The sequence below is a fragment of the Pan troglodytes genome, chromosome 3 (assembly GCF_028858775.2).
Source record: "Pan troglodytes isolate AG18354 chromosome 3, NHGRI_mPanTro3-v2.0_pri, whole genome shotgun sequence".
NCBI lineage: Eukaryota > Metazoa > Chordata > Mammalia > Primates > Hominidae > Pan > Pan troglodytes.
Genome location: NC_072401.2, coordinates 63,188,466 through 63,332,644, shown reverse-complemented (window position 1 = coordinate 63,332,644; position 144,179 = coordinate 63,188,466). Strand labels below are relative to the sequence as shown.

Genomic DNA, 144,179 nt, shown 5'->3' with positions numbered 1-144,179 from the left:
CTGCTTCAGATCATATGGCCCAATCTCTGGCCAGAGACTAAGATGGTTACATGGCCACATAGCCATATCAGCTGGCTTTGTATGCACCTTGATTAAAAATTATTACCTACTCTTGGTCTCAGTTCTTTGGAAAATTACTGTAGCTTTTCCTGGTGTCTTTTCTGCACAACATCTCCATTCGTCTCCCCAAGTTAGCTCCAGGGCTTTGGAGAAACAAAGTGCTCTCCCTCAGCCTGGGTTGCTCAGATCCCCAGTGGACCCTCTCTTGTTTCCTGGAGCTTTACTCACTTTTATCAGCCAGATGCCATCACAGGGGCTATTTGCCTGCATTTTCATCTTTCATTAATCTTGTGGATTCCCATTTTCCTTCTTGAATTAAAGCTCACAGAGTTAATCTTTATGCACTATCTTGCTACTTTCAAGTGACTGGGGTGTACTGAAAACCACTAATTTTCCATCTTGAAAAAGCAAAAAATAACATATGTGAATTTGACTGAGCCATGAGGTGCTCAGACATTTGGTTAAACATTATTCTGGACATGTCTGTGAGAATGTTCCTAGATGATATTAATGTTTGTATCAGTAGATTGAGTAAGGCTGATTGTCTTCCCCAATGTGGTGGGCCTCATGTAATCCACTGAAGATACGAATACAACAAAATGGGAGAATAAGAGAGAACTTGCTCTTTCTGCTTGACTCAAGCTGCAATATCTGTCTTCTCTTGACTTTGAAATCAGACTGGAAGTATACCAGCAGCTTTCTTAGGTCTCCAGCTTGCCGACTGCAGATCCTGGGACTTCTTAGCCTCTATAGTCACATGAGTCAGTTCTTTCAATTCCTTATAGTAAATCATTATATACTTATGTGTATGTGTATGTATTTCTCTGGGGAACCAAAACTAATATAGATTTTGGTATTCAGAACGACTCCAGAGGAAGAGAATTTTAAAGATGAGTTGTCTGAATTGGTTCTGGGGTTCCTGGAATTGGATCTCTAATCTGATTAGGTTTTAAAATGCTAATGACTCCATTTCTAACAGTAAAGAAAGCAATGATAGTCCATGGTGTGATCTGGCAATAGAGATAAGCAAAATATCTATATTAGATACACTCAAACACATATTGAAAAGCCAAAAGCTTGATGACTCTTTATATAATACTTCCAAACATTTTTGGAAAACTGATGAATATAATGAGGTTGGATGATTATTCTTAATGTTGCTGGATAAAGTGATGAAAGAAAAGGATGAGCTCAGGGATTTTAATTCCCAGCTCCAGCACTTCATAAATGAATTGAATGTTTCCATGTGTGCTTAAAAGGAGACCCTTATCTTCTTTAGCTGTGGGGCTAAGACTGCTGAAAGTCAAATTCAGGATCCCATCCTACAACTGCCTGAATTACAATACAAGTTGAATTCCCAGCCTTACAGGATACCTACTGTCTAAGTGAGAGCGTTCAGTGGAAAAAAAAAAAAAAGAGGTCCTATAAGTTGGAATGGGGATTTGTGGGAAAACCCTGATGAACTAGGGACACTGAGCCCCTAAATTCTGATGAGTCCTCTTTACAGTGAAGAGACATCCACACCCCCAGTGGAAGCAGCCTTTTCACTCCTGGTGAAAGTGGCATTTTCACTCACATTGGAAAGTATTAACCCTACATTTTTTAAGGAAACTGCAATGAACTCCACTGAGGCAGTTGCCATGCAAGATAATTCTGACTCTCCCTAGGACCCACCTCTAGTACCCCTTTGTGCTTTTAGACCTATATAACTTGACCAAAGTCAAGGCAGGCCCCTAAAGCTGAGGTACAAAGAGTTCGCCATGAGGAGGTATGCTACACTTTCAAAGAACTACAGGAGGTTTTTTTTTTTAAATTTATCGAGACAAAAATACAGGAAATATGTGTGGGAATGGATATTAATATCCTGAAGGATGTGAGACAATGATGGAAGGAACATAAAGTTGAAGCAGGATGAATTTGTTGATATGGGTTCACTATGCAGAGATTCTGCATTTAATGTTGCATTTGGGGAGGCAGAAAGGGCTCTAAAGGTGTGGTTGCTTGGTGGGTTAAGACATGGGCCAAAAGGTGGCCCACAGTGAGCAAATTATAAATGGTTGACCTGACTTGGTTTCATTGTAAAGCTTCTAAGGCATAAAGAGATTGAGATGTTAGAGTAGACTTGTTATTTAAGAAATACCCACCAACACTGAGGGTCGGGGAGTGAGAGTGCAGAAGATATACCTTTCACAACTATGTGGGGAGATCCTGGCATCCTTGAACAGCTCTATAATTGCTCCTCTCTCTAGACCAGACCTTACAGTGTGGAACGCAGTCACCAAGTTGGGAAACCTAAATGCAATGGGAATAATTGGATTCAAGAGGGGCATGGGGACAAGCAGCAGTACTCAGCTACCATATGCAAGATGTGGATGATGTCTGTAATGAAGAGCAGGATCAAAGCAACAATCAGAAGAGCCTGACTTATGCAGACATATGGTGTTGACTAGTTGATCATGGCGTTCGTAGATGTGAAATAGATAGGAAACCTACTAAATTCTTAAATAATCTGTAAGCAGAAAATTCTAGGTCATGTGAACAAAAGTCTAACGTAAGTCATAAAAACAGAGAGACACAGACCCTCAATTATTTCCCAAATTTGAGCCGGTTTACCAACCCAGAACCCTTTGATTGAAGGGGAGGCTGTCCTCTTTTGAGAAAGGACACTGGTACACTGCCAAAAAGTTACATTCCTAATGTTTCTCCCAGCCTTCCCCATGGGACCTATGGCCTTTTACCAGGGAAGCTGTGCAATGTGGAAAAAGAAATAATCAGAACTTTTTAGGGACTAGTAGAGCCTGGTTGTGACCTGACAGTAACCCCAGGATACCCAAAATATCACTGTGGTCCACCAGTCAGTGTAGAGACTAATGGAGGTTAGATAGCTCAGGTCCATCTCACCCAGTGGGTCCACAAAACTTTCCTGTGGTTATTTCCTTAGTTTCAAAATGGATAATTAGAATGGACCTACTTAGCGTGTGGCAGAATCCCTATATTGGTTTCCTTTTCCATGGAATAAATGATATTATGGTAAGAAAAGTCAAGTGGAAGCCACTAAAGCTGCCTTTACCTAGTAAAATAGTAAAAAGCAAATCTGCATTCCTTGAGAGATTGCCAAGATTAGTGCCATCATCAAAGACCTGAAAGATGTAGGGATGTATATTCCCACTCTATCCCCATTCAGTTCTCCTGTTTGGCCTGTGCAGAAGTAAGACGAATCTTGGAGAATGATGATGGATTATTGCAAGTTTAACCAAGTGATGACTTCAATTGCTGCTACTATACCAGGTGTAGTTTTATTTCTTGAACAAATTAACACATCCCCTGGTATCTGGTTTGCAGCTATTAAGCTAGCAAATGCTTTTTCTTGATATCTGTTAGTAAATACCAGAAGCTATTTTCTTTCAGCTGGCAAGGCCAGTAGCACACTTTCACTGCCCTAGGACCTCACGGATATATCAACCATCCAGAACTATGTAATAATTTAGTCTGGAGGAATCTTTCTCTTTCAAACAATATTACACTGGTAAGAACCTAATGAGAAAGACATAGCAACTACTCTAGAGTTATTGTTAAGGCACGTGTGTGTCAGAGGGTGAAAAACAAATCCAAAATAATTCAGCGGCCATTTCACTTAGTGAAATATTGAGGGATCCAGTGATGAGACGGATCCAAGTATTCCTTCTAAGGTAAAAGATAAGTTATTGCATCTGGCCTCATCTACAAACAAAAGAGGCACAACATCTGGTGAGCCTCTTTGGATCTTGGAGGCAGCTTACTTCTTATCTGTGTTTTTTACTCCTGCCCATTTATGTAGCGACCCAAAAAGCTGTTAGTTTGGGGACACAGAACAAAAGAAATCTATGTAATAGGTCCAGTCTTCTGTGCAATCTGCCATGCTTCTTGATCATATGACACAGAAGATCTAATGGTGCTTGAAGTGTCAATGGCAGATAGGGATGTCATTTGGACCTTTTAGTAGACTCCCATAGGCTAATCACAGCACAGGCCCTAAAAAATGTTGGAGCAAAGCCCTACCATCTTCTGCAGATAACTGCTTACTCTCCTTTTGTAAAACAGCCCTTATCCTGCTACTGGGCCTTAGTAGAGTCTGAATGCTTAACCATAAACCACCAGATTACCCTAAGACCTGAGCTTCCTATCATGGACTGGGTGTTATTTGATCCTCCAAGCTGTAAAGCTAAGCATGCACATCAGTATTCTATTATCAAATGAAAGTTTTATGTATGTAATAGTAACAAATAAGACCCTGAGCCACACATGTAAGTTACATGAGGAAGTGGCCCAAATGTCCATTGGCTTCCACTTCTGCTATACTACCTTCTCTCTCACAGCCTTGGTTTTGCACAATATGCAGGCACCACACAAAAGTGGACAGCTACATCACTACAGCCCCTTTCTGATGCACCCCTGGAGGACAGTGGTGAAAGGAAATCTTCCCAATGGGAGGAATTTTAAACAGTGCTCCTGATTATTTACTTTGCTTGGCAGTAGAAATGGCCAGACTTGCCATTATATACTGATTCATGAGCTGTGGCCTATGGCTTGGCTGGATGGTCAGGGATGTGGAAGGAACATAATTGGAAAACTGGTGATGAGGAAATTTGGAGAAGAGATATGTGGATAAAATCCTGTGAATGGGCAAAAAACATGAAGATATTTGTGTCCCATGTGAATTCTCACCAAAAAGGGACATCAGCAGAGGAAGATCTTAATGATCAAGCAGATAAGATGACCCAATCTGTGGATAGCAGTCAACCTCTTTCTCTAGCCACTGCTGTCATCAGCCAGTGGGTTCATGGACAAAGTGGATATTGTGGCCGTGGTGATTTTCCGTGGGCTCAGCAACATGGATTTTTCACTTGCCAAGATTTTGGTCATTGCTGAGTGACCAATCCGCCAGCAGCAGGAACCAACACTGAATCCCCATAAGGCACCATTCCCTGAGGTGATTAGTCAGCTACCTTGTGGCCAGTTAATTACGTTGGTAAATTATGTTAGACCACTTCCATCATGGAAGGAGCAGTATTTTTTTATTACTGTAATATATATTTACTTTGGATATGGATTTGCCATCTCTGCATAAAATGCTGTGCCAAAAGTACCATCTATATACTTACAGAATTCCTTGTCCACCATCATGATATTCCACACAGCATTGCTTCTGACTGAGGAACTTACTTCACAGCCAAAATAGTGCAGCAATAAGCCAATGCCTACAGAATTTACTGGTCTTGCTGTGTTCCAAACAATCCTGAAGCAGCTAGTTTAATAGAAATAATAAAATGGGCTTTTGAAGATCCAGTTACAGCACTAGCTAGGTGGCAATGCCTCCCAGGGCTGTGGCAAGGTTCTCCTGTATATGCTCTAAATCAGTTTCCAATATGTGGTGCTATCTTTCCCATAGCCAAAATCTACAGGCCCAGACATCAAGGGGTGGAATTAGAAATAAAACCAATTACTCTTATGCGTAGTGACTCATTGGCAAAATTTTTGCTTTTGGTTCCCATGACCTTAGGCTTTACTGACCTAGAGGCCTTAGTTCCAGAGGGAGTAATGTTTCCAATAGGAGATATAGTAAGGATTCCATTGAGTTGGAAATTAAGACTGCCAACCGGCTACTTTGCACTCCTCATACCTCTGAGTCAACCGGCAAAAAAAGGGAGTTATGGTGTTCGCTGAGTTGACTAAGCCTGGCTACCAACGGAAAACTGGAATACTCTTCTACAATGTAGGTAAAGAAGAGTATGTCTGGAAAACAGGAGATCCTTTAGGGTGTTTCCTAGTATTACCATTAAGATCAATAGAAAATGACAACAATCCAATCCAGGCAGGACTACTAGTGGCCAAAGTCATTCCAGAATGAAGGTTTGTGTCATCCCACCAAGTAAAAATCCATAACCCACTGAGTTGCTTACTGATGGCAAAGGGAATACAGAATAAATTAAAAAAGAAAGTAATTATGAATACCAGCTTAGAACATATATATATATACACACACACACACGTACACATACATATGTATTGATATGGTTGGCCTCTGTGTCCCCACTCAAATCTCATCTCAAATTGTAATTCCTATGTGTGGAGGGAGGGAACTGGTGGGAGGTGACTGGATCATGGGAGCAGTTTCCCCAATGCTGTTCTCGTGATAGTGAGTTCTCATGAGATCTGATGGTTTAAAAGTGGCAGCTCCCCCTTTGCTCTCTCTCTGTCTCCTGTGACCATGTAAAAAGTGCCTTGCTTCCTCCTCATCTTCCTCCATGATTGTAAGTTTCCTGAGGCCTCTTCAGCCATGTGGAACTGTGAGTCATTAAACCTATTTCTTTTATAAATTACCCAGTTTCGGGTATTCTTATAGCAGTGTGAAAACTGACTAAAACATGTATATGTGTAGGAAATATCCTTGTTTTCTCCAGTCTTCCATTCTTTCGTTATGTAACGTGTTAATTTTATATCCCAGTATTTGAGTATTGTTATTTTAACACAAGAGTACTCAAGTTATGAGATATCAAAGATAAGAATAAACATAACTCCTCTTCTGGAGAAGAGATTAGAGCATGTCCAGTTGAATGCGGGACAGATGTGTCATGTTAGGCAAAGTTATGATCCTGTTTTGTCTTTATTTGCAGATTAAGTATGGTTTAAAAAGTTGTGTATGGGTGATAAGTTGACAAGGGGTGGACATGTAATGTTTAATGTTATGTGTCAACAAGACAGGCCACAGAGTGCCCAGATATTTGGTGAAACATTATTCTAGCATGTCTCTGAGGGTGTTCTAGATGAGATTAACCTTTGAATCTGTAGATTGAGTAAAGCATATTGCCCTCCCCCAGGTGGGTGGGCCTTATCTAATCCGCTGAATGGCCAAATAGAATTTAAAAGGCAGAATAAAAGAGAATGTGCTTTCTCTGCCTGATTGCCTTCAAGGTGACACATCTATCTTTTGCTGCCTTCAGACCTGGACTGGAGTATATCTTCAGCTTTCCTAGGTCTGACAGTAGATCCTAGAACTTCTCAGCCTCCATAACCACATAAGCCAATTTCTTACAATAAATTTCTCTCCTCCTCCCCACCCCCTCTATATATATATGTGTGTGCGTGCATGTGTGTCTAAACACATACATATACATACCCATAGATAGATATAGATATATATCTGTTTGTATATATATATCTAGATGTGCACGCACACACACACACACACATGCACACACACGCACACACACACATCTTCTACTGATTCTCTTTTTTCTAGAGAACCCCGTCTAATACAGACACTCAATGGTAGAAATTACATTGATTGAATAAGCACATTACAATTGTAAAATCATATCTTAATTCATAAGCACTATTCTGAGAGCATAAAAATAAATCTTACAGTCCTCAAATAAAGCAATAAATCATATTTTAACTGTTAATAAAAATAATAATAAAATATGTGTGGCTAAATTAATGACTTTTTCATATATATGCATGTATATGTGTATGTACATATACACATATATACCTTCACATAGATATGCATATATATTCTCATTTTAATCATGGTTAAAAGTAGTTGGTTATTTTACTGGTTGAAATGTTTGATCTTAAATTGCAGGGGTGATAATTTGAAGAACACATTTGCCTGACACATTACATGTAGTTCTCGTGCGACTTAACTTTATAACCTCATTAATTCACTTAACTAAAGAAACTCTAGATTTACCACTTTCTAAGGCAAATTAATAAGAGTCTTTAAAGTATAGTTTATATATTAATTTTATTATATTATCAGAATTTTTGTTTTAAAAATTCTCAAAAATTATGGCGTATGTTTAAAGTTGCCCTTGTATTTAGAAACAGAATCAATGTATATGAAATTTTTTAAACCACAAAGTAATCTTTTTTAATCCTCCATTTGGAAGAAGCCTTCAAAAGTGATGACAGATCATAGTGTCTTTTATATTTATTGGATATAAAGTTGGAACCTACATTAAATGCACTTAATGTCATTAATGCATGCATAGCATTTTTTCAGTGTGTCACATATGATTTTTGTGTAGTAGATGATATATGTAGTGACTAAAAATATAAACCACCTGTTCAGATTTTCACTGCTGAGAGTACTGCATTGTTTAGCTTTTTCTACAGTGTGCTGTGTGTGTCAATATTGATTTCAGAAAAAGTAATAAAGGATCCTGTCAAAATAAAATTAAAACCTAAGGCAATTTACTTTGCTGAAGGGGGTCAGCTTTAATAACCATCACCATCTTACCAGAACCGCTGTGAAATTTCATTAACACTGTACTCCAGTCACATATCAGCTAGGTTTACAATTACTACTTGATTATATGACTGTATAGATCGTTAGGCACAAGCCTCCTTTTTGTGCCCTGTATCATTTGCTGGATGAGGTTTCTTTTCAATTCAGTGAAAATTCTATTCAAAAAAGAAAATGATAATAAAGAAAAGGTTGGTCCTGGAACCGTTTCTCAACTCTGTACAAAATTACTAAACACATAGCAATTTCAGGATATTTGGTGTTTTAATCTATCAAAATTCTTAAGTTAGATATCACTTGAGATCAAAGCCAGAGTGATTTTATATGTAAAGATAACAATATTTAAGAGTTCAGGAGATTCAGGGACTATTTACCAGGAAGCAAATGTAACTGTCTTTATTCCTACCTCTAGGAGGAGGAAAAATCTTTGCTCCATTTATTATTTATTGATACAATTGATATTTATGGATAAATATCAGTTGGCCCACCCAATGTATGAATAATGAACCCAAATGTATATATAAACTGCATAGGCATTAAAATATAAATATGTGAGCATTTTCATCCAGTAGATAGATGTTTTTATTAATTCTTTTCAGCTATGGAGTAGAAATTTTTATCTTGAATTTTTAGTGAAAATTTTTATAACTTTTAATGGCTCTTTTCTTTCAGCAAATAATAATTGTTTTGCATGGTGTTCAAAGCAGGTCAAAACATTGAATGTTTCTCTGTAACAAATACTATATTGAGGTGAGGTTCTGTCCTACTTACCTATATGTGTATTTGAAAGGCAAGTTACAAATAATCTTGTAGAAGATGTAATCCATGGGCCACACCAACACTGAGATTTAAATTTAAAAATAAAGGTAGACATTTGTCAATCATCTAGGCCTATCACTCAAAGCGATTGTATATAGTCTGATGTCAACGCAGTCCTGACCACGTGGGCAGTATGTTAGTAGGCTACATTCACCAGTGGGTGATTTCTAGAAAATCATGTAACTTCAAGTCCAATTTATAGCATCCATCAGACCCCAAAAATCTCTGAGGAACATTGTCTCTCACTAATTCTGTCTTGAATATTCTTAGTTGCTCATTTATACTCCAGTTTTTTTTTCATGACTAGGATCTTGCATTGAACCCTCATGCTCAGGACTAAGTCTATCACAGCCCTTGTTCTGATGAGCCTGGTCCTACCTAATCTCTTCAGCCTGAGCTTGAGATCAACTACAAGTAATTGAATCACTTTCCTTTGTCCCTAGATCCATGTGGCTGTACCTGCTTTATAATGACTATCACTGCTTCCTTGAGATTACTATTTTAGTATGTTGACTAAAACCTCTGGACTTGAAGAGAAATAGATCTTGTTTAAAATCTTTTAAACCTATCTTTTGTTAATTATAGGCAAATATCTTTCTCTGACTCTAAATTTTCTTATCTATTAAAAGAGATCACAATAGGTGCTACCTCATAGAAATTTTGCAATAATTTGATCAGACAATATTCCTAAATTAAAAGAGAGAATAATTGGTGCTACTTCATAGAAATTTTGCAATAATTTGATCAGACAATATTCCTAAATTAAAAGAGAGAATAATTGGTGCTACTTCATAGAAATTTTGCAATGATTTGATCAGACAATATTCCTAAATAGTGAGAATATTTCAAAAGCAAATAACAAATGAGGGAAATGTTAACTATGATCTCCTACTTTTATCGGACACTTTGACCATCAGGACTGTTCTGAACGGATATAGAAGGTGGATTTCCCCTTGGATATTGTAAAGTAAATGACCAAACCTTCTTTCTAGTACTAGTCCTACAGCTGGACCCAACTGTCTTTCCTTGTCCATTAGAGCTGACAGTAAACAAGAATTATGATGATTCACTTTCCCTAAGAGTTTTGCCTGCCTTAAATATTTTATTGGCACTACTAAGAAAATAACTATTCTCTTAACATAATGAACAAGCTTTGCCTCTGTTACTGCTACCATTTTCAGTCTGAAGATGCATGTGCTGATGCAGTGGTAAATACTAACCTTTCATCTCATCCAGCCACTAATGCTGTATACAAAAGAGCACACGATGAACACAAATCTCCCAAGAATTAAAATGACTGGATTCCATTCCTTAAAGGGTAAATTTATTCTCCCAATTTTTGGATCAGTCTCTTCTCATAAGACAGCAGTGGGCTGGATTATATTTGAATAATACCACTTTGGTGTCATATGTACAGAACTCTGACACTGGCTTGCTTTTTCCAATAAGAGGCAGTCAGTGCCCAGGTCAGAGTCTGGGTACTTCCACAGTCTTATCTCACATGGATTCCCCATCTGGTAATGAAGTTCTTCAGATCCTTCTGAAAAATAGGATTATTGGTGTCCCTTCCCTATTATTATAGAAATTCTGTGTTGGGCATGAAGGATAGTAATGCTCTGGGCCTTCAAAGAGTTCGTATTTTAGGAAGTAAATCTCTCTAGTTTTCTTCTCCCTGTACTCAAACTACCTAATTGCACCATCTGCTTATCTCCTTCCATTCTTTCTCAGAATAAGACGTATATTTCTTCTTTTTAAGAAATGAAGACTGTGAAAATAGATTGGCTGTGATAGATTTCTGAATTTACTACTTATTAGTTGGGTCAATGTGGGTGAGCTACTTACCCTCTCTAAGCCTAACTCACTGTCATCAAAATAGAGATAATGTATTTTGGATATTATATGATACAATGTTATAAATTACTTGGTTCAAAGTCAGGAATATAGTAAGCAAATAATAAACATAAGCTAGCATTATCATAATTGTTATCACTATTATTATTACTATTGCCACCTATGCCTTCATTTAGGATAGGCCTTAGGCAACTTGATCCATTGCTAAGCAAAACCCTGCACCATAACTTAATGCCCTAGCCCACTTCTGGTTTAAAAGAGAAGAACACAGAAGAGTGTTTGTTGACTAATTGTCTTAAATTTCTTATTACCTCTTCACCTTCCAACGCAAATATTCTGTGCTCCACTACAGAAATTGCTCCAGATTACCAAAGAGAATAGTGGTATTGAAGCAATTTGGTCCTCATTTCATTTAAGATATTTCTGCACCCTGCACAGACTATGAATGTTGGTCATTACTTGGGTATCCTGCTAACCAAGACTCTAAATCTTGAACTTACTATTGAACGTTGCCTTTTTACTGTTTACAGCAAATGCTTATTAACAAATGTAACCATTGTTTTGAATCTGTGAGACTTAGAAGATGAAATACATATTTTTTGTTATTTTCTTATGACTACAACTTCATAGGTACTTTTTGTCCGGCTGCTTCATCATCTCCTTGGAGGAATCTAGGGTAGACTCTGACTTTGGGTCATTTTCAGATATTAAAAGACCTTGAGTCACATTAAATCTCAAATAGGTAAATATCAAAATGTTCAGTTCCATAAAACAATAATTTAAAAAATATTTTATTTGAAGTTTAACTTCTTCCTTCCTTTGGCTTTGGGAGTCTACAGACAGGAAAGGATGTTATAGTAGTTGGCTTCTTTATTCTTTAATCTCCTGGCACTTTCCTCACGTCTCACTAGCTGTACCACTAACACCTCCAGAATTGCAAAAGGGAGAGAAGCAGAAGTGTTATGTGTATATGAAGTATGCTTCCTAACAGGCACTTTTTATGAACTGGCTTCAGAGATCCCTGGGCTGGAGAGCTGTGAAAGCTGTCTCTTGTTCTCATGCTAACTTTTATATGCTTTTTTTGAGACTGACTTTAATAACTATCACACACAGTTCTCTTGATTAAGAAGAATGTATCACTTCTGGGTACTTTGAGTTCCTCACTTAGCACCTGGGTATTTGGGACTACTACTGGTTCCCTTTCCATTGAGTGTTGTTAATTCCTGACAGATTCCTCGAGGACACAACTTTAAAATAAATTCTGTTTCCAATGCTTGTGTTTCATATTTGATGCAGAGAAAATGAAGTCTTTGACTTGCCACCTGTAGGAATGTATAAATATTCAAATGCAGCCTTTCTGTCTAGTTGACATACTTTTCAGGAATGACTTTTCATCCCCACAGGGGTAAGGTTGAGGAATCCAGGGGTGGCACACTTGGCACACCAAAAATATTCTCAAAAATATATTTCTATAATACCCAACTGACCTTTTCAACCTTACCACTGTATGTTTTTAATATGAGTAAGTAACTGAGTCCCATCCTTAAAAGGGTGGCTTGGCACCTTACTTTGAAATGTGGTTGAGTCTTCCAGTTTTAAGACTCAGAATACAATACCAATTAAACAATTCCCTTTTATCATCTCATTAACCTAGCCAGGCTTTTGTCACAAATATTATATCTTCTATCTCCTATATATCTTCTACTATCATTGCAAACTGACTGAGATACATAGTAGTCTTATATATATATACATATATGTATATATATATTTTAAAAAAAAATTTTCAACAATAGAAACATCCTCCTAAAACGTAATTCAATAATACTTTATATATATTTATTTTATCACAATTATTTTACTTTTATAGTAATTTATTTAATGTAATCTTTCTTATAGTTCACTAGATTCTTTAGGATGCAGGTCATGTAAAATATCTGCTTTCCCATTATCCTTCTGTACTAGGGCATTTTTGCATTGCTACTGCTATAAAGAAATACCTGAGGCCGGGTAACTTATAAGATGAAAAATCTAATTGACCCATGGTTCTGCAGGCTGTAAAGGAAGCATAGCGCCAGCATCTACTTCTGGGGAGGCCTCAGGAAGCTTACAATCATGGCAGAAGGCAAAAGGGGAGTAAGCATCTCACATGGCAGGAGTGGTAGCAAGGGGAAGGGGAGGTGCCACATACTTTTAAACACTCACATCTAGCAAGAACTCACTCACTATCATGAGAACAGCACCAAGCCATGAGGGATCTGCCCCCATAACCCAATCACCTCCTACCAGGCCCCACCTCCAACATTGAGGGTTACATTTCAACATGAGACGTCGGGGGACAAATATCCAAACCATACCCCATCACATTGTCTAACATGTCACAAATGTTTACTGAGAAATTTGAATGTTGAAGTCCTTTCATTTCTTGAAACGGTATATAACAAGATTATGTGCTTGCTATTGTGTTTCACTCAAAAAATGTAATTATAGTTGAATATAGTGTAAGGTGGGCATTCAAAAAAAACTTGAATGGAATTTAGTTAGTTATACTTGAGTAAAAGTTTCTTTCAAATTTTACCAATATTTTTATTCTTTTTATTTAAACAGATGATTACATTCTGACTATTCATCATGCTTACTCTAGTGAGTTATCGAAGTTTATTAGAGAAAGAAATTATCTACTGCTTTTTGTTGTTTCTATCCTAGAAAGGCAAGTTCTTTTCCTAAAGTAGATTGACAAGGGCTAAAGCAGAGTATCAATATTGGCAGTTCACTATCCTCTAGAGAGCTTGAGTCAGCAGACAAATATTCCCAAATGCACTCATTCTTATTGCAGAAGAAATAAGCTGTAGGAGACTCTTGATTGCAAATAATTCTAGTTTACTGAAGAAAGACTGTGGCCATTAGTGAGCATGTTTTATTGAAACCATCATTATGTGGAAGAAGACATTCTGTTTTAAAAAGTTCCGCTCAGATGTTAATGTTTCCTAAAGACTTTTTAGAAATCAAAACGAATCTAGAAAAAATAATCAGTTTCTGTTCATGATTTATAAAATTGTGTCTTTCTGAAGGACTACAAAACATTAGTTTAATATTCTGCCTCAGATAGCTTCTAAAACAATTCTGTAGTTCTCAAATTATTTATTTCAAACTCAATTTCTTAAACAAGTAGTATTTATTACATTCCTTTTAAATAAAAACAAAAATTCCATTGAAATCTAGAGGCAATAAGATGAAATATAAAATAAAATATTTACCCTTGAGAACTCTCAATCATGGAAAAAATATGTAAATGCATAAAATAATTATAGTGAAATTAAGTAGGTGATTAAGCACTTAATAGGAAAGTTACAGGTATAAAGAGAGATTCAATATGAAGTAGAATAGTAAACAAAGAAAGACTTTGATAACTATGTAAAAATTGAGCCAGAAAGATAAGAATAACTTTAGTAGAAAAATAAGAAGGGTGAGGTATATGTTGCATATAATCATAAAACAATATTTTAATTATCCAATATACACATTATATTTAAAGGAAAATTAATTTCTAGAGAGGTTGGATAGTTTATAACACAGGTAACTGGTAAAATTTTAACTTTTGGCAATGCAAAATTTGTTTAACTTTGTAGTTTAAAAAAATCTCACATGGTCCGTATCACAGCACTTGTTCACAGCCTTTATTATCAGAATTCTAGCACCACCACCTTGCCTGTAATGGCAACAAGCCTCCTAAAGAAAACTGTTCCCCCCACAGCCCTTGCTGCAGCTACAAGCCCCTAGGCTCTGAATGATATCCATTTTATGGTCTTCATTTCTCCTACCTTCTCCCTAATTACAATTTACGTGAGCATAGAAGGGCATCTGATCCAAGGGCAGCTAATACAAATTTATGACTTGCTTTGCTGTGAAAAGCTGCAACTGGGGTTTTGGTTGTTACTGAAACAATATTGTTTCTTCTCTTAAAAGATTTGTGAAGAGAATGGGCTAGTAAATACAAAGAAGTGAATTAAACAGAGAAGACTAGAAAACATAGTTGAGTTGAAATTGCAGAGCATCTGATTGAATCCTTGTATATTTCTGTCACTTGGTCTCTGGACCTAACTTGGGTCATGGATGATGCTTCTTCATGACCACAATCATGCATGTTTCACAACCAATGAAGTCTGCCTATGATGATTCCTGTACTTGGATTTCCATGAATTTACAGTTCACTTACTTCCATGTGTGTACATACGCTGGCTTTATAACATCTCTTTGTTACAGTCAAAGAGTTTATTAAAGCATGTACCAGAGGGCCTTGAGGGCCTTTCTATGTGGTTCTCCTTCTGCTTGAAATACTTTCTGCTTTCCTTATTTTACCTTAAACTTGGTAATATGTACTTATTTATCATTTAAGACTTAGTTCACATACACATTCCTGGTGAAGCCTTTCTAACCACTCCAGAGATGCTTAATATACCCCCTTCCAGACTCCTATTACACCCTAGGTCATTTCTTTTCCATCGCATTTATCATCATCTATTTTATGAGCCGGTAAATGTCTTTTTGCTGCAGAAAGTAAGCTTTCTGAGAACAAGTACGATATTAGAGTTATGTTTATATCTCTGGGGCTGATAGAACAGTATCTGGCTCATTGTAGACACTTAAAAATTATTGGGTGAATAAAAATGGCAATGCCTTTAAGCATTTAAATATTTGAAAGCTAGGAAGTAAGTTACAAAACATGACAAACATTGTTTTGACACAGCTAGAGAGGTTACTTACCTTGATCTAGAGGAATTTGACCAACATAATGCAAAGAGTAATTAAAACCAACATAAATTAAAATTATTAAAATGATTCATCTTGTGAAGTTCATCACATGAGTATTGAGTTAAGGTGGGGGATAACATGAGTTGCTCAAATAACTAGAATAAATTCAGTAATATACAGTTAATGTGATGAAGAAGGTATTTTGAGTTATGTTTTGAAGAATAGAATGTGAACTAAGTTATCACCACAAGTTTACATTCTGCTAGAACTTATGAAAATATAATGTATATTTATGACAGGAAAAGAATAGATAATAGATTCACTAGATTCTCCCAAATGATACATATATCTTTTGCTCATCTCTAAATGGTTCTAAAAATCACATATTTCTGAACCACAGTCTTAAACTATTATATTTTTTTAAATCGTATGAAAATATTAAGGCAGTTTAAACTGTTTCTGTGGCTGAAGTATCCATTTTATAAAGAGAAAGAAATTGTTTTAAACATTTTTTAAAAATCATATTTAATATCAAATGTATTCTTTATGACTACGTATAGTAGAGAATTGTGTGGTCTCTTGGGTTTTTTTTTTTAAACTTAAGAAACCAAAATACTGAATAGTGAGGTTAACATGTGCCTAAAATTCCTTAACTGCTCAGCCCCTTGCAATACTCTCAAAAGCCTTCTTCCTATAACCCTGTCTCATATTTCATTTCCATGCTTGCCAATCAGTTACAGTCTTTGGCCCCATGTCACTTTCATCCCATTGGATGACTGTCATGGGAGCTGCCCAATGGTGCGCTGCTAATGAGGCAGCTTAAAGAGCAGCTGGGGATGTGCAATTGCTGGATTAGGGTCAAAGCCAGGAGAGAAAATGGATGAGAGAGATAGAGCCTGAATGACTGCCAGTAAGCAGGGGTTCTATTATCCTGCTGAAGCAGGACATTCATTACCATCTATTGTAACATAATTTGGGCTCAGTCAAGCTGTCTCTCCCTCTTTTTGGATTTACAATTCATAAACCACAAGTGGTCCAAAGGGTGTATTGTCCCTTGTGGCCATGTAACCCTGGGCCAGGGGGAGGCCTGGCAGAAATGAATGAGCTATGAAGTTCCTGGTGTGAACACCATCAGGGCTGACACCTTGTTTCTTGGAGTTGTGACATAAGTTGTAGGCACAATGCTGACAAAGTTTTGCATCTCTCTGGAGCCAGTTTGCTCATTAAGCAAAGATAAAATAAAAAGTCCTTGTTTATCCTTTGCAAAAATCAAATCCTAATGCTAACAGCCGGTATTTCCATGCTAATTTCCTCTAGTCACTGGTGAGATTACTGCACAGGAACAGAAGTGAAGTTTGTTTTTTCCACAAGCATACAAATGCTTGCTTTTTTTAGATCAAGTTCTTCCAAGTCCCAGAAAATTATCTGTTCTATTTTTTAGTAGGTTTGTGGTGTTTCAACACATGAAAAATGTAGAAAATTGTCTCATGTGTCTCTCTTATCGAAAAGCTTCCTTTGAAACAGGATAAATGTGTCTCTCCTTCTTCCTCTTCCCTTCTCCTTGGGCCCTTACTGATCTTTTAAATTATAATATTTATTATCTTTTGGATTCAGGGCTAAAACCCACCTGCCATGTGAACTAACGAGACCATAGTGTTATTATCTACGTGCTGCACTTAGTTAGGAAGGCAAATGAGTTTGGTGAAAAGCTAGCAAGCACAGAAGCTCGGAGAGAAAAGGATTCAAGGCACAGTGAAAATAGTTAATCACTGTAGTAAAGTAAGGAAAAGAGAACAGATGCATCATCTTTGCTTCAGCCAGATTGATGGGAAACTACGTAACTCAGTTTATGTAGCAGGTGGACCTTGCAGGGCAGCCTCACACTCATACCAAAAGGCCAGCTCTATGAGTCACAGATGAAAGTACTGGAAGTACAACTGTAGTTTTTATAGACTTTATTAATATGACTTTAACACAGCTGAGTTTTAAATTATGCCTGCATTTTCTGAGGTTTGCATGATTCAATCCACATTGGCTTTCTTTTCTCAGGTACTAAAGTTTCCCTATATATATATACATATATATATATGACTATCTCACATGCCCTACGTGCCATCTTCGCCTGATATAAATTTGTTACAATTTATCTTCCAATCATTTCCATTTATGCTTCACAGTAAGATTGTTTTATTATTAATTTGAGATTCCAGTGTTTTGACTTTCAATGCTCCACTAGCATAAGTATTTCAAACTACCCATACACACCATAGTAAATGATCTATTCACAAAATCTGCCTTTAATTCTTGCAAGAAATCACTTTATACGTGTGTTTCCAAAATTCAAAATATACATTACCTTGTTTAACTCTTAGACAGAATGGCTTCTAAGGCACTTAAGTCATTTAATATTATGGCTTAACATATTATCACAATACCTAACAGTAAAAATATACTGATCAACAATTTCTGCAAACTCGTAACAAAGTCATCTTTACTGAATGCACAAAGGGCTAGAGACTGAAGTTTTTTGTGTTTGAAAATGTATTAAATGTATTAGTGTTCCTGGTAGTTTAAGATAGTTGATTAATTGTAGCAATTTTCCTTTGCTTAAGATAATATGCTTGATCTGTGTATCATTGATCTAATAAAATGCCTATTTTTGATGCTACCACAACCTATATTATGTTTTCATTATAAGGTGTTTACTCATGAATGTGTTAAGTATATCTTTTGAGGATGTGAACACTAGTTCCTTTACTCAAATTTGTGAAATTTAACCCTATGACATCTTGATTAATACACATGGCTATTAGTAATAATTTTTTTCTCTAATATATTTTAGAAATACAGTAGTACTTTTTTCAAAATTACAAAAATTGCTTTACTGAGTTGAAATTTTCCATTTTCAATTTATTCATGAAACGAATTCCTACTCTGATTCATGTTTAATTGTTTTTGTAAGATATACGTGGTTTATGAATTAAAGGTTGAGGAAATAATGATATTCTTAGAAAATATTTGCTTAAAGTAATTGAATAGAAATAGGAAGGAAGGGAGGGAGGGAGGGAGGGAGGGAGAGAGATTCCTATAATTTCTAAAGGATTTTGCCATTGGAACATTCTTTTGTTGAAGTGCAATGATTGGTAAGGAATGAGAAAATTTAAAGGTTGAATCTGGGTCTGGTCTTAATTACCCAGCATGATGATGATGGGGAGGAGATCCTGGGTCTCTAGGAGTAAATTCAAAGGGAAGGACAAAGTTGCCAAAATTGCCAACCTTTCCTGGAGAAAAGGTTTAAAAATGAGGCTTTGATAAAAAGTAAGCAGAATATTTTAATATGATTCCCCCACAGGACCTTTAAAATCTTTATTAAAATTACTAAATCTATGATATGCTTAGTAAATTTATAGACTCTGAGTGCAGTAACATGCCCTAAGACAGCACCTTTTAGATGTAACCAAACCAAAACACTTAATACATGATTGGCTGCTGTCCACATGTTGTATGTTTGTCACAGACCATTATGTTTTGGTAATAATAATAGTAGTAATAATGATGGCTCACATTATTTTTTATGGAAGAAGTATTATGCTATGAGATTTCTCACATTTAATCTCCAGCACGTATCTCTTCCGTGAGGAAAGTATTTTCCTATTATTTTCCAAAGAGAAAACTAAACTTTAAAGAGAGTTTAAGTGACTTGCCTTAAATCACCTACCCATTAAGTTGTGGAGCTGAAATTCAAATCCAGGCAGTCTGGCTCCACAACTCTTGCTCATAACCAACCACTGAACTAGACTAGTAGGGAAGGGAATGTTAATGTGCTCCACTAAGCATTGCATTTCTGCCAGGGAATGACTTTAATCCCAAGAGAGAATTGGTCTTTTGGAATGATGCCATAAGGGATAAAGAACAAATAGAAACTTTCAAATAAAAAGAACAATGACTACAAATAAAAGCATGTGTTAACATTATAATTCTTTCATCAAATATGTTTACCCACTTAGCTTTGGGAGAGTGACAGTACTACTTTATGGATTCCTGAAAAATTAGCACACTTACTAATTTAGCATATGTTTAAACTAATCTAATCCCATTTTCCATCCCTTTTACTCACCAATTTCCAGTGGATTATCAGGAAATACATACATACATAGACAAATTATTTTTCTGTACATTCTGGAATCTTCTAGAAATTAATGGTAAGATTTTTCCAGCCTGTAATTGTCTACATATCAAATATCTCTTCATATCAAACTTACTTACATGCAGATACAGGTATGAATCAAATATTGTTTCTTAAAATCATAATTTAGTGTTATGGCTTAGATGATATTTAATGGATCAGGAACAAAAAAGTGTGTATACACATGTACTTTTATCTCTATCACCATTCCACTTCCCTTAACTATGCATGCAATGATCTATTTTTTGTAGGTAAATGCAAAAGTTTTTATTTCTAAGATACTTATAAATAATTGGAAAAAGCCATTAAACCCCAATAGCTTAGAAAACATACCTTTTATTTCTGTTAGTGAAAAAAAATTGTGTTATTTTAATAACTATGTTTCTTCTTAGCTCATTATAATATATTCCTGGAATTTTCCAGAATACATTTCATATCTGCAAGTCCCTAAAAAGCCTTCACAAATGGTGACATTAGTGGCACTGGTAATCGGAGCTGGAATGGAGAATGTAACTGACAAGTGCTATGTAAATCAGCTTCGATATTGTTCTGTGGCTTTTATCTGTCCACTGTGAATTGGGTTCATTGCTGCAAGAGCTCATCCTGGCCAGATAAAAACTACAATCAAGTTGCAGACCAAAACAAATGGCACTCACAGGAGTGCCAAAATGGGAATTGTGGAGACTTCCACAGATTGCCTACTTGTGCAAGTCCAAAATTTGCAGTCACATCTTTGATGGCATGTACATGTTTAGTTTGATAAATCCTAGGTCTATACTGCAATCCAGCATCCTCCTGAAATAACAGGCACTCAGCAAGTTAATGCTAACATCCTCTGGTTGGCTTGATTCACCGAATTATTTCCTTACTGGTTCACAGTGTTTGGCTCCAATAGCTTATTGTTTCCCTCTTGTTCTTGAAAAGTTTCTCAGGGGTAAGAATGTGGAAAGATCATCAAAATCCTTAAGAGAAAAGCATCTTGAACAAAAAGCTAAAAGAATGCATAACATCTATTTCCTGAACCATCATATCACAAAGCTCATTTTTTTTTTAAGCAATGGAATGAACATGTTCCTTAGGGATTAAGCTATCTGCTTTTTCATAAAATATGTAAATAGTTATGTGTATATAAATATATATATAGCTGCAATTATTCTCTGTCAATAATAATCTCAACTCTGAAGAAAAATTTAAAATAGTATTTATTTCTGAATTTGTGTATGATGTTTTGTATTTATACATTGAATACTAATAAAATAGCTTACGGGCATTTATTCGACAATTATTTAGATATAGAGAAAGATTAAAATGGATATTCCTAAAAAAGAAATACCATTATTTCTATTTTTATATGAGTGAAACAAGACTTAAAGAATTAGAAAAATTGCTAAAGCCTCACAATGACCTAAGATCTAGCTGTCTGAGTCTAAAGCTTGGCTTGTGTTCTTCTCCACCATGCTAAAGTGACACAGAATGTATACAAGTCTGGTTGACTGAGGAATTTTATTCAAATTAGAACAGTTAGGAAAATAGTGAATAAAAAAGCAATTACACCATTTGTTTTACTTAACGGATTGCTTACATGGAATGAGCCAATAAATTAAGACCTAACAGTCAGTCTTATAGCTCCATGTACTGACAAAACAAATTATTTCTTCTTCAGAATTTGGTTAAGGTAAGGATGAAATGCCAAGTAAAACAAAACAAAAAGTGAGAATATGTCAGCATTTATAATTTTCATTGTTGTTTTGGATCTTGGTCTTCATCTGAGACGATTCGTTAATTCAAAATGGGGATGATATTTCTGAATGAACTCATTAAGAAATATTTGTTGAGCACCTATTGTGTGGTCAGCATCAGATTAAAATATAGAAATATTAAGACATGAAGATATGACAACAGCTTTAACTTCTAAGTGGGTAGTATGAAGGGGGCTTTGAAAAATAGGTGAAAGAGTTTAGGAATTGTAGAAAATACAGACAGTCTAGTCAGACTGTAATTGTCTTAACAAGCTGAATTCTGTCAACTATAACAGGTAAATTTCAAGGGTGAAGCATGCAATGCCAAGCAAGTTGCTGTGATGCTATTGCTGTAATTTGAGTGTGAGGTAGTAAAGGGCCTGGCATAGAATAGTGATAGTGCTATTGTTCTTGTTTGATTCCTTATTCTGTTATTTAGTTTTATTTTATTGTGCTTTTTAAAAATGTTAGGCTTTTTACTATTTCTACTCTTACTTTGTTATTTAATATAGTTGTAGAAAGCAAAACAGGACATTTGATTGTAAATTACCCAATCTAATTCTAATCGAAGCTTTGGTACTAATTTGTATAACTTGAGAAGAAACATTGTATGTTCTCTGAGTCAGGTTTCTTGGCTTTCCAATGAAGTTGTAGAAATTCCTTACATGCTGCAAAGGGTCTTCAGACATATCGAATAAAATTATTAAATTAATTCCTGTATTTACCATCTTGCTCTTCTAACACTGGCAAGAAAATACCTCTACTTTTCATTATTTGCCAGTTATTGATTATTGTTTATTTGTTAAAGATTTGCTTGGCAATTCACAAAGTGCTTTTACATGCAGTTCTCTTCAAAACCCTCGCAAGCACACCATGGTGAAGACATATTTCCTCCATTTTCTAGATGAATCTTAATTTTCTTGTCTGTTAGCATTTGCTGCTGCCTCACTAGTTTTTAAGAATGTGGAGTAAATTTGTCATGCTTGTGACATATGTAGTCCAGAGCTCAAGGAACCATGCAGACTTATAAAGCAGTTAATGAGTAAAATATATATATGATACAGTTTCCAAGAACAGATTGAACCAGAAAAAAAGGAAGTACTAGATATACAGGATAATTAACACAAGAATACTTAAATAATTGCCCCCCCAAAAAAACATTTGTCTTTGACCTCTTTCTTTTCTCACTGCACTATACTCAACCACTTTTTGCTGGTATTATCCTAAATGCCCTCTATACCCGCGTATTCTTTTATACCATTCCCAGAACTACAACTCAAATTAAGACTTGGACCTATTACCATAGTCATATTATTCACCTTATAAGTTTCAATGTATTTTCATTAAGAACAGAGTTCAAACTCCTAATGAAATTTAAGCACCTCCATAGTCTGATCTCAGGATTGTGTTCTGTGGAGTCATGAAGACAATGGGCAGGTAGAAGAACTCACTATGCACATCTCTTCCTCCATGTGCAATGATATCATGTTGGTAGCTTGAAATCTGCCATGATAGGAATATTTATATCAATAAATTCATCAAGCATTACAAATCAGGTTTTCATTCACCAGGGACCCCGTCATTAAACATCCATCTGCATTGCACTGTCTCTGTTCCAAATCACACTATTACTATATTTCTTTATATGCATATGATACTTTCTAAGGTTGTCCTAAGCATGGCCTCTTACATCATCCTGTAATAGTGATGTAATTCCAGTCCTTTTAACTAGGTTAAAAAAATCATGATGCTTAATGATATGACAATATATTTTATAGATTTTTTCTGTTCTTGAGTTTTATTGAGGAGCATGTCTCAAACCTCTAATAAAAGTGAGAACTATTTTTCTCAGGCTTGATTGTAATGCCATCTCCTCCCAATACATGCCTTGTTTTTCACAGCTGAAAAATAATGCCACTGTCCTCTGTGCTCTGATAAGGTTTTATTTACATATATTTGCTTTATAAAAACATCTCACATAGTATATATTTTATGAGGGCAAAGTTTGCATCTTGTTCCTATTTACCCCTGCATTGTTTCATTTAATATGTGGCAAACAAAAGGGGCTTAATAAATCATGTTACATAGGTAAAAGCATTGAACATTTAGCCTCATATTTCCCTAGTTCTTCCATTTTTTCCATTAAATAGGCTAACTTTTATTAAAGAGGTATTCAAAAGGCCTTTGAAAGAGAAATAAAAATATGCTCCACTTATTGTCACTTCGTGATTAAATATAAGTATATTAAATGCCAAATGAGTCATAGGCCTTGTGTTAGAATGACACTCAGGAAGGCATTGGATTGAGAACAAAATGCTAAAAAAGCTATTGAATTTCAGTTATTTTTTCTAAAGAAAATAACGCAAACCAACATAATTTTTAGGCAGTGCCCTTAAATGTCAATACGAGAGAAAACACCACTTGGAAAAACATGTTCTGTAGGAATATTTACTTAACTGTTATTTTTGTGGGGGGAAGAATTTGCATGATAAAATTTCTTTATTAACAGCATACTGGGCCTCAATTTCTTGGTTTGAAACAGAGCCAAATGATCCCAATACTATTTTCCTCTTGTTTTGTTTCCTTACTAACATAAATGTAGACTACTTTAGAATTTGATGAAAAAGTCTATTCCTGCCACACACACTTAAACACATTTCCTCAGATTTGGGACGCTATCTGAGTCAGCTCAGATCAGCAGTTGTAAAGTCACAAAATATTTATCCTCATTCATTATTTCCTTCTGCAAGAAAATTGTGTCACTTCCAACATCTTAATTTCCTTAAAAGATTCCATAAACATTTTCAATCAGCGGCCAATTGAGAAAACTCATTCAGTGGGCAGAAAAGCAAGTGTCACCGACTTCCCATTTGAAAGCAGCTGGTTATTTTATTTCAAATTATCTTTGTTATTTCCAATGTTAAATAGTCTGCCGGGGTACAATGGGCAAGGCTTTGATGTTTCCCTGTTTTGTCCTGTTTCCTGACCACATATTATCCTTAACTTCCATAAGTTATATACATTACACAGGCTCTTCATGACAAAGAAAATTAAGAGGGAGATTCTTAGCTGGATCAGCACCAAAACCCCCACAAAACTGAAACCTGAAAAGAAAAAAGTAGTCTGAAATGTATGCATATCATACAATTGTATTTTGTAACACTATCCTTGCATGTGAAGGGCAGTAGTGTCAACACTTATGATTTTTCATAATTGACATGAATAGACCAAAAATATCCTGTGGGTTGCTTTTAGGAGAAGGGGAAGTAGATTTTTAAATTTGGACCAAAACTGTTGATGATATTTGGTTGATGTAATTGCAGAAGAAAAGAAGTTCTAGACACCTGCTCTTTTACTGAAAGGAACAGTCTCCTTAATACTGTCCCAGATTATAAGAGTCACCAGATATTACCTGAATGTTGTGGAAAATCATCCTGGGAAAAGTTCATTTCCCTACAACAATGCAAAGCAGAAAATAATCTGTAGAATTACACAGAGAGAATAGTTTAGGTAATTTATATTCTGCATTCTGTTCCATAGTTTGATGCTGATCATTCCAAGTAGATTATTTAGCTTAAATATAAATATACATAAGAAATTATATGTGTGTGTGTATATATATATACCTTGTATATAAGAATATATGACCAATAGGAAGAAGCAATTCTATAAATTAAGGGTACCAACAAGTTATCCATTAATAGGATGTATAACACTCTGAAAGTAATTATTATAGCAACTATAAAATCTATGATAATAGCAGTAGCTAAATTTTTTGAAGACCTTTATATCGGGCATTTTCTATACATTATTACAATTACAATTAATACATGTAAACATGTAAAGATGTAATGTTTCTTCCATTTTCTCATTTAATTCTCAGAACTACTACACAGAAATAGACATTTCTTCAATTATATAACTAAGGAAATCAAGGCTCAGTGAGACTTAGCACATTTATCCAAAATCCCACAACTTGTAACTAGTGTCACCAGCACTTAAACAGGACTTTCCACCCCCTAGAGCTTTGTTTTTTTGGCCACTACACCAAATTATATGTGGTAAAATATCAAGAAAGTTAAATTACATTAAAATATTTGTAAGATTATAAATATATCCATGCATTTAAGCAAAAAGACAGTCACTTTTTTCATTTAGACATTTGAATATTTAGAACAGAATTTTTCAAAATGTGCTCCATTAAATAGTAAGTGGGCATGTTATTAATACATTTGACAAGAAATCTTTTAAAATAGTCAAATGAACCTGGCTTAGACAAATTTAAATCTAGTTATCTTATTGCAGGATTCACTCTCAGATCACAATGTGCATTTTGATTCTCTAGAAAGAGAAAGGAAATAATGACTGTTAACAATGTTTATTGCCTGCTTATCACGTTTCAGGCATAAGCATTACTGCATTTAAGTCGAACAGGCTTATGAATTTAGTTTATTATTTTTATTTAATGGATAAAAGGTAGATGATTATAAATGTGAAATAAATTGTCCGAGATCCAAAACTAGATTGAAACTTGTCTAACCCCAGACCCTCGCTATCTTAGCTGCTATGACATGTAATGTTGTTGTCTTTTCTATTGAGAGTTCTTTACAATTTTTTAAAATCTAGAATACATTTGGAATCACCAATTAAGATAGTTAAACCATAGCCTTGAAACTCCTAACACATTATGTATAATTTATATTTTGTCAAAATCTGCTTCCCCCCCACCCTCTGGTTTGTGGGCTTGTTGGAGGTGAAATTTATCATATTTGTACTCTCAGTTCCTAAGAAGAGTGTCTGATACATAATGGGTATTCAATAAATATTTATTGAATAAATTAATTTGTCTGTAGATTGACTTTATTCTTCTTGAATTGCTAAATCTACATAGACAATGTTGTTGTTAATCCTCACGGTCAACCCTTAGTGTTGGAAATGAGAAAGTAGGTAAAAGTAAAAGAAAATCACAGTGCTGTTATATCCAGAATACTGAGAATATATTTAGTAGGCTACAATGATTAGCGAACATGTAAACAGGGACTACAAAATAAAAAATATGCATTGCTGTTCCTAACAATAACTTATTTCAAAATTATGCTTATGGTCAAAATAAATGAATCAATATTTATTACTTAGCAATGTGAGAAAGTGAGGAGGCCATGATTAGCTTGAGGTTAATTATGGCAGGTTGGTATTGTGCCACTTCAAATTTACCTCTTTGGCAACTGTTCACAGTCCTGAGGCTTCACTTTACTGATTTCTAAATGGTTCTGTTACCTTTATTGCAGGATGTTGCAAAAATTAAATGAGATAAACTACCCAAGATAGTGTCTGGAACATAAGCATCAACAAATAAATAGTAACAATTATGTTTTCTTCAGCTGACTTTAAAATCAATTCAGATTGTTGATTTTTGATGAACTAATTTACTTGTAAGGGAATTGTATCTCTGTAAATAGATCTAGTCATAATCTGCTACATGAAGTTTACTTCTGAACCTGCCCATTTCTAAGAGGTTCATTTCTCATTTTTAAAACCTGCTGATGTTAGAAAGAAAAGTGGATGCATTTTGAGACAGTGCTATGGTACACTGACCATTCATCAAGACACTCACTAACTTCTCTAACAATCTAAAAATTGACTCCAGAAGTTTACTTCATCTAGATATAAATTTAAGCATGTTGAGATGTATTAGATTGTCATATATGGGACAAAAGAGACTAGCAATTCTGCATAAACCAGATAAATGCTGGAATAAATCTGCTGCTATTTCTAATAGAGCATAGGCCTTTCTGACATGTCATTGCTAAATGTTCTACTTTACAAGATTGAAATTGTCCAAAGTCACTCACTATTCTAAACAGGATCAATACTAAAAGGGATTTACTACTCAGCTCAGTGCATAAATCTGCTGTGATTAAATCTAGTTCTAGAGAATACTAACACTGGAAATTTTCCTTTTGTTCTTCAGAGGAAATAATGAAATGCATTCATTTTAAGGGTGACAGAAAATAATTTGTTTTTTCATCATGACTATCAATGTTATTCACTCATTTATTTATTCATTGATTCATTGCTCAAATATGCATTGAGTGTTCACTATGTACAAGTCACTTTGGGAGCTGCAAGTTTAGCTTATACATGAATTTTTCCCTTGGGGATCTTACAATCTATCAGAAAAAGACAAATGTGAACATAAATTAATTTTAGTGTTGAAACTGTTAGGTGTAATAAGTACATTAAGACAGAGTTTTAGAGAGAACTCACATTTGGCTTAAAAATCATCAAAAACACATTATAGAAGTTTTCTACACTTGAATGGGGTCTTGAAGAATGCATATAATTTAAATGTGTAGATATGGAATAGAATCAACATATTTTACATTTTTCACTATACATCTTAAACTTCCACAATAGAATAAGCGATAGTAGACAGTCATCAAATATTGGCATTAAATCATTTAGCTAGATTTTTCTAGCAAAACACAATATGAATGTCAACTGCAAGACTGCTTTGCACCTTCCAAACATCTCAATCACTTCCTAGTGTAAATATTTTGAGAGATGAGAATTTTCCCTGGTCTACAGGGAAACATTTTATGCATCTTCTGTCAAAGAGTAGCCTGCATACTCAGATTGCAGCGTTGTAACTATTTTTTTCTTGAGTTTATCTCTTGCTTATTAATATGGATGAATATTAAAATTTTAACGACTTCCATGTGGCATCTGGTTAGAGTATAAAAACATAATTATATGAGAAAGTATAATTAATATTTGTATATTTAGAAATAAGTATATAAATAACCCATAGAGGCAGGAAATGGTATTTAAAGCATTTAAAACCTTTCCCATTAGTAAATAGTGTCTATGATGAAAACTATGAGAAATACTATCACCTTGGTAATTTTAACACTTTGTATTCTGGAAAACTTTACTTCTGTAGGATACTAAGAGGTTTTACTGCCTTTCTACAAAGATTATATTGTCAAGTAAGTGTGGGTTAAAACAAAGTTAACCAAGCTTCTTTATTGCAGGGTTTTGCTCTAGAGTCTTACATACGTTAAAGTGTAACATGAATTCCTCACATAATACCTAGAAAACAATATCTCACAAACTAAATGTAAATGAAACACCATTTTTAAGAAGGCCTTAGCTCATCATTTTCACGTATTTGATTCCAATACTTGAAATAGATTATTCAACTAAAGATGAAACTTTAATGAATATTGGACATATTGATTTGTACATTTATTCAATTCAATAAAGAAAAAAAGTGTCTTGAGTCCCTAGAAATAAGGGCCTATGTTAGAGAAGCAACAAAGCATAGTGCTAAGAACACAAGGTGTGGAGACAGTGTGTATGTTCTGAGCCAATTGCTGATTAACAAGTTTCTTAAACACTCTGTGCCTTCTTGTTTTCTCATCAGTAATGGAGATGAGAATATAACAGAATCTACTCCACAAAGTTGTTATGAGGACAAAATAATTGAATAAACAAATTGGTAAAGTAGTTCCAGCCACATAGTATTATACATGTATTAGCTAATATAATAATCACAATTATAAATATAAAGTAAAAATTTTCAAATATTACCTTTGGCTTCTCATAAGCTAAATATTGATTAAACATATGTGAAGTTGTAATCATGGTTTCATTATTTGACAGCTGTATCTCTTTGAGTGAGTTATTTGAATTCTCTGTGCCGTAGTTTCCTAATCTGTTATTGGCTGGTGGGGAAGGTGATAATGATTGCATCATGTTGGTAACACTACCTCTGCTTTCCCCACTACCTCCCTTTAAAACACAAGCACATTTCTCAATGAAAGTGACACTTTAGTCCTTCCTATTAGACACAGCCTTCAGAGAAATTTATGACAGCCTTGTCAAATCTGACAAATGCATAAGATTATTTCACGCTGAGTCTCAGAATCAAGATCATACGAATCCACACTGGAAGGACAAATATTTGAAATCTTTTTTTCTTGTGTTTTTCTAAATAGGAAAAATTAAACCAAGTCAAAAATTTTGACTGCTAGACCATTTTTTAAATAACAACTTTATTGAGCTATAATTGTCAGAACAACTAACTCCTTTGAAGTGTAAAAATCAAAGGATTTAAGTATATTCACAGAGTTCTGTAACCATCACCACTATGTAATTTAGGACATTTTCATCACTCCAAAAGAAACCCCATACCCATTAACAGTCACATGTTATTTCACCCTATCCCAGGCCCTGGCAACCACTCATCTATTAGAGAGACAGACGTCTCTATGGATTTGCCTATTCTGGAAATGTTATATGAATGAAATGATAAAATATATGTTCTTTGTGACTGGCTGTTACTTAGCACAGCATTTTCAGGCATCAATCATGTTGTAGTATACATCAATAATTCACTCCTTTTTCCTGCCAGATAATATTCCATTGCATGGATCTACTATATTGAGTTTATCTATCCATGGGTATTTGAGTTGTTTTCACTTTTTGGCTACTATGAATAATTCTGCTATAAAAATATAAATATATATACATATATATGTACATGTACAAATGTTTGTGTGAGTATATGTTTTCAGATCTCTTGGGTATATACCTGGGAGTGAGATGGCTGGTTATGTGGTAACTCTATGTTTATTATCTTGAGGACTACCAAGTTATTTTCCGATGTGGCTGTGCCATTTTACAATTCCACTGTCAATGCACGAAGGTCTCAATCTGGGTTTTCTCTACTTGTAATTGTCTATTTTCTATATTTTAGTCATCCTAATGGGTGTGAAGTGGTCTTTTATTGTACTTTCAGACCATTTTTATAGGGTTGAAAATAGAAATGGAATTTTTTGGGGAAGCAGTAATATCATCAAATAATGTAACTATAATATAGAATGAGAAGACGAAATAAACATCTTGTCAATCACAAGCCATGAATATATATATTGCTCTTTTGAAGCATGCTCAAGAATATATTCAGTTCCATGAAGACATATTGAAACCACAGATAACTAAAGAAAGCTCTGAAATGGTGCCATTTTCTTTTTATTTTAAAAACTAGAAAAACTATAGGTCTAGCTGGGCAAAAATACATTTTTCAATACATTTGAAAATATGAACTGTTTAACAGACTTATAATTTTACATTGGCAATAGTTTTAAAAGCAATTATATCAAATATGTTTCCAAAAAATCTCTCATGTTTACAGTTAGAAAAATTGAATTAAAAAAATATTTGTGTCTTGGGAGGCCGAGGTGGGTGGATCACCTGAGGTCAGGAGTTTGAGACCAGCCTGACCAACGTGGAGAAACCCCATCTCTACTAAAAATACAAAATTAGCCGGGCCTGGTGGCGCATGCCAGTAATCCCAGCTACTCAGGAGGCTGAGGCAGGAGAATCGCTTGAACCTGGGAGGCAGAGGTTGCCGTGAGCCGAGCGCACACCATTGCACTCTAGCCTGGCCAACAAGAGTGAAACTCCATCTCAAAAAAAAAAAAAAGTCTGTGTCTGACTCAGCTTTAAGTTATCATTTCCTAACCAAAATGCTGTAATTTTTGCATGTTAAAAATATATTTTCTGCTGGGTGCGCTGGCTCACGCCTGTAATCCCACCACTTTGGGAGGGTGAGGCGGGTGGATCACCTGAGTTCAGGAGCTCGAGACTAGCCTGGCCAACATGGTGAAACCTCGTTTCTACTAAAAATACAAAATGATCCAGGCGTGGTGGCAGGCGCCTATAATCCCAGCTACTCGGGAGACTGAGGCAGGAGAATTGCTTGAACCAGAGAGGCGGAGGTTGCAGTGAGCCGAGGTTGCGCCATTGCACTCCAGCCTGGGCAACCAGAGCGAAACTCTGTCTCAAAAAATATACATACATATATTTTCTTAGTTTGTATAGTGTACAGAATTTTATTTATCCATAATTGTATTGGTTTCTTGTGGTTGCTGTAACAAACTACCACAAATTTGGTGGCTTAAAAAAACATTTATTCTCTTCAAGTTCTGAAGCTCAGAAGCTGAAATCAGTTTCATTAAATCAATAATCAGTGTGTCATTAGAGCCACATTCCCTCCAGAGACTTTAGAGAAGAATCTATTCCTTAGCTCCATCAGCATCTGGTGGCTGCCAGCATTTCTTGGCTTGTGGCCACATCTCTCTACTTCTGTGGCTGCATTTAACTATCTACAGATCTGCTGATTCAGATACATTATTTTATAGCTAGAGATACAAATGTTGTTTTTTAAACCTAAGTGGTAATGATAAACCATTTCATATTTCTATGATACAGTTTTCTGTCTCAAACCTTTTGCTAGATCTTCAATAAATGTCTATAGAAGTTATTATAAACCTTTATGAAAGAGTATACAAAACTATAGTCAGTGCTGATGACTTAAGCTCACTTGTAAATTAGTGCCCAATGGAGAGCCAGACATAGAAACAGGTAAGTAGACTACAATGTAAGAAGCATTATAAGGAATACCTGGGTAATCTGAAAGTGGCTAAAATAAGCTTGAGTAGAAATTTTAGAAGCTGGCACCTGGCCTGACACTTTGTACACAGGCAGCAAATATTTAGTGAGTGAATAAATGGAAAATTCACACTTCAAGAAAGATTCTTGAAAATTTGTCTAGAAGGAATATGATTTTGCATCACTGATAAACTTCAGGCAGAATTATAAGAAAAAGAAAAATATTTGCAAGTTGACAATAGTTCGATTCAAATAGATGAAATAATTAGATATTTTATTTCAATCAATTAAATAGCTTTATGCAACTAAGACACCTCAAGAGCCTTAACAATTATTTAGAGCCCAAAACAACTTTTGCTTTTACAGGTTATAGCTACGCATATTTACTGTATTAGAAATTAAAACTAAGAACTTTAAAAAATAGTCATTCGATTTTTAAAAAGTAAATAATATACCAGTGCATGTTAACATAAATAACATTTTGATTTTAAAAAGGGTTATATTTTCCAGATGAAAATAAGTTAGTGAGAAGAGTGGCACTGTTTTACTTTGGCAAATCTCTTTTATATACGACTTAAGATGGCGGAATTCTTATTTTTGTTTCTGCATTCACTCTGCTGTGATTTTTTTAACTGAAGTATGTGAAGGAAATCTAGCCTCATCCAACTACTTAGTTGGAAAATAATTCTAAAATGTTATTTCATATCATTGTGAAATTGTTGATAGTACACTCAAATGTGACAAGTAGCATTTTTTTTAAAGATTAACTGTGAGGCTAGTGGCTAGTTCAGCTGGCAAATTAAACAAATACGCAAGTGCTTTTCTTCCAGACAAGCCTTACACTTGGCTACTCAGTTGAATTGCTTTGTTGTGTCCTTTCTATTTTATTATGAAGAATATTAGAAAGAAGCATATTTGGCCGGGCGCGGTGGCTCACACCTGTAATGCCAGCATTTTGGGAGGCCGAGGCAGGTGCATCACTTGAGGTCAGGAGTTCAAGACCAGCCTGGCCAACATGGTGAAACCCCATCTCTACTAAAAACACAAAAATTAGCCCAGCATAGTGGCGAGCACCTGTAATCCCAGCTACCTGGGAGGCTAAGCCAGGAGAATTGCTTGAACCTGGGAGGCGGAGGTTGCAGTGAGCCAAGATCGTGCCACTGCACTGCAGCCTGGGCAACAGAACAAGACTCTGTTTCAAAAAAAAAAAAGCATATTTAAGAGTTGAGATTCAATAAAATGAATCATTTTCAGTACTTCATTCATATTTTAGTGAACTAGCTTTTTATTTTCTGCAAGTGCATGGCAGTGAAGAATACAGTAACTGTTAGTACAGTATGCTGCCACATTTCTTGTACTTAAAAAGTACTTGTAGTGGCACCTCTTCTACCAAGAAAAGACTTGTTTTAACATCCCCCAAAATCTATGTTGCTAGAGTAATGCCTATACTCCTAGAAGAAGCCACAGAAACTCGCAATCCATTCCAGATTAAAAAAAAAATCTCCCACATACTAACAATTCAATAAATACAGTTGAATTCATGAAAATATGAAATTAACAGGAATGTCAAATTAGAATTCAGAAATGAGCTAGTAGACAAGGCAACTGACAAAATTGTGAAATTACATCTGATAAATCTAAAAACAGGAAAGAAAGAGAAAAGCTATTTCAGAAATAGCCAAAGAATTTTAAAAGTATGGCTTATATTCTTTAAGGTTTTGTTGTAGATAGGAACTTTGTAGGACAAGTTTTAGTATAGCAGAATAATCCTTATTATCACTCTGGATACCTTGTTGTCAAAAATTACTAAACATTTCCCACTGTACTGAAAATATTTTTATTTAAAATGGTTTAAATTGAGGGAAATACACATATTAGTGTCCAAAGAAATGTGTTAAAAATGGGAAAATTCATTTTGAGGATTCAAGGTAACTGAAACATAACTTGATATCTCATTTCTCACTCTACTAATTCCCTGCATAGCCCATAGCTCTGTAAGGAATTCCTCTGAAATCTGAACGTTTAGCTGTCAGTGCTATTTTACTTCTCCAGGGAAGTTTTCAGGGAAAAAAAATCTTCATAAGTAAGTGTTTTGCTTGGTATGTATTCAAATATTTGGGGCACAAAATTGTTGAACATGTGCAGGAAAAGGAAATCAGATTTTTTTCTTTATTAGAGAGTTGTTTCAGTACTTTGAAATGAATCATAACTGCATATCAAAATGTAAAATACAAAAACACGTTTAAAACCTATTATGTTTTATGATAACTTGCCATTTTAAAATACCGTGTCCATTCTCAAATCAACTTAATAAGAATAGTTAAAAGCTGATATTAATAATCTGAGGGTTGATATAAATAAAGGCCATTAAAATCACCTACCATTAAAGTCAATATTAGAAACCATATTGAATTTTACAACTGAGACCCAGATCTAAGTGCAAATTATTAAACTATAAAAAGTATCTCTGTTTGGTTTAGAGCTCAGTGGTCTTCCTTATATTATCTTAATTTAATCTATCTTCTCTGAATTATCAAAAGATTTGTATATTTCCTCCCTCAATTTCTACAAGAAAAATTATTAACATGCCCATTATGGTATATATCAATATAATTTAAATTCAAATGTAATACAAACTAAATATTGAGCATTAATATTTAGAGTGTTGGCCGGGCATGGTGACTGGCACCTCTAATCCTAGTACTTTTGGGAGGCCGAGGCAGGTGGATCCCCTGATGTCAGGAGTTTGAGACCAGCTTAACCAACACGGTGAAACCCCATCTATACTAAAAATACAAAACATTAGCCAGGCATGGTGGTGGACACTTGTAATCCCAGATACTTGGGAGGCTGAGGCAGGAGAATTGCTTGAACCTGGGAGGAGGAGGTTGCAGTAAGCCGAGATCACGCCATTGCACTCCAGCCTGGGCAACTAGAGCAAAACTCTGTCTCCAGCAAAAAAAAAAAAAAAAAAAAAGATTTAAAGCGTCAATACAAATCATGTTGAAATTGCCAAATTAAGACCCAATGATAGCTCAAATATCAAAAATACTAAATTAATATCTTCTAGTAAGAAACATACTCTTTATAATTACTTAATATTATTTAGTTAGCATTATGAACAGGATCAATTTGGGATGATTGCAAATGCAAGAAGTAAAAGCCTAGAAAAAATATTTTTTTTTTGGTAGAGGGGAGAGTGCTCCAAATATTATACATCAGAAAAGAGAAAACTAGGGTTCTTTGCAAAAGCTGTTACTTGAATGTTATCTGTACTATTTCACATTTCTATATATCTTCTCCCAGTTAAATTTAATTTACTGAATGTTTTCCACAAATATTTCTTAGAAATGGAACTTTACCATTATAAATCTTCATCTCATAAAATGTGAAACTGATAATAACAACATGACATTTCTTTCTTTCTTATGTGATGTAGATTGAATATTTTGTATGTTTACAATTAGCAGAATGAGATATCCCAGAAATTGAAAATTAATTCCAAGTCAACATTAAAATTTAGACTCCTAAACATCCCTGTGGAAAATATGCTCAAGCATTCTTTTTGGAGGACACTGAAGATAGGGCTTAGTTTTACGTTAATCATGTTGGTCATAAAGAGTGTCTCATCAGCAAAATCTGGTTCAAAAGTACAGTTTTCTGCAAACAGCAATTTGCAGTTTATCAGTAAGAACGCTCAAGGTGACTTTCCCTGAAGAACTTTTAGGAACATGAGAAAAGGCATGAGAATCTCAGCAAGAGTGTTTCAGCCTGATGTGTCCAATCCCTTGAAGCATATTGGAAACAATATATACAAATATTCATTCTGGCTATTGTCTTTTCACTCCTTTTCCCCTGAGACAACATGCCATGTTATTCCTTATTCTCCGACTTTCCAGCCCATTTGTGAGACAACATATGATTATATAAAAATGTGTTCTGGATTAGCTAAACTGGCTCATGCTTGTAATCTCAGCACTTTGGGAGGCAGAGAATGGCTGTTCACGTGAGGTCAGGAGTTCGAGACAAGCCTGGCCAACACGACGAAACCTCGTCTCTACTAACCTATTTAACTTTGTAAAAATACAAAAATTAGCCCATCATGGTGGCGCAGGCTTGTAATCCCAGCTACTCTGGAGGCTGAGGCAGGAGAATCACTTGAACTTAGGAGGCGAAGGTTGCAGTGAGCCAAGATCGTTCCACTGCACTCCAGCCTGGACAACAGAGTGAGACTCTGTTTAAAAAAATTAATTAATTAATTAATTAATTAAAAATGTGCTCTATAGCTAACGGAAACACAATAATAACAAATTTTAAGACCAGTTTAAAGGACCATAATCTTGAGAATCTTAAAATTCTTAAACAAACAAATAAGCTTTAATTTTATTCTAAAGTGCCATTGCTGCAGCTGATGACGATGCCTGGCACCCACTGAGAGTTTAAATGTACCAGGGACTTGGTTGCTTTTATCAAATTTTCTTATCTAATCCCTAACATACACAATAACAAAAGTTAAGTGCTCACCTTAATAAAAAAAAAAAAAATTAGGCTTAGAGTTTAAACTATGTGTGCAAGTTCTCACAATTGACAAAATATTCCAGTGCTTAAGAATTCATGCTAAACAAGCACAGTTTGTAATGGGCCAGCATGAATTCAGTGATCTAGATCATCATGAAGAATGAAAATGATGATATATTACAAAAATGACATAACTGTCTATGTTATGATGTAAAACAAGTTATAATAATCTTTGATAATTAACAAAGCTACAGTCTACAAACTGGGATTTATTAGTTAATAGAAAAGATTGGACGCAGTGGATCATGCCTGTAATCCCAAAACTGGGAGGCTGAGGCGAGCGGATCACTTAAGTTCAGGAGATCGAGACCAGCCTGGCCAACATGGTAAAACCTCATCTCTCCTAAAATTACAAAATTAGCTTGATATAGTGGCACATGCCTGTAATCCCAGCTACTCCTGCGGCTGAGGCAGGAGAATCACTTGAACCCAAGAGGTGGAGGTTGCAGTGAGCGGAGGTCGTGCCACTGCACTGCAGTCTGGGCAAAAGAGTAAAACTCCACGTCGAAAAAAAAAAAAAAGGGCCGGACGCGGTGGCTCACGCCTGTAATCCCAGCACTTTGGGAGGCTGAGGCAGGGGGATCATGAGGTCAGGAGATAGAGACCATGCTGGCTAACACAGTGAAACCCCGTCTCTACTAAAAATATAAAAAATTAGCCGGGCTTGGTGGCGGGCGCCTGTAGTCCCAGCTACTCGGAAGACTGAGTCAGGAGAATGGTGTGAACCCGGGAGGCGGAGCTTGCAGTGAGCCGACATCGCGCCACTGCACTACAGCATCTCAAAAAGAAGAAAAAAAAAAAAGAAGAAGAAGAAAGAAAATATTTATTTTCTGCCAGACGTAATTACTTGTTTAGAACACACTGCTAAGCAAAATATGGACAATTATTGCATTTATGGAATTTGCTCTATAGAGAAGTCTTCAGTCCGGTGTAAACTGTAATTAAAAAGAATTTAAAAACAGATTATCTGTGGATTAGTAGAAAAGGCAAGTTTAAATATTCTCCAACGTGTTACTTTCCTGGAGCCATGTGCATTTGTATGCATGGCTATTACTGATCATTAACTGCCCAAGTTTCAGTGAAGTCCTTGTGATTGAAGGGCCAGTTTTTCAATTTATATATCATGAGGGCCAATTCGTTCCTTACTCAGCAACTACCTGCCTTTAGGCAGTTTTCATGATAATGTTTACCTACAACAGAAAAGAAATTGAAAGTCAATTGTCTTCTTTTTTGACAGTTCCTATGACACACTGATGGAAAAGAGAATTAAGTATATTACTTGAAAGAGTTTGAGAATTTTTAACTTTTTATACATTGTACTTATCCACATTATCCCTGTTTTTCTTGCCACCTTTAAGAAACCGTTGGATAAAGAGAAGGGGCATTCCCTATTCAAGATAAAAGACAGTCTGTCCAATTCTGTGTACTCAAAAGGTCATCAAGTGAACATTAAGATCTAATTCCTAGCTGTATAAGCTACTCGGAAAAAAAAGGAGTGCTCAGAAGAATGTCAATTGGTATAACCTGGCCAATCTTGTATCACCACCCCCCCGCAAAAAAAACCCTGTGTATTATGCTCATTCTACAAAATTATGTTCATAGGGACTAATGGGTACTTAGTAGGCACCCAGAAGGCTGTGGTAAAACCAAATCCACATTTGCGTGAAATGTTACATTTATAGTTATGACATAAAACGTGAAAAAAAAAAACAAATGAGACACAGGTGTCAGAATTTCTGTGACTCTTGCTGATTGTGTCATATTGACATGGGTTAGTGCTTAGCATTGTGCTGGTGATAAACATAGTTTATACACTTTCCTATATTTAACTTGCAATTTCTTCTGTAATAGCTATAATTTTGAGTACATCGAGTGCTATTCAAGTGACAAGAGGATTGTGAGTAGAAGCCTCCACTTTTCTAAAATGATGCCAGATTTTTTTTTTAACCTTTACAGTTTTCAAGTGTTTAGGAGCACACAGTGTTTATAAACCCACTGAAATAAGTTAAATGCCTTAATTGCTTCTGATAACACTGCTAATCTGAAGCACCCACCAAGTCTGTTACAGGTATGCTTTCCACCGCAGTTTCCTCAGCAACAATACAAAACTCTACAAGGTCCTGAGGATTAGAATGTGATAGAATCTTTGAAAGAAAGAGTCTGAAGCCAGTAAAATCTAAACGTTTTCCAGCAAAACTTTTTGGATATATTTAGGGACAAAAAGAAGACTTTCTCATGAATCTTTTCAATAGAATAATAGTATTCTGTTTTGATTTCTAAATCAACAACCTACATCTCAAAGTAGATGTTCCACTGGTATCAGCATAATTTGGCATTTATGAGGATATTCATAATGCCTATTCAATTTTTCAACATAAACAATTTGCTTTTTGTACATTTAATTCTACTAACATTATATGGTAAAATTACAGCAAATGGAAATTTGTTTTGCTCCTAGAAGGCATTTTTGATTCCTCCATTTCTCACATACTCTACTATCAATTTATCAAATCCTGTCTAGTCTACCTTTAAATGGTATCTCTAATCTACCTCCTCTCATCATTCCCCATGAACCCCTAGTCTAAGCCACCATTATCATACCAAGATACTTGGGTAACTTCATTGCCATCTTTTCATTCTTGCCCTGCTCTTACTCTTATTAATAAGGAGGATGATTTTATAAAAATAAATCACATTATGCACACCTGCTGAAAGTCTTTAATTTTTATCCATATACCTAGAATAAATACAAACTTTTAAGAGACAAAAAAAAAAATCCCTGCACGATGTCACTCTAGCTTTCTGTAAAAAAACTAAACTTCTATTATCTGATAGTCTTCTAACTCATATTCCAAACAGCCTTCTGAAACGTCTTAGAACAATCAATCAACCCCAGTTTCATCTCTTATAGAATTGACCTATTTATCATCATATAGTGGCCCTCTTTGTCTTTTTTTTTTTACAGTTTTTAATTTGTAGTACATTTTGTCTCATATGCATATATCTACTCCCTGTCCTCTTTTGGATTTTGGTTTCTAGTTGAAGGGTCTATCCCTTCCCACCCCTTCACTTTCCGTCTATGTGTGTCTTTATAGGTGAAGTGGGTTTCTTGAAGGTAGTGACGTTCAGCCACTGTATGTCCTTTCAAGGTATAAAACCCACTGGTAAAATTAAGGACCTCCATTCTTGAGCCTTTGAATACCCCAGCAAACAGGTTAACTCTCAGATATCTAGAACACTTTTCTCATTAATAATTTTGGACCAATGAGGCTAAAGATTTATAACCTACTATGAAAAGAAAATCGTGTACTTTTCATAAAAAGTGCATACCTTGTATCATATTGGCAGTTCTTCTGTGAAATCTGATCATTTGCTGTAGAGAAGAACTGTTGATCACATAAAAGTTAATAATGTCCACTGATATATAGAAATTATATTTTATTTCACAGAAAGTTTGAATTTTTGTTTTTACCTTTCTAATTAACCTCTTCACTAACAGTACACATGCAAGAACAGATCTATATTTCTAACATAATATTAAATGTCTTTCCTGATATATGTTGGACATCAAATTATGAGTTTTAAATTTTTTTATTTTTTCTTTTTTTTTGAGGCGAAGTCTCACTCTGTCACCCAGGCTGGAGTGCAGTGGCACAATCTGGGCTCACTGCACGCTCTCCCTCCCAGGTTCCTGCCATTCTCCTGCCTCAGCAGGAGTAGCTGGGACTACAGGCGCCCGCCACCATGCCTGGCTAATTTTTTGTGTTTTTAGTAGAGACGGGTTTTCACCGTGTTAGTCAGGATGGTCTCAATCTCCTGACCTCGAGATCTGCCCGCCTCGGCCTCCCAGAGTGCTGGGATTACAGGCATGAGTCACCACGCCCGGCTAATTTTTTTTCTTTTGTGTAGAGTACTCTGTGCATATTTATCATTCACACTAATAATTTTAAAATTATAGAATAGAATAAAAATTACTGATTTTATTGTGAAACATTCTGTTTGTAGTTTTACACATTATGAGTATCTGAAATATATCCAAAAGAATAATGTCCACAACCTCATAAAACTATAAGCCCAGTTTTAAAATACCTTTATAAATAAGTATAAGATATATTTCTGTGCATGATATATTGTATTGATATACCTTTTTTTTCTGGAAGACACTTTTAAAATATTGTTTTAGAATTTGAATCTACTGCCCACAATATAAAATTACAAGCGAATCATTAAAAACTACACATCCCAAATGACAACACAAGGGTGTTTCATCATGTTATATATGTCTACTTTACAAATGAGAGGTCTTGGGGAAATTTATTGTCAGATGTTTTTATGGAAGACTCTTCTGGGCTATTTCACTCTCTGCAATAAAGTAAATTAAGATACTAATTAGCTGTGCAAAGCCCATGTGATGATGTGACTGCACAGAGGTAACAGACTACAGTCTTTTGACATGGTTCTTCAGTTTTTGAATGAAATAAATCAATAATCATTTCTCTTTATTTAAATGCAGCTTCAAAATTAGCTATGTTTGTTCTTTAAATAAAAATATTGACAAGGTCAAATTAGTTTAAAACTAAACCCAAGGCTTCAGCAAGGTCTATTTGTATCCTTGACCAGTGAGCAATCAACATGCCAGCCAGTGGTGAGGAGGTCAAAAGCAAAGAGTATTTCTGGGAAATATCTGTCTGCCATTAATGTGAAAGCAACTTTGCTTTTGCCAATAAATAAAATCAATTTTCTACCATGTCTGCCACTGGTATGGATGGAGTCACTGCATCCATTTAGTCCATCAACTGCTTATCTCACAGGAATACTGAGCTTAATGCTTTTGTTCAAAAGAAAACAAGAAATGAAAGCACAGCTACTGCTTAAAAAGTCTGAAGTTTAAAAATCCTGAATCTAGCCCTAAGCAGAACTGATAAGGAAACTCTTCAATTAGAAATATTTCTCATTGATTTAATTATTATACGTAAGTCTTTCTGAAAGTTTGGAAAGTCCAGCTTCTCCTTCCAATAGGGTGAATCAAACTTCACCAAATTTGTTTTCAAAATTCATGGAATATACATCACTTAACTTGGTGCTGCTTTAGTAATTGCTTTGTTATATCAACTCAATGCTTATTCAAGTTAGGATAAAAGTGAATACATTTTATTTCTGCTTTTTTATATTTTGAGGACATCATGCCACACAAACAATAATAATTTTTTAATCTAATTGACTTTTTAAACAAAAGACAAAACCAGAGCTAACCTGTTTTACTCAATTCTTTACACACGTGTTCTTATTTTGTCTTTTTATTAGTTGAGTAAGAATATAAGTAAATCTGAAGAGATTTGGCCTGAAGAACTCTCACCTGTATTTCTGAGTTGCTTTGCTTCACTTATGCTTTAGTAGCCTTACAATAAACAAAAATCCAGTCATAATAGATGGAGCAAATAGGGAATTCACTAGAAAGCTCAGGAAGGGTAAGAAGAAGGAATGAAGCATCATTGGAAATCAGGATAACTTTCCCTTTTATTATTGTCATTTGTGTGCTATATGATAATTTTTTTCAGTTTCTTTCTATTTTCCTATTTTCTTTTTCTAATTGACCTGAAATTTACCCATAATTCCCCCTCAAAATATTCTCAGCACCTAAGTCTTCTTGCTAAAAGTTCAGTTATCACATGGAATTAGCTCCATGTCCTACTTATAAATTTCCAGAAAGAATGTCTAATTGTCTTACTCAAAACTCAGGATCTTCCAGGGGGCAAAGGAATACCCCTGTCAATTGTCACCTCTCATTCAGTTAGCTGTGACTATGGTGGGAACTTGAGATATCAAAAGTGTTGACTAGAATTTTCAACCCAGATATTTATTAAATACTCTATATGGTACTGTGCAATATGTTACAGGAGATATAACGTATAAAAGGTGAACCCATCCAATAAGAATCTTACTATTAGAGGGTGGGTTTAAAAATATATATATTGCATATAAAAATGGTAATACACAATAGTATTTATGACAAGATTTTGTCAGTATTTCACTTTATAATAATAAATATTTGGCTATGATATTAAAATCATCTCTTTTGGGGGGAAAGTAAACAATGAAAGAACTTTTGTTAGAAATATGAGATTGCATCTCATATACTAGTTTAAATTTTTTGTCGACCTTGCTTTATGACATGCTGTAGGCATTGGATTTCCTTAAAATTCCAAGTCTGTTACTTTACCGAGAGAATGCATTCCTACCAAAATTTAATGAATGCTGCTGATATGTATGCTTAGATGGAAATATTATGTCAGACTTGCAAAAAGAATTTAATTCTCAAATTAATCAGACAGCAGTGTGAAAGATTCTTGGGGCTCCCAAATCACTAAGCTAAAGGGAAATGTCAAGCTGGGAACTGCTTAGGGCCAACCTGCCTCTCATTCTATTCACAGTCACCCCTCTGCTCACTGAGATAGATGCATACCTGATGGCCTCCTTTGAAAAGACTAATCAGAAACTCAAAGGAATGCAACCGTTTCTCTCACCTATCTATAACCAGGAGGTCAGTCAGCTTCAAGTCTTCTTGCATTTGCTTCAAGTTGTCCCACCTTTCCAGACCCAACCGATGTATTTCTTACATATATTGATTGATGTCTCATGTCTCCCTAAAATGTATAAAACTAAACGGTGCCCCAACCACTTTGGGCATATGTCGTCAGGACTTTCCTGAGGCTGTGTCATGGAAGCGCATCCTCAACCTTGGCAGAATAAACTCTCTAAATTAACAGAGACCTGTCTCAAGTTTTCGGGGTTCACAATTGTAACAAGAAAATATCTTGAAGTAAAACAGCTACAGCAAATGTATTAAAATATAAACCAGACTTATGCCTGAAATTTCAGCACTTTTGGAGGCTGAGGTAGGAGGACTGCTTGAGGCCAGGAGTTCTAGACCAGCCTGGGCACCATGGCAAAACCTTGTCTCTACAAAAAAATAGGAAAGTTAGCCACACATGGTGGCATACACCTGTAGTCCCAGCTACTTGGGTGAGACCCTGTCTCAAAATAAGTAAATAAATAAAATATTTTATATAATAATATATAATTATGGACAAAATGTATTCTTCATAATCCTTCACAAGGATCAAAAACTTGTCTCATCTTTTCTTAAATGATATAAAAGGCATATAGTTTATTGATTTAAACTATACATAAAATTGTAGATATACAAGCTACTCAAGTGAAGCATGATGATTCTCATGCCCTGGGTCCTAAGAATAACTTCCTTGCATTCTCAGAAAACATACAAGTAATGAATATGAATGTAATGAATATCCTCAAAAAGATCCTCACAGTGACTATAGTAAGGAGAAACATAGGGCAGCTTCTTTTTTCACACTTCAGTGCAGGATGATGCATCATGCCAAAATACAATCTATTAAAAGCAATTGAATTCTGGGGGAACGCAGAGAAGTAAAAGGTCCCAAGGACAAAAGATTATGGTTCCATTTTGCAGCAATACGATTTTAAAATTAAATCCAAAAATAGATATAGTGTAGGGTATTAAAGAACTGTTTACCAATTTGCTATAACTCATTGTTTATTAGCTTTTTATTGTACATAAGTGTGGTACACAAGCATCATAGTCCATTTTGTGCTGTTATAACAGACTACCTAAAACCAGGTAATTTATAAAGAACAGATTTATTTTCTCACAGTTCTGTGGAGTGGGAAGTCCAATATCAAGGTGCCAGCAGGTTCACTTGTCAGGTGAGGGCTGAATCTTCTGAAGGGGAGGAACACTGTGTTCTCATATGTTGGAAGACAGAACGGCAAAATAGCCTAGCACTGCATGAAGCCACTACCGTAAGCACCTTAATCCCATTCACAAGGGAGGAGCCCTCATGGTCTAATAACGCATAAAGACCCCACTGCTTAATAATACTATCATATTGGCAACACCTCCAAGAGGGGACACATCCGAAGCATAGCAAGTATAATTTAGTACACATAAATAAATTTGAGAGTTTTTCTTAGAAAAAAATATCTCTTGAGTAGACATTTTCAGATTAACTGTCAAGTAGAGGTCCATATTCTTCTACTGTCATGTCAACAAGGAATAGGGTTGACATATTTGATGAAAGACCAGGAGCCTGATAGCTATGCATGCCTGGAAAGAATATCACCACATGGAGGTTGGTCCCAGTTAAAAACATGAAGTTCTTCTCTAATGTAGTTAAATGATAAATCATCAACCACCTTCTCTTCCCAAGGAAGAATACATTTCTATAACTTGTCCTACTATCATAAAAATATTAATATATGGAATATAATTTTATTTTTTACTATTAATAGATTTTCTACTAACTTTTTGTTAATATAAAAACTCACGTTACCTATGATGATACGTTTATTCAATCAACATTTAATATGAGGGCGCATAATGTAGAAGGCTTTGTATAAGTCCCAAAGTTTGCTTATGATACAACAGAAGATAAAGAGTAATTAAATAGAATTGCAACTATGAAATAGTAAGTGTTACAGAAGCATAAAAAAGGATAGCTACTGATAAGTTACATTTATTGAGTGGCTGCTATATGTTAGAAACTATTATATGTATTTTATGGGTATTATTTCACATAATACTTACATTTTACAGATGAAACCAAGTATGATATGCTATATAATTTGCCTGAGGGTCTGTTAATTCTGTTTGAGAGTCTCAGTGATATTAGAAGTGATTTTGAATGCTAAAGGTGTTTGAATGTAAGGCAGAAAGTAAGATAAATCCAGGCAGAGGGAATAACAGCAGCAGAGTCATGGAGACTTAACTTCCATGGTGAGTTTATCGAACAGAATAGACACATGTTGAAGGGGCATAAGGTAATTGGCAGTAGTATGATCCAAAGATGAAAGGTTTTGCAAGTGAGAGCAAGAGATTTGAGATCTTGTTGGTAACGCAAGTAATCAAATTTTTAGCAGTGAAGTGGCATGAGGAGATCCAAGAGAATGGGTAATATTTCTTATAATTTTCTTCCATGCAGTTTTTTTTAATTATAAAATCGTTGCTCCTAAAAATAAAAGTATATAAAATACATTATCTTATTTGTATATATCAATTGTACATTCTACTATATATTTCACAAAAATGGAATAATTATTTATATATTTGCCATTTCTTTTTAACCTCTCCCAACCACTTAAATATATATTACAGACCCTTTAAATATGTAAAAACTTCAACATTCTTATTTATTCTTATATTTGAAAATTGCATCCTGGTATGCCTTACCATGAACTTTTCCATTCTTCACAGACATCTGGGTATTTTTGGATAATACACATATAAGAAAAATACTTACAAACAAAATTGGCGGGTTAAAATTGGAAAATGTTAAATGTAGGTAGATACTGTCAGTTTACACTCCAATAAATAGTTTGCATTTCTACAAACAATAATAGTTTTACCACATCCTTACAATATTATTATTAATCTTTTAAGCATCTACCAAATTGTTTTGTGATAAATGTGGTATCATTTTGCATTTTTCCAACATTTCTTCTCTTATTAACAGTGTCTTTTGCCATACAAAAGATTCATCTTTAATACCCTACCTTATTATTACAAGATATATTCTGTTATATTTTATTCTCACTCACTCATAATTTTAAATCTTATATTTATACTGAACATACGACTGAAACATTATGATTAATAAAAGATATGAATATTTTATGATATTTTCCATATGGATACCAAATTGTATTAAAGCAATTTATTGAAGAACTATATTTCTGCAGCTCTGAAACACAAGTTTTATGATATATCAAACATTCATATATGCACAATCTATATTCACATCTAATTTGTTTATCAGTCTGTTATTTCTGTACTAAATAACATTTCATTTCAGTCATTGTAGTTTCCAAGTACAATTTCATATCTAGCAGAGCAGGTAGAATTTTATTAGCTACTTTCCAAAATTTGTTCTACCACGTGAGGTATAGAAATGATTTGCCAAGTGTTTCTAGTATACTATTGAATTATTAATCAAAATTTTTAGCTGGAAAACACGATGTGTTACTTTCATTCAAGACTTGTTTTGTAATACTCAGTGTCAGCTTATAATTATTTTATATAGTTTGTTATTCCTTTTAGAAGTCTTATAGTTTTGTTGACATTGTGAACAACCATTATATTTTAATTGGTTATTACTAAAATTTAGGAAATATTTATCACTATTTAAGTGGACAAATTACTGAAACGTAAGTACTATTCCAGTTTATTCTGATTTTGTGGGATAAAAATAAGTTGCCTTGAAGTAATGCTATTCCGTGACTGCATTTCTAATATCTTTTCCTTGACTTATCTCATGAGTTGGACCGTTAGGACAGTACCAGATAATATATAAAAGCTTTGCTTCTACTTTGGTAATGCTTGTAGTATTTTATTCTAAAATATGTTTGGTGATATTTTCTAATATGTTACTAGTTAAGGAAGCTATTGTCATCATTATTGTTTTCTTTTTTAAGACAACAGCGTATTTCAAAATTTGTTAGAACTGAATAACCCCCTCTATGTCACATCTTTTTGTAGAAAATAAGTTGACCATATTTCCATTTTATTCTACAATTAGCTTATGGCATATATTATTATATAGGTCAATACTTTAAGTTATCATTTGTCAAAATTTTATAGTATTTTAGGGTTATCACCACATAGTTTAACATACTGTTATGAGAATAGAATATCATGATATACTTTTTAAAAAAACCTCTGGGACTCTTGTTCTTTACAAACTTGTTTATCTTATCTAACCTCTTATTTACTTCCTGTGCTGCAAACAACGACAATCATCAGACTTCACTTGGCAGGGTAAAAAAAGACAGTTTTTGATTGAAATACTGCCATTTATTAACGTGCCAACAAATATAATATTATAACAGCAAATAAAATCTCTTCTTGACCAGTCATTGGAATTAGAACTCAAGCATCAATTTTGAAATGTTTATTACTTGCCTTCTCTAATGGCCCATTTATATCTAAAATATTTTTAGAGCAAAATGAAGTAGAGCTATGTAGAAGACTTATCAGTCAGTGGAGGATGGGTGCAGCCTCTGAGGACGATGAGAAGATTACAATCCACAGAGTGTAATGAGAATGCAGTTGGTTATGTTCATACCAATTCTCATTACAATCTTTGTCACTTCAATGAATTCACGGTGTATCATTTTCTATCCTTGTTATATTCTTTGTCAGAAAAATGATACATCATTCATGCCATCTGCCTCTCTTCCTCACACCCCTCCCCTTATACTTTATTGTATTTTTCACAGATTGAATTAGAGGAATAAATTGTGTAGCTCATGCAAAGTCCGTGGAAGAGTCTTGATAAATATCAGAAAAAGTCCCAAATCATAAATCCACAGGCCATATAATGGAAGTGTAAAACAAAATAAGATAATTATAGATAAATATACTGCTCTGAAATTAAAATATATGCAAATGTGTTTCTTGTGTAAATGACATAAGCAAATTTCTATAAGATACTAGAGTAGATTGGAATGGAAATAATGTGAATATAATTAGTAAATCATCCAGTTTCTATCCTCATTCCACAACTCCCCCTTTTCCAATAGGGCACACATACAGTGGGCTGATGGAGTATGCTTATGTATGTATGTATTTGATTTGGTTTTGCTTTTTTGTTTACACTTACATTAAATGGTTTTTGTTGTTATCATGATTAAAGGCTATTTAAGGGCAGTTTGAAATTCACAGAAAAATTGAAAAAAAAGTTCAGAGAGTTCCCATATCCTCCCTACCCCCACACATGTATAGCATCTCCCATTATCATTATCCCCTATCAGAGTGGTATATTTTTTATAATTGATGAACCTACATGGACACATCATAATCACCCAAGTCCATGATTTGCATTAGGATTCACTTGATGTATATTCTGTGGGTTTGGACAAATGTATACAGGCATATAGGCATAATTACAGTAACATATATAGTACTCTTACTACCCTAAACATCTTATGTGATCTGCCTATTCATTCCTCTCCCCTAATCCTTGGCAACCAGAGATCTTTTCACTGTCTCCATAGTTTTGCCTTTTCCAGAATGTCATGTAGTTGGAATAATATATGATGTGGCCTTTCAAGATTGGCTTATTTTACTTAGTGGTATGCACCTACAATTCCTTCATGTAATGGCTTAAGAGCCACAAAAGTGCTGAATAATATCCCATTGTCTGGATTTAGCATAGTGTATTTATACACCTACTGAATAACATCTTGGTACTTCCAAGTTTTGGTCATTATGAATAAAGCTAGTACAAACATCTATGTGCAGGTATTTGTGTGGACATAATTTTTTCACTCTTTTGGGTAAAAACAAAGGAGCTTGATTGCTGTGTCATGTAGTAAGATTATGTTTAGTTTTGTAAAAAAACCACCAAACTCTCTGCCAAAGTGGCTATACCACTTTGTATTCCCAACAGCAATGAATGAAAGGTACCATTGTTCCACATTCTCACCAATATTTGGTGTTGTCAGTGTTCTGGATTTTGGTCATTCTAATAGGTGTATAGTGACATCTCATCATTTTAATTTGCATTTCCCTAATGATATATGATGTGGACATCTATGCCTTTTTGCCATCTGTACATCTTCTTTGGTGATGTATCTGGTAAGGTTTTTGGACCGTTTGTTGAGTTGTTCCTTTCTATTCTGAAGTTTTAATAGTTGTTTGTATATTTTGGGAAACAGTCCCTTATTAGATGTGTATTTTATAAATATTTTCTTTCAGTCTGTGAAGTTTGAATTTTAATGAAGTCCAGCTTAGCAATTCTTTGTCTCATGCATTGTGCCTTTGGTATTATATTTAAACAGTTATTGCCATTCCCAAGGTCTCTCTGTTTTTTGTTCTTCAATCAAAAGACTAAATCTGACAATTCTGAGGAGTTTTAGGGGAAAAAAAATCTTTACTTCTACTCTCTTCTGATCTCCAGATGGACCTGAGAATTAATTTGGCATAAAATAGACTAATAGATGAGAAGCACACAGATTTTTACATCTACATAGGTGCCTCCAATGGAAAATAAATACCCCAAAATCTGGCCGAACTGAAATGCTTTTATACTAAGTTGAACCAAGAAAGACAATTGTGGAAAACTAAAATATATTGGGAGCCTAAACGGTGATAAAAATGACTTTAAGAAGGTCTCTTTATGCAGAATTATCTTGTTTTTAACACTGTCCTTGATAAGAATGCTTTTTTTCTCCTTGTATGGGGAGGGAAGCACTGACATGGGAACTTCATCTCGTCTTTAAGAAGAAAAGGGGAATCAGAATGTTCTTCTTACACATTTTCTTTTTCCGATAGTTAATATGCCACAGCAACATACTTTTGGGGTGGCATGTTCTGAAAACTTTCAAACCTTACAGTTACCTCTAAAATCTTGATATGCTAAACACAACAGAGAAAACATATTTTCTCTGAATTTCCCAACAACAACAACAAAATTCAACGAAAATTTACAACATTGCTATATTCTGATTTTCTCCTAAAGTTTCCATTTGAAACCTATTTTTCCGAAAGTTTGCAAGAAGAATTTCATTTTACCTGTTACCTTGGCATAACTGTTTTTTTATCTACTCTCTTAGCAATTTAAATATATATATAGTTATTAAATATGACATCATAATGTACAATAGATCTCTTGAACTTATTTCTCTGTTAAACTGAAATTTTGTGTCCTTGACCAACATCTCCCCAATTCCTCACTCTTCCCAGGCTTCTGGTAACTACCATTCTACGCTGTTTTTATGTTTAACTTTTTCAGATTCTACATGTAAGTCAGATCATGCAGTATTTGTCTTTTTGTGTCTGACTTATTTTATTTAACATAATGTTCTCCAGATTCATCCATGTTGTCACAAATAACATAATTCTGTTCTATTTTAAGGCTGAATAGGATTATGTTGTTTATACATGCCACATTTTCTTGATCCATTTATTCGGTGATGAACACTTAGGTTGTTTCCATTGTTTGGCTACTGTGTATACTACTGCAATGAATGCGGGAGTACAGATATTTTATCACTATTATACAAATTTCATTTATATGGATACATACCCACCAGCTGAATCATATGGCAGTTTCCATTTTTAATTTGGGGAACCTCTATGCTGTTTTCCATACGGCTGTACTAATTTACATTCCCACCAATGATTTATAAAAGTTCTGTTTTCTCCATATCATCTCCAACATTTGTTACCTTTCATCTTTTTGATAAGGGGTTAATATCCAAAATATTTAAGGATCTCAAGCAAATTAATAGTAAGTAAAGAAATTACTCAATTGGAGAACAAAGGATATGAATATTTTTACAGAGAAGACATTTAAATTGTCAACGGGAACTTTTTTTAAAAAAGCTCAGCAGGGAGCGGTGGCTCATGCCTGTAATCCCAGCACTTTGGGCGGCCGAGGTGGGCGTATCACTTGAGGTCAGTAGTTCAAGAACAGCCTGGCCAACATGAAGGAACCCTGTCTCTACTAAAAATACAAAAAAATGAGCCAGGCGTGGTGGCTGGTACTTGTAGTCCCAGCTACTTGGGAGGCTAAGGCAGGAGAATTGCTTTAACCCAGGAGGTGGAGGTTGCAGTGAGTCGAGATCACGCCACTGCACTCCAGCCTGGGTGACAGAATGAGACTCCATCTCAAACAAAAACAAAAATAGAAAAACATAATAAGATATCACTCCACACCTGTTAGAGCAGCTATTATAAAAAAAAAAACCTGACATTAATAGTACTCCTTCCATTTTCATAAATGTTCTTGATGGCACTATCAATTAGACAATTATACAGTCATTTTATTTTTAGGCGCTTACGAGCCACCTCCCCCCATAAAAAAATCTACTACCCTATTCAAAACATTTTTTATATTCACACTCACAGTGCCTTCTTAGGCTAATTGTTACAATGTGGTTGATCCAGGTGTCTCAGGCTCATCTTACTGATAAGAGAGTAGAAATCCAGCACTTCAAGTTTCTCTGTGGTCAGTCCAGACACTGCAATTCTTAATAATAGTTTTCAATAATAGGACCCATTATGAAAAATTATCTCAATTATGATAATATTTATATTAATTTTATCTGTAGTTGAATATTCTTAAAAACTATACCTATTGCTTTTGCTATTTATAATTGTTTTTATATTTGTACCCACCCCGCCGCCCCTCCCTTCAACCTACAATTTGGGAAGCTTAGTAATAAACTAGAAACCAGATAATGTTTTGTTACTTTGAGATATAAGCATGTTACTCTAAGGTAAATGTGTGTTTGATCAAATAAGGTCAAATGTGTTCCTTCTTAAAGTTTTAGAATGAGTATTAAAATAATAAAGTGTAGGCCGGGCATGGTGGCTCACATAACCCCACGTAATCCCAGCACTTTGGGAGGCTGAGGCAGGTGAATCACAAGGTCAAGAGATCAAGACCATCCTGGCCAACACGGTGAAGCCCCGTCTCTACTAAAAATACAAAAATTAGCTGGGTGTGGTGGCATGCACCTGTAGTCCCAACTACTCAGGAGGCTGAGGCAGGAGAATAGCTTGAACCTGTGAGGTGGAGGTTGCAGTGAGTCAAGGTCACGCCACTACACTCCAGCCTGCTGACAGAGTGAGACTCTATCTCAAAAAAAAAAAAAAAAAAAAATTAACGTGTAAGTGAAGTCCTTTAGTAAAGTCTTTAGTAAAGTGACTTGTTCAATTTTGTTTAATCCAGTAGTTCTCAAAATTACTTTATTATGAAGAACTATGTTACGTTACACCTTTTAACAACCCACAGATCAGGACATTGAAGCATAGTTTAAAACATGCCATTAAATTGTATTTATTCTGATACATATGTTTAAAAAGAAATTGAAGATGCTATTAAAGGAAATAAAATTCATAAACTAAATTGTCCCTATGGTTCGCCTTTGTTTGATGCTTTTTATTAAAAAACAAACAATAAGGCAATAGGTACATTTATGTCACAGAGAACATTTTCAACTCGAAGTCTACACAATGTAAAAATTTTTTGCAGCAGTCTCAGATAGGAGTATGCATTAGAACTAGGTCAGTAACAAAATTTTTCCGAAGATTTGGGACAACCAAGGAAAAGTCCTGTTTGGAAATGAATTTTTGTGTTGTTTGAGGCAGAATGAAGAACTCTCATAGGCCCTAAAACCAAAACAAAATTATTAAAGAAAATGAATATGAACTGTATAGGTTGACCCTATAGTTCTATAAAAACAAATAAAATCCCATTGTTACCAAGGAGTTCATCCAGAATAGAAGTTGATGCTGCATAAATGTGGTTATCAAATTGAGGGCATACTTTTTTCTCAACAATCTAAAGTCGGTTTTTAAAGAAGCCACTAAATTTAAGGAAAATTAGTAGTTTTTACTGGACTTGTGTGCCATGAGATGATGTACAATTTCTTACCGTAAATATATTTTTAATACAAAGGTTTAAGGTATGTTTTATGTTCATTATAACATATTAATAAATCTAATTTTGTTTAGTGTCATCGTTTAGCAATATGGCAAACTAGATAACCAGCACAACTGTAGAACCTTTTAAAATAATATACACTGCTGATCTAGAACAACAGAAAAAATCTACAGAGAATAAAATGAGGAGGAAACAAAAAACACTCCAGATAAATAGAAAAGCACAAAAGCAAGCTTTCATCCGAAAGGTTTAAGCCACAATGTGAAGTAACTGAACATCTTCTGTGACAGTTACACAGGATTTGAGAGCAAGAGAGAACACAGGACCTTCTCACGGTCAGGAGCCTAATGAGAGACTTCTACATGAACTTGGGACACGAAAAGGAGAAAGTAAAGAGAGATACTGGTCTTATTCTTGGCTTTGGTAGACTGGGAAAATGTTTCTTTCAAATACCTTCAAAGAAGAGAATGTGAAATACATGTTTGATTAAAAAACGTAATTCTTTTTTATTTCAAATATTTTATTATTTCTATATCTCTCCACAATGTAAAAGTAAAAGTAAAGTAAAAATGAAAATGCTCTCCATTATATTTTATTAGTCTAGCATAATTTCATATAAGAGCATAAAAACAAAAAATTAGAGACCACTGTCATGCATGAACAGATACTTTTACAATTTTACAATTTCTTTTTTTTTATTATACTTTAAGTTTTAGGGTACATGTGCACAATGTGCAGGTTTGTTACATATGTATACATGTGCCATGTTGGTGTGCTGCACCCATTAACTCATCATTTACATTAAGTGTATCTCCTAATGCTATGCCTCCCCCCTCCCCCCACCCCACAACAGGCCCCGGTGTGTGATGTTCCCCTTCCTGTGTCCATGTGTTCTCATTGTTCAATTCCCACTTATGAGTGAAAACATGCAGTGTTTGGTTTTTTGTCCTTGCGGTAGTTTGCTGAGAATGATGGTTTCCAGCTTCATCCATGTCCCTACAAAGGACATGAACTCATCATTTTTTATGGCTGCATAGTATTCCCTGGTGTATATGTGCCATATTTTCTTAATCCAGTCTATCACTGTTGGACATTTGGGTTGGTTCCAAGTCTTTGCTATTGTGAATAGTGCGACAATAAACATATGTGTGCATGTGTCTTTACAGCAGCATGATTTATAATCCTTTGGGTATATACCCAGTAATGGGATGGCTGGGTCAAATGGTATTTCTAGTTCTAGATCCCTGACGAATCACCACACTGACTTCCACAATGGTTGAACTAGTTTACAGTCCCATTAACAGTGTAAAAGTGTTCCTATTTCTCCACATCCTCTCCAGCACCTGTTGTTTCCTGACTTTTCAATATAAAAAGCAGTTATAATAAGAATTGAAAAATAGGAATAAATAAAAATGAAATTCACTTATTAATGTGTGGATGTTTCTAAAGTGGTAGAAGGGAATTTCTAGGCATAAATACAATAAAAATGAAAGGCTTAAAATGCATGCAAATCTGGAGGATGAAGTACAATGAATAAAAAAAGAAGTAAAAGAAAATAAATAATAAATTTTCAATCATAAATCAATCTAATTATAGAATCAAAAATATAGAATAAACATAAAATTAAAATATTAAAAAATTAACAGTGAGTTCTCTGAGGAAACTAACAAAACAGTCGAAGCTCTAGGAAAATTTTAAAAATGAGGAAAACACAGATGAATTAAGATGGAAATAAGAAAACTAACTCTATATGTTGAGGGAAATAAACAAAAAATAAGGAAATTTGCTAATAAATTTAAGTTATTTAAAAATTTAAAAGAATTACATAATATCTAGAAATAGATAATTTCTCAAATGGATATAAGAAACTGAAAACTTCAATAGTCATAAAATCATTAAACTAATTGAATCGGTTTTCAAAATCTTTCTGCAGAGAAAACAGTAGGCCAAAATGTATCTATAGAAAAAAACTTATCAAATACTTAAAAAAACAAACAATTTTAAACGTTTATGTGGTGATTTTCCGAAGAAAAGTAAAAATGAAAATGGTCTCCATTATGTTTTATTAGTCTAGCATAATTTCATATAAGAGCATAAAAACAAAAAATTAGAGACCACTGTCATGCGTGAACAGATACTTTTAAAATTGTATAAAATTATTAGCAAACTTAATCCAACAATGTTTTAAAATTATTATGACCATATAGCATTTATTTCAGGAATACCTGAATGGTTTAGTATGATAAAATTTATTAATGTAAGTCACATATTTTTAAAGGTATGTTACTATCTCTATCTATGCAGGAAAGGCATTTGATAAGTTTCAATATTCAAGGGAAAAAAAAAACCACTTGTTAAATTTACAGAGGATAACTCTGTCCTAATAAATTATATCTATAAAAACTTTCACATGGTGGAGCATGGTGGCTCATGCCTGTAATCCCAGTGCTTCGGGAAGCCAAGTTTGGAGGAATACTTGAGGTCAGAAGTTCAAGGCCAGCCTGGACAACGTGGCAAGACACTATCTCTATTTCACAAAAATTAAAAATTAGTTTTGTGTGGTGACACACCTCTGTAGTCCTAGCTTACTCAGGAGGCTAAGGTGAGAGGATTGCTTAAGCTCAGGAGTTCAATGTTACAGTGACCTATGATTGTGCCCTGCACTCCCTCCTGGATGACATAGCAAGATCCTGTCTCAAAACAAAACAAAACAGAATTATAGCAGATAAAATACTAAGAATTTCCCTTTTGGATAAAGCACAAGTGGAAGCATTATTACATAGTGGACTTACAAGTCAGATGTCTGAATTTGAATCTTAATTCTTTCATTTACTAATGAAGTAAACTTGAGAACACTTGGTAAAGTGTCTATGTTTCATTTTCCTCATCTATTAAATAACAGCATAACAGTAATGCCCAACTCAAGGAATTTATGACATTAAAATTAGCTAAAACTGTAAGGTTTAGAACACTTCTTGGTTTATAGAAAGCATGATAAAAATGTGTGTTATATGAATAGAAAAATTCCCCATTCATCACTCTTTCAATATTGTACTGAAGGACCAGTACAGTCTTGCATAAGACAAAAATAGTACACACTCACATACTCACACATACACAAATTCACCTATATTAATTTCAAGAAGCAAGATTCTCATTATTTGCAGATAGTATGCTTATCTGCATAGAAAAATCATTTTCAATAGTAAAATAGAATATAAAGTATCAAGGGATACATCTAAAATAATGATGTGCAAGCATTTTATGGGGCAACTCATAAAACTTTACTGACTGACTATAAAGAACACATAGTGACACTAGGGTCTTAAACAGAAAGTCTCAATATCATGAAGATAAAAGTTGCCCCAAAAGCAATTTATGCAGTCAATGTATTCCCAGTAAAAATTTCAATATGTTTGTTGTCTGCTGTGGAAGTCAATTAATAAATTGATCACAAGACATAGATATAAGAGCAGTAATCATAAGACACATATCTTAGAACAGAAGGACAAAGTTGGAATACATTTTTGCTACAACATATCTACCCTTCAAATTTAGCTATGGTAATTAAAACAATATGGTAGTGTAAAAAGTTAGACACACCAACTAACAAAAGGAAATAGAAAGACCAGAAACATACCTTCTGATGTAGAAATGATTGACAATAAACCTGACATTACAAATCAGTAGGAAAGGAAACCATTTGATAATGATACTGGGCCAATTGGTTATTTGTGTTGAAAACGTTTAAAAGGATACCCACCACACATCATACCAGTAAAGAGAGTCTAAGTGGATTCAAAACTTAATGCAGGAAATACCTTAAATATTTATAAAAGATAATATATGATATTTTTATGACATTGGGTTTATATTGACAATAAAGTAACAATTGATAAATTTGAATATTTTAGATTTAAGAATATCTATTTATCAAAAGCAGTGCTTATTAATCTTTTTCTGATTATCACTGTCCTAAGAATAAAATTTACTACCATTTATCAAGATAAATTAAACAACAAAGAGTAAGATTTTACTATGCAGGATTGAATTTTGGATGTTCAGAAACCACTGTATTATCTAAGTTTTTTTTTTATCTCTAAAGAAGAAAAACATTGAGAAGGAGAGAAACCTCCCTAACTCCCTACAAAGCCAGTATCATCCTGAGACCGAAGCCAAGAAAAGACACACACACACACACACACACACACACACACACACACACAATAGGCCAATATTCCTGATGAACATAGATTCCAAAAATCCTCAATAAAATACTAGCAAACCGAATCCTACAACACCTCAAAAAGATAATACACCACAATCAAGTGTGTTTTATTCAAGGAATATAAGCATGGTTCAATATATGCAAATCAGCATCTGTGATTCACCACATAAACAGAATTAAATACAAAATTATATGATAATCTCAATGAATTCAGAGAAAGGACTCAATAAAATCCAGTCTCCCTTCATGAAGAGAATCCTCAAACTAAGCATAGAAGGGACACACCTCAAAATAATAAAGGCAATGATAAACTCACAACCTACATCCTATTGTACAGGGAAAAGTTGAAAGCATTCCCCTGAAGAACTGGAACATGACAAGTATGTCAATTTTCACTACTCCTATTCAACATAGTACTGAAAGTCCTAGATAGATCAGATAAGAGAAAGAAATAAAACACACCAGAATTGGAAAAGAGGATGCAAATTATCTCTGTTTGCTGATGATATAATCTTAGCAAACACGGAGAAATTGAAGATCCCCTCCAAAAGACTCCTAGACTTGATAAATAGCTTCAACAAAGCTTCAGAATACAAAAATCAACATACAAAATCAGTAGCATTTCTATATACCAATAAAGTTCAAGCTGAGAACCAAATCAAGAACTCAATCCTATTTACAATAGCCACAAAAAATAAAATACCTACGAACCAATTTAATTAAGGAGGTAAAAGATATCTACAAGGAGAACTACAAAACGCTGATGAAAGAAATCATAGATGGCACACACAAATAGAAAAACATCCCATGTTCATTGACTGGAAGAATCAATATTGTTAAAATGATGACACTACTCAAAGCAAGCTCCAGATTCAATGCAGTCTCTATCAAATTACCAATGTCATTTTTTTCACAGAATTAGAAAATACAATTCTAAAGTTCATATAGAACGAAGAAAAAAAAAGACTGAGTAGACAAATCAATACTATGCAAAAAGAAGAAGGTGGGAAACATTTACATTACCCAACTTCAATATATACTACAAGGCTATAGTAACCAAAACACATGGTATTGGTATAAAAATAGACACATAATGCAACAGAATAGAGACCCCCAAAATAAAGTCATCTACCTACACCAACTGATCATTGGTAAAGTCAAAAAAAATATACAGTGGAAAGGACACACTATTTAATAAATGGTGCTGAGAAAACTGTATAGCCACAAGCAGAAGAATAAAACTGGACTCCTATCTCTCACCATTACAAAAGTTAAGTCAACATGGATTAAAGACAACTATAAGTTCTAAAACTATAAAACTCCTGAAAGAAAACCTAGGAAAAACTTCTGTGGGCATTGGCATAGGCAAAAAATGTCTAAGACATCACAAGCAAATGCAAATCAAACCAAAAACAGACAAAAGAAACTTAATTAAACCAAACATCTTCTGCACAGCAACAGAAGTAACCAATAGAGTAAAGAGAAAACCTACAGAATGGGAGAAAATATTTGCAAACTATGGATCCATCAGAGAACTAATATCCAGAATCTACAAGGAACTCAAAAAACTCAAGATGAAAAAATAACCCCATCGAAATTGTGCAGAAGACATGAACAGACATTTTTCAAAAGAAGATATAGAAGCAGCCAATAAATATGAAAAAGTGCTCTACATGGCCAATCAAAGAAATGCAAATCAAATCCAAATGAGAAACCATCTTACACCACTCAGAATGGCTATTATTAAAAAGTAAAAAACTACAGATGTTAGAGAGAAAAGGGAATGCTTATACACTGTTGTTGGGAATGTAAAATTAGTACAACCTCTATGGAAAGAGTATGGAGATTTCTCAAAGAGATAAAAATAGAACTACCATTGGATCTAGCAGTTCTACTACTGGATATATATCCAAAGGAAAACAAATTATTATATTTTAAAAAAGACCTCTTCCCTTATATGTTTATAGCATCGCAATTGACAACACCAAAGACATGTAATCAATCTAAGTGTTCATCAACAGATGATCTGATAAAGAAAATGTAGTGTGTGTATATATATATATGTATGTGTGTATATATACGTATATATACGTATATATATTTGTGTGTATATATATACATAGTGTGTGTATATATGTACATATATGTATATATGTACATATATACATACACACACACACATACCATGGAATACTACTCATTCATAAAAATGAATGAAATCATGCATTTTGCAGCGACATGGATGGAACTAGAGGCCATTATCCTGAGTGAAATAATTCAAACAGAAAGCCAAATACCACATGTTCTCACAAATGGGAACTAAACAATGGGTACACATGGACGTGCAAAATGGAATAATTGACCTGGAAGACTCCAAAAGGTAGGAAGTTGAAGGGAATGAGTGATGAAAAATTACCTGTTGGGTACAATATACACTATTTGAATGATGGGTACACTAAAATCCCAGACTTTGCCGCTACACAATATATCCATGTAACAAAACATACTTCTACCCCCTAAATTTATGAAAATATAAATAAATAAAGGTACCTTAAAGATAGCCAGAGGTAAAAATCATAAACAGGGGCCAAGCACGATGGCTCACGCCTGTAATCCTAGCACTTTGGGAGGCCAAGGCAGGTGGATCACAAGGTCAGGAGTCCGACCCCAGCCTCGCCAATATGGTGAAATCCCGTCTCTACTAAAAATACAAAAATTAACTGGGCATGGTGATGGATACCTGTAGTCTCAGCTACTCGGGAGGCTGAGGCAGGAGAATCACTTGAAACCAGGAGGCGGAGGTTGCAGTGAGCCAAGATCACACCACTGCACTCCAACCTGGGCGACAGAGAGGCTGAGACTCTGTCTCAAGAAAAAAATAAAAAATCATAAACAGGCAAATTGTGGTTTCAGCACATAAAACCAACATATTTACATAAATAATTCCTATAAGTCAATAAAAAATAACCCAGTAGAAAAATCGTAAAAGAATATGAAGAGACATTACACAGAAGAAACAATAAGAAACTTGTAAGTCATCAATCAGATAACATTCAACATGATTATACTTTAGAAATATATATCACACAGCTGCATGCTCAGAGATTTGATTTCATTTTCTCTACGTATCGGTATTTGTATTAGTCTGTTCTCACACTGCTATAAAAAACTACCTGAGGCTGGGTAATTTATGAAGAAAACAGGTTTAATTGACTCACAGTACCTCAGGCTTAACGGCAAGTGTGACTGGGAGGCCTCAGGAAACTTACAGTCATGGCAGAAGGGGAAGGGGAAGTAGGTACCATCTTCATATGGTGGAGCAGGAAAGACAGAGGGCAAGGGGGGAACTGCCACACACGTTTAAACCATCAGATCTCATGAGAACTCACAATGAAGAGATCAGCATGGGGAAACTGCCCCCAGGATCCAATCACTTTACACCAGGTCCCTCCCCCAACACATGGGGATTACAATTTGACCTGAGATTTGGGTAGGGACACAAAGACAAGCTATATCTGCTTACAAAACCAAAACTTTAATTTCTGTAATAGAATTCTTCCCAAATAAGACAGAAATATTTTCCACATATGTGTAATCTTGGGGATATATACAATAAGAAAATTTCCCATGTATTACAACTCTTATAAAATTTACTACATACAACTAAAATGAATATTTGGGATGGTTAAAGTTAAATGGGTGTCTGGACTTCTTTATTGTTTTGATGCAACAATTTTAACTTTTAGACCTACAGTCCCAATGTGACATAAAATTTATTTAAAATTTAGAACTAAGGCAAAATAAGATTGGAAGCATGTCCATTAAAAGAAATGTAGAGACAATGGCCATTCAAAAGTTATGTAATGAAAATATGAAGTTCCTAAGTTTTACTCATTATTAAATGTTCTAAACTTGGTAAAATTATTTGTTAACTTACAGACTTTTTTATGATAAAGATATACATGATTTCTGTGTGGAACACATAAACCCAAAGGCTTATGGCTCTTTTAATCAGTTTTGATTCTAACTCAACAATTTTCTCCTTTTATAAATATGCTAGTTTCTCAAATACTTTTTGAACCAGTTATAAATTTCTACTTGTTTTCTCATCTATTAATAAATTGAATGAAATCTTTGCCATGTCTTTGTTTTATATTTGCATGAGAGTTGTAATTTTACTCTTTTGAAAATTATACTTTTACAAAGACCAAGTTTGTCAAGGACTATGGTCTTCTACCTGAGTCTGTTATATTATGGCAGGTAGTCTTCTTCCACCTCTAAGTTCTCAAGATGTTTGGATAAACTGTTTTCTCTTGATCTGGGCTCATTTTGAGTAGATGGACTTAATACCTAGTATTTCTAAAGCATCTCTTTATAAGGCATTGGGAAAAGAGTAATAGGCCATATGTCATACCCAGAGGGAACTTAAAGTCTTAAAAGAAGGAAAGATATTTAAGGCATAACTTATTTTTAGATGACTCAACTTGTTGATAGTACAAGTTTTAAAATATAATAATTTGGAACTATAAAGATACACCACTATGATATCCTGCTCTGGGAAAAAGCATTGATTGATTGCCCCACTGGATCCACCACCCTGTTTTCAATAATGCCTCACTTCCCTCCAGCTTTCTCCAAGTTGATAATTGAGCATGGTTGAGGATATTAGTGTAGGGCCATTACTGCAGTATATGGAATCCCCTAACAGGAAACTTTGGTTAAAGGACTTCCCAGCAGGCTTACAACACTTTCTTTGGAATGATGCCACAGTCTAAGACTTCCCACTCATTTCTTCTTCCCTCGTCCCACCTTGCTCTCCCATGTATCATGCCTGAAATGTGGTCTGGAAGCTCACACTGCCTGTTTATCCTCTTCACAAACATTCCTCCCAATAAGTTGTTTGCACATATAATCCTGTCTTGACTCTGCTTCTTCAAGTACCTAAATTGACAGGAAACTGAGCTGAAATTTTCCTGACTTCAAAGGCTTTGTTTCTATCCCTATACAGTTACACCTTTCTTGAAGGGAGGTTATGTTATAATAGTATCCCATTAATTATTTCTGAAGAAAAGAAGCTGCTATTAAAGAGAGAAAAAATGGTAATTTCACAGTAGCTTAATATGGTCAATGTCAATACGATTCTGACTTAACAAATAATTGCTAAGCAAGACATTGGTTGACCATTATGCAGAGAACACCTCAGAGATTTTGTTCTGATGTGGACTGCTGAAAATCTAGTACTGTGTCATTCAACCATAAAATTCACTGCTATAGTCTGAATGTTTGACTCGCTCCAAATTTCATTTTGAAACCTAATCCCCATTATGGTGGTATTAAGAAATTTAGGAAGTGATTAGGTATGGGGGCTCTGCCTTCATGAATGAGATCAGTGACCTTATAAAAGAGATTTCAGGGAGCTTCTTGCCCCTTCTGCCATTAGACAGACCCAGTGAGAGGTGCCATTTCTGAAACAGAGTAAGTTTCACTGAACATCAAATCTGCTGGCACCTTAATCTTGAATTTCCCAGCCTCCAGAACTATAAGCAATAAATTTTTATTTTTATTTATTTATTTATTTTTATTTATTTATTTATTTATTATTTTTTTGAGATGGAGTCTCGCTCTGTAGCCCAGGCTGGAGTACAGTGGCATGATCTCGGCTCACTGCAAGCTCCGCCTCCCGAGTTCACGCCATTCTCCTGCCTCAGCCTCCCGAGTAGCTGGGACTACAGGCACCCGCCAGCACGCCTGGCTAATTTTTTGTATTTTTAGTAGAGACGGGGTTTCACTGTGTTAGCCAGGATGGTCTCGATCTCCTGACCTCATGATCCGCCCGCCTCCGCCTCCCAAAGTGCTAGGATTACAGGTGTGAGCCACTGTGCCAGGCCTAAATTTTTATTTTTAAAAAATTACCCAATCTAAGGTTGTTTCTTTTTTCAGAGACACGGTCTCATCAGGCTGCTCAGGCTGGCCTCCAACTCCTGGGCTCAAATGATCCTCCCACCTCAGGCTCACAACTAGCTGGTACTACAGGTACATTCCATCACACCTGGCTTAAGGTACTTTGTTGTAACAGTGGAAATGGACTAAGACATTGACTATCTTAATGTATTTAGTTGGGGTTCTGAATAGTTAGCCATCTTCTTACCCTCCTTTCATATACTCTAAGTTCAAAAAACATTCAGTAGCTTGAACAAAGTAAAATGAAAGTAGGGAATAACAAAACCTTTCCTTCTATTGATTGGAGAAAAGAGAAAAGGCCAGATTGACAAAGAATTGCAGAGACCAAGTCAAGTCGCAGACAGGAAAAGCAGTGCAGAACATTTCAACATTTCTGGCACCATCAATCACTGAAAATATGTCATCAGGACAAGGTCATCTTTAACTTGGAATGCTGTAATTGTAATAGGTTGTTTAGGTAGGGGAACCAGTGTATCAGCTAATATAGCCATTACCACTCATTTTCAGATTTCAAGGGAAAAAAATACCAGGAAACCAGGGCACAAATTTATTTTGCAATCAGTTTTTCTTCCTGAATATAATTTTAGTCACCTAATTTAACCAGTTGAAATTCTTCTTTACTATTAGTAAATTTAAGATAGTTTGTTAAATGTGAAACCTATATTCCATAAAAATATGGAACATTTCTCCAAATAGGGTTTTCCCCTACAGTAAAATCTGTATTATTATTATTATTATTTAGATTAACAAGTTGAGTGGTATGAAAAGTGAGTACACTGGAAACAGGAAAGACATAACTTGACTTCTAGACCACTGGTGTAACTGTAGCAAGGAACCCTACAGAAACTGAATTGTACATTTTAAATGATGAAATGGAGCTAGCATACTGAAATACACTTTCAAGCTGGCAATCTAGAAATTACCCTATATATTCTCCTTAGCTATCTGTTAAGCACCCACACATAATTCTGTAGAAACATGTAATAGTAGTTTGGATTTAATGAGTACTTAAGGTTAGATGTTAAAGTATAGAGCTAAGCTTTACTCCCTGAGACATCTGTTTGCATGCAAGAATTTCAGCAGGGGCTTAGTTATTACCTGGTTGAAATGAGATAGGAATTCTGCATTCTGGTCTCTGAAGTTCAAGAAATGTCAAACGGATTGGTGACACTCAAGGTCCTGATAGCTGGGAAGAATAACCAGAGACTCTGAGAAGTAAGAAAATAGAAAACCAGAGATAATTGACTGGACATGCAAATGCCAAGACTGAAACACTTTGGAGAAATAGCGTTAGATAATTTTGCTTTAAAATACTGACCTTGACATAGTAAAGCTGTATCAGCAGGAGTCAGGGTTAGGGTCAGCAGAATAAGGTGACCCAATAAGGCCTTAAGAGGCCAAGACAGCCCAGGTTTCAGCATGGCTTTCAATGGCTTTCAATAATATCACTGCTTCCACAGTGAAACCTTGTGACTGCCTAAAGGCTCCCGTCCTCAAAGACTTACCTATGTGTGTTCTGTCTTGCCAGGCAGAGAACAGCAAATAAGCAATAGAAAAGACTGAGTCATAAAAAGTGTAAAATCCCTGAAATTATTCATAAATGAAGTTGCAGGAAAGAAATACAGCCAGAAAGTGGGAAATTTTAAAGAAAAATGTAAGTGCAAAGATGAAAGGTAATTCTGTACAACAAACTTGTTCAAAATCATAAATTCCTTTTGTTCCCTTCATCTGTCATATGTTTTGTTTTAAGATTAATATTACCTTGCTGAAAAAAATGTGAACTTTTGTTTCACTTCTTCACCCACTTTTTATTGAAATATGCTAGTGTCGGTGCGAAAAGCGACGGCGCAGCACGGTGCGGCGCAGCTCCTGCTCGCCTTTCCCTTCGCTGGGCGAGAGGTGTCTATGGGGCACCCGCTGCCGCCGCCGCTACCGCCACCGCCACCGCCGCCGCCGCCGGGTGCTGTCTCTATGGCGAGGAGGAGGAGGAGGAGCGCGAGCTCAGCGACACAAGTACATAAATAAAGGATAAAATATTTTATGAAACAAATCTTCAATCAAGTATAACATTTTGATGCTTGGCATCTAGACTCCCTTGTGCCCTCACTATGCCAGCGGCAACTGTAGATCATAGCCAAAGAATTTGTGAAGTTTGGGCTTGCAACTTGGATGAAGAGATGAAGAAAATTCGTCAAGTTATCCGAAAATATAATTACGTTGCTATGGACACCGAGTTTCCAGGTGTGGTTGCAAGACCCATTGGAGAATTCAGGAGCAATGCTGACTATCAATACCAACTATTGCGGTGTAATGTAGACTTGTTAAAGATAATTCAGCTAGGACTGACATTTATGAATGAGCAAGGAGAATACCCTCCAGGAACTTCAACTTGGCAGTTTAATTTTAAATTTAATTTGACGGAGGACATGTATGCCCAGGACTCTATAGAGCTACTAACAACATCTGGTATCCAGTTTAAAAAACATGAGGAGGAAGGAATTGAAACCCAGTACTTTGCAGAACTTCTTATGACTTCTGGAGTGGTCCTCTGTGAAGGGGTCAAATGGTTGTCATTTCATAGCGGTTATGACTTTGGCTACTTAATCAAAATCCTAACCAACTCTAACTTGCCTGAAGAAGAACTTGACTTCTTTGAGATCCTTCGATTGTTTTTTCCTGTCATTTATGATGTGAAGTACCTCATGAAGAGCTGCAAAAATCTCAAAGGTGGATTACAGGAGGTGGCAGAACAGTTAGAGCTGGAACGGATAGGACCACAACATCAGGCAGGATCTGATTCACTGCTCACAGGAATGGCCTTTTTCAAAATGAGAGAAATGTTCTTTGAAGATCATATTGATGATGCCAAATATTGTGCTCATTTGTATGGCCTTTGTTCTGGTTCATCCTATGTACAGAATGGCACAGGGAATGCATATGAAGAGGAAGCCAACAAGCAGTCATGACATGAAATAGTCCTTTTATTTTTATTTCGAGCTACACACATGCTTGTATATAGGTTTTATCTCTGGTTGAATCCCTCGAACAATAGACAGTACCTTTCCCCCCCCTTTCATGGCCCATTTTATTGTCTGCCTTTCAGTACTAAGTATGACCGTTCCTATCTCAGATCTTAATAAAAAGAAAAAAAAACGCAAAAAAAAAAAGAAATATGCTAGTGTCTCATTTTATTCATTTGCAATTTCTTTCATTTGTCCGTTACTAACAACAACAAAACGATCCTTGCCATTACAAATTGAAAAAAGATTATTGATGTCATAAATATTTCATAACACCTAGTACATGCTTTGCAAACATAGGCATGCAGATAGCTAAATTTTACATTTCTTATTAAGTAGATCAACATTAGATTTTATATTGGGAGCTCGGTAATTTGGAATATTGATAATTCTGATGTTCTATGTTCAGTGTCTCAATCGTTCAACCTCTAAAATCATAGAACTATTTCCCATTTCCATTTTCCATCCTCATAGGTTTGTTTTTAGAACTAATGAGATAACATTTATAATCCGAGGGAGTAGATTACTTTCTTTCTCAAGACATTAGTGTGCAATTTAGTGCTTATGAAGAAGCAATTTACTGAATGGCACCCTAGTGGTATAAGAAATATTTCAAGGACTATTCCATTTCGAGAAAGTGAAAAATTGGTGGATTCTGCCTAGCAGAGCTTGACAATATGTGTAAGTTAAAAGGTTTTCAATGATTAAAAAAAAAAAACAAAACTGAAACTAAAATGGATCAGGGTTGTGTACAGTGGCTGATACCTGTAATCACAGCACTTTGGGAGGCCGAGGCAGGTGGATCATCTGCGTTCAGGAGTTCGAGACCAGCCTGGCCAACATGATGAAACCCAGTCTCTACAAAAATACAAAAATTAGCCAGGCGTGGTGGCACACTCCTGTAGTCTCAGCTACTCAAGATACTGAAGCAGGACAATCGCTTGAACCCAGGAGGCAGAGTTTGCAGTGAGCCGAGATTGCACCACTGCACTCCAGCCTGGGTGACAGAGTGTGACTCTGTGTCAATAAATAAATAAACAAACAAACAAAACTGATCAGCATGTCTTCTGTCATATTTTTCTTGATTTTATATTTTCCTAATTAGTTTTCATTTCTCCCAAAGACAAATGTTTTCTTTTACTTAACTCACAATTTTTCCTGTACTCTTCACCTTTCTCAAATGTTTTCTTTCATTATTAATATTATCCTGTGAAAAATGTCAGTTTTTAAGTTTTATATTTAACTCATTCTTGTTTTTATATCTTACTGCTTCATCTCATCCATTTATCATTTTCTCAAATGCCCAGTATTACTATAAAATGCAGATATATGTATAATCATTTTTAAAAATATTTAATATGAGAAGAGATTTTAAATACAGAACCATGACTAAACACATGTTATGTATTGAGAATATTTGAAAACCAAAAACAATAAATTTTCTCAATGAAAATTATCATGGTGACAAATTTTCTCTTGCCTGTGCCACAAACACCCTGGGGCACTTAGGGTTTATATTGTGATTATTTACTGTAAATCTTCTTAGTTTTTACTTTAAAATTCTTTGTTTATCTATGCGACATATTTTCAAACTTGATTTTAAAAAGCAAAAAAAAAAAAAAAGGAATAAGAAAGCCATGCATTTTATTAAGTTGAATAATTGTAATAAGAAAAAGAACTATACTGGCTCAGCTGCATGGTGGCAAAAGAATAGGCTGAATGAAATAATACAATTCTGAAATAATTTTTAATGACTAACATGTACAATTAAATTATTAGAAAGGATACTATTAGCTATCACATGAAATTTGGGAGAAAGAAGTTCTTTGAAAACCAGAAAATGGAAAATGGAAATTTCATATCTAAGAGCAAAAAATTATTGACAATGCCAATCTACTTAAGCTGATTTAATGTAATAAGTATTTGGATAAATTTCAATAAATACAAAATTCCTAGGAGTCAGAATTAATTAAACACACCTCAGAAGATCTACCAGCACCTCAGAGATGTTGGTGTTTGTATTTTTCACTCAATACATTTTTCACTCAATACATTTCATTGTTTAGTGTGTTAACTCTAAAAAGGGGAAATGTAATTCCAGAATACCAAAAGAAAGGTAAAGAAGAGACTAATTATTAAATTGTTTTAGGGCTGCAATAATGCTTTATATTTTCTCTAGCCTTCATAAATGCCTTCAAAAAGAGGTGTTTACAAAATATTCAATGAATGGATAAATACATAATTCTATCACTAACCTTGCGTAAAAGTAACAACTTTCTTTAAAGGCCCCCAGTGTTTACCTAAACACCGTAAAATAGATTTATTTCAGCATATATTACTCAACTCTAAATTGTGCTCATATGCTTCTTAGATTGAAATTGGACCCTGGTTTACTGTTTTTAAAATAAGCCAAATTAGTTGTGCACATATAAATGTTTCAATTCTTCCACAAGTTATACAAGCAATGTGGACCTGCATAATGTTCCCATGAAGACTTTTAGACCAATGAAATGAGAGGGAATTAACAACTTTGAATAAATGTGAAATTTATATGCCTGTATTTGGGTGGAAATACCTAATTGTTTTATTATTCTCCTACTGAGATATCCTTTATCCATGGAAGGCAGTAAAGCACAGTAGTTAAGATTGCAGGCTCCGGACTCAACACTTGGATTTGTGCCTAGCTTCTCAACAAACTACAACCTATAAAGTCTCAATTTACACATGGATAAAATGTATGTGATGCTAGTTCCCATTCCATAAATGCATTGTGAGCGTTAAATGAGATAATAAAGATAAAATATTTTATCTAGCACATAGTAAGTGCTTAAAAATTAACTGATAATTATAACTATCCATCTGCTGTATTCGAGGCAGCAAAGTTAGAATATATAATGAAAGATAAACTTTGCCTGTTTTAGAATAAAATGTTGCAGTTGAAAACATGCAGTTCTGTTTTTACTATGTTCAGTTTCTCTGCCTTCATATCTTGTATCTTTCCCCCCATTTTAGTTTGACATTTTTGGTTGTTGTATTTTTTAATTTTGAGGGGACAGAAAATTGATAATTAAATTCACTTATTTTTAAATTCATTCACTTATTATTCTAACCAACTTTCTTTCTAAACATATTTATAGCATTTTATAATTAGAACACACATACAATAAAAGCAGTGTTTAGATACAAAAGTATTTTTAAAAATTTACTCTTAAGTATTAAAATCAGAATTGCAATTACTAAAAAGTGTTGCTTTCTTTTCCCTTAATTCCAGTAGAAGAGGTTGTCAATTACTGACTCTCATTTGAAACTTTCTTTCTCCTTTTCATTTTAATTTTTAATTTTCTTTTTTTTTTTTGTAGATATGAGGGGGTGTCTCACTTTGCTGCACAGACTGGTCTTGAACTCATCACTTCAAGCAATCTTCCCATTGTGGCCTCCCAAAGTGCTGAGATTACAGGCATGAGCCACCATGCTCACCCCTTCTTGTTTTTTAAGCCTAAGCAGTGATGAGATGAGCCCATGTAATACAAGGTATAGGAAAAAAAAACAAAACAAAACAGGCTATATTGGTGGGGCACTCAGTACAGAAAAAAAAGCGATTGTGCTACCCTCTAGTCATTGATGCAAATGTTTGAGAGATTAAAAAAAATAAAAATGAGTCCATTTCTTATTACTTTCTAGATTTTATATTTTTCATGATTGTGTGCATGACTTTCAGGGAATAATAGCCATGTCTACTTGAGTTTTACAAAAATTAAAGAGAAAAGCCTTAAGACGTCACTAGGTAGGTAGATACTCCTCTGTATCTACAAACAGTTCTGTGATATGTAATTGTTAAAGGTATAGCATATGATGCCCTCTAGTGATTCGTATGAACATAGAAAAAGTCATGTAGACTGTCTCAGCTATCCAGATCTGTTTATGGAATTCTTATGTCATCATGCAAAATCTGTATACTGTTTTCCATTATTTCATTATTTCGATTATTTAATAGCCTCGATGTTTACATTTTGGTTTATTCTTGCACAAGTCCAAGTCAAACTCTGTTCTCTATTCTTTATAAAAACAAACAAGCAAGCAAAAACAAACCGTAAGAAAATGTAATAACATATGAAATTCTCAGATGAGAAAAAGAAATATTTCACTTTATTTTAGGTACTTGTAACTATGTTTTTGTGGAGTGCTTTTAACCAAAGAAGTCATTAATCCAAATGTATGTCTATTAAAAGTTAATCAACTTTTCTTAACTTAGTATTTACTGAATATAAGAAGTGACAAGTGAAATTGAATACATCTTGAAAAGGTCTAAAATAATACATACTGGTAATATACAGTTACTATATCTAGCAGAATTGCCAGAGATGTTTGCTAAAAGCATCTTTGTCCCAAATCTGACTCAGGATATCTGGGAATGATGACAAGTAAGGTACATTTTTATTTGGTTCCCAAGTGATTCTTGACCATTTCAAATACTGCCCTGCTCTGGGCCTTTCCAATGCCTTTTCATATCATCTCACATTTCCCTTTGCTAGATTAATATTTCCTATCTTTAGGCATCACAGTTTTTTATGTATGGCCTTCAAGTAAAAATACTTTGAACATATACTTTTATCACCGTTCACGATTTTTCTTAGGCAACATTGTCTCTTAGAATTTTATCTTAATTTTATGTAACAATTTAGGCTCTACATTATGAGATTTCATTCAAAGTAATTAGGTTCCTAAAGAAACAGGAGGGCTTCCTAACTTACAGTATATCACAAGGAAAAATGTTCTACCATATCAAGCTATTGAAGATATTATTTAAAAAGATTTAAAAGTTATAATTATTTATTAGTTGGCACTAGAGAAATGAAAGATGCAAAATATTCAGGGTAAAGTTTCATTTAAAATTATTTCAATAGTATCTACTTTTATGTTTGATAAATTATTTTGAAAACATGATTGATGAAGTTGCTGACCTACGAAAATCAAAGCCTAACAAATATTTACTTGTCATTTAAATTAGGAATAAAACCATGTAAGAAACCTGTAAAACCTGAGTTTTAGCTAAGACCTTACTAAAATCGGAGCCAGAATTAAATACTGTATTTGGAAACTGTTAAGGTGAAATAAAAAAAGAAAAATGAATCATATTTCCCATGGCATTGTTGCCAGTTTTCCTATGATGATCTTAAAATATCTTCTATTATAAAATAACATAGTAAGAGGAAACATTTTAAAACCAAGTCTAAAATTTAACTTGAAATTCCCATTCTATACATGGGAAATTATAAAATACTGAAGATATCTTGTGACTGAATAAGCTTGGCAATTTTGTCTCAAAGTGAGGCTCCATCTACTGATGCTAAAACAAGCCATTTATGACATTTATAAGCAGTTAATTCGATGAAAACCTAATCATTTACGTTAGAAGTTTGTAAACCAATAAACCATAGCTAATCTTACTAAAATGTTGTTTTCTCACACTGCTCATGCAAAAATCAACACAACTAGCAGAAGCAGTCCTCATTATAAACTCCAGTAGGACAGTTTTGTTAACACCACCTAACTTTCTTACTACCCACCCTCAGGCTCTCTGAAAGACCAGTTTACTCTCTTTCCCTCACATCATAACACAAACACACTAAATACCTGCTAATTATGGGAGAATTCCACAAGACTCTGCAGTAGATTTCACGGTAATACACATATTAGCCTCAGGTCATCAAAAAGTTTTCAACCTCAGATGAGAAGTGACAAAATAAAAGAACTAAATATAATAGAAAACCAAAAAATAAAGAGTATTGAGAATGAGAAAATAATATTGTTGATAGTTTGAAAAGAGGCATATCACCATTTTGTTAAAATGATTAGAGATGATTCCATAAAAAGATAACATTTGAATGAATTGACAAAGAATAATTGGATATTAACAAGTAGAGATATAGAGAAAGCTTTCAGCATGTTCTTGAGAAACATCAGTATAGTCATGGAGTCAGGAATGTGAGGGCAGGGTCCAGGAAAAGTATTCTAGTTTGTTCCTTTAAGTCTTAGTGTTGTGGGTTTTTTCCCTCTCTTTACTTCATGCCTTTGTTTGCTTGTACTGCTATAACAAAAACAAAAACAAAAAAGAAGCAAACAAACAAAAAACAGAGACTGGGTAATTTATGAAGAACTGAGCTTTATTTTCTCATGGTTCTAAAGGCTGGGAAGTCAAAGATCAAGGTGCTGACAAGTTTGGTGTCTGGTGAGAGCAGCTCGGCTTCCAAGATAGCAATTTGAAAGCTGCTCCCTCTGCAGGGAGTTACGCTGTATCTTCACATGGCTGAGATCTGATAAACCAAACACCTCCTAAAAGAGGTTTCACCTCCCAATGTTGTTGCGTTGGCTATTAAGTTTGCAACACATGAATTTTGGGAGACACATTCAGACCATAGCACTTGACATCTGGTACCTGTACAGTCTCTTGATTTACCCACTTTTGTTCCTTCTCAGTATTTGTTACTCTTCTTTCACTCTTTTGATGTTGGAGCTACCCAGACCTCTCTGATCCTAGGTGTTCAATGTATATTATCTCCATCTATAATTTCAATTTATGGTTTCACTTACTGTCTACATGATCCTGTTTACCAACTCTAAATCTTTAAGCCTCAAAAATGATAAGTATCCAGAGTAGATGCTGGGCTGTGCCATTGAGATCCCTCTTTGAGGACTGAGGAACTCATTCGCCCAGCTGCTTGGAGTGTTGTAGCTCTCATCTAAATTCTTTCCAAGAATTACATTCATTAGAAAAAATCTGCTTTGTCCCAGGTCATACTTGCTCCCTGGGGAAGCCTGCCTCCAACAACTTCTGAATATAGAAATACAAAGGTCTAACTTATTATTGGCAATATTGGACAATTCCGAAGAGCCATTCCAAATCCAGAGCTTTCCTGAGATGGGGTAAGGTCTATTTTGAAAATGTACCTCAGTTCAATACTTCAATTGCATAACTTTACTTCCTCCAACCCCTTAGTATATTTTGATCCCAAGGGTATTCCCTGATAATTTGTCTGCATGCAAAACTTCACCTCAGAGTCCACTTTGGAGAGAATCTGACCTTTTGCAATGTCTCGTTGTACTATATCCCCTTCTACTTTGGTAACATAAGGGCTTATTAAAATTAAGATACTAAAAATTAAGCTCATTATCTATTTACCTAAAATATTCTTACCCATTTGTTTTGTTTTGGAATATTATGTACCATACATGCCAGTGGTGCCATCCTCATGTATACCCTTGTTTTTAAAACATCTACTTTATCTACAGTCTCAAAGGGGCTGTCCTACGTACTCCAAGGACTGACATTAATTCAACCAGGAGTAGTCACCTGATTCAATCAATCAGGAATTTGAGATAGAACATAAGACAGAGACACTGGGTTAGTCGAATACTGTTTGGCTCTAGAGTGTAAGTAACATTGGAGCCAGATTTTATTTCATGCCAAGCCCAAATCAAAAAACATCTAACTTTATAGAAGAGACAATAATATAAACCTTGCTGAAGAAGCCAGACTACAAAGGGAGCAATAAAATAAATTGGTGGAGGAAACATAAATGAGAACTCACTTAACCTAAGAAATAGTGATGGGTAAGATAGAAGCCTGATTAAAGCTCCCCTGTATGCAGACTTACTTTTTAGAAATTGGTTTTCTAAAATTACCTTGAAACCTTACAATACATTTCCCATCAAATAAAGCATTACAAGACATATCCCCTGCTTGGTAAACAGCACCACAATCTATCCATTTGTTTCCATCAGAAACCTGAGAGGGATTGAGGCCCTTTACTTATAACACAGAGCAGAATAGCTGAAAAAAAAAAAAATTCCTTCCATTTTTGTTGCCACTGTTCTGTCTCTTTCTCTCAAATCCTATTACAATTACCTAAGCTCAGAATTTTCCTATTCTTTGTCTGTCAATACGAATACACTGCCTAAGATTCTGATTCTGGTCTTGCCCTTCTCCAATCCGTCCTTCATATTTATGAGTGTTTTCACTTACATAGTAATCTGATGGCGTCATTCCCTTATTATAATAAAAAATTCTTTCAACTTCATCTCTGAGATAAAACACAAACTGCTGTAATAGTTTACAATGCACTTTCTTATGTGACTCTATCCTACCTGCCTAGCAACATCTCCTATTACAAAGATTGCTTGAATTTCTAATCCACCATTAGCCATTCCATAGTTTCAAAAACTTGCCATACTTTCTCAAGTTTTCCTTCCTTGTGCATTCTTCCCACTGCTCAGAACATTCTCCATCATGCTTGTGGAAAACTTCTATTTATCCTTAATCTGTCCAATTAAAAGTTATGCCATTTTTTTAGCCAACTAGGAATTGTGCTGACCTTTTAGTCACTGCTGCGTCTGCACATAGCAGAGTACGATAAATATAGCAGATCTATATCTTATTTTATGAATTCACTGAAGCATCTTTTGCATTATGTAGACAGATTTGGGTATTGATTTTTATTTTGCAGCTTTTTGTGCATAATTCCATTATTGGAATTAATTTATTGCATTGTCATTTTTATGTGCATAACTCTTTTCAACGAGAATGAAAATGTTTTGAGGGTACAGTCCATAAACTTTCATATTGGCAAATGTTCCCCAGGAACTAACAAAGTATTTGGCATACTTAACTCAGACATATTTGCCACATGAATGAGTGAATGCTCATAGGGTAGCAATAGAAGATAAGGCTCCACATTTTGACAAAGCTTTTAGCTCTCAATAGGAAGGCAAAACTTCTGAGGAATAAAATCCCAAAATTCCTTCTTTAGAAGAACAGAAACAATGTGCATGGGCTAAGGGTGAGAATTTCCCCTGAAACCAGATTGTATGAAGAAGCGTGGAACGCCACAAGTAAGCTATGTTTACAGAAAGCAGTCTGTTCATTTAGGAGGAGGGAGTGAAAGAGACTGTGCATTATCAGCAGCTGTGCTGCCAAACAAGGGGCCAGGAGTAAGGAAATGCTAAAGGAATGTCCTCTCACACTCAGTGCTGCTCCATGAAAATTATTCCTGCAAGCTGGAAGTAGAGTTCTGATTCCTCCTTCTCTAACCAACTGCCACAACCCTCCTTCCCCCACACAAACAACACTTCCTACAAACAACAGACTCAAGAGGAAATAAAGAATCAGCAATGATAAAAAAAGAAGAGGCAAAGAATCTATGCAAAACATTGCAAAAAGAATAAAAGAAGCAGGCAAAACAAGAGGCAGATGAAGACAACATAGAAAAAAATAGTTCAAAGACATTGTGATGACATCAAACTTAAACAACCAATTTCGTAAGACCTCAAACGGGAAGTATAGCAGCTCAGGAAGAGTATAATAAAAAAAAATCAGATAGAATGTGAGCTAGAGAAAATTTAAAAAAAACTAGATAAAGAAAATTACCACAGGAAAACCATATTAGTTGCACCAGAAAGACACAGCTTGAAACAGTACGTTTCAAACCCAGAAACAAATAGTTTTAAATGTAATTTTAAAACATATTTTTAATAGGAACAAAAATAAGCAGGCAATATTATGAATTCCATATTAAAGATTTCTCAGAAAGTCAAATAAAAAAGTGAAATGGTAAAATGTATTTTGGAAATCAGATTACAAAATAAACAAAAGTGAATGGCGAGTTAAGAAATCTAATTTGAATAAAAGCGTTACTTCTATCTTAGTTGCAGGCTGGAATGTTCTGAAATGCTATTTTCTTCATTGCAAAGGATACGAAGCATGGTTCCTCCCTACGGATTCTTACCAGATAGGAGCGACACTAAAATAATTTTACTATACAGTTGTTTATAAGCCTAAAGAAGGCAGGATGGAAAGGCAGCCAATGGCCTTATCCCACAAGGCTATGAGAATGTATTGTTATACTGCCCAGTGGAGCTGGCAGAGTGTCTGAAATTACATAGGTAAACAATAAATGTTAACTTTCAACTATGCTGTGGGAGTGCTTTTAATTTTGCTTGTGTATATGCAATACACATGCACATAAATACATGTAAATACATAATGTCCATGTGTCCGTGATTGCATTTTGATACAAAGAGTATTGGATAATGACGTTGATTGCAAGCAACAGAATCATTATGATTAATTTAAGCAGAATAATAATTTATTAAAGGATTTAGCCAACTCATAGAATCATTGAGGTCTGGAAAAAGATTCTGGAGGCAAGCCTTACAGAGACATAATCACACTCCAGAATTTGTGTAGTAAAGAAACTGCGGCCGAGCGCGGTGGCTCACGCCTGTAATCCCAGAACTTTGGGAGACCAAGGCAGGCAGATCACAAGGTCAGGAGATCGAGACCATCCTGGCTACGGTGAAACCCTGTCTCTACTAAAAATACAAAAAATTAGCCGGGCTTGGTGGCAGGCGCCTGTAGTCCCAGCTACTCGGGAGGATGAGGCAGGAGAATGGCCTGAACCCGGGAGGCGGAGCTTGCAGTGAGCCGAGATCGTGCCACTGCACTCCAGCCTGAGTGACAAAGTGAGACTCAGTCTCGGGAAAAAAAAAACAAAAACAAAAAACAAAAAACAAAAAAACTGTCACCCCTGCGGCTGTGATCACCAAGTATCCAATGTCAGGAATTCAACTTTTCTCTTACAAATATTACAGAACTGGGGACACATTTGCATCAAGAACTTGGCCAGGCACTCACTGCCAGCCCAAAAGAATTAAGTTAATCTAAATTGAGACTTACATGGAAACATCTGCATCTTTACTGAAAGACATACTGTTTACTTGAGGTTTTAATTCTATATTAGAGATGATGATTTTATTTTGTTTGCTTGTTTTGAGACAGGGTCTCTCTCTGTCACCCAGGCAGGAGTGCAGTGGTGCAATCTTGGCTGACTGCATCCTCGACCTCCCGGGTTCCCCCGCCTCAGCCTCGTGAATAGCTGGGACCACAGGCATGTGCCACCATGCCCGGCTAATTTTTTTTAAAAAATATTTGTACTGATGAAGGTCTCCCTATGTTGCCCAGGCCGGTCTTGAACTCCCGGGCTCAAGCGATCCTCCCACCTCTGCCGTCCAAAGTGCAGGGATTACTGGCCTGAGCCACTGCACCCAGCCAAGATGCTTGAGCATTTTATAATGTTGAGAATTCACTACATATAGAAAGGCAATTTAAAAAAAAAAGAGTAGAGAGTGTTTGATAAGTGTCCACTGTATGCATGCATACCCGTCCTCCAGTTTTCTCCTAATGTTATATTAATAACTAACTCACAGGGTTGCTGTGAATATTACAATATATTTTATATGTAGTCTTTAGAAGTGTGCCCTGCACATAAATACTACCTAAGTGTTTACTATCTTTCCTTCCGTCTACTTCCTTTTCTTCCTTTTTGCTTGGACCAATAAAGTAAATGGGTAGATGTTAATGTTGTTATTAAGAAAAATATTGAATGAGAATTATAATGGAGGTTTTTTAACCTGTAGCATCTTATAGATCATCTTCAGCTTTATGTCCATTTTGGCATTGATTTCTCTTTAAATTGTTGACATCAAAATCCAACAGTGAGCCAACTAGTGTTTCAGAAGGAGGCAAATTCAACTTTCTTTTTCTTATCCGATGCTTAGAGAAACTCTAGACAAATGTTCTATTATAGTTTATTGGAAAATAAAACTCTATACTGAGAGTATAAAAATTCTCTCACTTCTACCAAACAAACAACAACAACAACACAAACCCACAAAACAAACAAAAAGTCCTAATTCAATTAGGATTCTCATCAGACATTACTCCAGGCACAGTGTAACTAACATGTGCTTTGGAACTTGAGAGTAGGAGTTACCCTGCTGTCATAAATACTAGCAGTGCTACTCTGAGCAGTTATCTAACTCTCCATCTCAGTTTGCTTGAGGGTAAAATTGGATTCATAAAACCTTGCAGATAAATAAAAATGCAGACAATATATGATATTCACAGAGTGGCTAGCTTTGTGATCTCTTTTATCAGAAGCATAATGACATTGGTTTCATGTACTATTATTTTCATAATATTCTACACCACTATTTGTTTCATGAAATTTATTAGAATTATTTCAGATGTTACATTAGAGAAATATCATCTCTAGAAAAGTCAACAGTATTTAAAGAAATGGTCAGAGCGTCCACAAGTAAGAATTCAATAGCAAACTGTCTTGCTAAGTGGCAATGACAAACCATAAGTTCATAGAGTCAGGAGGGACCTTCAAATATGTCACAAATTCTCCAATTTCCACAAATGATGATTCAGAAGATATAGAGTTTTTACAAGTATAAACCTTAGACTAAACTCCAGATCCATAATTTTCACAATAGTGTTATTTCCATTCTTACTCTCTAGATTTTCATTGTAAAACAGGGAGAATCTCAGATAGAATTGTTTTTCCCTTACTTTATATTCAGGCATACCTCAGAAACATTGTGGATTGCTTCCAGACCGCAGCAACAAAGCAAATTTGCAATAGAATCATACAAACTTTTTGGTTTTCTAACACATACGAAAGTTATGTTTACATTATATTATAGCCTATTAAGTATGCAATAGAATTATGTCTACAAAATGTACAGGGCTTAATTTAAAAAGTAGTTTATTGCTAAAAAATTCTAACTATCACCTGGGCCTTCAGTGAGTTAATCTTTTTGCTGGTGGAGTGTCTTGCCTTAGTGTTGATGGTTGCTGACTGATCAGGGTAGTAGTTGCTAGAGGTTGGGGTGACTGTAGCAATTTCTTAACATAAAATAACAATGAAGTTTGCCACGTCAGTTGATTCTTCCTTTCATGACAGATTTCTCTATAACATACAATGCTGTTTTATGTCATTGGGTCCACAGTAGAACTTCTTTCAAAATTAGAGTCAAGCCTCTCAAAGTCTGCTATTGCTTTACTAACTAAATTTATGTAATATTCTGAGTTCTTTATTGTCATTTCAAAAATGTTTACAGCATCTTCACCAGGAATACATTCTCAAGACATCACTTTCTCTGCTTATCCCTAAGAAGCAACTCCTCAACTGCTCATTTTATTATGAAATTGCAGCAATTCAGTCACATCTTCAGGCTACACTTTTAGTTCTCATTTGCTTGCTATTTCCACATCTGCAGTTACTCCACTGAGGCCTTGACTCCCTCAAAGTCATCCATGGTGTTTAGAACTTCTTCCAAACTGCTATTAATGTTGATATTTTGACCGTCTTTCATGAATCGTAAATGTTCTTAATGACATCTAGAATAGTGAATCTTTCCAGAATATCTTTCCTTACCTAGATTCATGAGGGAATCACTGTCTCTGACACCTATAGTCTTCCAAAATGTATTTCCTAAATAAGACTTGAAAGTTTAAATGACTCTTTGATCCATGGGCTGCAGAATTAATACTGTGTTAGCAGGCGTGAAAATAACATTAATCTCCTTGCGCATCTCCATCAAAGCTCTTGGGTGATCAGATGCCTTGCCAATGAACAGTGATGTTTTAAAAGGAATCTTTTATTCCTGAATAATAGGTCTTAAAAGTGAACTTAAAATATACAGTAAACTATGTTATAAACAGATGTGCTGTCATCCAGGTTTTGTTGTTCCAGGCATAGGCAGGGTATATTTACTATAATTATTAAAAGCTTTAAGATTTTCAGAATGGTGAATGAACATTGGCTTCAACTTAAAGGTACTAGCTGCACCAGTCCCTATGAAGAGAATCAGCCTGTCCTTTGAAGCTTTGAAGCCAAGCATTGACTTCTCCTCTCCAGCTATGAAAATCCTAGACAGCATCTTCTTCCAATAGAAGCATTATTTTGTCTACATTGGCAACCTGTTGTGAAGTGTCACCACTTTCAATTACCTTAGCTCAACAACTTAGTCTGGGTAAGTTGTTGCAGTTTCTACATCATACTTGCTGCTTCACCATACACTTTTATGTTCTGAAAACAGCTTCTTTCCTTAAACCTCATAAACTAACCTCTGCTAGCTTTCAACTTTTCACCTATCTTGGCGTTCATGGAATTGAAGAGAGTTAGGATCTTGCTCTGGATTAGGCTTTGGCTTAAGAAAATGTTGTGGCTGGTTTGATCTTCTATCTATACCACTCAAACTTTCTCCATATCAGCAATGAGGCCATTTTACTTATCATTCATGTGTTCACTGAAATGGCACTGTTAATTTCCTTAAGAAACTTTTCCTTTGCATTTACAACTTAGCTAACTGTTGGTGAAAGAGGCCCAGATTTCTGCCTGTTTCTTGTTGTGACATATCTTCTCATTACGTTTAATCATCTCTAGCTTTTAAGGTAATGTGAGATACGTGTGACTCTTCCTTTCAATTGAACAGTTGGCCATTGTAAGGTTATTAATTGGCCTAACTTCAATATGGTTGTGTCTCAGGGAATAAGGAAGCCCTGGAAAAGGGGGAGAGATGGGGAGGTTGGTCAATGGCGAAGTCAGAACACATACACAATCTTTACTGATTAACTTTGCCATCTTGAATGGGTGTGGTTTGTGATGTCCCAAAAACTATGATGACAATAACAAAGACCACTGATCCAAGATCACCATAACAGATATAATAATGAAAACATTTTAAATATTGTGATAATTGGGAAAATGTGACATAGAGACAAAAAGTGAGCACATGCTGCTGGAAAAATGGTGCTGATGACTTACCCAGTGCAGGGTTGTCACAAACCTATTTGAAAAAGTACACTCCATGCTGCACAGTAAAGCGAAGCACAACAAAATGACGCATGACAGTAGTCTATGCAACATTTTCCAGGGCTTTATTGAAATTCTGTACATGCCAGCAGACAGAAAGAAACAAAGGAGTGTGATTCTTAAGCTAACCAACCAATAGTTAATATAACACGGTTAAAGAAAAACAATAATGCAAACTGAATTTCATAAACTACAACATTGAGGGAAGATGTAAAATAACCTGTCATAAATTCTCTGCTAAAAATTCTCGTAACTAATTTTTTTGTAAAGAAGTATGGTATTTAAAATACAGGTTATTATTAACTAGTATTATTAAATATGATTATGAATGTATTAACAGTAAATATATTTTCAAATATGTTTTGTACTTTAATTACACCTTTAGAAGTTGTGACATTTTAACTCTAGACCTTTTAATCTTACTTACACATTTCCCTATTGTAAAGTTTCACAACATTTACATTAATTACATTGTTTCTGCCTCCACATAAGCTAACATATGTGCTAGAAGATCACATGCTTTAGAGACTTACAGTAACTTCATTTTGAATGAGTAGTACCAACTAAAAAATTCCTTGATGGAGAAGAGTGATAAATGTATATACAAAAATTAGATATGTTTCCTTTCTTTTAAGGCACAAATATATCCACAGGTGTTCCTGAACTTTTATTTAATTTTGAATGAAGAACAGAAAATGCACTAAGTGTTTCCTCTAAGCAAAAATTTAATTCAATAAGATAAAGATACATGGCTTAGAAGATGACAATAGATATATAACCAAAAATTATTGATAATAATGATAATCTTTTACCCCTCAAAACTGGATATACTATGTGAATTTTTAAAACATCTATTTCATAAATAAAAATGACCTATAAGAATATCTGTTTAGTTAGGTATATACAGACCATTAATAAGTATTACAGTGAAAAAATAAAGTAGTTCGGTATTACACTAATTTACCGTAATGTTAGGGCCATTAGAAATTCCTTTGCAATTTTGGGGGAAAATACTTATTGCTTATATATCCTAACATGCATAGAATTGTGGTATAATATTGATACAGTATTTATATTTACCTAATCCACAAAAGATCTTTTGCTGTCTGGCCATGTTATATGTAGCAAGAAGGCATCTCTCATATATATAAAAAACTTAGAACACTAAGCTAGCACTTACTAAATTATTTATAAGTACCCATTTCTCCTTTGTGTTGGAGGAAAAGAGTCTTGCATTTATTTTGACAAGAAGACCTATCATTTTCATTTGTTCAAAAGAAAAGCCATTATAATCTGACACTGAAATCAAGGGCACTTCCATCAGGACAGGTTTGAAAATTTACTTCCAAGTTGCAACATCAGTGCATAATTTCTGTTTCTTTTCAATTTGGCATACACTATTCTAACATGTTGACCTCTGCCTCTTTGGATCCTATGAAATATTTCTCTGATTTTATTATTTCCTTCCCATTTTCTTTTAAGACAATTCCATTTTAAGACAATTGTCTTACTTCTCCTTAAAACTTTGTCTTTTCAGTCTTTCTTTCTTTCTTTCCTTATTCCTCTTCCTTCTTACTTACTCATTTGTTTATTCATTCCCAAAATTATCATACTTTTTCTGTATTGCAGCACCAAAACTATGGTAGATGCTCAGAATGGGTGTGGTTGGTAGGAGAAAAAAGAGCTTAGCCTTATAGCTTAGAGTCTACTCGGGGTACAGAAAGGTAAGCACACATCATTAACCTATGATACGGCTGGAATACTACTGTGGTGTGCAATGGGAGCTCACAGGGTTTCTTAACTCAGATGCAAGTGTGTTTCAGAGGCCTGGGGTGTTATGCAATGCACATCAGCTGAAATAACATTTAAATTGATCATTGAAGCATGAAGGAGGGTTCAGTAAAGAAATGAACAAACAATATCCAGAAGAGATAAATTATTATTTGTGACTACTCAAAGGTGAGAGACAACATAGTGTATTGGATTAACAAATGGAAATAGAAAATAACACATAGAAAATACATATTTCAGAAAGGCTAAAGAGGCTCATATGATTAAGGATCGAGAATGGGGCTGGTGTTGGATTTGCTACTTGGAGTGAATATTGGTGTGAAATGAGACAGGAGGCACAGTAGGGTCAGATCAATATGGGATGCTGTAAAATATATTAAAAGATATGCTTTTATACAAAGAAAAGTGAGCATCCATTTTGCCCTTTATGCAGAAGCCATAAAATGATGACATTCATGTGTACAACCCTGAGAACAGTTCCTTTAACCTATGTCTCCTTCTCGAAACTCTCTTTAACTCTGCATCCTTAATCCACTATCCTAAGAAACTACCTTACTGGAAAGCCACACACACATCTCTATATTAACATGTCCAGATGTGTCTTCATCTTTCTCATACCACAAAACCCACTCTTTCTTGTGTACTAAACTCCATACCTTAGGGAAGACAATAATCTTTCACTTATATACCAAAGTCAGAAAAATGAAAGTGCTCTTTAACGTTTGCATTTCTCTTAGCCTCACACTTAATCACTTGCTAAGTGCTATTAATTTTGCTTCCTTAAAGTATTTAAAAAAAGTTTCCACTCTTTATTATCTCAACAGCAATTACTTTTAGGTAAGAACATGAGTATTTTTTCACATTGGTTATCCCAATAGTCTCTAACTGATGTCCGTGTCTTTTGACTTTTCCTTCATTAGTGCATCATTCACATTCCCACAGAGTAACCCTTCAAAAAAAAGTAAACCAAATTGTGCCAAGTCAGAATCATGGTTAAGCAAGCTGTCTCTTGAATCAGATGGTCTGGCTTCTAGGACTGTGTAAACATTTTAAGTCTCTCTCTTTATAGATAGGTAGATAGATAGATATATCTACACATATATATATAGAGAGAGAGAGAGAGAGAGAAATGATAGATAGATAGATAGATAGATAGATAGATAGATAGACAGACAGACAGATAGATAGATAGATAGATAGATAGATAGATAGATAGATGTGCAAAATAGAAAAAAACACCCAGTAGCAACTACTTTATAAAACTGATTAAATGAGGCAATATATGTAAAGTTCTTCGTATAGAGCCTGGAACATATTCTTACTCTCAAAACCACTTAAAATAGTTCAACTATTTTCATTTACAGACTAAAACTATGGTATATGAGGTACTTCATAATTTCAAAATAGTCTCATCAGACTCTATTCCCACATGGGCTGCAGCAATGCAAACAGACGACAGCTCTCTAAATACACTGTGCTTGTTTATACCTGTGTGCCTTCACACACAGTTCTCTGTGCTTGGATTAAAACATGTCCCTGCTCTCCTTCTCTTCCTGGTTGACTCCTAATTATCCTTATTTATTCAGATTAGGAATCACCATCTCTAAGCAGCCTACCATACATCTCCATCATAGCCCAAGGAGAACAGGTACCTCTCCACTGGAGTTCCATAGACCCCTATCATAGAACTTATCACACTGTAGCCATGTATTATGGTTTCCAGTCTGTAATCTTGATACTCAGCAGAGTTACTGACATATAACAAGTGTTTTATAAATGCTCACGAAAGAAAGGCAGGAAGGAAGTACAGACTGCATCTTTCATTACATAAGTAACTCATTGTTTAAGAAGTTGTTTCTGCTGATCATGTACCAAGTCTCCCTGCCGCAAAATACTTTATCATTGTAACTCAGTAATTAAAAGTCCTATATAAAGTTTAGATTAAAGGATCATATTTTAAAATTCTGTTAAATGCACTCATGTGACTCATATTCTATGTTCTCATCATTCTGATGTACTGGAATTCTCTGGTGTACTGGATGTACATCATTCTGATGTACTGGAATAACAGTGTGTTCACACCCTGTTATTACTCCTCATCTTTACATATATCCTTCCTTGTGATGAACAATGTAATTCACCTGAAATACAACCTCTCTCTCTCCCTCTGCTTTTCTCAACACCCCACCCCTCTCCCCTCCAAAACATTCCAACTTCCACAGAGGTCATTTTCTAGATTTCAAATGGGCTCTTACTGTGGTCTCTTATAGCACACTGTACTTCCTTTATCACTTAAGTTATTCCTTTGTCTGGCTCTGTATCAAGCCACCTGGTACAATAAACCATGTTCTTGCTCCTTCATCATAGGCCGTAAGAAATTCTCTCTGTGGGTGAAGTGTTTCTTTGTAGTTGTAACAAATCACAGGAGAGATGCTAAAGAAAGCTGATTATACATCCCAGAATACCTCAATATTCTTTTCATACATTTGTATGTATTTCTTCTACTTATTAAAAAAAAAAACTTAACTGTAAAACAGCCTCAGGCAGGTGCTTCAGGAGACATTCCAGAAGAAAGCATTGTTATCATAGGAGATGACAACTCTAAGCATGTTATTGTCTGAAAGACCTTTCAGTGGCACAGATGTGGAGGTGGAAGACAGTGATATTGATGATCCTGACCCTGTGTAGGCTTAGTCTAAAGTGTGTGTTCATGTCTTCATTTTTAGTGAAAAATTTTAAAAAGTAAAAAGAAAATTAAAAATAGAAAAAGCTTATAGGATAATAAAAGTGTTTATGTACAGCTCTATATATTTGTTTTAACATGTTATTACAAAAGAGTAAAAAAAATTAAAAAGTTTATAAAGTAAAAGTTACAGTAGGCTAAGATTAATTCATTATTGAAGGGAAAAATATTTTATTAATTTACTGTAGCCTAGGTGTACAGTGTCTTTAAAGTCTCTAGTAGCATACAGTAATGTCCTATTGACTCACCACTCACTCATTGACTCACTCAGACCAACTTCCAGTCCTGCAACCTCCACACATAGTAAGTGCTATTTAGTGGTGTACCTTTTAAAAAATGTGTTAGACCATATTTTTACTATACTTTTTCTGTGTTTAGATATGCTTAGATACACAAATACTTACCATTGTGTTACAATTGCTTACAGAATTCAGTGTAGTAACATCCTGTAGAGGTTTGCAGCCTAACAGTAATAGGCAATACCATATAGCCTAAATGTGTAGTAGGCTATACATCTAGATCTGTGTAAGTACACTCTGCAACATTTGCACAACAATGAAATCACCTAACAATGTATGTCCCAGAATGAATCCATATTATTAAGCTACATATGATCAGATTAACTCAACTATATTGTAGATTTTAGGCTCTGTAGAGACACACATTTGTTTTATTGCTACTATTCTCTCATTGTCAAATAAAGATCTTCACAGAAAATAAATGCCTGGTACATATTGACTCAGGGAATAAATAAATATCTTATTTAGAATCAATTATAATATTTATATCAATTATTCCTTAGTTGAAAGACAATACATTGAAGAAATATCTAGGGGAAAGAAACTTTTTCTTACTTTACAATATCACTTAGATACTTCTCCATGACCCTATAGAACACTCTTGTTTCTACTTGAGCTTATGTTGTGAATATCTTCCATGAGCCCCATCCAGAACCACCGTTCACTCTTCTTTATCAGTTCTGTGCCCCAGGAGGCTCATCACATGGACTTCATGAACACTTTGGCTTCTGGTTGAGCTCAGCCGTGAGACTCATGGCAGGAAATATAGAGGATGGATTAGATTGAAGTCAAAGTAATTATTCCCCCAGCTCCTTCTGTGCCAAATGGTATAGGCTGGTTGGATTTTTCACCAACACCACCACTCTGGTGGTCCTGGTAATAGATACTACATTTTGTCTCATTATTGCCCTTTTCATGTTATCCCTATGGGTGATAAAAGCTTCCTGCTGTTACTAGCCATGAGGGCACAGTACTGTCACACCTTGATAATCATTTATTAACTCTAGAAGTACTGAATTTGAGTGTGTTATTTAATTTCTGCCAAGCGTCTGAATAAGCACAGTTACACTTGCTAATCATTTATTAACTCTAGCAGTGCTGAAGTTGAATGTGTTATTTAATTTCTGCCAAGTGTCTGAATAAGCACAGTACTATTCCCATCATACTATGAGCTTGAACTTCTCTCCCCCTACCTTGGCTTTAAGTATCTTAGGGAAAGTAACTTTCATAAGGACTTTTAGAAACATATCTAATCCTTGCTCATCTATTCTTCCTGGCAATTAAGTGTGGCCTTGTTCTTAAGTTCCAACCCAATAGAATGTGACCAAAAGTGATTAGTGCCTCTTCGGGATCTGAACCATTGAAACCTCCCACAAACATGTCTTCATTCCATTTTCCACTTCCACAGACTAATGGAGATGAGTCCCAGGGAGATCTTGAATATACATGTTAAAAGTGACAATGCATCAAGGATCGCTTAGCAAATTAGAAAATTCTATTGCATTCAAGCCATTATGCATTTTATTCCTCTTAATAATAGAGAAATCATGTTTGATTAGACTGGAATAGTGTTGGGAACATAGGACTTATCTACAGTCAAATTGAATATGAACTGCATATGATTGTCATATTCACCTACATGTTCATTTATTTTAAAAATTTTGCTATGTTTCTATTGCATGCCAGGCATTGTTCTGTATACTGGAAATAAATCACTGAACAAAAGACAAATCCCTTATCCTCATGGATCTTACATTCTAGTAGGGGAAACAGATTTTTAAAATGTAGATACATAAGATAATGCTGCACAATAAGTATTATGAAAAAAAATAGAAGGAATGGAAAGAAATAGAAAGTGCCAGGTGGTCAGGAAATGGTTCACCAGAAAGAAGAAATTTGAGCACAGTGAATACTTGCTCATCAGGAAACACACTGTCTGGATTTTATGGTCTAATTTGGCCAACTTGGCACAAGTGTATCTAACCTTAGGCAGGTAACCTCTTGTGGTCTTAGTTTTCTCATGGTAGAAAGATTATAGCAGTGCCTACAATATTTTGCTAATGTGAAGATTACATTAAATAAATTTACGTTATTTAGCATATTTATTAGTATATTATAAAGTCATATTTTTAAAAGTAGTTCTTTTTGTACTATTGTTAAAGGCTCAGAAGCCAGAAACAAGCATGAAGACCCTACAAACTTGAAAATTCTTCAAAATGAGAAAAAGAGGTAGCTATTGATAAGGTAAAAAAAAAAAAAAAAAAAAAAAAGAGAAATTTCCCATAATAAGTTTGCCTCAGGGTAGGCAATGCCTTTCTTAAGCTATTTTCTTTAGAGCTTCTAATTCAATAGAAGAAAAATTTTCTGTTGATAATTCTGGAATGGATGGGCTCCACAAGAGCCATTTCTCACTTTTTTAAAAAAAGCAACAACAAACAAACAAATAAGCAAACAAGACCAGATCAACAATTTAGATTATTTATACGAAGGGAAGCAAATAATGTGGACCTTCCCAAGAGTGTAGCTTGGAACTGGACATGGTATAAGAATTAACACTCATTAGCTCACAAGTAACTGATACCACTGGTGCTTTTCTTTACTATTAGTCTAGTACTTTCCTATTGCTGCCACAACAAATGACCACAAGTTTAGCAGCTTAAAACAACACAAGTTTATTATCTTACAGTCCTGTAGGTCAGAAGTCTTACATGGGTCTTACTGGGCTCAAATTAAGTTGTCAACAGGGCTAGATTTTTTCCGGAGGCTCTCAGGGAGAATCCATTTGCTTACTCATTCAGGTTGTTGACAATTTAATTATTTGCAGTGGTACGACTGGGATCCTTTTTCCTCACTTCCTGTCAGCTAAGACCTGTTCCTAGATTGTAGGGGTTGCTTGCATTCCTTGGCTCAGGTCCCTTCTTCTTCCATCTTCAAAATTAGCAGCAATGTATTGAATCTCTCCTTTCTCCTTCTATCCTCCCATTGGATTGACTCTCCTGACTATCTCTTCCACTTTTAAGAGTCTTATGTAGTTAAATTAGCACCCCTGGATAATCTGGGTAATCTCCCTGTTGTATAATCCTTGATCTTAATTCCATCTGCAAAGTTACTTTTGCCATTAAGGTAATATATTCTCAGATTACAAAGGTTAGGGTGTGGGTATCTTTGGAAACCATCGTTCTGCCTACCACAGATTACATATTAAATAATATTTTTCAGCTGGTTTTGAAAATTAATCAGAGTCAGTTTAATTAATATTTTAATTTGTGACTTTAATAACTAATGTAAAGAATTTGCCTTTCAAGGTAACCAGATATGTTTTTGTATTTTTACTTGTAAATTCTGAACTTTACTCAGCTAAATTTTGAACCTTAATTCATGTGTATTATTAATTAAATTACATCACTTAATTAATTAATATAATATCATGCATTACCCAATGAATTTGTGTTTCATTCATTATTGAATTCTAACTAAGGAAGAAAGTTATAGGCTATTTAATGAAAATTATGATGGCCACTGGTTTAATATATAGATACATTTTAAAGTAATATAAATAAAACATAACTTTTATTTGTTTTATATTTGACACATATATATTTTATATTCGATAGACCTTGTTTTTGAGCATAAGAAATAAGCATAATATATTTTTTATTTATAAGCAAGTGTGATAGCTGTTGTAAAATAGATTCTATCAATCTCTTGGGAGGGTGTTTCAGTTCCAGTAAAACTTGCCCTTTCACTGTCAAGATATTGAGCAAATAGTAATTATTGAAATTCTAAGTAGAATTGTTGAGCACAGGAATGGGTGTCAGGGAATAATAATTTCATGTCCCCCGTATAGCCATTAGCCTCCAAGGTTCTTAGTACCTTTACTCATGGAAAATCAGGAGGTTACCTTGTATAAACGCTTTTAAATTTATATGACTACGATTGCTTTCAAGTCATTTCTTTAATGAATATCTAGCTACAGGTGAAATGAAGAGATAAAGATATTAACGAAATTGTTCCCATTACAGAAAGAAAAAATACACAAGAAAAGAATCTCATAAGTTTAATAAGTGATGACAATTTATTTCATCTAAATATGTTGTTTATAGTGAGGTTAACTCCTAGAGACTGACTCTAAATCTTACACTATGCAGAAGTTGCTTGGTGTTACGGTTTGTCTGCATTCATTTGATGCTTGCTTTTCCTATTATTTTTTTCCACATGGGCTATTTTATTGATAAATCAAAAGAAAAAAGATCAAATAGACAAAGCAACAAAGCATTAAAGTGCTCACTTCAGGGTTGCAGCCAATCTAATTAATTTTTCATTTGGTTCTCATGTATTGGACACCAATCAATTTGGGATTATGTTTACAGAGTTATAAAAGGAGAGGAGATCGGTCCCTCAATTTGTTGTCTAGGCTGTCCAAATTAGTCAGTTAAATGATCCTGGGGGACATTATAAACTGTATGAATAGTTTCTTGTAAGTACCTTTTCTTTTAATTATAGACCAAGTCATCAACACTTCCTGCAGATCTCGACTCTGATAGAAGGGAAAAGTTTTAAAATCAAACGATGGGGTTTTAGTGTTTAGGGTATTTTTGTTTCATTTTCCCTGACATATTTTAGTTGAAATGTCTTTAGAGGAGGACAATTTCAGCATGTGAGGAGATTTGGAGTGCAGGAACTATCACTCAATGAAGAGTTTTCTGTCAGATAAAAAGTGATATTAAGAATAATGACTTTATTCAATAAGAATTTGTTACTGGTAGGGATATACTGAATCACTGCAAAAAAAAAAATGAATTGTATGAAATAATGAGAACGAGCATTATATTTCATGGAAATAATCCCCACCCCAAAATGGTGTATTCTGGAATAGGAATGCTAAGGTGGAATAAAAATTAAATTATGTGTTGATAAAAGCTTTGTGGCACACCTGTGCAAAGTTTGAGGTACATCGATAAGCTCTGAAACCATTGTTTAAAAAAATCACTGCTCTAGCATTTGGCAGTTTAAGGCAATTGACAATACTTAGGAACTTTTGGAATCCTTCTTACATTCTATCTCTCTGTATATTCAAGTGATCGCCAAGTCCCTACAGGTTGCCTTCCAAATCTATTTGCACTGATTCTGCATTATTGCTTATCTGGCTGATTGCAATGTATTCTAACCATTTTAGCTTACTCCAGTCAGAACTATTTTAATACCTCCTGTCCTGTGTTGACACATCCTCTATACAACCATTAAGGTTACTTCCAAAAATAAAATCATACTCTACTCCTATAAACTCTTATATTTTTATAACTCAAAAAATGTGGCTGTTGGCCGGGCGCTGTGGCTCATGCCTGTAATCCCAGCGCTTTGGGAGGCCCAGGCGTGCGGATCACGAGGTCAGGAGATCAAGACCATCCCGGCTAACATGGTGAAACCCCGTCTCTACTAAAAATACAAAAAATTAGCCGGGCGTGGTGGTGGGCGCCTGTAGTCCCAGCTACTCAGGAGGCTGAGGCAGGAGAATGGCGTGAACCCAGGAGGCGGAGCTTGCAGTGAGCCGAGCCGAGATAGCGCCCCTGCACTCCAGCCTGGGCAACAGAGCGAGACTCCATCTCAAAAAAAAAAAAAAAAAAAAAAAGTGACTGTTTCTGTGAAAGTCTTTGAAAACTTCATTCCTTTCACTCAAGAAATTAGAAAATATCATATAAATAGTCACTTCACACCATAAGCTGACAGTGAATATCTGTAACTATTCAGACTCCTTCTGAAGTCCCTGACCCCATTCTCAGTGTTTGGCTTATAAGACCCTCATAGATTTTAGTGCAACACCTCATTAGACTACTGTGTGCCAGAAATATTTGGTATAAAGAAATAGATGCTACAGGAGAGAAATGGTGAAATGAGAATCCAAAAATATATAAGTATGTTTTGTGCAGCACCTCAGGCTTTTGTAAAACCCAGAAGCCACTAAGAAGAAGCCCTAGCCCTTTATGTGATATAAGACAAATTTTAGTAACTTCATAAGTGACAATTTTATTTAAAACTTAGTCAATGCATAGTTTTACAAGAGACAAGAACCTTCTCCATTTTTTAACAAGAACTTTTTTAAATGTAAGCACTCTTGGAAAAGGAAATGAACTGTCTCGTACTACAAAACCAGATAGATTCACTGCAGAAAAACATAACTTCTAAGGTTCCTTTACAATATTCTGGGATTTCAGCTCATTTTGGAGAAGATTAGTTGGGGCAGGATACTCTTTATCTCTAAGCACACAATGACCTGAAATTCATGATTCCCTTAGGAGGCAGTTTGAAAACTAGATAAGCGTTGAATCCTTTCAGAGCCTCATGAGAATTCGTATTATTTTATTCTCACTGGGATTTTATGGTTTAATTAGTACTCCGTTAAAAGTCAAGTGAAAGAATTTGGTTTTCATTTCTTATTCTAAAATTCTTTAACTGAATGTTTCCTAACTTCTGTGAGATGGTTGTTTTTATTTGACTAAAAAGTTTATCCCAGTTTTAAGTTTGTCAAAGACTAAGACAATTAAAGAGATTTCTGTATTAAACTAGGCTTACTAAGGTATCATTTATATATAACAAAGTTCACCTTCAATTACAAAGTTCAATGAGCTTAGACAAATATATACTGTCTCATAACTACCATCGCAGATAAGATATCATAGCTCACTGCAGCCTGGAACATCTGGGCTCAAGGGATCCTCCTGCCTCAGCCTCCCAAGTAGGAGGGACTAAGATGCATGCCACTGTGTCCGGAATTGGTGGGTTCTTGGTCTCACTGACTTCAAGAATGAAGCCGCAGACCCTCGGGGTGAGTGTTACAGTTCTTAAAGGCAGCATGTCCGGAGTTTGTTCCTTCTGATGATCAGATGTGTTCGGAGTTTCTTCCTTCTGGTGGGGTTCATGGTTTCGCTGGCTCAGGAGTGAAGCTGCGGACCTTTGAGGTGAGTGTTACAGCTCTTAAGGCAGCGCGTCTGGAGTTGTTCGTTCCTCCTGGTGGGTTCGTGGTCTCGCTGGCTTCAGGAGTGAAGCTGCAGACCTTCGTGGTGAGTGTTACAGCTCATAAAGGCAGTGGGGACCCAAAGAGTGAGCAGCAGCAGGATTTACTGCAAGGAGCGAAAAACAAAACTTCCACAGTGTGGAAGGGGACCCCAGTGGGTTGCCACTGCTGGCTCTGGCAGCCTGCTTTTATTCTCTTATCTGGCCCCACCCACATCCTGCTGATTGGTCCACTTTAGAGAGAGCCGAGTGGTCTGTTTTGACAGAGTGCTGATTGATGCATTTGCAATCCCTGAGCTAGACACAAAGGTTCTCCACATCCCCACTAGATTAGCTAGATACAGAGTGTGACACAAAGGTTCTCCAAGTCCCCACCAGAGTACCTAGATACAGAGTGTCGATTGGTGCATTCACAAACCCTGAGCTAGACACAGGGTGCTGATTGGTGTGTTTACAAACCTTGAGCTAGATACAGAGTGCCGATTGGTGTATTTACAATCCCTTAGCTAGACATAAAGGTTCTCCATGTCCCCACCAGACTCAGGAGCCCAGCTGGCTCCACCCAGTGGATCCCGCACTGGGGCGCAGGTGGAACTGCGTGCCAGTCCCGTGCCCTGTGCCCGCACTCCTCAGCCCTTGGGTGGTCAATGGGACTGGGCGCTGTGCAGCAGGGGGTGGTGCTGGTTCGGGAGGCTCGGGCCCCACAGGAGCCCACAGAGAGGGGGTGCACAGGCATGGCAGGCTGCAGGTCCTGAGCCCTGTCCCGCAGGGAGGCAGCTAAGGCCCGGTGAGAAATTGAGCACAGTGTCGGTGGACTGGCACTGCTGGGGGACCCAGTACACCCTCTGCAGCCACTGGCCCGGGTGCTAAGCCCCTCATTGCCTGGGCCAGCAGGGCCGGCCGGCTGCTCCGAGTGTGGGGCCCGCCAAGCCTACACCCACCCGAAACTCCAGCTGGCCTGCAAGCGCCTCACACAGCCATGGTTCCCGCTCACGCCTCTCCCTCCACACCTCCCCGCAAGCTGAGGGAGCCGGCTCCAGCCTTGGCCAGCCCAGAAAGGGGCTCCCACAGTGCAGCGGCAGGCTGAAGGGCTTCTCAAGTGCCGCCAAAGTGGGAGCCCAGGCAGAGGAGGTGCTGAGAGCGAGCCAGGGCTGTGAGGACTGCCAGCACGCTGTCACGTCTCCACCACTGCACCTTGCTAATTTTTTTTTTTTTTGTCTAAACAAATCTTGCTTTGTTGCCCAGGCTGGTCTCAAACTCCCAGCTTCAAGTGATCCTCCACCTCAGTCTCCCAAACTACTGGGATTACAGGCCTGTGCCACCATACCTGGTCAAGATATAGATCATTTTAATCACCCTAGAAAACTCCTCATTATGCTTTGCAATTAATCTTCTCCCTCTATCCCCAGCCTCTGGCAATCTTGAACTGATTTTTGTCCCCTTTTTTACTTTTGCCTTTTTTAGAATATCCTATAATTGAAAACATACTATATGTTACTTTTTGTGTCTAATTTATTTAATTTTTGCATTAATGATTTTGAGATTCATACATGTCACTGCATTTCTCAGTACTTTTTAACTCTTTTTGAGAAGTACTCATTGTATGGGTATACCACAATCGAGTTACTTAGCAGATGATGGATATTTGAGTTGTTTTCAAGGCTAAACCATTTGCCAAAGCAACCATGTCATTTTGTATCCCCGTCACAATCCTGTTTCAGAACTTCAAAATCAGAATTATTGAGGTAAATATTATGAATCAGCATTTAAAAACAAAAATCAGAATGGAGTTCAAGATGGCTGAATAGAAACAGCTCTGGTCTGCAGCTCCCTGTGAGATCCACACAGAAGGAGGGTGATTTCTGCATTTCCAACTGAGGTACTCAGTTCATCTCACTGGGACTGGTTGGACACTGGGTGCGGCCCACACAGGGCAAGCCGAAGCAGGGTGGGATGTCGCCTCACTGGGAAAGCACAAGGGGTCAAGGAATTCTCTCTCCTACCCAAGGGAAGCCATGAGGGACTGTGCCTAAGAAACAGCGCACTTTGGCCCAGATACTGTGCTTTTTCCACAGTCTTTGCAACCTGCAGACCAGGAGATTCCCTCTGGTGCCTACACCAACAGGGCCCTGAGTTTCAAGCACAAAACTGGGTGGCTGTTTGGGCAGACACTGAGCTAGCTGCAGGATTTTTTTCCCCATACCCCATTAGTACCTGGAATGCCAGTGAGACAGAACCTTTCACTCCCCTGGAAAGCGGGTTGAAGCCAGGTTGCCAAGTGGTCTGGCTCTGTGGGTCCCACCCCCAGGGAACCCAGCAAGCTGAGATCCATTGACTTGAAATTTTCACTGCCAGCACAGCAGTCTGAGGTTGACCTGGGATGCTCAAGCTTGCTGAGGGGAGGGGTGTCCACCATTGCTGAGGCTTGAGTAGGAAGTTTTACCCTCACAGTGTAAATAAAGCCCCCAGTAAGGTTGAACTGGGCAGAGCCTGCCACAGCACAGCAAGGCCCCTGTGGCCAGAATGCTTCTCTAGATTCCTCCTCTCTTGGCAGGGCGTCTCTGAAAAAAAAGGCAGAAGCCCCAGTCAGGTGCTTATAGATAAAACCTCCATCTCCCTGGGACAGAGCCCCTGGGGGAAGGGGCGACTGTGGGCGCAGCTTCAGCAGACTTAAATGTCCCTGCCTGACAGCTCTGAAAAGAGCAGCGGTTCTCCCAGCACAGCATTCAAGCTCTGCTAAGGGTCAGAATGCCTCAAGTGGGTCCTGGAACCCCATGTATCCTGACTGGGAAACACCTCCCAGTAGGGGCCCACAGGAGAGAGGGGGTCCACATATAGGAGAGCTCTGTCTGGCATCTGGCAGGTGCCCCTCTGGGACGAAGCTTCCAGAAGAAGGAACAGGAAGCAATCTTTGTCGTTCTGCAGCCTCCGCTAGTGATGCCCAGGCAAAGAGGATCTGGAGTGGAGCTCTAGCAAACTCCAGCAGACCTGCAACAGAGGGGCCTGACTGTTAGAAGCAAAACTAACAAACAGAAAGGAAAGGAATCAATATCAAAAAAAGGATGTCCACTCAGAGACCCCATCCGAAGGTCACCACATCAAAGAACAAAGGTAGATAAATCCACAAAGATGGGGAGAAACCAGCACAAAAAGGCTGAGAATTCCAAAAAACAGAATACCTCTTCTCCTGCAAAGGATCACAACTCCTCACCAGCAAAGGAAAAAAACTAGATGGGGAATTAGTTTGACAAATTGACAGAAGCAGGCTTCAGAAGGTGGGTAATAACAAACTCCTCTGAGCTAAAGGAGCATGTTCTAACCCAATGCAAGGAAGCTAAAAACCTTGAAAAAAGGTTAGATAAATTGCTAACTAGAATAACCAGTTTAGAGAAGAACTTAAATGACCTGATGGAGCTGAAAAACAAAGCACAAAAACTTTGTGAAGCATACACAAATATCAATAGCCAAATCTATTAAGTAGAAGAAAGGATAGCAGAGATTGAAGATCAGCTTAATGAAATAAAATGAGAAGAAAAGTTTAGACAAAAAAGAATAAAAGGGAAGGAACAAAGCCTCCAAGGAATTTGAGACTATGTGAAAAGACCAAATCTAAGTTTGATTGATGAACCTGAAAGTGATGGGGAGAATGGAACCAAGATGGAAAACACTCTTCAGGATATTATCCAGGAGAACTTCCCCAACCTAGCAAGACAGGCAAACATTCAAATTCAGGAAATATGGAGAACACCACAAAGATACTCCTCGAGAAGAGCAACCCCAAGACACATAATCGTCAGATTGACCAAGGTTGAAATGAAGGAAAAAATGTTAAAAGCAACCAGAGGGAAAGGTCGGGTTACCCACAATGGGAAGCCCATCAGACTAACAGTGGATCTCTCTGCAGAAACCCTACAAGCCATAAGAGAGTTAGGGCCAATATTCAACATTCTTAAAGAAAAGAATTTTCAACCCAGAATTTCATATCCAGCTAAACTAAGTTTCATAAGCGAAGGAGAAATAAAATCCTTTACAGACAAGCAAATGCTGAGAGATTTTTGTCACCGCCAGGCCTGCCTTGCAAGAGCTCCTGAAGGGAGCACTAAACATGGAAAGGAACAACTGGTACCAGACACTGCAAAAAATACCAAATTGTAAAGGCCATCAACACTATGAAGAAACTGCATCAACTAACAGGCAAAATAACAAGCTAGCATCATAATGCCAGGATCAAATTCACATATAACAATATTAACCTTAAATGCAAACAGGCGAAATGCCCCAATTCAAAGACACAGACTGGCAAACTGGATAAAGAGTCAAGACCCATCAGTGTGTTGTATTCAGGACAACCATCTCACACGCAAAGACACACATAGGCTCAAAATGAAGGGATGGAGGAATATTTACCAAAGAAATGGAAAGCAAAAAAAAAAAAAAAAGCAGGGGTTATAATCACAGTCTCTGATAAAACAGACTTAAAACCAACAAAGATCAAAAAAGACAAAGAAGGACATTATGTAATGGTAAAGGGATCAATGCAACAAGAGGAGCTAACTATCCTAAATATATATGAACCCAATACAGGAGCACCCAGATTCATAAAGCAAGTTCTTAAAGACCTAAAAAGAGACTTAGACTCCTACACAATAATAGTGGGAGACTTTAAAACCCCAATGTCAATATTAGACAGATCAACAAGACAGAAAATTAACAAGGATATTCAGGACTTGAACTCAGCTCTGGAACAAGCAGACCTAATAGACATCTACAGAACTCTTCACCCCAAATCAACAGACTATACATTGTTCTCAGCACCTCATCGCACTTATTCTAAAATTGACCACCTAATTGGAAGTAAAACCATCCCCAGCAAATGCAAAAGAATGTAAATATAACAAACCATCCCTCAGACCACAGTGCAATCAAATTAGATCTCAGGATTAAGAAACTCACTCAAAACCACACAACTACATGGAAACTGCACAACTTGCTCCTGAATGAGTACTGGGTAAATAATGAAATTAAGGCAGAAATAAAGATGTTCTTTGAAACCAATGAAAACAAAGACACAGCGTACCAGAATCTCTGGGACACATTTAAAGCAGCGTTTAGAAGCAAACTTATGACACTAAATGCCCACAAGAGAAAACCTGAAAGATCTAAAATCGATACCCTAACATCACAATTTAAAGAACTAGAGAAGCAAGAGCAAACAAATTCAAAAGCTAGCAGAAGACAATAAATAACTAAGATCAGAGCAGAACTGAAGGTGATAGGGACACAAAAAACCCTTCAAAAAAATCAGTGAACCCAGAAACTGGTTTTTTGAAAAGATCAACAAAATAGATAGACCACTAGCCAGACTAATAAAGAAGAAAAGAGAGAAGAATCAAATACATGCAATAAAAAATGATAAAAGGCATATAACCACTGATCCCACAGAAATACAAACTACCATCAGAGAATACTATAAACACCTCTATGCAAATAAACTAGAAAATCTAGAAAAAGTGGATAAATTCCTGGACACATACACCCTCCCAAGTATAAACCAGGAAGAAGTTGAATCCCTGAATAGACCAGTAACAAGTCCTGAAATTGAGGCAGTAATTAATAGCCTACAAAACAAAAAAGTCAAGGACAAGAATGATTTACAGCCAAATTCAATCAGAGGTACAAAGAGGAGCTGGTACCATTCCTTCTGAAGTTATTCCAAACAATAGAAAAAGAGAGAATCCTCCCTAACTCATTTTATGAGGCCAACATCATCCTTATACCAAAACATGGCAGAGACACAACCAAAAAAGAAAATTTCAGGCCAATATCCCTGATGAACATTGATGCGAAAATCCTCAATAAAATACTGGCAAACTGAATGAAGTAGCACATCAAAAAGCTTATCTGCCATGATCAACTTGTCTTCATCCCTGGGATGCAAGGCTGGTTCAATATATACAAATCCATAAAAGTAATCCATCACATAAACAGAATCAATGACAAACACACATTATTACTTCAATAGATGCAGAAAAGTGTTCAATAAAATTCAACACCCCTTCATGCTAAAAACTCTCAATAAGCGAGGTATTGATGGAACTTATCTCAAAATAATAAGAGCTATTTGTGACAAACCCACAGCCAATATCATACTGAATGGGCAAAAACTGGAAGCATTCCCTTTGAAAACTGGCACAAGACAAGGATGCCCTCTCCCACTACTCCTATTCAGCATAGTGTTGGAAGTTCTGGCCAGGGAAATCAGGCACGAGAAAGAAATAAAGTGTATTCAAATAGGAAAAGAGGAAGTAAAATTGTCTCTGTTTGCAGATGACATGATTGTATATTAGAAAACCCCATCGTCTCAGCCGAAAATCTCTTTAAGCTGACAAGCAACTTCAGCAAAGTCTCAGGATACAAAATTAATGTGCAAAAATCACAAACATTCCTATACACCAATAATAGACAAACAGAGAGCCAAATCATGAGTGAATTTGTATTCACAATTGCTACAAAAGAATAAAATACCTAGGAATACAACTTACAGGGGATGTGAAGGACCTCTTCAAGGAGAACTACAAACCACTGCTCAAGGAAATAACAAAGGACATAAATAGAAAAACATTCCATGCTCATGGATAGGAAGAATTGATATCATGAAAATGGCCATACTGCCCAAAGTAATTTATAGATTCAATGCTATCCCCATCAAGCTACCACTGACTTTCTTAACAGAAATGGAAAAAACTACTTTAAAGTTCATATGGAACCAATAAAGAGTCCACATAGCTAAGACAATCCTAACCAAAAAGAACAAAGCTGGAGGCATCACACTACCTGACTTCAAACTATACTGCAAGTCCACAGTAACCAAAACCTCATGGTACTATTACCAAAACAGATATATAGATCAGTGGAACAGAACAGAGGCCTCAGAAATAACACCACACATCTGCAACCATCTGATCTTTGACAAATGTGATAGAAACAAGCAATGGTGAAAGGATTCCCTATTTAATAAATGGTGTTGGGAAAACTGGCTAGGCATATGTAGAAAACTGAAACTGGAGTCCTTCCTTACACCTTATACAAAAATTAACTCAAGATGGATTGAAGATTTAAATGTAAGACCTAGAATCATAACAATCCTAGAAGAAAACCTAGGCCATAGCATTCAGGACATAGGCATGGGCAAAGACTTCATGAGTAAAACACCAAAAGCAATGGCAACAAAAGCCAAAATTGACAAGTGGGATCTAATTAAACTAAGGAGCTTCTGCACAGCAAAAAACTAACATCAGAGTGAAGAGGCAACCTACAGAATGGGAGAAAATTTTGCAATCTATCCATCTGACAAAGGGCTAACAACCAGAATCTACAAAGAAATTAAACAAATTTACAGGATAAAAACACCCCCATCAAAAAGTGGGTGAAGGATATGAACAGACACTTCTCAAAAGAAGACATTTATGCAGCCACCAAACATGAAAAAAAGCTCATCATCACTGGTCATTAGAGAAATGCAAATCAAAACCACAATGAGATACCATCTCACGCCAGTTGGAATGGCAATCATTAAAAAGTCAGGAAACCACAGATGCTGGAGAGGATGTGGAGAAATAGGAACGCTTTTACACTGTTGGTGAGAGTGTAAATTAGTTCAACCATTGTGGAAGACAGTGTGGTGATTCCTCAAGTATCTAGAACCAGAAATACCATTTGACCCAGCGATCCCATTACTGGGTATATACCGAAAGGATTATAAATCATGCTACTATAAAGACACATGCACACGTATGTTTACTGCAGCACTATTCATAATAGCAAAGACTTGGAACCAACCCAAATGCCCATCAATGATAGACTGGATAAACAAAATGTGGCACATATACACTATGGAACACTGTGCAGCCATGAAAAAAGAATGATTTCATGTCCTTTGCAGGGACATCGATGAATCTGGAAACCATCATTCTCAGCAAACTAACACAGGAACAGAAAACCAAACACCACATGTTTTCACTTAAGTGGGAGTTGAACAATGGGAACACATGGACACAGGGAGAGGAACATTACACACTGGGGCCTGTCAGGGGGCGTGGGGGCTAGGGGAGGGATAGTATTAGGAGAAATACCTAATGTAGATGACGGGTTGATGGGTGCAGCAAACCACCATGGCACATGTATATCTATGTAACAAAACTGCACGTTCTGCACATGTACCCCAGAACTTAAAGTATGAAAAAAAAGAAAGAAAACAGAAAAAAAATAAGTTGACTTTTGTGCACATAAAAGTGTCAGATGCCAGGTCTCCTAACTCCAAATCTGATATTGTTTGTCTCAACTATAACTATCATAATAATTAATATGCACTGTAACAAATTATCACCAACTTGTTGGCTTAAAACATAAAATTGTATTTAGGAATTTTGCAGTTTAGAAGCCCAACACAGGTTTCCCTAGGCTAAAATTAAGGTGTTGACAGGTTTATCATCCTTCCTGGATGCTTTAAGAGTCTGTTTCTGTACCTTTTCCAGCTTCTAGATGCTGCCTATATTTCTTGGATCATAACTCTCTTCCCCAACTTTAACCCAGAAATCTTGCATCTCTCTGACTACTCCTTCATATTCATAGTTCCTTCTGACCACAGCTTGCAAAAGTTCTCTTCTTTTAAGAACTCATGTGATTAGATGGGGCCCACTTATATAATCCAAACTACTCTCCCTACTCTCCAGGTCTTTAACTTATTTCCATCCGCAAAATCCTTTTTGCCATACAAAGTATTAATAACATATTCACAGATTTCAGAGATTAGGATGTGGACATTTTGGGGGAACATTTTTCTACCTACTATAGACCACAAGCTTCTGATATATTAGAAATCATTGCCAGTTTTGCTTTCTTACTGAAAGTATAGATTTTGTTTCCATTTCATTTATTTAATAAAATTGGGAGTAAATTACCTAACCTCTTTGAATTTCTATTTTGGCCAGGCACAGTTGCTCATGCCTGTAATCCCAGCACTTTGGGAGGCAGAGGTGGGCAGATCACTTGAGGTCAGGAGTTTGAGACCACCCTGGCCAACATGGCAAAGGCTCTTCTCTACTAAAAATACAAAAATGATCCGGGTGTGGTGGCGTGTGCCTATAATCCCAGCTACTTGGGAGGCTGAGGCAGGATAACTGCTTGAACCTGGAGGCAGAGGTTGCAGTGAGCCGAGATCATCCCACGGCACTCCAGCCTGGGTGACAGAGTGAGACTCCATCTCAAGGAAAAAAAAAAAAAAGAATTTCTATTATATCTACAATGAATACATAAAAAAAGATGTTTTTAATCTCAAAACGTCGATGTCCATAAACATGAAACAATCTCAGAAACTTTGTATTTGCAAATATTAGGAATAAAAATGTTTGCATTATTGCTTACTCTTTATTTGTGGACTGGTGTCAGTAAAGAGGAAACACAATCAATCAACTGATCAGGCTTGGAGTCATGCAGTGAGGAGATAGCATATCTGCATCTGGTCCCATTACCTAAATGCAAATTGTCACTTATTTTAAGATATAGTATATTCCTAGTTAAGAAACACCGTATACATTTTATCCTTTTTCTCGAAGTATTCAGAGTGTTCATACATGTTTCCTAAACAATTTGCTGAACATGAGAAAATCTTTTTGTTAAGAAGATGCTTTAGAACATGAAATACCAAAATTGCTTGAATTAATTCCTCTTAATTTAAAAGATCTTGCCTTTATATTAATTTAGGAGTTTAATAAAAGCAAAAAATCTGGGGTTTGAATTTTAAAAATTCAGGTTTTAATCCTGGATCTATCATGTACTGAGAGACTTGAAATAAGCAGATAACCTCTTTAAACCTAGGTTTCCTCATCTGAAAAATGTAAATAATGATATCTCCTCCAAAGGATGTAATATGGGTCAAATGAGAACAAGAGTAAAAGAACATTGCTTGTCAAAACTAGAATCATCATCAGTATTATCATTATTTGTATAGTACCTACCTAATAATATTTTGGGATCAGAAAATGAAATATTATATATAAATCATTCAAGACTACAACCTGAAAATGTAAAACTGTCAATAAATGTCATCATCATTATCATTGCCAACATAGCTAAAAGGCTTAAGTTCCCAGTTCCACTTCAAATATTATCCAACAAATAAATAACAGACAATGTATATACAACCCACAATATAGAAATTTCACTGCTAGATATGAATCCTAGAGAAACTGCTGAATATCCACATAAGGAAACAAGAATGTTCATAGCAGCATTGTTTATAATTGTAAAAAGTTAAACATGGCATTTAAGGCCACCAGAAAAATGTGTAATTAATTTTTGGAGTAGTCATCCAGTGGACTATTGTATGGGATTGAAAATAAATTAATCAGAACTCCATGAACAAACATGAATAACTTAAAAGCATGCTATTGGGTAAAAACCAGTTGCAAAGATAAGTAGGTAGGCCAGGCATGGTGGCTTACCCCTGTAATCCCAGCACTTTGGGAGGACAAGGTGGGTGGATCACGAGGTCAGGAGTTCAAGACCAGCCTGGCCAAGATGGTGAAACACCGTCTCTACTAAAACTACAAAAATTAGCCGGGCATGGTGGCAGGTGCCTGTAATCCCAGCTACTCGGGAGGCTGAGGCAGGAGAATTGCTTGAACCTGGGTGGCAGAGATTGCAATGAGCCAAGATCATACCACTGCACTCCTGCACTCCAGCCTGGGCAACAGAGTAAGACTCCGTCCCCCCTCCCCCAAAAATGATACGTGGGTAATATATACAGCCATCACTCAGTATCTGTGATTGTATTGTACTTGATTTTGTTATTATTAATACCTTTTATTTATATGGCATTTACTTATTTGCAAATCACTAACCTGAGATGAGACTCTTAATTACAGAATTCAATCTAGAATTAAAAATGTAGATTTTATGTTTTCTAAGACTGCAATATCAGGTATATGGCAATCAATAAAATTGTATTTGGCCACAGGTAAGAATAATAATAAATAAAATGTTTAAATCTATAAGACAAATTGCAAAAAGTTGGCCATTGATTATTTTAAGGCTTGATGAAAAAAATAGATAAAAGACAATAATGAGATACACCTACACTTCTCCAGTAAAAATTATTTTGCCCAATCATGGATGCACATAAAAATCACACAGAGAGTTTTAAAAATACATATGCTTGGCACTCACCACACGCAAATTTAATTTAACCAGTCTGCAGTAGGAACCAGTCATTGGTCATTGTTAAAACTTCCCAGGTGATTCTAATATATGGTCAAGGTTGAGGCCCATAGCCCTAAAACTTAGAAAGTCCACACTACATGAGAGATAGTGCAAAACCAAAATGCTTGCCCCATGAATATGACTTGGCTCCTTAGAGAACAGATTGAAAAATCATCTGACTCCTCCATTGGCTTTATAGCAAGGGTTTGATATAAGTGCCAGAAAGAATTACAATACATTGCACATAGTGCTAAATAATAGATATTCACTGAAATCACTGAAATATATAAATACCTTAAAAGGTAATGGCATTTGTAACTTACATAGTAACCCTTGAAAACTATCAGTGAAGTACTAGAACACTGAGAGAAAAGATCTAATTTCAAAATGTGGAGAATAAACATTTGCTTTTTAATCTTGGAATGAAAATACTCCAGTGTCTCCCAGCAACCCTCTGTCTTTACCACAATTAGATGGATTTAAGTCAGTTTTTATTTCTACTTGAGTAGCATGAAATTTGGTTTACAGCTCTTTTTTCAACCCCTACATTCATAATTAAATGACTAAATCCCATCCACAGCATTACCCACAGAACAGGATTGGAGAAAGATTATCCATTAAAGAGAGAGGGCATTGCTATTATGGCTTTTGAAGACTATAACCATGCACTCTCTTAGGAATCCTATTATGGCTGAGCATTTATATTATTGGTATTGCAACTCAATTCATATATATCAAACTATAAACTCCATTTACAGTCAATCCATATTTCTAGGTTTTCTCTAATAACTTATTTATTTGTGTGTTTCACATTGGAAGAAGTTACGTGCTTCAGAATATCTTCTGTGCCAGTGACTGTGGAGATGGCTTTTGTAGCACAATAAGGCATCTTATTCCTATTAACTACAATCTAAACATTTGCTGTTTTACCTTTGATTTTAGTTAGAGCATCATAAAACCTTATCATGATGATACATGTGGTTTCAGATACTGTATCTACTTTTAGTTCAAATGAGCAATAATACTACAAGCAATTGTTTCTGCTGGTGACAAAAGCTGATCAGGATCAATCCCATAAATCAGGATAAACAGACACAATGTACAAGTAAGTTTCATACTTATTTCCTTTTATAATTAAAACAATTATATCAATAATGTGTATTGATGTCTTTAAATTCAGCTCTTGAAAAACATCGGTCATTTTCAGCAGACAATCACACGTGTCAGCCAACAATAGAGCTCAGTTAGCCATAAAATACATTTCTTTGACAGAATAGCTTGAAATGTTTCATGAGCCTTTTTTCCCTCTCCACCATGTTTTCCTAGTGCAAGATTTTTCCTTTTCGCATATTTAAATTCATTTCATTGACAACAGGCATTGCAAACTCAATGATTTCTCTGTGCCAAATGAATGTCTGTCAAAAGGCTCAGGTGAAATCTGTCTACTCCTGGGTGACCAAATTGATCCAGCTGCAGTAAATGATGAAACAGATCATTCATCTAAGTTTGGCCATGCCAAAAGGTTATTCCTTCCCACTTATCCACGGCTGCTAAAAAGTGGGCAACTGATTTTATCTTACAACCAGAGCTTAGGGTAGTTGAGTGTTTTCAGTACCTGTGAACATCAATGGCTTTGGACATAATTAATCGTGCTGAAATCACTTCATTATTTTAATGAGCTTTTCTCTTTCCTCTAGCTATGATAATAAGTACATGGGAAAGAATTTTTTCTCATTATTTCTGAAACTAAAGGAGAGCAAAGGGAGCGAAATGGAAACATGCAGAAAACCTGAAAAACGGAGACAGTTGTGCCTTCTGCTGCTGATTTCTCCACCTGCATCAACAAAGAAAAGTGTGATGAGAAGGAAGCTTTGTGGATGCTCAGCTGCCAGGGTCTTGAACGTGAAGCAAAACAATTTCATCTCAACCTCTTCAGAAGTCTTGTTTACCCTGAATATTTGAAAGCGTATTTTTTAAAAGCTGGGAAAGAGAAAAGAATACACGTACCTAAGTTAATAACTGGTAAAAATAAATGGACTTAGTGCTCTTCAAATCAACCCGCTTCACTGTTCTTCTCTCATAAAGGTATAGAATAATTCCCATTTATAAAGTGGAAGAATACAGCACATTCTTTGAGCATGTGAGCATTTATACTTTATATATATATATATATATGGGTAAACAGACACCATGTATAAACTATATGTGTATATATATGTGTATAACTATATATATATAATTGAGATAGCCCTGAGAAAGAACTTTATTGAGTGTAATTCTGAACTGTGGCTATATTAACCACAGTTCAGAATTACACTCTGAATTCAGAAGGTTCAGAAGATGAGTCAGAATTTAAGATTTTGTTCTCCTGAAATTATTCTCAAACTTTAGTGTCCATCAGATGTACTTGGATCACGATTGCTGGATCCCAGCCACAGAGTTTCTGATTCAGAAGGTCTGAAGTGGTCCCTGAGAATATTCACTTCTCACAAGTTTCCAGCTGTTGCTCGTGCTACCGGTCCAGGGACCACACTTTGAGGACCACTGCTTTAAAGTCACCATGTGGTACAGTAGCTATTGATTTTTTAATATAAGAAGTATCCAAGGCATAAGCCCTTCACCATGAAGAGATTCCCAAGAGAAAAGTACTGACTTTTAGTAAGTCTGAAATGTTAAACTGATACACTGTCTCATTTTCCACTATCCAAAATGAATTACTTGTCATTCAACAAATGAGTGCAGCCATTGTGGTAGGTGTCTTTCAAGGAGCTCTTACTCTTTTTCATTTTTTATTTTATTTTTTTTATTATACTTTAAGTTCTAGGGTGCATGTGCACAACATGCAGGTTTGTTACATATGTATACATGTGCCACGTTGGTGTGCTGCACCCATTAACTCATCAGTTACATTAGGTATATCTCCTATTGCCATCCCTCCCCCCTCCCCCAACCCCACAACAGGCCCTGGTGTGTGATGTTCCCCTTCCTGTGTCCAAATGTTCTCATTGTTCAATTCCCACCTATGAGTGAGAACATGCGGTGTTTGGTTTTTTGTCCTTGTGATAGTTTGCTGAGAATGATGGTTTCCAGCTTCATCCATGTCCCTACAAAGGACATGAACTCATCCTTTTTTATGGCTGCATAGCATTCCATGGTGTATATGTGCCACATTTTCTTAATCCAGTCTATCATTGATGGACATTTGGGTTGGTTCCAAGTCTTTGCTATTGTGAATAGTGCCACAATAAACATACGTGTGCATGTGTCTTTATAGCAGCATGATTTATAATCCTTTGGGTATATACCCAGTAATGGGATGGCTGGGTCAAATGGTATTTCTAGTTCTAGAAGGGATCTCTTACTCTTTTGCATTCCCTCTTACCAACCCTTACAGTGTTAGAGAAAACTACATGTACCATGGCTTCTTTGTATTACTGAAAAGTGGGATTTCATATCAATCAAAAACTGTAGAGTTTGTGTCATGCCTTTTAAACCTAGAAGAATCGTTATATATAAATAGTTTATCCAACTCCTTTTGCAATTCCTTCTTTACAGTGGCAGACAGTAGGGCCCATAGAAGCAGAATACATTCTCAAGGTCACACAGCTAGATAGTTGAAGTCAAAGACAGCATTAGAACCAAAATCTCTGACTTTCGTCCAATGCTCAGTTTCACTCACATATACACTCACTTACTTATTCATAGATTCTCTTACTCATGAAACAAATGGTATTACACATGAAATATGTACTAAAAATTGCTAGGGACTGGCCATGATAAAGAAGAAAAGAGTGAGACTAACATCTGCTTAGTCACTACTCTGTGCTAAGCACTGTGCCAAGGTAGAATACATAATATGGTTTCTCATTGAATCTTCATAGCCACCTTGAGAAATACTATCATTTCCATCTTGACTAGTGAAAAAACATATTGGTCGAACATAAAAATTTCAACCTCAAATTGAGTGCTCTGAATAAACACATGGTCCTTGTCCAAGAGAATCAAAACCCAAACAGACTTGAACACAAATAATTTCAATGAAGTGTCATAAGAATCCTAATGGAAATAGAACAAAGGAAGGAGTGGTAAGCTCTGCCTATGAAATAATATTAGCAAAGCTAACAGTAGTCACATATTATATTCTAGGAAATTAACTTATTCCAAACTCATTTGATTCTTATAATGACCCTGTGCAGAAAGTACTATTATTTCTACTTTACAAATGGAAAATAGAAAAGATTGTGTCTAGAACCACAAAGCAGATCTCTATTTTAAGGTAGATGTGTCCAATTCCAAAGCCCATGCCTTTCTCAGATGTTCTACTTTATATCCTACACATCACGGATGTTACATTAAGTTCTACCTTTCACTTTCCTGTCTTTTTGTTTTTTTTGGCACGGTTTCCTGCTAAAACTCCTCCAGTATGTGGATTGTTCTGCTTATCACCAGCACCAGCACATTATGGATAAACACCCCCCACCCTTCTCTAGGAGTGAATCCTATACCTCCAAAAAATTTGCTTCAGGGCCCTCTGATAGTGAAAGCTGAAAACTTGCTTGCACAGTAATACGAGAGTTGTTGCTGGCAAATTTTTACCCTACCTCAATGCTTCAGTTCGTTATCATAAGATATTTTTCTTTTTCTGACAATCATATCATTATGAGATTTACTCTTAATGGAGCAGACTAAGCAGAAAGAACATTATCTCCTTGGAGAACCACAGACAAAATAGTGTTCCAAAAGGATTATTTTGATAAAGAAATGTATTCAATCAGAAGATGAATATAGTCGATAAGCTCAGTATCTCTAAAGACTTTCCCAAACTTGCACTTTCAAAAAATAAGTAATACAAAGGACAGTGCTTTAGGAAACAAGTGGTACAGTAACTACATTCTGTTTTATTGGAGAAAGATAGGTTTCCTTCCCAGGGTAACAAGGTTCTTCACAGTTATCGGCCCCTTAGACTGATTAGATCTATTTAAAGCCATCATGGCCAGGAAGCATCTGTTGATTCCTTGGCGGAATGTGGAACTCTGGAGGCGAACAGCCCTGTGCACAGGGACAGCATGATCCTGGGCAGCTGAATGATGCCTGACTGCTGACTGCTTCCCTGTCACTTTGCTATTCTGACAATGCCATGGGGGACTCTGAGCTTGAAGAACCTCCAGAGACTGATAATGCAAGTGCTAATCGTTAGCATCTCCCAGAATTCTTGTAGTTCTCATCTCCTCCAGTTTTTCCGGCTGCTGTTTGTGTAATTGAAGAAAACAACACAGCCAAAGGGAGGCAATTTATCTTGTGAGCCTCCCTGTAGTACAGCAAACTAGCTGGGTTGCATAACAAAAATCCAGGCAAAGAAAATAATTGATCATCAGGGGCCTATGGGTGTGGTCTCTCCTGTTATATAATAGACCTCAATTGTAAGATTTTTTAAAAGTAGTTTTAAGAGGAATTAAATTTCTTTGGACTTTAAGGCAGTCTTGAAGAGGCGTCTTCCTGCCAGAAAAAGCAACCTCAGCAGAGAGACCTGCAGGAAGATCTGCATTTATTATTCAAAGCCCAATAAACATTGGGGAATGACATCTTAAGCCAAATAGTCTATCTTGTGCTCACTGGCTTTGAATCATTAAGTTGAAAGGGTACTGAAAGATTATTAGTGTAACATAACCAGTTACATGCAGAGTATAAAGTATAATACAAGCGTGCTGACAGCATCTTGATATTTAGTCTGCTATTATTTTCTTGCCTATCACAATAAACATATACTCGTAATACCGCAATCCAGAGAACAAAAGTCAAGTCATTTAACTGCCAGACTAAAGGACACCACAAATTTACAGGTCAGACATTCTTTTACAAAACTCTCTAGGTATTCAGTTAAAAATGCAAGTGATCTCAAAATATCTTTAGGGTTTTCAGTTCGTCTGGTAGCTTGCAGGGCCACTAAATATACAAAAGCAACAAGAAAAGACTGGGCCTAACATCTACTTAGCAATATTAACATTTTCAGCATCACCTGGAAAGGTGTTAGAAAGCTCAACCCTGAGCCCAGCCCCAAACTTACTGAATCAGAATCTGCATTCTAACCTGGGCATACACAATTTACATGGTGCTCTTAGTTAATTTCCACTAGTTAGCCTTCTAAAAACTTTACTTCTGTCAGCCATGCCAGAAGTAAGAATAATAATAAAAGTATACAAGTGTACATTAAGGATAAATGGGATCTGAAATATTATAGAAAGACATCACAAAATCTTTTTGGTCAGTTTAGAGGCTTATTTTTAAGTTTTTAATATGTATATAATTTTTAGCCCTGATTTATTTTTCTCTTTCAGCTTTACCTTCTGCATGTAGACTAAATTCTGGCACCATCATCCCAACTTGTCCTTTTTTGCATGGGGGCTGAGGAGCTGATGCTCACCTGGGGTACAATGGCTTCGTGGTTATTAAGCTTCCACTGATGGAGTTACACCTCACCCAAGCCACTTACTATAAGGTCTCACTTAGCAAATCTCCCTTTATCTGATATTACTTCAATTTACCCTCTTACTAGTACTTCCTTCCCTAATGTTTTATTGGGTCTGTCCTCCCCTGGGTGAAGGTGACCCCTGAGATGAGACTATATCAGTGTGATTAAGGTAATCATGCTAGACAATTAAATGACTGGAGAGGAAGCTAATCAAAAGTGGGCTCTTAATATGGTCCTCTGAAAGCAAATACGTTATCAAGGCCATAAAAGTGCTAAATATATTATCTCTATCCCCCATACACCTTGGTCAGAGTAAAAGATTGGAAACAGTAGGAAGTCTTTAAGGCTATTTTCAACTAATTGGTACTAACAACCATATGCATTTACAATCTTAACAATATCAAATAAAAGCTCAAAGCTAAGGTACTAAAGAATTCTTATGCAGCCCTTTATGGGAGTTGCTTTCTCATGAATTGCCAAAGAAAAGGGACCAAAAAATTAATAACCCAGAAAAAAAGTTAATTATAAACAAAGTCCTACTAATACAAATTTCAGTGGGGTATTTGGGTAAAAGGAGGCAGGCTGGGCTCTAAACAATATAAGTGAAACCAATGACTATGAGAATAAGGTGGAAGAAGCGGCAGGATACTGATGATAGGATCCAAAAGATGACAGTTCTTCCTATGAAACCAGTTTACTGATTAAAAGAAAAAAAATTCTGGCAAAATTCACAAGAAATGGCAAATTAGTGAATTGTTGCCCATGTTTTTATTTCTTTTTTTTTTTTCTGAGATGGAGTTTTGCTCTTGTTGCCCAGGCTGGAGTAGAGTGCTGCAATCTCAGCTCACTGCAACCTCTGTCTCCTGGAATCCAGCGACTCTCTTGCCTCAGCCTCCTGTGTAGCTAGGATTACAGGTGCCTACCACAATGCCCAGCTAATTTTTTGTATTTTTAGTGGAGACAAGGTTTCACCATGTTGGCCAGACTGATCTCAAACTCTTGAGCTCAGGTGATCCTCCTGCCTTGGCCTTCCCAAAGTGCTGGGATTACAGGCATGAGCCACTGCACCCAGCCCAATGTTCTTATTTGTAATGTAAGTGCATTATATCATGTATTTGTTTGTATTATTGAAACTCCCATATTGGAGAATATTCAAACCAAGATTTAAGTAAGCAAATGCATACTATGTGCTGTTTTATTGTTCAAGCCTTTAGAAACTGCAGATGAATGGCTGCAGTTGCCAGTTAAACAAGTTGATGATTAATTTTAGCTGTGCATACACTCAGATCTATGTTTGGAGTTGGAACATTTTATGTGTTGAGCATAATATCAACTTAGAACACTCTCTTTACCAGATATTCTGAAACAAAATACAATAACTTCTTAATCATAGCAAAATAGCTGTTTCTGTAGATTGCAGCTGATTTTCAAGAATTTATTTAACTTGTTGAAAAAAGGATTCTTACTTAAAAATAATTAAAGTTAGAGTTCACTGATCTTCTCAAATCTACTATTTTTTTCTAACACTTGGCAAGAAGGACCACTTCCTGGGATATCTGTTTCACGAAGAAAGGATTCAATCCCAAGATTTCAGATTCAGAAACCTCCCTGTTTGATTACAACCACCTGTTGCTTCTTGGTTCCTTGCTCATGTACTTCCATTTTGACCTTCCTCTAGCTTCATTCTGAATTCTCTATCCCTGGCTTCTCTATATCCCCTCAGATAGAAGTTTCATTGGCTTCCATATGTATACTGCAGCCCCCACCAATTATTTGCTCATTCCTAAAATCTTTCAGAGGTTTGTCCTAGTGCCAATCCTCAATCATGAGTAAGTCCTAGCACCTCCTTGACTAATTAGTGAAAAAGAGAGGTCTCCCAGTCAGTGCCCAGCACAATAATCTCTGGTTTATTTTTTTCTTTCCTCTCAGCCAGGTCCTCAGAATTATTAGGAATTAATTCATTTTCTTTACATTGATTTCTTTCATGCTTCTGATAGAAACTATCCCTATTATTCTCCCCTTTTCCCCTTGCTCTCCACAGTTTACCCCCTTTCTTCCATGATTGGTGCCAGGTCAGAGATAACCAAGTCCACACATGTTTGTGTCTTTCCACAATGTCAGACATTTATTGATGCTATTTCAAACACAAAAGCTAGGAGCTACATGGAGCTCCCAAGGAGGCAAATCCCCGCATTACTTCCAGATCACTCGGTAGTCACAGCCACAGGCATACAGGCTCAAGCCACTCTACAAGTCAGTCCATACTGCAAACCATGAAGAGGAGAGTAAATCAATATATGAATATTATAGATTAAACATTCCACCACAAACAAGGTAACATTTAACATCAAGAGAAAGCGGATAGGAAAAAGGGTTAATGATCCCAGTCCAAGGAGAGTAGTATACACAAAAGGAATCCCTTGGTCTGGGCCAGGCATTCTGAAAGTCATGCAAGGAACGGTCTTTGATGTGGGCAGAGCCTTTGCTGATAGATATTAAGTGGCTTAACACAAATCACAGCAAGACAGTGTCAGTTAAGATGACCATTTTGAGCTGAAGTCCCTCTTTTTATGGCCCCCAGGCCCCCTGGTGAGAGGTGTTAGTGGAAGAGTGTGCTTGTTTATGCCCTTATCTGCTAGGATGCAGTATTTATTTATTTATTTATTTATTTTTCTTTTTTTTTTTTTTTTTTTGAGACAGAGTCTCGCTCTGTCGCCCAGGCCAGAGTGCAGTGGCGTGATCTTGGCTCACTGCAAGCTCCACCTCCCAGGTTCACGCCATTCTCCTGTCTCAGCCTCCCCAGGAACTGGGACTACAGGTGCCTGCCACCACGCCCAGCTAATTTTTTTTTTTTTTTTTGTAGTAGAGACGGGGTTTCACCGTGTTAGCAAGGATGGTCTCCATCTCCTGACCTCGTGATCCGCCCACCTCAGCCTCCCAAATTGCTGGAATTACAGGCGTGAGCCACCACGCCTGACGCACAGTCTTTATTAAGCAAAGCATCTGGTCCCTGTTGGCAAAGTGCCTTAGGAAACGTAAGATAGAATCTATTTCTAAGACGAAGTTATTTATGTCAAACATGCTATATACACTTTCTAAGAAAACTCCATCTATTTCACATGAGCTCCTTTGACTTCTGGTCTACGTCTCTGGGAATCTTCCAGTATCCTCCTTGGTAAAGCAAATCCTTCTACTTATTTCTTGAGTCCCATGACCACAAGACTCCCTGGCACCCTCTTCTTTCCATTATTCTCATGCCTTCAAGTTGTTCCTTTGTATTGGTCTTCATTCTTTCTTTCCAAATATGATTGAATCTCCTGCCCTAAAAGGATGATACGGTTATCTTCCTGAAGACATAAATTTATTCTCCACCTGGAACAAATTCATTTTGCATCCTGTCTCACAAATAGTTCTCTCAGAAGAATCACATACACTTACCAGTCTATATGCACTTTTCATATGTCATTACTGCAACAGAATTAAAAAAAAATTAACCTACACATCTTAATTCCTTGAACTTAATTTACATTCAGTAGCAAAGAAGGATGTGATAGAACTCACTATAACTTGGACAAATCTCTGAAACAATAGGTTGATCACAAAGTCTAACCATATGCAGCTGCTCTAAAAGGAAAATGAAGCTACAAAGGCCCAGACCAAGGAGATACAGAGAAATCCAGAGAGTAGAAGTCAAGACAAGCCTGTAAGTGCTATTTCTTTAATTTCTTAGTGCTTAATTTATAGGAGGATCAACTGAAAAGTAAGATATTTTTTGATGAGTTTTTGAATATTTAATGCATAAATTTACTTAAATTTAACTAATATTTAACACATAAAATCCCACAAGTCTTTACAAAGAGTTCTGAAAAATAAAAATATTGAAATAGCCATTGGCTCGTTATCAACAATGGCAGATATGGAACCAATAAGATATAATGTTCTACTTATTTTTTATATTGGCATATTTTTTAACAGAGCAAATTAACTGAAGTTTGAGTAAAATAAAATTAAGCCTTTTCATTTCAAAAATGATTTCCTCAGCACATTTTGTCTAGCTTATATTGCTTATTAAAAGAAATACTAGAAAACCTAAAAAGAAATTTAAACATAAAGTAATATGTGATCTGCAAAAAGACGTTTCTTTGTTCAGATGATTTCTGACCAATAATAACATATGTTAGGAAGCTTTCACATTATGTGATAACACTTTACCCTGACATATTATAAAACAACCAAATCTCTCCTATTAGGCTTCAGCAAAATGTGGATGGAGAGTATATCCATGAGCCTTCTGTTCTTGAAACAATATGTAGAGCACCCTCACACACATTTTTTCTCATCTCATTCAGTACAGAATCACTCTTCAAGAATATGCCTCAGGCCGGGCGCGGTGGCTCACGCCTGTAATCCCAGCACTTTGGGAGGCCGAGGCAGGCGGATCACGAGGTCAGGAGATCGAGACCATCCTGGCTAACACGGTGAAACCCCGTCTCTACTAAAAATACAAAAAAAAATTAGCCGGGCGTGGTAGCGGGCGCCTGTAGTCCCAGCTACTCGGGAGGCTGAGGCAGGAGAATGGCGTGAACCCGGGAGGCGGAGCTTGCAGTGAGCCGAGATCGCGCCACTGCACTCCAGCCTGGGCGACAGAGCGAGACTCCGTCTCAAAAAAAAAAAAAAAAAAAAAAAAAAAAAAAAAAAGAATATGCCTCAGGTAGTTATTTGCTGTTTTAAAAGACAGAGTGATGTGGGTGTTCAGGTCTTTAGTTTTCACTCCAAGGACAACCACAGAATTAGCTCTTACACAACCTTCAGATATAAAAATTTTATGAAATTATAACAGGGACCCAAAGTTCTCACAGTGTCTTTTCTTACCCATCTGTCATCCTTCAGAAAGCTACTAAACATAATACCTTTCCACATTTCGGCTCTAAATATATTAATCTAAAATATTTTAAGCTCCGGGTGATCTATCCATGAAGCAAATGTGTAAACTCTTTATTTTTAAAAAATCAAACTGTTAGTTTTAAATGAGAATTACTGTGAAAAGTAAATTCAGTTGAAATGATTTTTCTTGCTCAGAGCACAAATATCGCAAGCACAAAGGTAAAATAAGGTGTAGAATTTGAGACTGAATGTTCAGAATTATTATCCTTGTTTTAGCAAAGTATATAGAGGCTCATTTTATTGCAAATACTGCCCATGTAAAAATATTTTTTTCTTAATTAGTGGGCTTCGAAATTCTTTAGTGGGCTTTATGTTGTTTAAAGCAGCAATACTGACTGCACATATGTTAAAATAGCTGCCAGATGATGGCTGTTCTAGGACACTCCCACAGTGTGTAGGAATAGGGTGGGAGAGAGAGAAGGACCAATGCAGAACTGATGGTCCCGATAGGAGCAGATGGTGGTGAATACTCAAAAAGCTTTTTAATACATACCATTCCTTATTCCAAGCAATTGTATGGGGACTTCCTGTATGCCAGAGTTTTCAAAGCTAATTGCCTTTGTATCTGCTGCCATAACTGTGTTTGACTAAGGGGAAAGCAGGGGGTGGGGGACAGAAGATAATATCATGTGAACTTTTTGGCACTCTACTACTTATTTTTCAACTATCAATTATGTAATTTCACAGTTCATAGATTTCAGAAGGTGCAGCAGGAATAGATCAGATGTCCTTTGGGGCTAGAGAGTGGAAAAAAAGAAAGAATGGAGAAGGGCAAAGATTGGAAATGGCTATGTTTAATTTTATTAGAAAACCATAAAATCAAACGCAGTATTGAGAAAAAGCTATCTTGATGAAAAATAAAGTTTATTCAAAGAAAAGGTAGGAGAGATTGAAGGTTGCTCCTGTAACTAGTTGAGAGTTTCAGAAGACATATTCTTCCTGTACATTTTCTGTGGGAAATGTTTCATTTCCATAGATCATCTTTAAAGCACTTTCTGTCCATCATTTTTACTTATAGAGCAACCATTCCATGCTGTTTGGGAACTACAAAGGATGGCAAACACACCATGTATTAATGTGTTTTCCAGAGAAACAAACCAATTGTTTGCGTTCTGCAGACTAGAGTAAGCTGGCAGGCTGGAGACCCAGGGAAGAGTTGATTGATGTTGCAGATTGAGTCTGAAGACCACCTGGAGGAAGACAGAATTCTCTCTTCCTTGGGGATCTCAGTAATTGTTCTCTTAAGATCTTCACCTGATTAGATAAGACCCACTCAAATTATGGAGGGTAATATGCTTTTACTCAATGTCTACAGATGTACATGTTTATCTTATTTTAAAAATACCTTTACAGCAATATCTAGACTGGTATTTAACTAAATATCTGGGTACCATAACATAAAGTTAACACATAAAATTAACCTTTACTCACCTTCCTCGATCAACTAAAAATGGAATAATCTCCAGAAAGATGCTCCTCAAGGACCCATCTCACATTCCTTTACATAAAAATGTCCGTCCACAGGGAAGATCTGTTTAGGAATATGAAACTTTGTTAACCCAGTTTCCTATGGACATTATTTAAATATTGTTTTATTTTTAAAAATAAAAATTCTGAAATATCAAAAAATTCATCAGTTTTTTTTCTCCTGATATTCAAAAATATCTTTCTCAACCCACTTCTCAGTTGTACATAATTGACTTAAAAGCAAAAAATATTGCTGTTTCATAAACTTTGGGGCTTCCAAAGACCTGGATAGCCTGAGGCTTAATGTTTTAGTTCTGGTTATCAAAAAATCATTACGATTGGTATAATGTGTGTGGAAGAGGTAGCGGGAAGAGAAGAAGAGACAGGCAGATTTCCTGGTTATTTCAATTCATGTCACTGACTGAAATGCCATTGGGTATAATACATTAAAATTTTCAATCTCTGCAAATTCTGAGTGAGAAAGAAATAAGGCTATGTACCTTTAACTAAGAATGTGTGAATAATAAATGTAAAAGTGCAATTTATTTTACGTGCTGCTTCATTGTTGACAAAATGTGTTATCTAGTTACAGTTTGCTCATTTGGCCTCACCAAGCTTTTTTTAGGCCATGCAGGGCAGCTACTGTTGGATCCCTGTTTCAGAATTGGCAGCTGAGGGTGAGAGCAATCATGAAACTTGCTTTTAGCCACTTAGCTGGTAAGCGGCAAAAACAGGATTTAAATCATGTTTCTCTCATTCTAAATTTAAAGAGACTTAAGGGCTGGTCAGCTGCATATTAAGCTCCAGGTATGTGCCTTGCTTTCTTCATCTATTGAATGGGAATAAAATAACACATCACAGAATTGCTTTGAAGACTACGTAAGGTAGAGCAGGAAAAGTGGTAAGTGCAGTTTTTGGCCAAAGAAAATATTCCATTCTTGCTATTCTTTGGAATTCTTAATTGGCAATAGCTACAACTTTGTCAATGAGCCACTCAACCCCAGCAGCTAAACAAGAGACTGCTTGTTCTGCACTATAGGGTTGCTCAACTGCAGGGATCCCCCATTGTGGAGAATACAATGTATTCAGTGTGAAAGGTGGCCCTTGGAGTTGAGCAGTCTCTGGTTATTATGGCAGTACAGAAGCAGCTGCCACTTTACTGTCAGTAGTCAAAATGTTGTTAAATGTAAGAATAGCAGCTTGGAAAAAAAAGAACTGGGCGAGAGATGGCCAATTGAAGCAACACCCACTGGGGCTGAGTACTTTAAGGTTTCTTGTGGCTGACAGCAAGGAGAGCTGCATGAGGCCAAATTTTGTAATGTTCTCTACCCCACCACACCCTAGTGATATGATGTCTTTCATGTGCCTCACTCTTATCTCTTTGTATAATTTTAGAGATGGAAGTTTATAAGCAAAATTAAATTTTTCATTACTTAAAATTTGTGGTTAAGTACAAAAATCAAATTAAACCTTCTTTTCTGACAAATTACTTTATAATCCCATATTTTAAAATGGAGGATAAATGAATGCACTTGGTATATAATGAAACTGAGAAATGTAGAACTTAATTAGAACGTACTTAGATTTATAAATCAGTGAAAAAACCCAGAATGAAATTCAATTTTTTAATTTATATTGTCTATTCAAAGAATCAACTGGCATCACTTACATTTCAGAAAGAACAGTAAATCAACCTAAATTTCTTTCTCAAACCCTAGATAATATAACTCTAGTATTCCAAAATTAAAATAGCATCTTAGATTAAAATATCAATATAACTGTCTTCAGAGGAATAAAATAAAATATTAAATCTAAAAGAACCTTGTTTATACTGACAGGCTCAGTGAAAAATATCAGTTTTTCTAAGCAATAAACCTATGAAAATCAAGCTACCAGACACAAATGCTTACGGGCAACATTGTCTGACGTTATGGTCCTAAACAAATATTGAAGACAGCAAGACAATACGTATTGAGCATGTAAGACAATGATTTACCATTCTAATTTTTTCTACTACCTTCTTTTAAACATATTTTTGAATAGCAAAACTTGAGGAAGACTGACTGCTGAGAAAGAGACCAGTCTTAATTTAGAATTTCCTGATTCACTGAGCAGCTAACAATTCTTGCTATTTCTCCATTTTTTTCGTGCAGCATCTTAAATGTGTTTAGCTTTGAGCATGGTTAATGGAAGGAAAAGATGTTCAGTTCTAGCTTCTGGCTTACAATGGGTTTTTTCAGATGCTACACTGTGAGACTAAGATTTACCTGCAAGTAATCTGGGTGATAATCCCAGAAGAGTGAAGAAGTGGGACATGGAAGGGAAAGAAGCCTAGGAAGCCAAAATAGGGTGCTTAATAAGCAAGCTACTCTTGTGGAACCTAGGTGAGGTACTTTTGATAGATGGTGAGAAATATGGCCAATGCTTTTACAATGGGAGGGGAGAGAGAGCTGGGGTATTTATGCACCAATTCCTGTTTGTCATTTGTGGGCTGCTGGTGGTTAGGGGTCTTGGTGGTTAACTCCCTGGCACTTCCAGTCTACCCTTCCTCAAGACCCTGTAGCCATAAAAAGCCTTTGGAGTAAAACCTGAAAGTATTTGCCTTCTCAAGGCATTGAGTGCCAAGGGGATATAGTTTGAAAACTCACAGTACCTGTTATCAGTTCTTAGTCCTAGACATAGACTGGATTCATAAATATCATGTGCCCATCAATCTTTGACACTTCTGGTGCACAGTCTCTATTCAATTTACCTAAGCAGTAGCCTGGGAAAGGAATTCTCAATTACCCTGATAGAATCATATGTCATGAGATATGCAGCACTAACATATGACTGGTAAGAGTTCAGATATCAAAATTTAAACATTTTAAAGTTTCAAACTTTTGTTTTTTTGAAACGGAGTCTCCCTCTACCACCCAGGCTGGGGTGCAGTGGCATGATCTCAGCTCACTGCAACCTCCGCCTCCCAGGTTCAAGCAATTATCTGCTTCAGCCTCCCAAGTAGCTGGAATTACAGGCACCCACCACCACGCTCGGCTAATTTTTGTTATTTTTAGTAGAGATGGGGTTTCACCATCTTGGTCAGGCTGGTCTTCAACTCCTGACCTCATGATCCACCAACCTCGGCCTCCGAAAGTGCTGGGATTACAAGCGTGAGCCACCGCGCCCAGCCCAACCTTTTCAATGCATTAAATAAAACCAAAGGTTATTCTTTGAAAATACTTGTTTTACTCCCTGGATTGATATTAAGTGAAACAGTGAGATTAGAATGAGAGCTTGTGTTCTGAAATGCTTATAAACAAGAGTCCATTTGTCCTATACCACAAACTATAGTGTCTTTTTTATGGAAAAACATTTATTTTGTAGTTTATGTATTAAAAGTGTTGAGAGTCACTGGTATAGTGTCTTTTTTATGGAAAAACATTTATTTTGTAGTTTATGTATTAAGTGTTGAGAGTCACTGGTAAAGGCAATAATTCATCTCATATACATTCTCTCTGAGTCACATACTTGCAAAGAAACTGTCATGCAAAAATCCACAAAGAGTTTGAGGCAAATTCTATTTTTGTGAAAAAGTTTAACTTTTATGAGAAATTTAGTTTGACATCAGATCAAGTACTTTTCAGAGGGCAGGCAATTATCAAGATTGCAAATAGCATTCAAAATGGGAAAAGATTACCATGTTATTACATGCTAGTTAAACTGGTCATAGAGAAGTATAGTGCATTATAATTTTTAGCCACTTGGAAGAACAAAGAAAAAATATATACACTTAATAATATTTAATAAAATTTCTCAAAGGAGAATTTGTTGAAATTTTTAAGATGTTCCAGAGATCCCATAAGAATGGACAGCATGTATTTTGGTGTTATTTGTGAAACAGAATCAGAGTAAAAATTGTTTGAGAGACCATCATTAGGAAAGATACTAAATATTAATTCAAAACTTTGAAAATTTAGTACTATGCTAATAAAATGAACTTGCCCTTACAGAGTTTAATTCATGTGAAGAAGTCTGAATATGCATATCATCAAAATTTAAATGATAGTAAAAGCATCAGACAACTGTGTATAATTATTTGGAAATGACAGATTGAGACAATAAGTGCTAGAAGTTCATAGGAGGGCCTTATCACTAGTGATGACTGTGGAAAAGATGAAGATTGAACTGCACCTGAAAAATTGGTAAAGCTTGGATAAGGTCAAACAATCATGAGGTTAAGGTCAAAAGGAAAAAAAAAACAGTAAGTATAAAGGCCTTAAAAAAGTACTACTTAGAACAGCATCTCACATAATGATTATTGATATAGTAGATATTTAATAACACAATATTCAATATCTCAATATTATTTTTAAGCATTTAACAATCATCAAAAGGACAGAGCTATGAGTTTGAGATCCATTTTAGAGATATAACGCATCTCTGCCTTCTGTTTAATATTTATATCAATCCTTCTCAAGCATCAGGCTGTAGGTCACCAATTAAAGGATTTAATGCTACCATATTTTGAAAAGTGTTTCTTAGAGACAGGAGGAAAAAATGTCCTTGTTAAAGACAACTGTAAATAATCTTTAACCTGCATTATTAAAGGCTTCATTTTCAAGTCAATCCAGATTGTGGTCCTCTGATAAAAATAGTGAATAAATTACATAGACAACAATAAAAACCTTGGCCCCTCTATCACTGATTTTGCCTTTTTAATAAGAAGCAATAGGCAATTTTTTTTTTATCTTTAGGGACATTAGGTAGCTATCTAGACAATATAAGTTGGGCAAAATTATCTCAAAAGGAATAATACCTAAATGTCATATATTCATTATTTTCTAGATGCCACACTGATAACGTCCCTGAAATCTTCCTTGATAACCTGAGTTACCTGACACCATAAATATAGCTAAAATTTAATGGAGTTCAAAAATTAGATACCAGGAACATTTTTTATGATATGCTGTATCTATATTCCCATTTATTATTTACAATTACCTTAGGTAATATTATTATATCTATTTTACAAATGAGGAAAAATAAACTATAAAAAGGCTAAGAAATTTTCCCAAGGTTTTAAAGGTAGTAAGATTTGAACCCAAGATATTTGAGAAACATGCCTGAATTTAGTTTTAATAATAGTAACTTTCTTTACTGTAACTAATTTTGTCTGCCTTTGTCCTGTCATTGATTAATCTGACAAAATTTTCAACAATAATCACATATATTACACCCAAAATGTATCACCTCTATCATAAAATGTTCACCATTTTTCTTCTCTTGTTCGGATTACCCTTCTGCTGCTGAGGTCTCTGGTACCTGTGAAGCCTCAAAAGGGCTCTTAACATGACGATTGCTGATACTGTTTATCATTATGATTAAATGTAAATGGGGCTGTTCTGTCTGAACATATTGTCATACTGTAACAAATTAGTGGAATGAGTGACACTGCTATGTAGCACCCAACACTGTACACTGGATGCCACTATATTCATGACTGGGTACTAAACCAGCTACTAGGACATGTTACTACAGGAGAAAATGATCCTAGTAATATTCGCTGCCAAGCACTTAAATCATGCTGTATTCTGTGACTAATTGAAGAAAATTCCTGTTTGTTATGTTATTCTTGTGTTGGCTCCAAAGCAATAAATTTTATGTAACTTAGTATGTCATAGGAATTTATATACAAATAGCACTTTTTTTTCACTTTATTTTAGGTTCAGGGGTACATATGCAGGTCTGTGATATAGGTAAATTATGTGTCATAGGGGTTTGGTATACAGATTGTTTTATCACCCAGGTAATAAGCATAGTATCTGATAGGCAGTTTTTTTATTCTCTCCATCCTCTTACCCTCCATCCTTTATGTGTCCCTTTATGTACCCACGTGTACTCACTGTTTAGCTCCCACTTGTAAGTGAGAACATGCAGTATCTGGTTTTCTGTTTCTACATTATTTCAGTTAGGAAAATGGCCTCCAGCTCCATTCATATTACTGCAAAGGACATGATCTCATTCTTTTTAATGACTGCATAGTATTTTATGGCATATATGTACCATATTTTATTTATCCAGTCTACCATTGAGGGGCATTTAGGTTGATTCCATGTCTTTGCTATTGTGAATAGTGCTGCAATGAACATACATGTGTATGTGTCTTTATGGTAGAATGATTTATCTTCCTTTGGGTATATGGCTGATAATGGAATTGCTGGGTCAAATGGTAGTTCTGTTTTATATTCTTTGAGAAATTCCCACATTGCTTTCCACAAGAGATGAACTAATTTACATTCTCACCGGCAGTGTGTAAGTGTTCCCTTTCCTCTGCAACCTCGCCAGGATCCGTTATTTCCTGACTTTTTTTTTTTTTTTTTTTTTTGAGAGGTAGTTTTGCTCTTGTTGTCCAGGTTGGAGTGCAGTAGCATGATCTCGGCTCACTACAACCTCCGCCTCTCTGGTTCAAGCAATTCTCTTGCCTCAGCCTCCCTAGTAGCTGGGATTACAGGCACCCGCCACCACACCCAGCTAATTTTTTGTATTTTTAGTAGAGATGGGTTTCACCACATTGGCCAGGCTGGTCTGAAACTCCTGACCTCAGGTGATCCGCCCACCTTGGCCTCCCAAAGTGCTGGGATTACAGGTGTGAGCCACCATGCCGGCCTTGCTGACTTTTTAGTAATAGCCATTCTGACTGGAGGTTATCACATTGTGGTTTTCATTTGCATTTCTCTAATGATTCGTAATGTTGACCATTTTTTCATAGGTTTCTTGGCCATGTGTATGTCATCTTTTGAAAAATATCAGTCCAAGGTGGGGATAGTGTGAGGAGAAATACTTAATGTAAATGACGAGTTGATGGGTGCAGCAAACCAACATGGCACATGTATACCTATGTAACAAACCTGCGCGTTGCACACATGTACCCTAGAACTTAAAGTATAATAATAATAATAATAAAAGAAAATCAACACAAAACAATAAAAAGAGCTGAGATCACGGCATTGCACTTCAGCCTGGGAGACAAGAGTGAAACTCCATCTCAAAAAAAAAAAAGAGAAAGATCTCCAAAAAAGAAATTCCCAGGCCAAAATGGCTTTACTGGAAAAGTAATAAAAACAACACAAAACAATAAAAAGAGTCTATTCATGGATTTAAGTAGGAGAGGTAAGGAGGTTGATACAAATAAAAACTCAGTAAGAACAAAAAAAAGAAAAATGTCTGTCCATGTCCTCTGCCCACTTTTCAATGAGGTTGTTTGTTTTTTCCTTGTTAATTTGTTATAGATTCTGGAAATTAGACCTCTGTCAGATGCAAAAGTTGCAAATATTATCTCTGATTCTGTAAGTTTTCTGTTTAGTCTGGGGATAGTTTATTTTGTGGAAAAATAGCAGTCTTTATGTGGGCCAGAACCAGAATCTACGTGTACTAGGCTGGAGGGAGTCAAATTGGTGTGACTGACACAGCACTGATTTCAAAATTGCCTCCTCTTGTTCAGAGACTTGAGCACATGACTTCTCAAGCATGAGTTTTTTCCTCACAGCCTTTTCAGTTCCCTTGCACCTGAAACTCCAGTTCTTGGCATTATATAGATCCCCAAATACATTGAAAAGTGTAGAAATTAGACAAGTCCAATGGAGAAAATATGCAACTATCTTATAATTCACCTGCATTTTTGAAATAGATATTTTCTAGGTATAAAATTCTAGATTGATGGGCTGTTGTTTTGTTTTTCACTTTGTTTTTTCTTTCCTTGTATTAAAAACACTGCTTCACTGTCATTAGGCTTGAATTGTTTCTAATGGAATGTCTTCAATTTCACTTGTCGTTGTTCCTCTGTAGGTACATCTTTTATTCTATGGCTGTTTTTAAAAAGGTTTTTTTAATATATATATATCATTGGTTTTAACCAATTTGATTATGATGTGTCTTGGTGTGTTTGGCATGAGACCTACTGAATTTCTTGGATCTATAGGTCTACAGTTTTCTTTAAATTTGGAAAATGCTCAGCCATTATTTCTTCAAATATTTTTTCTTCCTGCCTCACTTTGAAATTCCAATTTTATGCATATCAGGTCACTTAAGATTGTCTCACAGCTGTTTTTCTCTGCAGGCTTTATTCTGAATTGATTCTATTGCTATATCTTCAAGTTTACTAATCTTTTCTTCTGTAGGATCTCATCGCACCAGTATAATTTTTATCTCAGACACAGATTTTTTCATCTCTAGAAATTTGATGTGTGTATTTTTTGTATGTTTTCTGTCTTTCCTTAACAAACTCATGCTTTCTTCTAACTCCATGAACACATGTAATATAGTTATAATAACTTTTAATATCAGTGACTACTAATTCTATAATCTGTGTCATTTATAGACCTGTTTATTTTGACTAATTTTTTTCCTCATTATGAATCATGTTTTTCAGCTTCTTTGCATGCCTGATAATTTTCGGTTGGATATCCAACATCATGGATTTGGTCTTGATAATGATTTTTTGTATTCCTTTAATTCTAGAGCCTCATTGTGAGATTCAGTTAAGTTTCCTGAAAATAGTTGGAGACTTTTGATGCTTGCTTTGAAGTTTTGTTAGGCAGGACCAGGGTCACCCTTAAGGCAGAGCTAATTTTCCCCATTATTGCTGCAATGCCCTTAGGACTACTCCACTCTATTCCATGTATTATGGGATTTTTTTTTTTTTTTTACTTTGGCTAGTTGAGAACATAAAATATTTCCAGTCCTGTATGAGAACTGAATATTGTTCTATTTGTTTCTTTTTCTTGGTGCCCCACCCACTTCCACACACACACACACACACACACACACCCCATCAGATGCATGCCCTAATTAATACTCATTTGAAAACTTGAGGAGAACCCTCTGCTTGTCTCCAGAATTCATACTTTATGTAGCTGTTTCTTCCCACTATTATACCCTCCAAATTCTAGCCACTTTGGCCTTCCCGAATTCTTAGCTCTGTCTTCTCAATTCAGGAAGACTAATAGGCTCTCTTTGGGGTTTGCATACCTGTACTGGCACCCGAAAAATCTCCTCAAACATTAAGGGAGAGCAATTTTAAGGACCACTTTGTTTGTGTCCCTTTTCTCAGAGATTCTTGTCCTATGGTACTTGTTGCACAAAGTCTGTAAACCAATGTTTTCTTTTCTTTTCTTTCCTTTCCTTCTTTCTTTCTTCTTTTGTGCTCTCTCTCTTTCTTTTACTTTATTGCTTATTTTTTCCCTTTCTGCCTTGCTTTTCTTTTTCTTCTTCAGAATTTTAGTTACTTAATTCAAACAGATTAAGCCAGCCCTTATTACTCTATCTTAAATAAAAATAGAAAGACTGCTGGAGATACACATTTCCAGAGCTCTAATTCCAGGCATCTATCTACTAGTGGTAAGCATTACATGAACATTAACTGGTAGGGTTCAAAATTGTTATAAACCTTCTTAGAAGTCAAGTTATGAGCAGGAAACAAATAATTTGATAATATGAAGAGAACTTAATAAAGATGATTTAGTAAAGTATAAATATTGTTTATAAAAATCAACAATAAATGGTTCAGTACCTCATGACTAGTAGTAGCAGGGAAACTGTTGTCACTATACACCTGAAAGTTGAAGAATAAGGAGTACTTATAGAATACAGAAAATAACTGTCCCTGAGATTTCTCAATAGAGAAATGCAGCTGACCTAAACTTACCTAAAAAAAAAAAAAAAAAAGAATTAGGTAAATATAAATGCCCTGCTCACAATAATCCCACCTTCAAGATCTCCTGCCAGTACATTCTCTAGATACCAATCAGAAGCTAAAAGTTAAAGGAGTCATTTAATCTGTTCTAATTGTCAGTTTCCAGCTTAGAGAATAGAGACTTGAGCTGGAAGGACAAATAAAAAATATCCAGGACACTCCATCAAGATAAATTGGAATGATGATGTGTACATTATTACCAACTCTAGGAATTAATGGAGATGAGCTGAAGGGAATAGTCTGTCACATCAAATATAACTACAGTAAAAAATGGTGACCATGTTAGCAAGTCTAAATAAACAGTATCTTAATAAAGCATCCACAGCACAGATAATTATATACAAGGAAATTGGAATAGGCATTGTGTCTACTCACAACCAACTTAACTACTTAATCTTTTGTTTTAACAGTGATTTAGTAAGTAGTTGTTAATCTATCAGTTAGCAAATACTTAAATACTCAACATTATACCAAGTAGGATTATATAAAGAAGCAAAATGCATGGTTGGTGTCAAGGACTCTACAATATACTTGGGAGAATAAAATACACAAGCACCTAAATAATCAATTAATTATGCATACATGGCTGCTTGCAGCGGTTCATGCCTCTAATCCCAGCACTTAGGGAGGTTGAGGCAGGAGGATCGCTTTAGCCCAGGAGGTTGAGACCAGTCTGGGCAACATAGCAAGATTCTGTCTCTACAGAAAAAATATAGCCAGGCACAGAGAATCATGCCTGTAATCCTAGAGCTTTTGGAGGCTGAAGTGGGCGGATCACTTGAGCCCAGGAGTTGGAGACCAGCCTGGGCAACATGGCGACATCCCATCTCTACAAAAAATACAAAAAAATTAGCTGGCCATGGTGGCACATGCCTGTAGTCCAAGCTACCCGGGAGGCTGAGTTGGGAGGGTCCCTTGAGCCTGGGAGCAGAGGTTGCAGTGAGCTGTGATTGCACCACTGCACTTCAGCCTGGGCAACAGAGAGAGACTCCATCTAAAAAATGATAATAATCAATAAATAATATATAAAATAAATATCTGTGAAGGTCAAATTAGAATCTATTAAAAGCTGAATTCTTAGTTTCATAAGCTTCTGAGGCATCTGGAAAATTTGTTTTTTAATGATAGCTCTTCATACAGATTTCACAATGCAGTGGATTAGATCAGAATTTCCAAATTGGTACTGGCTGAACATTTCTGAAATAGCCCTTCATTTTGTAGATAGTGCCTGATATTTACATTATGTCTGATTGAAAAAGAGTTCCAATAGCTTCAGATCAACGTTGTGTTAATAAAGAGAAAGTTGGCTGGGGTGGTGGCTCACACCTGTAATCCCAGCAGTTTGGGAGGCCCAGGTAGGCAGATCACTTAAGGTCAGGAGTTTGAGACCAGCCTGGCTAACACAGCAAAACCCCGTCTCTACTAAAAATACAAAATTTGCTGAATGTGGTGATGTGAGCCTGTAGTCCCAGCTACTCGGGAGGTTGAGGCAGGAGAATCACTTGAACCCAGGAGGCAGAGGTTGCAGTGAGCCAAGATCATGCCACTGCACTCCAGCCTGGGTGACAGAGCCAGACTCATTAAATAAATAAATAAATAAAGAGAAAGTTAAATGACAATTTAGTAGCTCTGGGTTGATTCAGTCAAAGAACTCCTAAAGTATCTGAGAGAGAGCTTTATATCATTAATAAAACAATCTTTATTACATGTGATAGAGACATCTGTCTATCTATTGGAAGACAAAACAAGAAGAGGAGTATCAGAAGGTAGCTCTAGGTGGAAGCTGATCATTTACATCTCAATTGATTATACAAATTACATTACCACATTTATTGAATGACTGCATGGCTCTAAATCATGTATGTGAAAATCAGGTTTTAGTCTCTGCCAAGTAAATCAGAATAGCTACTTGATAAGGGAATAACATGCTTTATCAAAACAATATTCCCATTTGGCCTTTTGGGACCCCTTAATAAAAGAGCAAGTTTAAAACATAATTTTTAAATTTGATTTTAGATATTTTACCTCTGAATCATTTATTAAACTAAGATCCCTTTGGCCTTACTTTTCTGATTTGTAGTATCTATTTGTTTTTATATTAGAAGCATAATAAAAACTGATAGATTTAATATCCATTGACATTTTTCTATTTGTCTTATAATTTAGACTCTAGCAGCTGTTCATACGCACGTCACTAGTTAGTATTCATTGACATTAATGTTCTGGGAATAGCCAAGTAAGAGGACATTGTTGCTGAGTTGGGACCACAGGAGCACGCCACCACACCCGGCTAATTTTTAAATATTTTGTAAAGATGGGGATCTTGCTATGTTGCCCAGACTAGTCTCAAAATCCTGGCAACATAGATACGCCTGCCTTTGCCTCCCAAAATGCTGGGATTATAGGCATGAGCCACTGCACCTGGCCTTTACAGATACTTGATTTAAAAAGGGTTGAGCAATTTGTGAAATCTGTATTTTCTGTTTTGTAATATTAGAAAAAACATTTGAATTCTTCCCAGAACCAAATTATTTGGCTTTTCAGTTGCACGGAAGGTAAGTAGCTTGCTTATAGGCATAGAGAGTACCACTAAAAAATCAGGAAAAAAATTGTATTCCCTAGTGTAAGTTTATTACAGTTTGTTTTCTATTGTTTCCCTTTATTTTGGAAAATATAGAATAGATAAAACCTTCTCTTACAAATACCATCACTCAGAAATTCTTATAACAGACAAACTGAGTGACAAAGGAGGAATAAAGAACATATGCTACCATAATTCTTTAAAATTTCACCTAAAATTTCTTAGCTAAGAAGTTATTTAAAATGAAATAAGTGAGTCTTCATCATTTGAAAAATAAAATTAGATTCAAATATTTCCCAGAGGAAGTTGTTTCTTTACAAGATACCAGTAGTTCATTGGATCTGACTCAAGCAGATCAAAGTTTTTTTCCTAAATATTTTAATTTTTCCTGTTTATATTTTAAAATTAAAGAGCCCTTTTGTGGTGACAATCCACATTTTCTCTTCAATCCCTACTTTTTCATATAAAATTTTATCAGAAAAAGGTACAGAAGATGTATGAGTAGAGATAGTAAACTGAATTAAACCATACTTAATCTGTTTTCAATTACTGTAAGCCTCTTTAAAAGGTAATTATTAAATGTTAAGACCACATAAATTTTTTTAAAGAATTCATTTTATTCCATTTGATAAAAAGCTTTAAGGTTCACCAGAAACTCAAAGCCATATGTTTCATAAGATTAAAAGCAAGTGGTAAGTGTTTCTATATCACTATAAATGATCTGTTTCAGGGGGAAAAAGACGATAAAAAGGGAAAAAAAATACTACCAGCAATGAGCTTGAGTAATAGACTCTTAGAAAAAGAAAATCAGACTCTAGTTAAAACTATAAATTGGGATGCTGCATGATTCACTTTCTGTGCAACTACATATAAATTTGAACTGCTATTTATAAGTGGGTGGTTCCGTAGCGAGGCCATGTAATGTGCAAAGATATTTAAGAAATTTATCAGTGATATTAAGAAGTATTATATAATGTGCTGCAGAATACTATACATTGTACATGGTGACACTCTTAGAAATTGGACTTAGAACAATAATCTCTGTTCAAATGACACAGTGACTTTTTAAGAGAAAGGAGAGGACTGTGATAAACTCCATCAGTCTTAAGACCTCAGCCTCCACAGGGAGCTTATTATACACTGCTTTTAAAATTATGTGTATAATCTTGAAACAACAGCAGGAAAGAAAAGTAGCCAATGCTAAACAAAGTTTGAAATCTATACTAAATACATAAACAAGACAGATACCATTTATGAAAATCAGGAGATGGTGAGCTTTCAGCGTATTTCTCAATGGTGAGCCCAGCCAGCAAGAGAGCCAATCATAGCATGTCTCTTTCTTCCGAAAAACTCATCTAACTTCCCCCCTACAACCCTAGTTTACTTGAGACATCTCTCACCTAAACAAATTTTTAAGGATTTTATGTTGCATCAGTGATTGTTTTCACAGTGGCATCTCCCCAGTGAGTTATGAAAAAATGCAGGGAGAAAGATATGCTTAGAAGGTACAAAATGCCACAGCACACATGGCCATAGAAAGAACAAGCAGTTGAAGACTTTATGCAGACTTAAACTTCTTAATTCTGCATAATTCTTAATTTTGCATAATTTTATATCATTCTTAAATTAATTTTCAAATAAATGTGGATTAAGTGGTATTCTTCCTCCCACTAAATCTACATTTGTCTGAAAATTCACTAGAACTTAGGAGAGAAGCTTTTAATTTTTTTCCTCTTCTTTCTTAAGAGAGAAAGAAGATTAGGTTTATAGGCTATCTAGTATGATTGTTACACTTTTGATCCATCCCAAATAAAAAATCCAAAGGATGTGAACTATAATTCTACATATCTAAAATCAAGACTATCGAAAGAGAAAGAAAAATGAAAGACAGCTTGGAGATCTTAGCTGCTGAGAAAAGCATGGGATCTGAGCGAAATCAACTTAATAAAAGCTGAATGCAAATATTAGGCTATCTTCTGCATAATTTTCATGTTCAGGTTAATTTTCATGTTCAGGTGAAATTCTAATTTCTTAGACATTGAAATTCTTGTGAACTCAGTAGGACAGTGTTCCAGATGTCATCCTTTGGTGAGTCATTTAAATGCACTAAGCTAATGATAGCATTCTCCAGTGTTACCAAGAAAATAAGATATGTTACAAATTGTGGTAGAATTCCAGATGAAATTGCTGGGGGAATCTGCTATTGTATGAAATAAATTATTGAACCTTTTTGTTTTGTTTTGTTTTGTTTTGAATACCAGCCCTAAGGATGTGCATGTTTTGAAGGCAGGGACCTGGAGCCAAAGCCAATCTAAATCAGTGTGGACAGTGCAACTGGGACTTTGTAATTCAACAGGTTTTACTGCCTTCCACTCACATTGCAAAGTGAATAATGTAAATACCACAGGAATGAGCTTCCTTTTCCCTGGCTTTATATTTCAGCTTAGATGACATCATTTAGTGTACCTCTCTTGTCACACACTCATTCACTTCTTCCTAGAAGTACATTTTCTCTTTGGTAGGTTTAGAAACACACCCTGAGAATGTTCAACTCAACCTGTTCTCTTCCTTTTATTTTTTGAGAATCTGCCAGCACATGGGAAAAATGTTCTCTGGTATGCCCCAAGCTAAAGAAAATGTTTAGCAGAAAAGGCTCTCCTTCTGCCTGGGAAACCGATGAATTATCCATCACTGCCTTGGATAAGCCTGTTTATGTGTGTGGTTCAGTAATAGAAAGCACATATAAGACAGACACCATATGTCACCAGTAAATGATTAAAATATTAAGTTCATGTGACTCAAAAATAAATAACCTACGTGATAAGTGATCAATGATTCTGGTTTACTGTTGGAAAATAATATATATTAAATATATAGTTATTTGATATATAGTGTGAGGAGTTTTATTGAACACAGAGGAACCAAACAATTTTAACACAAGGAAAAAAAAGTTTACAGGAAATTACGTATAAACTAAATCATAAAAGATAATTTAAAGTATCCTGGTTGAGCAGTTTATATAGCATAGTACACTGGGGTGGTGGTGGAAAAGTGACAGAAGAGTCATCCCAGATATATCATGATAAAAAACATGGATACGAAATTTCAAGTACTCTTAGGAAAGCAAAAAATGGAGTTGAGAAGCAAAGTGTATGGGAGATAAAATACAAGATGATACTGTGCATGTAGGGATTGTAGCCTGGAGGAAATGAAAGCTCATCAAAGTTTTCTCATATGGGCAGGAATATAACCAAATCTATAGTTTAGATATATTATGATAAGTAGTGAGTATAAACTTAATTTTATGAGTTAAAAGTTTGAATATAGGTGCAAATTTGGCAGTTAAAGAGACTAGAGGCAGGTAGACAAGAGGCTCTTATAATCATCCATGCATGAGATAATAAGGGTTTAGAGATGGTGGAAGATAGTAAATGAGGAAAGAGGTTAAAGAGATATTTTAAGGGAAGAATCAACACAGCATTGATTTGATTATTATATAAAGGGGAAAAATAAAAGAACAGGATATAAATTAATTTTTGACAACAATAAAAATTATAATTATAACTATTATAATAGCTATTACTTATGTGGCATATGTGTGTAAAGCAATGTCTTATAGGCTTTGCACAAATTAATTTGCTTACTCCTCCAAATAACGTAGATACTATTATTAGCTCCATTTACAGATAGAGGAAGACACTGGAGCATAAAAAACGGTTATTTAACTAGTCGCTTGTCTAAAGTCAAAGACCTAGTAAGTGGCAGAGTTAAGATATCAGTACAAGTGATCTAGTTTCAGCGTCTACATTGGTAATTACAATAGTATGCTAGGCTTTAGTTAGTATTCCACTTGAATAATCTCTCATAGCATTTCAATCAGCACAATTCTAAACATCCTAAAATATGTGAAAAATCAATACAACTCCTAGTCATAAATACCATAAAATGTAATGGAAAAAAATTTGGTCATAATAGCAATAAACTTGAAAGATGTAAGAAGAAACCTAATTTTTTAAAAATGTAAAAAAAAAGGAAAATTATAAAGTTATTATAGTACTTTGGACTGCGATAACAAAATACCATAAGCTGGGTGGCTTAAACCAACAAAAATTTATTTCTCACAGTTCTGGAGGTTGAAAATCTGAGATCAGAGTGAAAGCAGGATCATGTTCTTGATTAGGGCCTCCTTCCTGATTTTATTCCTGGTGTAAAGACAGCCATGTTCTTGCTGTGTCTTCCTACAGTGGAAAGAGAGCTAGGTGGCTCTCTGGCCTCTTCTTATAATGGCATGAATCCCATTCATAAGGGCCAAACCTTCATGACATAATTATCTCCCAAAGGCTTTACCTCAAATAGTATCACACTGGAATTAGGATTTTAACATATGAATTGTGGCAATACACAAATACTCAGTCCTTCTCAAAAATGTTAATGGAAAATATAAAAGAGAAATGGAATAAGTGGAGATATACTGTTTATAAACAAAATATAATAAATTTAGTATTAAAATGTCATTTTACTCAAAATGAATCTATAAATTCCATTCAATGTCAATGAAAATCCTAGAAGAATTTTCCTTACTGACTTCAAAAGACTGATACTAAAATGTATATAGTTAGGTAGTAACATTAGGAATGCCAAAAAAATTCTAAAAAGTAAACTAAGGTGGGGAAATTACCCTACCAACCACCAAGGCTTATTATAAAACCATGAAATTAAAAGAGTGATGGTGAACTTTAAGTAAACCCAAGAATATTCTACACTTAATAACAGAAACATTTAAGATAATGGTGAGGGAGGGGAATAGAGAAAGTTTAAGAATTATAGATAACATTTATACTGGGTAAAGTTTACACCAAATAATTTTAATTTGGCTGGGCACGGTGGCTCACACCTGTAATCCCAGCATTTTGGGAGGCCGAGGCAGGTGGATCACCTGAGGTTGGGAGTTCGAGACCAGCCTGACCAACATGGAGAAACGCCATCTCTCCTAGAAATACAAAATTAGCCAGGCGTGGTGGCACATGCCTGTAATCCCAGCTACTTGGGAGGCTGAGGCAGGAGGATCACTTGAACCTGGGAGGCGGAGGTTGCAGTGAGCTGAGATTGCGCCATTGCACTACAGCCTGGGCAACAAGAGTGAAACTCTGTCTCAAAAAAACTAAAATAAAATAAATAAAATAATAATAATTTTAATTCTTTATTATTTGACGTGTATAGCCTTACAATAACACATTATATGTGCATATTTCATAACAAACTTTAACCTAATCAAAAATATTAAAAATAGAAAAATCCTGTATTGACACAGAAAGTGACAAATAGATCAACAGAAAAAAAATAAATCAAATAATATGGAAATCTGAAACATAGTATGATATTCAAATTATTTGATAAAGGCTTTTGATACAATTGGGTAACCACATAGAAAATAATATATTAAATGACTGAATATACAACAGACAAAATAAATTTCTGAGTAAAGACTTCAAAACTATTTAAATATAAGATATATCTGTATAATATTTTGTTCAGGTAGTATTTCTTAAACAAGATACAAAAAGCATTACCACAGGATAAATTATTATTAAATTTGACTAACTCAATTTTGTTTCATTTAGAGAAAAATAATAAACAAATAAAAGGACAATAATAAAATTGAAACAATCTTAAGAGAATTGTAGAAGAAAATAACTACAAAACAACAAGGAATTGTTATCCAGAAATTTTTTTAAAAACATACACACAAAAATAAAATGTCATAGACACTATTGCCTGAAAGAAACAGACTGGTTAACTCAGAAAAAAAAAAAAAAGCTAAAAATAGCAGAGAAACAAACAATGGGTAAACAAAGAAATTTTAAAAAAATAAAAAGAATAAAAATATCTGAATAAAAATGACAATGAACACACAATGTCCCCCAATTTATGATATAGAAATATGTGCCTACATTAAAAAAGGAGAAAGATCCAAAATAAACAACCTAATATTATATCTCAAAGAACCAGGAAAACAAGATCCAACTAACCCCAAAGTTAACAAAAGGAAAGAAATATTAAAGATTTCAGAGCAGAAATAGGTAAAATAGAAAGCAGAAAAACAATAGAAAAAATCCACAAACTAAGTTTATTTTTCCAAAAGGTCAACACAATTATAGCTAGACCAAAAAAAACAAAAACAAAAAAAACAAAAAAAAAAACACCAGAAAACTCAAATATAATAAAAAATAAAAGAGACATTGAAACTGATACCACAGAAATGGAAAGGATCATAACAGATGATTATAAACCAGTATGCATGAATAAACTGGACAATCTAGAAGAAATGAACAAATTCCTAAATACATACAACCTACTGAGAATGAATCCCAGAGAAATTAAAATCGGAACAGACTAATAATGAGTGGTAAGGAGGCTGAATCAGAAATAAAATGTCTCCCACCAAAGAAAAGCCAAGAACCAGATGGCTTCACTGATGAATTCTACCAAACATTTAAAGAAGAAATATTATCTTTTTTTCCCAAACTCTTCAAAAAATTTAAAAAAGATGAAGTACTTCCAAACATATCATACAAGGCCAGCATTACCTTAATAGCAAAACAAGGCAAGGACACTAAATGAAAAGAAAATTACAAGTCAATATCCCTCATGAACATAAATGCAAAAATCCTCAGCAAAAAAAAAAAACAAATTTAACAGTACATTTAAAAGGATCATTCACTATGATCAACTGAAATGTATCCCAGGGATATAAGAATTGTTCAGCATATGCAAATCTATAAATGTGGTACACATCATTAAAAGAATGAAGGACAAAAAAAACCATGTAATCATCTCAGTAGATGCAGAAAAAGCATTTGACAAAATTCATTATTTTTTCATGGTAAAAACTCTCAACAAATGATGTATAGAATGAATGTACCTCAATACCATAAAGATCAAGTATGACAAAACCACAGCTAACATTATACTCATCAGTAAAAAGTTGAAAGCTTTTCTTCTAAGATCCAGAACAAGACAAAGGTACACATTCTCACCATTCTATTTGGCACAGTACTAGAAGTCCTAGCCAGAGCAATTATGCAGGAGAAAGAAATAAAGCATCCAAATTGGAAAGAAAGAAGATAATTCAACCTTAGTTGTGATGACATGATTTTATATATAGAAAGCCCTAAAAGCAGTTTCAAAAAGCTGTTAGAAACAATAAACAAAATCAGTAAAATTACAGGATGCCAATTCAACATACAAAAATCAGTAGCATTTCTATACACTAAAAACACAGTATTAGAAAATAAAATCAAGAAAGCAATTCCACTTATAATAGCTACAAAAGATAATCAAATACTTAGGAATAAATTTCATCAAAGAGAATAAAGACCTGTACACTGAAAACTACAAACCATTGATGAAAGAAATTGGGGGAGACACAAATAAATGAAAAGATATCCCATGTTTATTGATTGGAAGAATTAATATTGTGAAAATGTTCATATTACTTGCTGTGGTTTGAATGACACATTCAGCATACATTGAAAAATTAATGCCAAATGCAATAGTGTAGACAAGTGGAGCCTAATGAGAGGAGATTAGCCATGAGGGCTCTTGTGAATGGATTAATGTCATTATCTTAGGAATGGGTTTAGTATTGCAGGAGTGGATTTTTTATAAAAGAATGAGTTCAGCCCCCTTTGGCTCTCTCCTCCTCTTTTTCCCCTTTCACCTTCTGCCATGGGATGACACTGTAAGTAGGCCTTCACCAGATGCTAGCTCCTCAATCTGGAACTTCCCAGCTTCCAGAACTGTGAGGAACTAAACTTCTGATATTGATAAATTACCCTGTTGGTAGTATTCTGTTATAGCAGCATAAAATGAACTAAGACACTATCCAAAGCAATCTACAAACTCAATGCAGCTGCTATCAAAATTCAAGTGACATTTTTCACAGAAATAGAAAACAATGCTAAAATTCATATGGAATCACAAAAGACCCTGAATAGCCAAAGCAATCTTCAGTAAAAAGAACAAAGCTGGAAGCATCATACTACCTTACTTCAAAATATACTTCAAAAATATAGTAAACCAAACAGCATGGTACTGGTATAAAAAATGAACACATAGAACAGTGGGACAAAATAGAGAGCCCAGAAATAAGTTCACATATTTACAGTCAATTGATTTTTTTTTTTTTAATGGAGAAAGGATCTCGCTTTGTTGCCCAGGCTAGAATGCAGTGGCACAATCACAGCTCTCTCTACCTCCTGGGCTCAAGCAATCTTCCAATCTCAGCCTCCTGAGTACCTGGGACCACAGGTGTACCTCCATACCCAGATAATAATTTTTATTTTTTGTGCAGGTGAGATCTCTCTATGTTGCCCAGGCTGATCTTGAACATCTAGGCCCAGGTGATGAATTGATTTTTTATGAAAGTGCCAAGAACACACACTGAGGAAAGCACAGTCCCCTTGATAAATGGTGTTGAGACAACTAAATATCCACATGCCAAAGAAGGAAATTAGACCCTTATCTTGTACTATATTAAAAAATCAAAATGTAAGACCTGAAATTGTAAAAATATTGGAAGAAAACATAGTGGAAAATATTCATGATGTGGGCTAGGCAATGATTTTTTGGATATAAATCCAAAAACAAAAACAAAAGGAACAATAGACAAATGGGAATTCATCAAACTACGAAGTTTCTACACAGCCAAGGAAACAATCAACAAAGTGAAGACACAACCCACAGAATGGGAGAACATATTTGCAAACCAAAAATCTGAAAAAGGGTTAATATCCAAAAGATACAATGAACTCAAGCCAATAGAAGAAGACAAATTAATTATATTAAAAATCAGTGGGCTGGGCATGATAGCTCATGTCTGTAAGCCCAACATTTTGGGAGGCTGCAGCAGGAGGATCACTTGAGCCCAGGAATTCGGGACTGGACTGGATAACATAGAGAGACCTCATCTGTATATAAATTTTTAAAATAAAATAAGTAAATAAATAGGCTTGTATCTGACTAGATATTTCCCAAACAAGACATAGAAATGGCCAACATATTTAAGAAAAAATACTTAAAATAATTAATCTTAAGAGAAATGTAAATTAAACCACCATGAGATATTACTTCATATCTGTTAGCATGGCTATTATCAAAAAGACAGAAGATAATAAGTGTTAGCCAGAATATGGGGAAAAACGAACCTTTGTACACTGTTGATAGAAATGTACGTTGGTGCAGCCATTATGAAAAACAGTATAGAGTTTCCTCAAAAATTAAAAATAAAACTACGATATGATTCATTTATTCCTCACTGGGTATATAAACTAAATTAAATCTGTATATCAAAGAAATATCTGTACTCCCATGTTCATTGCAGCATTATTCATGATAGCCAAAATATGGAAAAAAATTTAGGCTCCATCAACAGATGAATGGATTTCTAAAAACCTTGGCATATATGCACAATAGAATACTATTCAGACTTAAAAAACAAAGGAATCTTGTCCTCTGTGACAACATGGATGACCCTTGAAAACATTGTGTTGAATAAAATAAGCCAGGCCCCAAAAGATAAATGAAATGATTTCATTTGTATGAGAAATCTAAACAAGCTGGATTCATAGAAGTAGAGAGTAGAATAGTCTGGAGGATGGGGGATTAGAGAGATGTTAAAGTATATAAAATTTTAGTTACATCGGAATAAATTGACAATATCTATTGCACAACATGGTGACTATAGTTAATAGCAATGTATTGTATCCTTGTCAGTTGCTCAGAGAGTAGATTTTGTGTTCTCAACACACAAAAAAGATAAGTGTGTGAGATAATGTATATGTTAATTAGCTCAATTTAGCCATTCCATAATGTATTCATATTGCAAAAAACACATTGTACACAACAAATCAGTGCAATTTTTATTTGTCAATTAAAAAATAACATGAGAAAGTATGCCATAAATATCTATAACTCAAAAACTTCTTATAATACTAGCCCCTTTATCATCTCTCTAGATCAAGCCACCCTTTTTTTTTTGCAAAATAATAGCAGTAGCCTTTTAATTCATAAACCAGCTTCTATTTTTCTCTTCTTCAGTCTACTCTTAAAACTACATTTAATCTCATTAAATCAAGAATTAGATTACAACAAATCTGAAATAAGTGTTTATTTCATCTCAATTTGAGCCAATTCCATAGAATATAGGGTAATTATAAATCCAAGTTTGCCCACAAGACTACTGATTTACGTTTTTTGTCCTAATCCATATATTAAAAATGCTGCTTTTCATTATTTCAAATGTTCTATTAGATGATAAATGTATAGTTATTTGGTGAAATCCAATTACTGCTAATTTTCTCATCTTGTACCACTTTCTACCCCAACTATTCAGCATCAGCACCATTCCCTACATGTCCTTGCCTCAAAGATTTTTACTTGCATCTTCCATTTTCTCTGCCTGGAACCCAAACATCTCTTGTCTGCATCTCTCATTTCCTCAAGATTTTTGATAAAATTTCAACTTATAAGTGAAAGGTTGTTTTATTTATAGTAACACTCTTCTCCTCACACTTCCACGCAATACACTCCATTCTCTAACTCTGCTTTATTTTTCCATGACAGATTATACTACCTTTTGACATGTAAAATGTTTGCTTATTTTTTCTCTTTACTCATCCTACTAGAATAGAATTACATTGAGAGCAGGAATTTGTACTTGTTCATTCACCTCCATTGGTGCCTGTCACATAATACATACTGAATAGAAATATGTTTAATTAAAAAAAAGAGGCCAACTATATTGAAGAATATTATGCATGAATGATAAAATTTATGTAAAATATTAATACATAAGGAAATGGTACTATATGCTAGTCCACACACAGCAAACTTTTGATGATAGTTTTTGAGGAAGAAGAAAAAAAGAAAAATATGACTGGGAGTGGTGTCAATGGTCATTTCAGCCTTATGTGAAATACCTTTATTAACCTTTATTAACAAAAGATAGGGTAAGTATGAGCAGCTTGACAGTTTTAAACTCACAACAGTGGAAAAACTAATATTTTCTTATCATTCTTTGCACTTTTCTGTATTTTGATTTCTTGAAAATGTTATATGTATCAATTATTATCCCCTTATAAATTGAATAGCAGAGAATTGTGATTTTTTTCTCATTCACTAGTTAATCATTTATAAAGTCTTTGAGAAGATGCAAATTGATTTGAAGAAAATGTTTATTAAACCAACATACCCTTTTGGATATTGCATTTAGTGAAAAATATTGAAGCTAAAATCATAAACTAGAAGTAAACAAATAAGATTCCAGGGTGTTATTTTCTCTGTAATTGAAAAAGTACCTTTTATTTTAAATTACATTAGCAATTCTTACTAAATTGCTCTCCTAGTGTTTGCTCCTGGCATAGCTCTTGCTAGCTCCTTACTTTCACCCATGTCTCTCTAACCCTTATTCAATAAGTTCCTTCTGTCATTTTCCTGAGCATGAAAGGAAAATCATATATTACTGAAGTCATTTAACTTCCAAGTCTTTTCCTCATGAAGGCAATAAACGTAAGACTGTTCCACCGATCTCACAGAACTGACATTCTGTTTGTGAAAAGAATTTTATGAATTCTAAATCATTATATGCTCATTAGGTCTCATCATTATTCTCTAGGAAAATAACAATTCTCCTAAAATTTAGTGATAATTTTTATAGGGGAGAAGATGTGAAAGAAAATTAAAGATAAATACAGGGGTTAATAGAGACAGATTTTTCCATTGACCCTAAATTAGTAACTAGACTAGTAACGGGAAATCCTCAGCTGAAGCTCCTCTCCAGGTCTTTGACACAAACTTCTCTTTTATTCACTTTCTTTGGTAGTAATGTAAGATAAATATGTTTCAGGTGACTCACAGAAAGTAATATATTTTAAATGTTTGTTTTTAATAACAATAATAAGGTACTTAAAAGTTTCCATTGATGGGAACTTTACTTGAAAACAAATAATATAGAACCACAACTGGATACCATGTCATTGCCAATAAAAATAATTTCAGCAAACCTAGAAAAGGCAAGCAATTGTTTGGGATTTTTATCTTTTTATCTTTCTGATACTGAAGAATCTATAAAAATCAATCAAGCAACTCAAAAGAAATGAAAACTTTAAAGAAATTGTTTTTCAAGTATACACACAGAAATAATGAAAGATACCAAATTACATAGAAACATGTACATTGTAATCAGAAATACTTCAATTGGAGGCTACATTTTCAACAAATTACATTCTATGAAGAAAGGCTAAAATTATCACTAGATATGGTGATAATATCATTCTATCCAAAAAATAAAGTAGAATCTACTCTTTCAATGATTATTTTTTTCTTTTTATGATTTAGTTTCTTTCTAGAATAAAAAAATATTTTGAATAGAATGAAGCAGTGATATGAAACAGAATGATAGCACACTAGCAGAAAACTGATTTTTATGCATGAAAAGAAGATAGTCTGTGTAGTATTTTTGTCTTCATTTACAAACAATTCCACTCAAATAGCTGCATAGAATGACTACGATGTGCAAGACACATCATTACAAATAAAAGATTTCCTTGTCTTCAACTTTAAGATATCTTGTGACTAAAACTTTCCAAAATTAGAATCTATGTTTTCAACATTCAATAATTAGCTATAGTTATTCCAAAACTATTTCTAGAACTTGCCATATTGAAGCTTTAAGCATGTCTATTTGAACTTCATTGTCACCCAGTTTATGTCTTCAGTATATGGAGTGATTTATCATTTGATATTAGTGAAAAATAATTTTTTTGTTTTTATCACCTGGTTTATAAGGCATCTACTACAAGGGGCTTGAAGTGCAGAGATTTGTCAGTTTGTCATTACATCCAAGGTGCCTGTCATAGCACCAGATAGTAAGAAGGCACACTGAATTAATAAATGAACAAAGTAAATTCCAAACTTTTATTGAAGTATTTAAAATACTTGATAAATGGAAAGATAATCCTTTCCAAGTTAATTTAGAGATTCCATCTAATTGTAATCTACTTTCCCATGAGGTCTTTCTAGAATTTTCCAAAGATTCTAAAAGTTATACAAAAAGAAAATAATAATTGCCAAGACATTTTTAAAAAGGATGACTAGCGGCAGGGTGAGGTGGCTCATGCCTGTAATCCCAGCACTTTGGGAGGCTGAGGCAGGTGGATCACCTGAGGTCAGGAGTTTGAGATCAGCCTGGCCAATACGGTGAACCCAGTCTCTACTAAAAATATAAAAAAAATAGCCAGGCTTGGTGGTGCACTCCCGTAATCCCAGCTACTCAGGAGGCTGAGGCACGAGAATCGCTTGAACCCAGGAGGCGGAGATTGCAGTAAACCAAGATTGTGCCATTGCACTCCAGCTTGGGCTACAGAGCAAGACTCTGTCTCAAAACAACAACAACAACAACAAAAACAACAACAACAAAAACAAACAAAAAGCTTGACTAGTGGTGAGATATTTCTTCTATATTAAAAGCTAAATTTACAATTATCCAAAAAAGTTATGGTATATATATATTAATAGCATAGAATAATTAGCCTGATATATTAGAAATTATATATACAATAAAAGTAGCATCACTAGAGTAAAACAAAAGTTTGACTTTTAAATATATTGTACTGAAACAATTGGTTAACCACTTAGAAAAAATTAAATACTTTCTTCATACTTTATCTCAAAATAGATTTCAAGTGGACTAAACAAATGCAACAGATAGAAACATTAAAACCTGTAGGTAAATATTTGTTGAACTCTCAGAATGGACAGTAACTTTCGATTAATTTGTAAAGGAAGAAGGTCAACTGGTTTTAGTACATACAATTTTAACACATCTATATGTCAAACTAATTAATAAAATTAAAAACAAATGACAAAGGTGAGGAAGACAACTGTAACAACTATGAAAGTTAACATATCCTTAATAAATATTGAGATATAAAATTAATTTTAAAAATAACTTTTCCACACCCAGTTAATCTACAATGACCATGATCAAATCACTCTCAAATGGGAAGTGATGAAGGCAACTATAAAAAATATCCAACATCACTAGTGAAGAAATGTAAAATAAAATACCAGATATGATTTTCCACCTACTAAGTTTATAAACTTTTTTGCAAAATGATAATATTTCATTGTTCTGTGAAATCAGTGATACAGGCATTCTTATATCAGGCTAATGAAGAGACCACATTAACCTTACCCTTTGAGAAAGCACTTTTAACAGGGATAAGAGGACAGCGACATTTCTTTACGTATGTGTAGAGCTTATGAAACCGTGACATAATGTCATAGCTAAATATGCGCTGTCTGCAATCACAAAATAATTTCAAAACAAAACAATTTCTTCTATTTCTATAACATTTTTATGGAGTTATCTTAGACCAGATTAATATTTCTTCCTTTTTTTATTTTATTTTATTTTTTTTTAGACAGAGTCTTGCTCTGTCACCCAGGCTGGAGTGCAGTGTGCAGTGGCACAATCTCAGCTCACTGCAAGCTCCGCCTCCTGGATTCACGCCATTCTCCTGCCTCAGCCTCTGGAGTAGCTGGGACTACAGGTGCCCACCACCACGCCCGCCTAATTTTTTTGTTTTTTTTTATTAGAGACAGGGTTTCACTGTGTTAGCCAGGATGGCAGATTAATATTTCTTAAAATTCTCCTTTTTTTTCCACTACCTGATC

The 144,179-nt window shown here is 35.5% G+C and overlaps 1 protein-coding gene and 1 long non-coding RNA gene across 2 annotated transcripts; one reads left to right on the top strand and one right to left on the bottom strand.

Moving 5' to 3' along the window:
- Positions 1-44,339: 44,339 nt before the first annotated feature.
- LOC129143736 (uncharacterized) lies at positions 44,340-117,189 on the bottom strand. The gene is made up of 3 exons (XR_008547532.1): positions 117,094-117,189; positions 64,505-64,614; positions 44,340-45,777 (listed from the first exon to the last, which is right to left on the bottom strand). It is a non-coding gene; the product is annotated as an uncharacterized LOC129143736 (long non-coding RNA).
- On the top strand, positions 65,261-66,565 carry LOC461297 (CCR4-NOT transcription complex subunit 7-like). The gene has a single exon (XM_054683061.2). The coding sequence runs from the start codon at positions 65,515-65,517 to the stop codon at positions 66,370-66,372; it is 858 nt and encodes a 285-aa protein (XP_054539036.1). The 5' UTR covers positions 65,261-65,514; the 3' UTR covers positions 66,373-66,565.
- Positions 117,190-144,179: the final 26,990 nt, after the last annotated feature.

Excerpts from the sequence above, each read along its gene's own strand:
- LOC461297 (XM_054683061.2), top strand. The coding sequence starts at position 65,515 with ATGCCAGCGGCAACTGTAGATCATAGCCAAAGAATTTGTGAAGTTTGG.